A 101,114-nucleotide genomic window follows, 5' to 3' on the forward strand; every position below is an offset into this window, starting at 1 on the left:
TCTCCGTTTTATAAATGTAAAACATAGTAAAAATTGTTTTGCGTGGATGAGAACCACTATGGCTAAACTTATAGTTCATGTTATGCAACCAAATGTTCCTACTAGGAAGAAGAGAACATAGACTGTGCTATTTTGTTTTTAATTTTTCGATATCACAAATACGAAAAAAGTTCTCATAGTTTAAAAATAAAAGTAGTACAGTAAAATGGGGTAACTTTGATAATTTTTTACTGTTTTATGACAATTTCATTTTTTATCATATGGATAACTTCTGTAGTGTTAACGATAAAACTCTCAAAATTAAATATTAGTTACAACTAGTTCAATATTTTAACGTTTTAATTTTTAAAATGCTGAAATTATCTTTTAAGATATCAATATTTTTTAATATGCTATCAAAGTAACACAACGTGCAATTTCGATACCTATATTTCTTAATGTGATATCAAAGTAACCCCGTTTTATGAAGAAAAAATTTAATTATCATGGTACTCTGGTGAATAAAAATATATGGGTATCAAAGTTACCCCGCGAAATCAAAGTTAGGTACCCCATTCTAATTAAAAATTTAAAGCTAATGTAATGCAGTTAGTTATAGTATTAGGATTAAGGGGGGTGTGGGGGACAAAGCCCCCCATGGACTTCTGTAACATAAACTATTCCAGCACCCCCTAAATTCACACCCAATGTGCGCCTATGCGTGTGTGATGTACCCAAATGCCGCTAATGCGTTTATAATATACTTAATTGATCGGCTCGATTAATAGACTATACACGGAGCAGCACGATAGTCACCGTGGTGTTTTTAACTTGAATAAAAAAAGGTACCGTTTAGCATATTACTATTAAAGGATAATGGTTTGAAATAGTTGACGACATAAGTATACTGATGGAACCGAGTTTTGTGCATCGAATGAAAAATAAATAAATAAAATTAAGACGATACAAGCGAATATTGAAGAAAGAAAGTTCTCGAGGATAGATCAAGTCAAATAAAAAGTGGTCACTATATACTCACTAGTAATGCGAGAGTAGTGGATATATAGAGATTATTATTCTTAGGTTTAAATACTGTGAGTACCTACAATAGTCAATAGCTGACCCACGCTTGCGCGAAACAATAAGACGACGAAGAAAAATAATATTTCCATTTTCCTTTTAAAATTAGATAACTATTATATTCCTCCGCTTTTCATTTTCTTCAAAACAATTATAATAAAGCAACTCTAGACCATTTATTGATGGATTTCATTATTATATTATACTTTAAATATTTGGAGAAATAGACATAAATATTATTATCAAAGTGTGTGTAGAAAAGTGGTCCCACCCGACTGCACGAGTAGTAGTAGGGACCTTGGTATTAGAAAAATGTGTTGAAAATCTTTCTGTCTCATCTTAATCCAAAGTATGGGTATAACATCAAACATGAGGGGACAAATTACTTTCTTTTACATAATTGATATTTTTTTTTTTTACAAAAATGTAATTGAAATCCTTAAAACTAGTTAAAAGTGAAAAAAAGAATACTTAAGAACTTTAATTTATATTTAATATCTAAATAAAAAGTTGCATTAATAAATTCAACACAGTATACAAGGAGTTAAATATTAGATGTAATGTCTTACCCCCCCCCCCCTCCCTAAAAAGGTTCTCCTATGCACAATTGCACCAACCTATATTATTCGACTCCTGGACGGTACCTATAACCTATATATATAAAAATATGGTCGTAATACCTATATGTTTACGTATCGCTATTCCTATGAATGACAAAATAATATAATAATAAATTGTTAAATAATATCCGATTTTATCAATAATTAATAGTTTGACTAGATTCCTTTAAATGTGTAAAAAAAAAATTTTAATTTTTTAAAATTTTAAATATTACCTATTTAAAATAATATATATAGGTATTTTTAAATCTAAAAATCTTTTATTGACCTGAAATATAGGGACACGTGTTACATGTTTATATTTCTATGTAATATGTTATTGGTATATACCTAGGTGTTTATGTCACCCTACTGCGTTGAATATTTGAAACACGCAATGTGCAAACAACCAACCAAATATTTTACTTGAAGAAATAATGATGCGCAAACGACAAACGCCAATTAAAATATTAATATGATTAAACACGAAGAGTAAGAAGAAATAACCTTTCACGTAATATTATAATAATATGTATCTATAAATTATAATTAATAGTTAATCCAATTTCATATGGTTATTTATAATTATAATGTATATTATAGGCAGTATAGGTACATTACTCAGTAGACTTAATTAATTTTATAGAAATATATATTAAGTATATTTAAAAAATACGTTTACTTCCCTTGGTTTACAAAACGAAATTGGCACATTGAATTTGATGTTCAACTTTTATTAGAAAACTTTTTCTTATTGGCTTTTAAAGCATTAAACGCCATTACGACACTAGTCGTTTAAATAAACAATGATAATTAATTTCCAGTTAATTCAAGCCTTTTAATTGAAAACGAATTCCATAAAACCTTTGTTCTAATTAAAATCACTCTTTTCAATTATTTAAATAATGAATATAATACAATAAATTAATTGCAGATAGGCATTATACCTTACGATTTTTAAAATTAAACTTAACCTTAACAAAGTATAAAGCAAGTAATAATTGGGTTAAAAGTTTACAAATTATTCATGAAAAGTAAAATCCTAATTCTCTATATAATGATCATAAGTTGTGTTTGTTTATTGCATTTTACAAATTATATTAGGTTACAATACATTTTACCTATATAAACCAATCACTTAAAAACGTATTTCACTTTGAATAAATTGTAATTGGTAGCTTAATATTCAGAATTGTCGGGTACCACTTTAACGACACATTAATATAGAATTATAATATATTAATACACATAGTTTATATAATATTGCAATACATAATATCGCATCCACGTGTATATTTCAAAACAATTTCACGGCACGTAAAATTTTAAAATACATATTCGAAATGTGTCTACACAAATTTCGGAGTGGGCATAAAAACACGACATTTATCGTAGGTACTATCTATATCGCATAAGATATACTACACATATTACTATACAACTTACTATCATATTAATATATTATATTGTGTGGACTGTAGACTATAATATGAGTATCTATACTATAGGCAATCGTTGACCACCCATAAACGCCTAAGGCGAAAATAAAACTGGCAACAACATTGTACGAGCACGTCAAGTTAAACGATGCCGATGTTTGCGCACATAGTCAGGACCGTCCTTAGGAGGAGGGCGAGCAGCTTTGGAGGCCTTGCGTTTGAAAAAAAATGGTTTTCGCCCTGGGCCTCGCAAATAGGACGCAAAGGATGGTCCTGCATATAGCAGTCAGCAGACTATAATAATATTATCATAACACCATAACGAGTGACAAGTGCGAAATTTGTCGTATATATCTTCCGATGAAAACGACGTACCTGCGGCCATAGAACACCCTTGTCCGTCGTCCTGCAAACCAACGGCTGCTCACCGTCCGCTCTGACCGAATGGTCCCAGCTGACGGTCCTGCTGCGTCTACGCGTCTGTTCCTCCGATACTTGGCGGCAGTCCATGACGATGTATATTATTGTATAGTATGGTATTATGTTACGACGACGGTTATTATTATGATATATAACGACGTGCGGGACGTGTACGAGTCTCGTCGCGAGTGTGCCTGCGATACGCGATTTTGATTAAACCACCCGGTTATGATATTGTACACCTACCTATATATATAGATTATCGTCGCCGTCGTGCGAACACATTAACCCCGCTGTTTAATACGGTGTACTTAAGTTAATTAAAATTATTAAAAAATAATAATAATGAAAAAAAACCGCGTACAAATAATACGTCAACCGCACGGGGTTGGATAGAAAAAACCGAAATATTTCACCCAGGGTGTTGGAACTGCCCCCGATGTTTAATTACGCTAAAACGTCTGTATGTGTGTGTATATATACGCGTATAATGTGTATTTTTGTGTATATCTATACATATATACAGCACACACACACACACACACACACACACACACACACACACACACACACACACACACACACACACACACACACACATACTAACGATTGTGACTAATACGACTGAGGTATAAACATGATGGTCGCGTGTAAAACGCTTTTGTTCACACCTCAATAATTCGCGCGGGCCATAACGATTCCGCCTATGTATATTATTATTATGCAATATGGGAACCGATGTCGTTATTGCAACTTCATAACATTATTATGCTCATTACATTATTGGTTTAATCCGAAAAATTATATGACTAATGGCTATATCAGCGTATAATAATATGATATCCTTCCCCGCCAGATTGTTCGCCCCGTTGTACCGTAATCATTCATTCTGTATACTATTACATCGTATGCCTACTAAATATATATCACTTTTCGAACGTCACTATTTTATTACGATTTTTACGAGTAAATGATTAATTTATGACGCATCGTGGTTTTATTACACCGAGTACCTATTTACCACATTTATTACGTGTACTCTTTTCTTCAATATTGGTTGTACAATTTTATTGTTCGTATATACACAGACAAACGTTAACACAATATTAACTTTCGAGAAAAAAATCCACTCCCTCGCTAAACCCGAAATACCGATATTTGACAGAGTCTGTTTGTTTTTACGGATAAAATATTATGGTAGACCTTTTATGTGATAATCTCTTAACTTAAAGATCAATAATTTTACGAAATACGTCAACGTTTTGTTATAATAAGTTAAAACAATAAATTATATTCAATATTAACATTTTCAACTATTTCTATACTTGATGAATAAATAATTGTCTGCGTTAGTGCAACTTGTAATTTTAGGTACCTATAGATAATATACGAGTAGACTTAAGTTTTTGTTAATTTTTTATTTTTCAAAATATATATTTTTTGTGATTAATATACAAAATAATCAAGTTGTAGATTCGTTGCTGTTCGTCAAAATTCGTAACGTCAATTTCATTAATTTATAGCAAAAAAAAAAAACAAATTAAAAAATATAATTGTACCCATACGATTACGGTAAATCAATACCAAATGCAAATTAGATACAGATAATATTTAATATCATACGATTCTGTACAAGTGTATACAAAAACGAAGTGAATAAGTCACAATTTCCATAATGCATATATTATACTAGCAAGACCGAATATTGTACAAACAGATAACGACTCCGTAGATACGTGGAAGGAGAGCAAAGAGGATAAATCTCTATGCATACCCAAATAATTTACATAACAAAACCATTAAGTTTTAAATACACTATTTGTTTTAAATGGTTAACAAATTGAATGTACCTATTAATATTTCATTTTATTTCAATAAAAAAAAATCCCTTGCTGATGTACATTTTAATTTACAATATTAACTCGTTATAAAAATTATACATATATATTATTTTTTATTGAACTTAAGCCCGGCGACATGGCCATTAGCTGTTGTAGGGAATTACGAATTGGGATTGGTAAGGTTAGTACGGTAACGTGTATGTGTGGCAAGGTTTTTACTACTACCAACCCGGGCGGTCACCCATCCGGGAACTATTAGAAGCGGGCGTTACTTACTCTCACATTACATTTTGTGGATATTTCTAAGAACTTGCAGATTTTCTCCATAAAAATGACTTGTTTAAAACGTTTGGTACTCTATAGTGGCTATTGGGTGAATAGACTCACTGACATTACTTCGTTATTTTTATTTTTACTACCAAGGAGGAATAGACGAATAGTCTATATTTTTTTTATCAAAATATATACGTGTTCGATTAAGTAACCAAGATCGGAACATGACCGTGGTTAAATTTTACCCCAGGGGTAAAAAAACCCCTTAAAAGCATAGGTACATTATAATAAGTGGGAATAAAAATATACAATCTTTGTATTAACAAAATAAATATGGAAACTTAAAATTCTCAAATTAAGTAGGTAAACTAACAATAAAACTAGTATTCACACAATAACTTTTTTCGTTTTACAATTTTTAATACTTTTAATATAATAAATAAAAGAAGTATTATACTTTTCATAATATGTTTCAAAAAGGTATTGAAATGCCACCACCAGTTCTTGAACTATTAAAGTTCATTTACGCGAGAATATGTACAATTATATTTTGAAAACGTAAATATTGTAGTCTTCTATCATGTTGTACTATATCGGTGAATGGAGGTAACTGAATCAGAAGCAGAAAGGTATTTCTGTAAGTTGGAGAATTCAACGTGGCAACAGTAAAAAACTGCTTCTATATCTATCGATGAAAAACACATTGGCTTCAAGAATAAATGTTGATTGTGTCATAAGTCACTGAGTATCCTGTACTCAAAACACGTATAAAGTAAAATGTTATCTTACATACAAAACCTTTAATACATAAGAGGCAAAATAAAATGTGTTTTTTTTCTTTTTCATAAAAATTCATAAAACATGTTAATGTTATAATAACTAATAAGTAACAAGTAAAATAAAAATTATAAGTAATACAGATAGGTAGGTACCAACAGTATTAAACAGATGAAAATATTATAATAGATATTTATTTTATTTTAGCACATATAACATTTTTCTGTACGTATGTTTAAAACTAATAATTAACTCATGCTTATAGCAAAATCAAGTACATTTTTCATAATATAAAAATCTGAGGCTATCACTAGTATTTTCTAGATACATATAAATTTACATTCAGTATTTTTATTTTTCGGAAGTCGTAGTATATATTTCCTAAATTTCTTCGCAGCCAATAAAAAAAAAATCTTGAGAACGTAAACATTTGCTTGACAACTGTCGATAAGTTTCACGGAAGAAAAATATCTTTTCTGAAAATATTGATACTGTGCTTCGAAGCGTAATATGAATATATATATAAAGGGGGTACTTTATACTTTTCATATACTATATACTGAAGAATTGTTTTGTCTGAACAAAGAAAACTGAAATACTATTCATCTGAACAAATAAAAAATTTCCTGTATGCTATTATTTTACTTTCAAAAATAAAGCTTACATTTTCTTATACTATCACAGCGGGGGATACCCGACGGTAAACACTTATGTTATTATCCGTCCCAACTTATTCCAGTTGCTTTGACAAATGTTTAATGATATATATGGTACATAAGCGAAATTGTATTTTTAATAGCAATGGAATGACAATTGTTCGAAAAAGGAATTTCTCGTGTTTGACAAAAGGTTCGGTGAAAGCAATTTAGATATGTGTGGATGTTTCAAGATATATCATCATATAGGGACGTGGATTATGATGAAAGTGGTCGAAATTCCTATATTAACTGAGTATATAAGTACGGACATACTGAACGGAATCCTTGACCTAATTATTATTTAATGGCTGTTAATTATTTGTTTTGTACTTTTATACGTATATACTAACATTTTAAATTTATAAATGTGGTAATTTGCTTTAAAATAATTCTAGCGTACAGCAAAAAACAAAACGAAAATAATTACATCATCGTTTTAAAACTATAATAAGTAATATCGAAAAAAGTACATTTTTCACAAAAGTATAGACATTTACGAAAAATCAATCTTAGTTTACACATTAATAAATAATTATAACGAAACATAATCATAATAAACGTTTTTAAGCATAATAACTTTTGTTGTTTATTCGTTATTTAATTTAACACGAATATAATACACTTATTTTTTTTAGACACGAGTATAATATTATCAACATATGATGTACAAGTTTAACTTTTAAGCTTGCTGCTCTACAAATGTTTGTTTTCCATTTATTTGAAAACAACAGTAAAGCAACCTGCTCTCCGCGACACTAATTCCAACTACATATTAATTAACGTTGGTTAATTAATATTAATTGTTCGATCGCGTATTGATTAAATTAGAGTAATATATTATTATAAAAATTAAATAGTTAAGAGTAAAAACAATATAAAACATAAAAGAAAAATATTATAATACGTTAAACAGGGTAAAAAATAAATAAAATAGTATTTCACATTATTCATGTACGATTAGCTCAGATAACCACAAGTAGCCTACTACAATACTACATAGTACCTATCATAATATAGTAGTAATCTTCGATAGATTTTTAAAATTATCGTCTGAAATTGAATATTTCCTAGTGGAATGATAGGAATTAAGACCCTTCCATCGGGAAAAATAAATAGGACTAGTGAATGTCATGAGCGGTTTTCTTTTAGGAAAAGAATGTTAAGTTTACTTAAAAAAGTCAAGGGAATTGTCATGTTTTGAACACTAATTGGACATCAAGTTACGGATTCCGAACATAGATGGTCTGCACTTCAGCGCCGCTGTGCAATTGGCTGTCTCGCGTTTAGATGAACAATCGTTAAACATCTAATTCAAATCGAGAGCTCAAATGTCAAAATGTGGTAACTCTCCGGAGTTTTAAGCTGAGGTTGGACCTTCTTTTGGGCTTGTTCTTTTGCAATAGGCTATCAGTGGACTGGTAGTCGTCCAGCGGGTAGTCCACGAACCCGCTCTCAGGTCTGAACAACGGCAGCGCATCCGAGTCGGGTTGCAACTCAAACCATCGGGACAACTTGGAACCGGGACTCAACTGTAAGGTGAAAACAAAAAATAAAACCAAATTTATTAATTCGCTGTAATGTTTAAGTATATGATTTTATATTATGGGAAAATAACTCCGTTTCGAGATTTAAAGCGCAACACGCGGATGTGGCGTACGATTTGTGTATCAGGGCAACTATACTCGGGCTCTCTCGTTGCATGTTACAAAAAGCGTTTTCTAGTATGCAATGTGAGGTATTTAAAAAAAAAAAAATACTAATGGTTTTAAATAAAATTAGGGGTACGCATGTTTTGAAATTTCCGAGTAATTTAATTTCTCTCGACTATAGGTGTACGTATGGAGACCATAAAATTCCAATGGTATGGCTATTTAATGGGACAGTAATAATGGGAAAATAAATAATGTGTCTTTATATACACTTATGGGATGAGTGCTATCTAATTAAATACAATTTTAGCTTTAATTAGGACTAAAATTGTTAAGCTTGGAAATTTGGAATTGATTTTTGTTTAAATAAAACACACACATACACACAACTCTATTTATATTTATGAGCTTACCTCAAGCTAAATAAACACCAACAAATTATAAGGGTAGGTAACTGGAAAGCTGTCAGCCGTTATACAAATACCTATGTAGGTATATGTTATCATTAAAAAATGTTTATAAAAAGTACAATTCAAATTCAGAAAGTAGGCAAGTAATATTATGAATATTTCATATTTTGGGTATTTAAATAAAAAAAATACGACAATACAAATATTAATTTTATTTAAAAAATAATGTACTCTTCATTTTATATTCATAATCATATACATGGTTTAACATAATAACAACAATACAATTCCATTAAGATTAAAACATTAATAAAATAGTCAGTCTGTCGTAGAGTGCGTAATATGATTTTATTTGATAATAGTTCGTATAAACATTGACGACAAATATTATACCAATAATATTATAAAGCCTCGAATACTGTTAATTGATAAACAGAACATTTTTTAAGCTTTTAAACGTCGTGTATTTTGGAAAATATCATATATTATAACTACCAAACTTAGTGTACCGCATTCCAACCGTCATTTTCATTTTCGTACTATATTATGTTTAGACCAAAGTAAATACCGAGCGTTTTTCATAGTAAAATATACCACGACATTAAAATAATATCGATCGACTAGGATTTGTCGATGGACATACGGCCAAAAAAGGTATGGAAATAGACACTGATCAGAACCCAGACGTCCCGAAATTATAATATAGTAGGCATATAGTAAAATAAAATAGTATAATTTCAACATAACATAACTAAAACAAATAATTGATAATTCATTTTTGTATCAAAATGTTTTTTTTTATTTTATGTTTTATTATAAAAATTCAACAGTCACGAATTGGCGGTAGGCATAGCGGGAAATAGTAATGATAATATATTATGATACACAATAAAAACGTAATATCGGTTTCGTCGGAATAATAATAATTATTATAATATTTTAATATGATATCGTCGACGACATTATACAAAACGTTTTCGCGGCCGAATAAATATTGTATTATAATATTTCGTTTAAAGTCTCGCGACCGTCATAATATTATTAATATTATTATTAATCTATTATATATTATATTGTCCCGCGAGAATCGACGCTGCCGATATCCCGTTCACATACAATATATTATTATATTATGTAAACATACATACATACATACATAGTATATACAATATACATACACATTCTGTATATATTATATATATATATATATATATATGTATATATATATATATTTATATGTACATACCCAACTTCCTACGTGATCAATGATAAATGTGAAAACTCATGATATTGCGGAAATCGAGTGTGTAAATCTGACCTATACACAAATATGACGTGTTGTATGGTCGTACATAGGGGTAGATGTGTATGCACTCACACACACGCGCACACACACACACACACACACACACACACACATATATATATATATATATATATATATACATATAATATATAAATTTCGTATTGCACTCGGTGAATGAACGAAAACACATTTACAACGTGCTCGGATTTTCCGGACGGATCTATTTCGTGGTGTGCCGCGCCCAGGTAGTCCTGTGCACTTGGCTCATCAGGTTGCTCTTGTTGGGCACCTTTTCGCTGGTCGACCTCGTTATCGGACCGTTACCGAGCACGGTAGCGGTCTTTTTTCCGGCCGCTCTGCCGGCGCCACCGCCCCCGCCGGTCGACGACGACGACACCTTCAGCAACGACTTTTGCAACTTTCCTGGCGGTGGCGGTGACAGCACCGTCGGTTCCGGCGGTTCCGGGTGATGTGGCGACGGCGGCGAAGGTTCACCGGCGGTCCGGTCGTCCACTACCACCGTAACCTGCCGGTCGTCGGACAGCGGTTTGATGATGCCGTCGTTAGCGGTACCGCAACAGTCGGCACCGGACGTGGACCTGCCGGCCACCGGTGACGCCGAGTACGACGGCTGCGGCGACGGCCGGCAGTTGATGAGCGTCGGCGACGTGGACGACTGCTGCTGGTGAGCGGCTGGGGCGTACAGGTGCGGTTGGTACGCCGCGGATCGCTGTTGTTGGTACGGGCCCACGGCGGCCGCGTTGTTCGCCGCTATCGTGCCGGTTAGCGACTGGAGCCGCTGCAGCAGCTGCGCTTGAAACTGCTGGTCGACCGTCGGCGCGGGTTGACTAAAGTTGAAGTCGAAGTTCATGGGCATGTGGTACGCCGAGGCCCTGTGCCGGGGAGATGGTGGCGGCAATTCCGGCAGGTAGGACGCCGGTGCCGACGATGGCGTCGGCATGTCGCACATCATGGGATGCTGTAGGTACGCACCAATAACAAAAACAAAAATTACGCTTCAGATATTATAATTACGACTTGTGATGCACTTCTGTCTAATAATAACAATAATATAATATAGTCTACGATTAACTAATTTACAACAACAACAATAATAACAATACACTATATTATTATAAATTAATAAAATGCGTTAAGATACATAACTCAACGTACCGGACGTCCAGGATATCCTGGCCAGGTATTTATTATATTTGTCAATTTATCGGAAAAACGGTTATGTACGTCAAACGGTGTGTAGTAGTAATCAGCTGCGTTATAAAAAAACATTGAACCGCGTCAAAAAACAACAACAACAACAACAACAACAAAATATATTCTGTGACGCATTACAGAGAGTTAGCGCGTATTATGTATATTATACTGCAGGTAGGTAAACTACACGATTTACTATAATATTAATATACTGTTAGTCGAAAGACGCGCCGCGTGAATGCACGCGTTCTGTTACATTATACACACCCACACAAATCATACGCACGCGCGTCCAAACGTGTTAGTAGCGTCCAACTGCAAAAACAAATAATTAATAGCGCCGATAACACACGGTTATTTGTATGGGCTAACCGTGGTAGGGACACTGGCACACGTCAATCGTTGTGGCGCACTTACCGGGGGAAGCGAATGGTGTTGCAGTTCACTTCTGATCCTCTCCTGGTCGTGCAGCAACGACACCAACGAGGCGATGTGATCCAGCAGTTCCTTGTTGTGCACCAAGAGCTGGTGTGTCCGCGCCTGTGAAACAAAAACGAACAAAATGTACAAAGGGTCTTTTATTATTATTGTTAGGAGTAGTAGAAGTGGTATTATCATCGTTGAAGCGACGTATGGTCGACCACGTTGGCCGACGTCTAGTCGCGTTAATTATAGCACAGCCGTTCATGCTAATAATGCATTACTATTATTATTACAGCCGAGACGAGACCGCCGCACGGAACTACAAATTAGCGTATTTTCTCAACTTGACTAGAGGCTACACGACTCTATGAGACAAATATTATTATGTTATATATTTATCTAGTTATATATACACTCGATATTATATAATTATATACCTATCGGTTTTATGAATACTTAATGATTTCCACGTTTGCCGTAAAAAAGACGTATCGAGAAATAAAATATTATTATCATTATGGAAATAACAATCACAGCTATAAAATAATATAAATAATATCATGCAAATTACCACTTCTGCAAAAACGACTTTTTTTTTCCTAATGAGTTGTGTTTAGTATTACAATAATATTAGCTTATATTGTCGCGAATGCGGTATTGTTGTTTATAGTATAAAACAGAATGCGTTTCGACTTTGGCATGAGATCAGAAAATTAAGAAATTTAGCAAAATTTATTACGATCGTTTGAAACGAATGCCAAAATATCAACCGTACATTCAACAACTATTTATGGTGTGAAAATATTTGATTTCGTTATATTATGCGGTGGGTGCCCTAATATAAGTGACTGATATCGTGTACCTGAGCCTCCATCCTGGCGGTTGTTTCTGCCGCCAACTGGTCCCTGAGCATGTGAACTTGAGCCACTGCAGCTTGTGTCTGATGCGTTTGCTGGTCCAGTTGCTGGCGCAATAATTGCATTTCGTGTTGTACGCTCAGAGAGGACAACGGGACCCCGTCACCTTTGGATGTTTCAGTCATTGGAGAGCTAAATACTTCACTGCCGTTCTACGAGGAATAAGAGAAAAGAGATAAATTAATAACCAAAACTCGTGCACCGTTAATACCGATGGAGTACCATTGGCGAGGAACGTCTGTGGTTGACTGACGAGGCCGATGGTGGTGGAATGATATCTAGTCGTAAAGGTCGTTGTATGTCGTTGGGTCCTCCGTCCCTTCTAGCTCCGTCCAATGATGAAACAGAATCGTTTCCAACAGATGTTTCCAGTCTACCTTGGTTTTCGAATGTGTCTAAAATTATAAATAACAGTATGATATAATTGTATAATATAAGTGCCTAACGAGAAAATCCGGTTTAAACAAAATTATTTATATAGGTTTATATTATGGAAATAATATTTTTATTAACACGTAATAAGTATTACTTCAATAATACAATTTATTTTTAATTAGGTACTTATTTGATTTTTGTCTTAAGTATAATAAAAACATGTGATTGAAAATTAATTATTTGCCGATTTAAGTCTTGATGACTAGAAGCAGTCAACCAATCTTATAAACCATCGTAATAGTAACTAGCCATAAAAAAATAAAATATCATAGTACCGAGTGCCAATATAATAATAATAATAATACATTTTGTCACAATGGCTGTAAAATTTGTTCAAAAAAAAAAATTATAATAATAATAATAATAACCCAGTCTTCCCCACGATTTGTCGAACGGGGTATAGATATAAGCAGTACATTCGGTCTGCACGGAGTAAATTTAAAACATTGCACAACTGAATTAGGTTTTATGTCACAACGGTGACGTCGAGTCATATGTGCGGGGCAAGGTGCCAATTAGTTTGACGTCAAATAGCCAGGGACTAGAATAGAACAGTTTGCTGCCCACGCACCATACGGATAGGGTGAGGAAGGGTAGAGGAAAGGAAAAATCAGATCGCGTACAACTGGCACGGGGCTAAAGAAAAAGAAAGAATAGTAAAAAGTATAATGTTGTATATACGTTTGTGTACTGAATTTTTTTTTACACCACTGCAGACTGCAGTTGCGCGCTACCATTTCGATGTTATCCGCTCGTTAACCGGCGCGACAGAGGTTTCACGTCGTATTATCGGGTTCACGGCCGACTCGTGATGACATATTAGAAATATAATATCATTGTTCAAACAACGTCTTAACGATAGGAGTTATGACAATGAATGCGACATTATGTAACATTGTAAAAGAGAATTATCGCGACAATAGATTACGGGATTCGTGGAGAAAAAAAACTTTTTCTGATAGCGCGCGTTTACTCGAGTCTTGAAACAATATTAATATAGATACGCTTTTCAATCCAGTCTGGAGGATGTGTGCATTTCTGACGACGTTAATAACATTACGATAACAGCTTATCGACTTTGTAGTTGGAGCTTATCAACCTCGTTACACAATCCGCTTAGTAGAAGTAGTCGTTCCAATATGTTACCGTAAAACCAATTCGAAAACAAATCTACGCGTAAGTCTTGATTAATAAACTGAATAATGCTGTACGCCAATTATACGCCGTTGCGGAACAAAAACTGATGTGAGGCAAAGATCCACCCTTGCCCCTCATACACACAAACACACACCTCCATTTTTTCAAAGAAACTTATATTAATTTAATATGTAAACAAAATATATTATGTGATACTTTAACAATCGAAAATGTACGAAAAAATATTGATGTGATATTATAGTGTTTATACGTTTTAAATGATAATGGCCCTTCACAGATGTTCACTCCTGATCCGTGCCTGTTATAAAGTATTGCAGAGTATGAAACTATAGACGATAATATTACGTCATATTCCATATTATTATAATATTATAGGTTTAATATTGATGTCGTTACAGATAATAATATTATAATATACCGCGATTTTATAAACGCGAATTTAAAAAACCGAACGACCCAAGATTATTATTTCAAAACCTTAAAAATCAGGTGTACGCATATATAGTCTGGAAGAGGGTGAACTATATAGAATATATATATATATCTATTGTTTTACGTGACAAGTCTATCTAACTACTGTGCAAAGGTCGTCAATCTGGCCGGAGGTGTCGACTCGTTATTTTTTGGGTTTTTAATTTCCCCAGTCGACGGAGCCGTTAGTTGACGTTACCCACTTTTTGTTGATGACGTTTTCCGCGTATATGGATGATCTGCGGATAACCCGTTGTACACGGAACTCAGAACAAAAATCATGTTATTTTATGACGCAGAGTTTCAATCAGTTCCGGTCCGGAATGAATACCAGTCACCGCGCCTCAATGACACAACGTGGTAACAATATAACGGCAGCGGTCAAGGCCGTAATTGGTTGGAGGGGTAAAATCCCACCAGTAATGTTTTCTAAAATAGGTTATACGTCACGATGCGGAGTGACTTTATAGTGAGTTGAGTGTAGAGATGGTAAATTTAAGACGGAACCACGAGTAAAAGGGAATCAAGATAATTGAGTGGTTTTTCGATTATTACGCTGTTTTGTAAAAAAGATGTTCTGCGTTGGGTTAATTATCAAAAAATTGGATTTTCGTATTATTTTCTATCTATGAAAAATTAAAAAGTCTGCAGTCAATACCGAAATTAGTAATTTTTTTGTTCCTTATTGAAAAGTACTGATGTATTACTCGACTTATTACTCCCATTAACCCTCACACAGTCCAAATAAACAGCTATATTATTATTAATAAAGACATACATTTATGAACATGCAGTACCTATCGAACTGCTCGGATCGAGGTTATAAACTCATAGATGTTGTCTTATACGTACCTTAGTACCTATCGCTATGGCTACCCCCCCCCCCCCCACCATATAGATTTTACCAAATATCCACCTATGTATTATATATTATTCACAGAACGGTGTCTCACTTAAATAGTAGTACTACAGTGTTAACCACGATGATCAATATAGCAATATGCCAGTATCATATTATACATTTATTTACTTGCTCGTTAATTGATTGTTATAATGCACACAGACATATAGGTTCGAGGCGGTTATCATCTCGATAACGAGCGTAACCGCGGCTACCGTGTATACCCTTTAGATATTATCTATAGCATTGTAGCAGTCCGTAGGTAGCAATGCCGCATACCTAGGTTGTGTAATAATATTGTGTAGTGCTCTTTTGCGACCTAGTAGCGCATAGAAGCAGCATGTGATTATAATAACAATAATATTATTCAAACCGTAATCGCACACACTATGTATACAGGTGATTCACCGAGAAAAACCCTCACTTTATCCTTTGATTATGAATTTATTCAAATTTGAATTTAGTTTTAGAATTTTTCAGTTGAAACCGTTTTATCAAATATTCTGATGTCTATGGCGTTCACGTCGTGTCCTACGTGAATCCGACAAAATATGCGACAGAACAGCATGATAAGAATATATAAATCGTCAAACTGACCGGATTTACGTGAGCATTATATTACGATACGCATTTGTTTTTTTCAAATGAGGACTTTGTTTATTTTGGAATTTATTTATGTGTCTAAATCGAAATTCGGATGACGAGTATCGGAGTATGTATGATATAATTTTTGGGTTATCTTTATCATTATATATTTATATTGTATAAAGGATAATAGTCCGGATGAGCATTATTGGTGAATCATTCTGACGCCATGTGTATAAATGTAAATATATAATATGACGTATAATATTATATGGGAATTATTGCGCCTGGGCCGCCACCGCGTATACCTACATGAAAAGTGTGTGAAAAATCCTGCACGCAGACAGCGGTACACGACATATATTATTATTTATTATTATTATTATTACTATCGTTATTATTATTATAATCATCGTCGTCTCGTACATTATAGATAGTAATAATATAATGTATTATAACAGACGCTGTTGTACACCGTACTCGTGTTTTACCTGGACCGATTGTTTTCGTCGGCCCGGGAACAAAGAGCCACCGGTACGTTGTAATAAATTAGACGGATCCGTCGTGCGCAAAAGTCGCCATTGTGTGTCGTCGTCGTTGTCGTCGGGTCACCCGCGATATTATAACTAGCAGGTTTTGCCCGGTTTTGCAGGAAGCACTTGTTATTATTTTATACGCGGTCGTTGCCGTCGCTGTAGCTGCGCGACTTCCCCCCACCCCCTGCCACCCCAAGAGGGTGTCGCGGTCGCACGATTTATCACTATCATTTTGATATTATTATAGTTGAAAACGGAGAGAGAAGGAAAACGACAACGACAGATCGTCAGTGTTCCATCGGGCCGAGACTCGAGACCACCGAATTCAGCTGCGTGGAAAAGTGAGGGCCCGCCGAGGAGACGCACACGAGACACGGTTGCGGCGACGGAAATGCGCGAGTTTGGCAACCGTCACGAGAATGCGATTCTTTTACCCCGTCGGCCCGTGACAGACGTCAAATTGTATGAAGGGTTTGTGAGTGAATGTGTGTGCATGTCCTCAGGTCCGGCAATTCAGCTGGTGCTAGGCCAAAATACATCCAATTGCACGTGAAAGCTATAATATATACAGTGATATCGTGCATTGTATTTTTTGGTTATTATTTTTTCCGAAATTCCGTGACCAATAACGACCGACGTTTCGCCGATTCACACTCAAAAATAGCCGGTCACTATCGCGGGTGTGTACTGAGGAACTGTGGTGTGCTTGTTCGTATCACTGTCCACAGCCCACTACGGTACAGTACACGAGAGCGATTAATGTCTCCTCGTCATGACCAGTCTAACGGGCCACGAGTTAACGATAATTGCTATTTGTATTTCTCATTTCGATAGCCTACGGTAATTATTTCCAAACAAGGCTGTGAAGTAATTATTTAAATAATTGTTATAAAAACGATTCTCGTCAAGAGCACCGAATTGTGTGTTTGAGCGCGAAACGGTTAAGGACATGTTTGCCAGTTGAAAAACATCAGAATGACGCGTATTTTTTGATTTTTTAAGAAAATACATTAGTTTCTAATTCTACAAAAAAATGTATAGAGATAAAATTTCTCGATAAACGTCATGACGTTGGTACTTTTTTTTATATTTTTTCTGTAATTAATTAATTTATTGATAGTTTCAATACAACCCGAGTACCGACAAATCGTCTGTTGAGAGAAAATAGAAATATGTTCATTATACTAAAACATCAATCTACACTTCAAATATTTGTGTACAAACACAACCATTATGTAAAAAAGATTTTTTTTCAATGAATATTCTAAAATAAATTTTATTTTATAATTCTCATGATGTTATTCATTGTTGATAAATGATAATAATATAATTGCGTTGCCTGTTTGTCCAAATATTTGAAACTATAATACAAACAAGACAATTTTATATTCATAATTCATTCTACTTCACGATCGATAACACACACAAACACACACAGTATCTCTAATTTTTACGCCTTGTAAGTGAAACTTTTCTCTATAAATTAAAAATAAATTATAATGTATTTTAATGAATTCATAAATAACATTAGTACAAACATGTGTTATTTGAGAATTTGTATTGATATATTTTGTGGTTGAAGTGTTGAATTGTGTTATAACATACAATAATATACAATTTAAACTATATCGTAAAATATATTTTGTTACAACTCCCATTATATTAAATACTTAGTTACCGTATTATTACCCGTATGTTAAAATAAAAGAAATTCACCCAATGGCTCGGCTGTAAAGATTAAGAGAGATGAAATATGAGACGTAAAATATTTTTGACGATTTGATCGCTTGCACATCTTGATATTAAATTGTATTTTTATAAATTCTTACACGTTTGATATTTAATTAGTTAGAAACCGGAGGTAGTATATAAGTATATAACATTACATTTTATCTACATTTATAATTTTTTTTCTCTTTAATCATGACTAAATAAATTACAATCTGTACGGATAGATACAATAATAAAAAAAGAAAATACATATTATGGCTTTTTTGTTGGTACGATGATATTACCGATTCAAAACTAATTAGTTAGGTATTTTTTTTTCTTCAAACCTTGTTAAAAGAAAGTATATATTTCTAGCATGTTTCTACATTATGTTTTTAGCGAAATTCTACCACTGAGCGAATTATATAGAGTATCTAATACTTAAAATTAATTAATATTCGTATAAGTCGGTGACGTAGTCAGGGAGATCTAAGCAGACCCCCCCCCCCCCCCAATTCACTGTGTTTATTTTAGCCTATATTATAACAATATATTAAAAACAATTATATTATTACAAAAACCCATAAACCCCTCCCCCTTCAACCACAAAATTCCTGGATATTCCTCTTTCGATCAGTGTAAATTGTTTGTAAATAAAACATCTATTCATTCATTATAGTGAGGTTTACTTTTGGTTTCAATATATTTATATAAGTAAATGTATAATATTTCAAAAGGGGATGTTGAGAGTGGAGCCTCCTACTCGTTTTAGTACCAACAATATTGAAGATCCTACGAACAATGGCCCAATATACGCCACAGATTAATACAATAAATAAATTTAATGGATGTATTATAATAATTTTTTTTTTTAAAATGGATACAGATGAACTGATGAAAGTAAATCTACTCATCAGTAGCACCTCTAAAATGATTTAGTCATATTAATATTATAATTATAATTATTGTTTCCTTTTGATAATTATTATTAGATTGTTACATTTAGAGCTTTAACCTTCTCAAAAGATTAGTCGGAATTGATGAATACGATAAATTTTTAAAAGTAGAATAGTTCTCATGAAGGTGAAGTAGTCTATTCGCTATACTTCATTGTATAATATCTTTTATTACCTACCCTTAGTTTATTCATGCTGACGTCTGACATTATTCTGGGATCGTTATGGTCATTAAGCATTAAACGCTATGAAACCAAATACAAACGTATATCGCTACTCGTATATTCTATGTTTTTGTAAATAATTCATGTATAATACACTTTAACTTTTAGAAAAATCAAAAACATAAAATCACTCAAGTTATAAGTATAACAATAGTTACTAATATTATAAATATAATAGGTATATAATACGTTCAGCGATAAAAACTAACGGTACCGTGCTACAAACAGAATCATTCTATGTATAACTTATTCTCTTGATACGAGCACTCGTACATAATGTATTATCATTAATCAACCGGTAAAGGCATAGGTAGATACTAGGACACTAGGTAGTACCATTAAGCACATCTGCTAGAATGAATTTTGATCAGAAATAAACAGAATTTTGTATTTATAGACATTTTTCAACCCATTCAAGTTAATCCATATTAATATTTAAAACTGTGTATAATTTATATTGTATAAAATTCGGGTGTTCCAATCGTTGTGTATAAATAAATGTACACAGCAGACGGCGTTGAATAAATATTGGAGAGGAAAAGACGAAGCGAAACAAAGATGAAGATAAAGAGAACCTATGCTGGAATTGTTTAGGCAATAAATTAACGTATTTCAAGCGCATAGGTCACGTTAAAAATATGTTAAAGGGTAACCAATATGCATTGCCAAGACGTGTTTGCGGCACACAGCAACATACTTGGTATACGTACATTGTATGGGCGGCTAGGTGCAGATAAGTAGCTCGATTTACAATTGTTTTAAACAGTATCGTTAAAAACGATTCCCTTGTAAAGCCGGCCATTCGTTTAAAAACGAATAACGAACGAACGAGAAAAAAAGTAGAAACAGACCCGGTAAAATACATTTGGATGTGGTCCCAAAACGGAGATCCGGACGTCTAAATTTAACGTGGTGACAATAACAGTTTTCTTGCAAAACGCCGAAAAACCCGTCTCTGTGCAGTTTTTCCACCGTATCGTAACAATTTGTGCTTTTATGTTATTATTATTTATTTTTATTTTTATCGTAATACGTCTAAAATAATGTATTATTCGCAATGATCGCTTACCTCGTTTAGACACGGAACCGTCGTCCGCCTCGTCGTCTTCGTCGCCCGAATCGTCTCCTCGGGGATCGTCGTCGTCGTCGCAGTCGTCGTCGTCGTCATCATCGTCGTCGCGACGTCTGAACGACGTCCCGTCCTCGTCGTCCCTGTCGCCGCCGTCTTCGGACGGGTTCACTCTGTGGCACACTTCGAACGCTTGGCCTACCGTCCGCACCACTCGCATCGCTTGGCTCTGAAACACGTACAAGCACGGCGTATAATGCATTTTCTAAAAAAACCGACAAGTAAAACAAAACCCACCAAAAAAAAAAAAATGTAACGAAACCGATAATTGTAACGACGGTATAATAAACTGAATCGTGACGTGGAGGATGGTGGGGGGGAATTAAGGGAATGCCGTGGTCGTCGTTACCTGCAGTTCTTCGTCCAGTTCGAATTCATCAGCCCTGTTCAGCACCACCCGAGGCTTGCCCCGTGGCACTACCTCGGGTTCCCGAAACGACAGTTTCTTCCTGGGCACTTGCCGCGGATGGTCCGAGTTCGGCGGCGACGGCGCGTTTACGGTTTTCCTCATGATAACCATGTACGCGCGACGGGCGAGACTTTTTCCGCGCAACACGAAGTTATGATATTATTATTATTATTATGGTGCCCGCGCGAGGACGACCGAAAAAACCTAATCACGCGGATACGCGCGCGCGAGTGATGTTATTATAATTTTTTAATTCTCGCCGTGGTATTCGTGTTGCGAGCGCGCGTGTGCGTGTTACGCGTTCGAACGTGTACGTTGGTCGGCCGTCGCGTCCCGACGCTATCTGACGACCGGGGGGCCCCAGACGGACTCCTCCCCCGCCCGATCCGTCCACCGACGCGAGATCCCGCGCGTCAGATCCCTGGCGCTGTGCCTAATTACGTTCCGGCGCGCGGCGTGCCTGTTTGTCAATGTCCACATTATACTATAAAATTATAGTAGTATGCATTATGTATACTCCACAAACAGATAACGCGTAGAGTATTATATTATTTTGACTTTACACGGCTAACTGTGTGTGTGGATGTGTACTTAGGGTCGCACACGAGTACAATGTCGATAATACAGTTCGAGAAGAACTATTGAAATGAGGATTCTGAGACCAGAGTACTTGTGTTTTTTTCTCTAGAATTTCTAATTTGTGGCAAAAATACTTTTTACTTTAATATTATAATTAATATGATTTGTAAAAAAAAAATTGTTCCTAATATTTTACACTCGATCTTAAGAAGTTATATCTTCGAAGATTAATTTATAAGCATTATTATTTATTGGTTATTAATTTATTATATAAATTAATAAAGAATACCAAGTTATCTTATAATATGTGTTGTTTTTTTAATAAATATAATTAATACATTTTGTTTCTATAAACTATAAAATATCAAACATTAAAAAGAAAACTGATGATATTCAACCAGATATCTAAAAATTATATTAAAATACGCTTTACAAGACTGAAGTGTGTGGGTGTTGTTATAAATTATAATATAATATATTAATTAATAGTTAATTAGACGTTATACCGAGTGTGAGACCCAGAAGGCTTTATTTAATTGATTCGAGTTCATTAAATTTCACTGCAAACGATAACAAGCATTGATGAGGTATGGTAATTTTCCATATCGTTTCGGCGATTCTCGGCAAATTGTATCTCACGGATTGAATACCAGGAACAGCCAGGAAACAGGAAAATATGAAAAGTTGTGAATTCACTGGACCCACTGTCCACTACGCCTGCGTAATTTAAATGTACCAAGAATATACCTCTATACTTTATAATAATAATAATATGAATACATAATGAATAGCTCAATTTATCGTCCGCAAAACTTTACATAATTTATTCTATTATTACAACAACATAGCGACAATTATATCTGAATGGAACCAAAGAAACGATGAAAAATTAAATTACATAATACATTTTTATGCTCCTACCTATATTGTTTGGTTTTCTTATGAATATGCTTGTTTAGTATATTTGAATGAATTATAATTTACGTACGATCTAAATTTAGTAAAAACACATAATATATTATTCGAAACACAATTATATTATTCGATTATCAATTTACAATTTAAGTACTTCAACCCAAGTTTTACCGAAAATAGCAATTGTCAATCAAGACTTTTGTCCCCTAATTAGTTCAGATGATTTTTTGATCCAAGCTACCTAATTTATTTTATATGAATTTAATTTTCAATGAAATATTGTTAACAAATGTATTGAGATCAAAATAAAATTATTTTAGAAATTATTAAATATATTTGTAAACATCATAACGTATAAGTACCGCTATAGTATGCACTATACACTAGGTATGTAAATATGATAAAAGATTTGCAATAATCAGATGAACAATAATATTATAATTTATAATATTATTTGGAAGATTTTTATCTAACTGATGAAAAGATTTTATTTTGCATTGTTACATAATGTACCAAAGGGAAAAGTTCTAGTTTACTTTAATATTTAAGTTAATTTAAGAAAGATTCTTTGTCTATTCATAATTTACGTGGGTATGCTTGATCTCAAAAACGAGACAAGAACTATACGACGAATAATTTATTACAATAAAATAGGATATAGTAGGTACGCAAAGTTGTATTAATATAATATTTACTATATAAAAATGTATACTATTGAAATAATAATAATATGCGTGAATATTTATAAATAAAATTGAATAGGTAGGTATATGATGCATTTCGATTCATAACCAATTTAGAACATTAATATAAGAATTTTGTTTTGTGTTCTTACATTAAACACAATTAAAAAATCTCATTTTCCTTATCTAGTTATCTGTATAATATAGTTTTGATAGTACATACTAGTAATTAGTATTATAAACTATTTATTAAATTAGAATTTGATAACAATGAAATATTTAAATAAAATAAAATAGGCAATATAAAGTGAGGACTGCGTGCAAAAGGGAAGTACCGCCTAGTAGCACTTCGATACACCCACAAAAATAAAGTACTTTAAATATTATATTGAAAAATTACTCATTGTATTCAACTTTAATCTGTATAACAAGACCGAAACAACAAGTTTTGACTTTTAGTCGATTTATCACAAAAGCGTTTAAACTGTTAAGTGATTTTTGACACACGTGGTGTAGTCAGTAAGGGGAAAAGTGCACAACGATGCATCAATCAGCAAATGTCACGAAGGTTTCGTTTCCTTAGGGAAAAAATACATATATTATTACTAAACTATTTTTAACCATCTGTGTTTTGATTTCGACTGGTTTTTTAAGAGTTTATGTCCTTGTATTACAAATTTAAACTTGAACCCTTCGCTCTAAAACAAAATGTAAAAATAGGTTTAATTTTTTCATCAAGAGATGGAACCCATTTTAGATATTTTTATTTAATAAGATTCCTGAATAATAATTTAATATTATACGTTAAAGGGAATTTGAAAATCAGAGCTTATTTTCGTTAAAGTCTTATAAGCCAATATAATATAGAACGAATTTAATATTAAATCATAATAATTTATATCTATTTTAAGCCAGTAAAAATATATTATCGATTCAAAATTAAAATGTTAACTGTCTATTTACAATAATTTTCTGTTTAAAATGACGATAATTTAAAGATGTAAACCAGCAAAAATATTATTTTAAACGTCTAAATTTTTTTCCAATTCATGAGCATATCTATTATTAAGATACGATGAATTTTGCCGTCAATCACGATTCACGAAGACATAAGTATTAGATATATTATAGGTATATATTTATTCGTATATACACGTGTTGTGCGTGATATGAGTATGTAAACAAAAATTAACGATTATGCCTTAGTTCAATAGTGATTATGAAAGGATTACCTACCACTATAAATCTCTTTGATCGTCAATCACTCACGTAAAATACACAACATTTAGCGACGTGTGTTATAAGTACGCGTAATGAGATCGTTGTATCGTGATTATGTATTTAAAAAATACATATTAAAACAAATTTTAACAAGTAGAAAATGTATTTCTACCATATGAATAGTGAAAAAAAAGTTCTGAAATACTTCGATGAGATTACAGCCGAGCAAAATTATTTTATAATAATCAAAAACGTACCAATGCCAAATTATTTTTGCCCATATTTTATCGCATTAATAATTGATTACACATCACAAAAACTGTCACGCCTACGAATAATATGAAAATGTCACGAAGATATAGCATACGTGAACACGTGCGCTAAGTAGACTTCATCAGATTTTCCTAGTACGAAGACGGATGAAATGGATTTTTTTCGGAATAGACTGCATAATGATATGATTATAATATGAATATATTATATGATATACTATTTTTTTTTACGTTATTCGTTTTCATTACAGCTTGCGCCAAAAACTGATCCATTCAAACTTCATTCATACGAATATTTTTGGTCTGATATTTATTTAAATTTTTTTTATATAAAAATTTAATTTATCTTCGTAAAATCAATAGTGGGTACTGAGTACGTACCTTTTTATTTGCCTTGAACACATTACACTTGAACACGTTGGTGGAACCATCTCTAGCTATGTAACTGAATATTTTCATGTCTTGAGAATCGTGAGAAACGTAAAATATTCTAAAATGAAAAACACAATTGAAGAAAATCACTAATAAGTACACGGTTTAGTGAAAAAAAATTAAAAATAAGTTCAAATTAGCTGTTTAAAAGTGAACAAACAGTTTTCATCTGAGACTTTTAAACCCACCGTGTACTTTGATGTATGACAGACTTAACAGCTTACCTATAAATAGGATGTTGCATTAGTAGCAGGTTATTCTCGTCCGTCCATTGTTTTTTCTATAACAACACCACAAAAATATTATTTAGCTATCGAGATTTTGTAAAAAAAAAAAAAATCATATAATAGGTAGTTACAAAATTGTCAAAAAAAGTTGTTTTCAAAAAGATCTCGGCATTCAGTTTATTTTAATTTTCTCCTAAACATTGGAACAAACTGTTATGAAATGTGTTGAACATAATTAAATTAAATCAATTATGAACCATTTAACTTAAGTTTTTGTTATTTTAAACTCAAAAATAATTAAAATGCTTGACTTGATGTCTTTATTTGAACGCGTTTGAATATTAATTGATTTAGTTTATAATTTAATTGAAGGCATAAAACAATTTAAATGTTCGTGCTTTTTTACATACAACATCTAAGATGCATCTACCCCTATACCTCTTAAGAACAAAAGCAACCATCCGTTGTTTTCTGGTATTATGTTTAAGCTGTAATGTTATCTAGTATAATTTTTGGTCTATTCTATGTACCTATCTGAAGTTAAATTTTATTGAATATCTATCCATAGTAAGTATGAAATAAACCATCATAATATTATTACACTTAACTGGACACATTTTTATGACAATAAATTTAAACGTATTTTTATCAAAAACAAATTCAGTTTACTAGTAGATACAATGAATATCAAATACATTTTAATTCATAATCTAAAAACTCATAAATAATATTATTATTTATTACAAAATATATTAAAGACTAAAGTTGTGTTATCTAATAGCATCTGTAATAAAATTGATAGGATTTTAAAAACAATGAATAATACGTCATAAATAAAATAAAATAATGAACTTCAAAGATCAATAGTTAAAATGTTTTAACTAACTGAAATAAAGATATAACAAATATATAAAAAAAATTATTAATAATAATTTAAATATGTACCTGTTATACCTATGTAAAAACGATAATATTTATATATATATATAAATTATATTGAATAATATAATATAAAATTATTTTCTTTTTAAGTTAAAGTTCAACTTTAGTAAATCATATATATATATAAAAAAAAATCATAATCAGTTTTTAAAAATAATGCATTATAATTTATTAAATACTTAATTTCTTAGCTAATGTAGTAAATTATATATTAGGTAGAGTTATAGTTAACAATATCGTGTTGTATTAAAATACATTTTAAATAATTGATTACATGAAAAAATATAATTAACTTACCAAAATCTAATTTACTGAGATGTTTAATGAAAATTATCTATCTTCTGATTCGGTAACAGATAAGTAATAACCAAATTAATTTTAAAATATTATTCGATTGTTTTAAAATAATCGTAAAGTAAAAAAATATGGACAGGAAAAGTGGTGTTTTAAATATACACACAATTTAAAATACTCGTACTTTTGAATAATGCATATGGTAAATAAAATATGAATAATAGAAAAAAAACATTTCACTCACCTTTTTTTTCTTTCTTAAAGTAATTCGGACCCCTTCGACGGAAACTTCTATGGATACTTTTTTCTTCTTTATTCCTTTAGCTTTAAACTCATACTATGGATAAAGTACAATATATTAAATTGGGTCAATCAACCAATTATTTTATTAATGGACTCTAATGATAAATCAATTGTAAATATTTATTGTAAAATGGCATTCTTTACCACAGAAAAAAAAACAAAGACTTTCAAAAAAAATAGTATAACTGGTAGGCCACTTCAATGAAAATGTTAAAATCCTGGAAGTGGCTAAGGCTTGGGGGAGAAACGTCTATAAAACACTTACTCTAATCCGCCTCATGGCTGCTACTATTTCGACTCGGTTCACTGGCCTGGGAACATCCAGAGATCCAATGAACTGTAACATATACAAATACAAATTAATTTTAATTTCAAAATAATAAATTGATGAATTGCTGTATCTAATTGAACATAAAAACAATAATTTTGTAAACACATATTAATGGTAAATGTATAAACTGTAATTAATTACTTGTTAAAAACAATAGTTTATTCCTCCACCGAATTAAAATATATTTTATGGTGATCAATTAATAGAAAAGTAACTAGTAACTGGCAGTATAACGAGTATAATAAATAATATTATATAATATTATATAAAGTATATACAATAAGACCTCCTTATAACGGAATCGCGCGGTATCAACTTATTTGTTCGTTATATGAAAACTAAAATATACGAGATATAGATTATGAGGAACTATTGTGATTTTCCGTTATAAGGAGGTTTCACTGTACTATATAGGTAATAATAAATTCTATATCCATTATTTAGATTTGGAATCCATTTAATATTTTAACATTAAATATTTAAAAACAGAACTACTATAAAATAATTAATAAATAATATATAACATTTTTTTTATTTATTGTTACGCACAATAATATAATATTCTGTTTTAAGCAGATCAGTATGTAATTATTTATTTTAAATTTCAAGTTGTACATAGCTTTTCATATGATCATAAAGTAATATTGGTTACATTTAACTGTATTGTATTTGAACATAATGAATCTAAAGTTAATTTCAAGTTTAGTAATAAATTGTATCTTAAGAAGAGTAGTTACTATAAATATTACAAAAACTAAATATTTAAATAAATACAGTCATGATAAAATATGATAAAAATCCATTGAGTACCATATTTCACTATTTGTAACTAGACAATTAATTTTTGGACTAGTTTTTTATTTTTAACATAGTTTGTCACATTAGAGACTAAAAATAAGATTAATTTTATTTCATGGTATAAATATGACTTTTTTTGATTATCAAAATCAATTGTCATCCTCCAACCTAGCATTAAATTATAAGGATGATGATATTTTTGTTTTCTGTAACGGTCGTCACACACTGCAGCGGTGACGGTAAAATTGTGTCCGGACTTATTTTTCCGACCTTTACAGAAAACAAAAATATCATCATCCTAATAACCGATAAATAAAATTGTTATATTACTTAACAAAAAGTGCTTAATAAGGTATTATCGGTTATCCTCGCTCCTCCTCATCGATAACTACTAAAAACTTAAGTATTTTTTTAATTTACTAATAAATTACAATAAGTGCTTATGGAAAATTGATTACTTAAATCGTAACACTATTAACTTAAAATATTAAAATAGGTGATAAAAATCATTGTACTAAATAATATTTTGTTTACAAATGATTTTTATCTGCTGTCTAATCTGGTAAATACTATACTAGCCTAGTAGCCTATTATAATTCAATAATTTTATAGAAAAAAGTGGGTAAAAACAAAATATTTCCGTCAATTCCAAAACTGTAAAAATTGAAATTACAAAGATACCAAGTGGTTGGAAAACCTTCGGGAGTTGTAGGTTAACATTTTATAGGTACTTAACTATACAAAGATGCAAAACTAAACAAAACTGTTTCTCGGATTTCTTATTAATGAATTAGGTAAATACATAATACTAATATAATAAGCTGTTACCTATATTGGTTGATCGTACTATTTAGTAAACGATTAAATAGAAAGTAATCTATAATATTTTATTATTTTAAACTACAATACAGTACCTATTACATTTATATCATGTATTTTATATTTTTATTCATAGACAATCGCAATAATTTATCATAGTTTAAATAAAACACTTTAAATATAAAGAACTATAATGTTTATATTGATTTTATTTCTTTTTATATATTAAAATGTGATCCAACTCAGATAATGGAAAAATTACAAAGTGTACAAAAAGTACTTTCTGATTAAATGAAAACTATAGAATATGATATAAGCTAAAATACAATGTAGCTATTGTCTATTTTTAATGCATACATCAATTTCAATTTTTATTTATTGGCAAATGCTTGTATACTGTTTTCTATCTCTAAAAGTTATTGTAATTTCAACTATTGTAGTTCATTTTCCTGTGCATTAAATAAAATAAAATAAAATCGAATATATTAGGTAGGTATTAATAGCGTAATATAATAATTGTTTGCCACCTATAATCATACTAGAAGCTCAAGATAAAAAATGATTTACCATACAATTTTAATTTAATTATAGAACTAAAATATTTCATATTTACGCCATTAAATGTTTGCTTTTGTAATGTTACTTATTTGGTAGATATACGAAGAAGCGTGAATTATAGTTAATGTAGAAAGTAAGTTATTAAAATCTATTAGAAGTAAAACTTGATGATGAAAAAAAAATATGTATCTAAAATATGTTTGAAAGTGGGTAGCCACGGTCAAGATACAGAAACTGTTTGTATCAGGCACCCGTTTTGCTTCGCTTATCTCGGCTATTATTATAAATTATAATAATAACAACAATGATAAATCGTTGCATTTGAAAAACGATTTTGAATATAACTCTGCTTACACGAGAATAGTCATGATTTTTTTTTTCAAACTGTAATATGAACATTTTTTTCTATTTCTCACAATATTGTAAGCTACTAGAATAAATAAAAAATAACCCCATTAAAGAAACATATTCCCAGACAGCAATTCTTATTTATTAATATTATTATAACATTTTAATAACGAATAATATTAGTATAACGTTATGTTAATACTATTATAATATTATCATTACAAAATGCTGTCTGGGTTAATGTTCAATTTTAATTTTTGATAGTGATCATTAACTACACTTCGATTAGAATCTAGAACTTGATTTATTAATTTATATCACAAATATCGAAAACTAATAATTTAAGTTATATCTACTTAAGTAGCTACATAGTAAACACATTGTATTAGTATAAAAAAATGTATCATTAACAGGTACTAGTTATGGTTACATAGCCAAATTATATAATTAATATTGAATACAATATATTAGGATTTTAAGTTTATGCATTTGCAAACATTATTTCGCATTAGAAAAAATTGCAAACATATTTTAAAATGTTTTTGTTTAGATCTATCTAGATATTTATAGAAGACGTACCTAATTATTTTAATATATTAATATTATATTTATACAGTATTATTAAATTTTAAAATAAAATACAACTTTAGCTGAGTTATTAATATAAAATGTAATTTTTATTCACATTGTACCATATTTTTGAATTTATATGAAGTTTAAAAGTTATGTGTTAGTTTTTTTTATAAAGATTAACGACATAAGTTTTTTTATATAACAATATAATACGCGGTATACGGTATCATCATATATGGGTCTCAATAATGAATACGAGTTAAAAAAATAAAAATGAAAATTTATATAAACATAAAAAACATAAATATATGTATATATACATTATAGGTGTATTTTATTTTAGTGGTATATGTGTAAATAATTATTTATTTATTATACTATATGAATCGATACGCACAACTACATTATCTCAATGTAAATAAAATGATTACTAATATTTTATACCAACTTAAAAGAAAACAAATAAATAGGTAAGATTTACAATGAAAACGAAAGTTATGTTTATCATGTTTTACTTATACTGATATCATATTAGAATTGATAACTTAAAAAATCAGTTCTATTATTATATTGCGAATGAAGTATAGGTATAAAAATAAATTAAACTTATGCATTACTGTTGTAAATATTGTAATTAATAACCTTAGTAGTTGAGGCTAAATTAAAAATTAAAAAAAAAACAATTTGCTGTTCAAACAATAATATTCAAAACATACAGTAAACTATGAATGGTATCATAATTAATGTTATTATCCTAACTACCTAACCTCATACAATATGGTAAATATTGTCAACAATTATAATATATAACTTGGAGATGAGGCACTATTTCCAAGTCTGAAAATATAAATAATATAATTTGTGATCTCACAAAATGTGACGTGAACGATAAAACTATTTTTTTAAACAATCCAGATGATTGGTTAGTAACCAAGTAATATCATAACTGATCATATGTCTTTATATTGTCAAACCACCTGCTAATGATTTTATGTGAACACGTAGTACAGTATAGTGAATAGTACATAGAAATATTAATTGTTCACCTCCAATATTGTTATGAATTCAGTAGCGCCGAACACGGGTATTGTTGGGTCTGGTTGGCGGGCGGGTGATAATAAGTGATCAGTCATAAGTGGTATTTAATATTTAAACATCATCATAATTTAACAATAACGGTAAGTGTAAAAAATAGGTAATATTAGTATGAGTATTGAGTATGGCAGGTCACCAGGCAGTATATTATCGCGATTATAATGCATTATTCGAGAGTAGGTAGCTAATTTTTTTTTTTTTTAAATAGGGAGTCTAACATTAGAATTTTTTTCCCCCATAACATGAAATATAGATCAGCGCCATTGGTTATATTATATAGTTATAGTTATTATTATTATTATTATATTTATTATACACTGCTTCGAGGTCGATAATAATCGGAGCACGTTATTTGAAAGTCATTTTTTCACCCTGAAATGCACTACATGGTACTACGTGAACTGTGATATTCTGGACGACTTGACCTATATAATTTTAGGTTAATGTTTTATTATCTTTAAATTTGAATTACGCCTACCTAATAAGACTCCAATAAGTTATTATCACATTAAAATCTCCTCAGTCTTCAACTAAAATAGATAACATAAAATATCAGAAATATATCCATAAAAAACTCGATGAAAAACAATAATTATTAAAGAAGTGTTCATTAACTAAGTTAATCTTTTGTTACCTAATAAAACGGTAGAGTTTGTATAATTAATGCGTGTGAACGGGTACACAATTTAAGAACTTGCGGTTTAATAGCTCATATCAATAATATATAAATACTTGTTTAATTTATTAAAACCAAAACGTATAAATGTTCGTATAATATATACGTCTAATGTCTATAAATCTATTTTATGTCTTAAATTTTTGTTAGGTACTGTAATTCACAGCTCCGTCGCATTGTACACTTGGTCGGTTGGATATAAATCTGAAGAAAAAAACTTTGTATAGATGAATTCTATTGGCGAACAATAATATAACTATTTTGACAACAATATCGCAATATGTATAATATAACAAAAAAATGGCTTATAAATACCAGCGAAAAAATTCATAAAAAAATGGGCGAATAATAAATATAAAGGAACCGAGCGTCACGTGATGTCAGCTGACCGGTGCAGCAGCCATCGTCACACGACGAGGAAACGCATACATCGCTGTCGCGGGGACACTGGACTACAATCATACTTTAATATTATTATAAGATCGTATTAAAGTGTATATTATTATTATGACGAATCGTACACGACAATCATATCGTTAACCTTTATGCGACGACGTACGAAAAAAACGCTGCACGGGTGCGGGGTCGCGGTCGTTTTTCCCCGCCGCCTGCGCACTCTGGCCGGAGGTAGCCGACGCCACCATCGCCGCCGCTATAATTAATCTAGCGCTGATGAGGCCCGATAGGCTATTTATGGGTCGGTGCACAGCTGCTTCTCCGGTGGTACACGACGGCCGTTGGTCGCCGTCTCGGCGTCTCCTCTATATAATTTAATATCCTGTCCGTCAGCTAAGTACTATTGCAAGTATATACAATATATATTGTCGTCTCGGCAAGCGATCTCGTAGACGTTTTCCGGAAGGAAAACAATCGTTACCTATCTCACCCTCCAGGCCAGTGACGTATTTAAGGGTTGATGGTTGGATCACCCCCACTCCACCACCTTGAGAGCCTCGGGTAAGTAAGGTGTCCCAAAAATCATCATTGACACTTCGATATTGACCCCGGAATTCATAATATGTTATATCTTACATAATTGCATTACATTATTTAATAGTTTATAATTTTATATCCCCGGTTTCTTCATAATATTTTCTGTCAATTGTTAGATAGTTTAAAATTTTATTAAATTACTTTTATTTTCAATAAATATATTGACATTTTGTAATGAAAAGTGGACACATATAATTTCAAGAATTATAAGAGCCGTGAACAGTATATTCTGAATTATAATAGGTTGTCAATAGTTCATGTTTGCTACTTATTAGCTCATAATGTAAGTATCCAGTTGTTCTGAGTTATATAGTTTAGTCTTGGACTAAAATGAACTGTGAAAACTTGTAAAACCAAATTCAATATACCTACATACAATTAATAATCGATTTAAACGTGTTAATGTCTTGAAATAATATAACATAGGTAGGTGCATGATATTGTGTTAATATAACTTATAATAATAATAAATGTTGTTTTGTTTTTTTTTTTAGACAATAGTACATATTTTATTTATATTTCCTGGTTTTATTATTATTAATCTGGGTACCTTAGTTTTGGGCCTTGGTTTATTATAAGTTTATTTTATAATCGTACCTACCTATAATAATAAAATTGTGAAATCAACTTTAAATAAAATAAAAATTGCTGTTCAAAACAAAATTTAAGAGGTTGATTATGTGGGCCCTTCGCATAAAGAGTTTAATTAAAACTTTTTGTATGCCCCTCTCCACTTAGTTGTCGAACTTCAAATATGATAGTGCTCCAAACACACCGCATCAGGGGTGGAAAATCATGATCTTCCGTTTCGAAGAAAAAAACTGTCGATGACGAGAGAAAAAAGCGACAACGTGACCCGAGAACCGAGTGTATTGCTATTCGCTGCAGTTAGTAAGAATAATATATTTAACGGTATAATATTATAATCCATTTCACGCGTGTATTAACGACGGTCTCCGACGAAACGTCATGGACAGCTGTCTCCGGCTGAGAGACGAGAGTATGGAAGCTGCTAATACTCAAAGTGCAATGAATACGAAAAATAAATAAAAAACGTCATTAGATTTCGTTACGTTTCAGATATTTTTATATTATAATATCATCACGACGCGTGTTTACGTGTATATGGGCGGCGCTAATGTTAGTTGTTTGTATCTGTATTGTTTTCGTTCCTTATTATTTTATTAATTTATATTTTTATTATTGGATATTCGATATCGTCGTAAACTGTGAAATTCGAATGTTCTCGTATGTCGCACATATAGCTCCTCCAAATACGCACTCATCCTCCACCATTCCCATAAGGATCCACAACCCGTAGAGATAATTGAGCATTGTCGCCCCTTACATGCTGTTTTATATCCGACCAAGTATGATATAATAGTAGGTACCTATAGTACCTATGCTAAATCCGTCCGAACATCCTACAAATGTTCAGAATTTCTTCGAAACGACGGTTGTTATTACGAGTTTATACTATTCATTAATAATCCTTATTTACTTGCGAACCGTTGAATTTTATTGTCCACGCTGAACAATTATTTTACTCTCGTTCTCATTCACTCTATCTCTCTCACCCTCTCACTCTCCCTTTCTCTCTCTTTCAATGATTATGATTATGATATGATGTACCTAATGAAAACATAATCCTCTTTCCTATTGTTGTTCGTCAAGGACATAAACGATTGGTGAATACAAATTCGATTAAAATACAACGTTCTGCTTTCAGGCCGAAGTATACTATTATGTCCGACGGTCTATTATTTAAACAATTTTATTTTACACATTTTTATTAAATTATTATGAATTCTATGAGATCTTGTATCCACCGCTGATCTAGTTATCTGAGTTAATGTTTGTAATATTGTATAATGATGCCTAGCTGGTACGTCTGAAAAGACTTAAGCTACCCGTGGAAACGGTGAAATGAAAGCCGATAGGTACAATGAGGGGTTAAACAGACGAAACGCACAAAGGCTGTAGGAGTGTCAAGATTTTTTTGATTCGATCCTCAGGTGAGGAACCAACCTCGTTACCACAGCAACGCTATTGTTGTATAGGTATATATTACAATATTATTATATTCCATTAAGTCTGCCAAAAGAGTGGAAGTCCCATCAGTAGAAGATATAAACTTTCCCTTGAAGGGTATTCATAGCTGCTTTACGTAACTATCACCTTATACTTTTTTTCTTTTCTTGACAATTTTTAATTATAAATAAAAACATATAATACTTCTTCTTTTTTACACGATTTTTTTAACAAGAAACATTTAAAATGTATTTATAGAATATTTTAATTATTAATGCTAATGTATTTCAATTTTTTTTCAGCCATGTTAAATAAAATGTAAAGAAAACCTTTTTTATAAGATTAACGTCATAAAGTTTTAAACGACGCTTTTCTAGTATTTTTATACTCAATCATAATAATATCATACTAAGACTTATATTATTTGGTAATCATGAATGTTTTAATAACAAATGTTTGATAAAAAATATACAATTTTTTTCTGTATTCTAATTTTTGGTGGGCAGGTCGTACTAACTACTAAGTAAGTCCATTATCATATTATGTATTTACCTATGTGTTATATGGTTTACTTAAATTATTTAAAATTAACACGATATTTTAAAAAGAGATAAAAATAACTTTAAGTATAAAACAATCTATATTTTATTATTTATATATCTACGTCCTACGTATACTTATTTACTTAAAATGTCCAGTATCCGTGTAGCTTATTAAACTACAAAATGTAAACGCTATTCAATATTTACAGATAATTTATAGACCTAACAGAGAGAGCCGTTAAGTGGATACCCAAATTAGACATTAAATTGTAGTGATTTATATTATTTTTGTTGATTATATGTGATTTTTATGACTTGTTATACTTATATATTTTGTATTAACATGTATTTATTTTGCTGTATTGATGTCGTGTGTTAAATGAGTATAATAGCCATACGATTTATATTTAGAAAAAAATAGTTACATTATTTGCAATAATTATTCTAGGTAGGTATTATGTCGATTTTCCTATATAACTAAATGATTAAATTAAATATTTATTTAAACAAATTTGGAATTATGTATGTGTTTGGTGTAAGCTCTGGATTGAGGCGAAATGCTTGTCTCCTGGAGCCATCCCTAATTCATACACTAATGTGTAATGACTGATTGTGAGAAAATATCTTTGTTTTTGCATAGAGCCAAGTATGGAACTGATTCATACTTTCCAAAAATACTTGGCACTGCAAATTTGTAGCCAATGCTGTTGATTTTTTTTACTTCGTCTAGGACAATTTTTAAAAATAGTTTGCTATTTATTATATGGTCTAAAATGTCAATGAATGCAATTTAAACAGTTACTCAGTATTGTTGTCTTCGTCCTCTAACAACAAAATACACTTTTAAAATTATTATTAACCACAGTGTAAACAATACATTCACTGTTTTAGTGATTTGTATTTTTAAGTTAAATTTTAAAAATGTACGTGTACAGTGTACTTATACATATAATATATTGCAATAGGTAACATTATAAGTAGAAAGTACAACTCAAAGATTTACCTTACCGACATAAAATTATACAATTTTATTCTGAAATGATTAATTTTAAACTTTTAAAAAAAATCCATATAAATATAGATGATAAATAAGTATAGCCACAGGCTGTTATAAGTTAAGAAAACTTTACCGCAAGGCGCAAACTAATCAAAATTTTGCTGTTGAAGTAATCTTTAATGCTTGTTCATTAATAAACTTTGTGTTTGTAGAATATAATCGAGATAGGTACTATGAATGATAACTATGTATTATACATAAAGGTTACATCGTCATGTTTGTCTTCGTAAATATCCGCTCATCTACTATATAATACATTCTTCTTTACGTGCCTCTTACCTAAACTTAAGAATTTACTATATAAATATTTATATTTCAAAGAAATTAATAATCAAGCTTTCAAAACATTTACATTAAACATCTTTTGAAATAGGCTATTATAGATTTTTAAGAAATACAAAATACAAAAGTTTTTATTTTAAGTTTAGGTAAATGACGGCAGATTATAATAATTATCTACAGTAAAGATATCTTTAAAACAATTATTTTCCAAAATTAAATTTTTTGTGGAACCCAAGAAATGTATGTAAAAATTAAAGATAAATACGTATATAATTTTACAATTAAAATAAATATTTTCTAAATAACTTACGACTAAGTGAATTATGTTTAAATGTTTAATTATGTTACATGCTTATTATAGCTTTTAAACTTATCAAAGCAAAAATGGTTATGCTTAAATCTTTTAATGTTTTAAGATGTTTTTTTAAATATTCCATGAAAACATAACCTGCCTAATATTATTAAATTAACTAAAAATAACGCGTTGTATAACGCTTATATTTCTGCGAATAACGTTGTTTGTTTTGGAAAAATCGCGAATCATAAATTATTGCTCAACAGCTCTTAGCCATTCATTGTATGCGTTAAGGAAAAATAATTTCACGTATACAAGTTAAAATTTATGTTACCCATCGTATACAATTACTTAGACTTCAAGTATCAAAAAAATTAATGATATTTATTTTTACAGTCTAATGAATACAAGTGTTTTTTCAAGTTCCAATTCACAATAAAATAAAATAGCTATTTTGTAATTTTAATATTTCAAAGCATTATTATATTTTATTGTATCTATGCAGTAATAATATAATATTATTATATCATTTTGAATAGTGTATCTACGCGTAAATATTTTTTAAGTGCATAACTGAAAACACGCATTATATTATAGTAGAACAAGTAAATTTTAGATGGTTCAATTTAGATTCTGTGCGGAACGACAAGCTATAGATGACAAGTCGGGTCCAATCGTTATAAACAATAACGTCTATATCGGAGTCATTTTAAAAGCTTCCAATAATTAATTTTTGTATGAAAATGTATTTAATAATTAAAATTTGTTAGATACACATATTACTCATTAATTATGATTTAAATAGATAGCAATTGTTCAGTAAATTAAATCATAGGTGAGTGATGAGTTTCTTAATTTGAATTTGAATTTTTAATTCCGTTACCACACGATTTTAAGTCTAATAATGGTTAAACCCGAAGAGAAGCACAAGTTTTTTAAAAAAGACAATAATTTTGCTGTTGTTTTGAAACTTCGCACAAAAAATAATGCAAGTTTTAGTATTAATTAACTTTCAATGAATAACATACCTATACATCAATGGATATTATAGAAGGACACGTCATATCGAGTACGGGACGACTGCAATACATATTTTAAATAGAATTTAACGAAAATTTAACATTTCAAGCATCTCCGTGTTAACTATTGCGTACCTATTAATTGCATGTAAGCTCAAAACTTTTTGCAAAGTTAAAGTTATAAGTTTAGTTATTAAAGTTCTAAAATCATGTACAGTTTTCATGAATGTATGCGCACATGTGCTACTAAAGGATTGTTCAGAACAATAAGATACATAATGACATGCATTAATAATATAAAATACCCTTATTTGGCAGTTTTACATATTGTGTTGTATAAAATAATTGAGTATTAAAGATACAAAACAATCAGTTGAGCACTTATCCAAGTAAAATTAACTCCAAACCCGTAATGAAACATACCGTATACATTTACAAAACTTTCAATCTCAAAACTTCCATGTTATTGTTTGGACCAATATTAATAGAAATCTTTTCTGAGTACGATATTTGTATGAGTATGATAGAGAATAACCACGATAGTAAAACGCTAAATGTCTGATTTCGAAACGTGGCTAAATTGATTCATAATCATTATTATGAGTCTGTAAAATGGGTGTTAAACCAAAAATAAACTATACTTTATATTTTCTCAATCAGTTTTACAATACTAAAATGGAAACCACTTCTGAACACGTTCAAAAAGTGTTTGTTTTATAAGCTTTATAATAGTATTATTACTATAGTGTAGTTAGGCAATATCTGAAATAATAGTAGAAGTCCAAATCAATGGAATGCTAATATATGACAATAATGCCCTCTATGACTCAGTAAAGGCTTTATAGACTAAAAAATGTCATTAAATAATATTTTTCGACACCTATTTTATAAAAAAAAACAACAATGACTTTGGTAAATGTTGAATCATGAAAAGCAAAAGCCACAAGGGGCATATTGTGGAGTACGTATATTAATACGTATATCATATACTATATTAAAATTATATACTTACAACCGAGACGTCTATTATAAGTTAGGTAATAATAATAATGGAAATTGTAACGTGTACTGTTCCTTTATTTTATACGTAAACGAAGGTATGTTAATCCTTTTTAAGGTGCACTCAAGGTCGGTGAAACAAACACAAAATATTAGTATGTATAATACATTTTATAGAAATTCTCATGATTCCAACAACTTACGTTCTGAAATTCTAGCATTTTTTTACATATTTTGGTCTAACAAAATTAAACACCATGAAATATGATTTAAAAACGAAAACATCTAGCTGATAGATCAGTTATAACAACTCGGTCTGAAATCTGAATAATACCCAATTGTTAGAATATAAAAAATATCAAACAATAACAATGTATGTAACGGAGACTTACAGGTGTATTTTATTTTTATTCTCCAAGACTGCACGTCGGATGGCCATTGTATAATGCATAATGTAACGGAGGTATTCTCAATGTAGTTATAAATATTTATCGTGAAAACTTAATATAAAGCGTTATGAGTTTTTACATTGTAAAAATACAATTATACTTGAAAAATATGTATAATGTTGAATTCATAAAATAAATTACCTCCAACCAAATGCATAGATTGAAAAACGAATAACTTATTAAAAACTGTTTTTATAAATGTATTATTGTGTGCATGTTATATCGACGCCCCACTTCAAAACTGCAACAACTCGAGTTATAACAAATTCAAGTTATGTACACCATCTTATAGACGATCTTGTAACGATTTCAGTTCAAGAACACAATAAAATATAGTTAAATTATTGACCACGAGAGAGCATTTTCAAAATTATGATTTACATTACGTTACATAGAGAAACAATATAGAAAACACATTATACCCAACAAACCAATTATTTGGGTTGTTGCAGTTTTGATCTGGGGCGTCGATATAATATGATCAAGTAATATTCCTGCGTAATTGTATTCTTATTATTTTAAAATCTGATGTAATTTTGAAAAATGAAAATTTAACATCCTATTAATAGAGACAAGGTTATCTTTCAGACAATCAAATTTAAAATGCAATCGCTTCGTTGTTATTTTGACGACAGAAACGTAAACACTTAACTGAAACATGATTTATTCTAACATTTAATCTTATTTCCGAAATATGTGATAAAATTCCATTCAAAGTATTTTAGATTTTGAAGAGGATTTGGAGTTTGGACAATAAAATTGATATGTTGCCAAGACTCAGGCAATTTATCATTATATTCAAACTGATCATATCCGATGTGTATCTAATGTATTTTTAGTGAAAATTAATAACATAATTAAGCTAACTATACCCTACCCAATTTTTTGATCTCCAATCAGATATTTGTTATTTGCATTGAACATGAACATTTTAAACACAATATCTCTAAAATAGTAATCGTATATAATAAGTAACTAATAACTAATACCTATAGGCACCTAGCCAATGAATTATAATATTATAGCAAATTACATGTGTATATATGACCCTAATGAAAAATTATAATTTATTATAATAAATGTATACATAAATTGTATATTATATTAATACATACACATGCTAGTGGATACAATAAATAATAATATACATAATACATATTATATTGTAATATTGATTAGTATGATAGGTAACTAATAACTAATAAGTCTTATATAATATGTTAATTATATATGTATTTTCAATAAAAAAAACAGACTATCTTGTTGTGAAAAACAGATTTTTCTAAAGAAACTATCAAATATATATTTATATTTCCTTTAACCTATACAACAATTGAAAAATAATATATTTTAATACACCAAATTATCTTTCACAGTTTAATGATCAAAGATGTCAACATCAAATTTATATCTCATACAATTGTCAGTCTTTATTACATAAATTGTTAGGGTTTTATAATGTTTATAAAATTCAATGAGCTGTTCAAAAATATAATACTCAAACATTGAATAAATCAATGTCGTTAGACATTTAAAATAACATAGAAAATTGTAACATTTCTAAGAAAAATCACCTCTATATGCTACTGTATAAGATTTTATCATAAATAAATTATATAACCTAATAAACAATTTTGTTTTGACATATTATATAGGTATGATTATACACTACACAAAGGGTCGTGCACTTAATAGTAAAAGGTAGTTAAACCAATGTTATTTGGATATTTTTTTTATATTAATTTGATCTTTTATTCATTATTTTTATAATATAAGTTATGAATATTAATTATTATCATAAATATTATGAGAACAAATAATTTAAAAAAACTAATGTGAATAAACTCATTCAGTTTTTATATTATTTAGTTTAAGTTAAGATAAAACTTTATGCCCCGCTCATAAATAAGAGATTTAATATAAATTATATCGTTTTGCTCATTAAGACATTTACGTTGCAACTGCAACAGTATACGTTAGGATGAAATTAAAATAAATTTAGCAGGGCCAGGATTATCAATCAAAATAATAGAATAAACTATTACGTTGTTGTCTTATTTAAATTACATATATAGGTAATTATTAATCATTTCATTTATTTAAAAAATGTCTTATAAAACAAAACAGCTCGACGTTAAGTAAGTAAATTATTTTATGTTATACAAATTGATTGTTAAAAGTGTTGAAAATTATTAGGTATTTTTTTAAAATTGGAATCAGAAATTCAGAACCTCTTAAAGATAAATCACAAACACACAATAATAATAATAATGACAAAAAAACGTTTGAACCTACTGGTTTTACTAACTACGCATTTTTCAACCTGTGCTAAACGAATATTAATGTATTCTAAGCACTATACATTATAGGTAGCTTGCAGCCGTCTGGATAATGAAAATTTAGCGTTTAAAGTGAGAATGAATGTTCAATAATCAAAGCGTATCTGACACCGGATTGCGTGTGGGTGTGGTGCACAGACCGGTAAATCGAACTGAAAAAAACGGACCAGGTGTCGGATTTGCACCTGCACAACACTCTGGTTTGTTTTATTCTTGAAAAACTATCAATAAAGTAAAATTTCAGTTTTATTGAACTCTCTTTCGATTCATCTTAAATGCAGGGCACGGAAAACTGGGTTTTTACGACAACAATAGCATATATTATAATAATGTGTATACATTTATATATAGGTAAAACAGTGGTTAATAATAAAAAATAAAAACGCCCATGAATAATGCATTACCACGCGATGGCTATTAACTGATTATTATGGGAAGGGCATAATGCGGTATTGTGCGAGGGGAGGCACCGGACATTGCACTAAACGAATTTCCGGTCAACAGTCCCTACCTGTTCTATACAATCTTCGTAGGGTCTCCTGTCGTAAATGGAATACGTGTTTACATGCATTGAGATCCGTGCAGTAGAGCCACATAATGGATATAGGTATTGGTCATGAAAAAAATTACTGTTTTCTTTTCCAACTTATTTTTTCTTATCTATATAATGACGTATGTCTGAATTGGGGCATGAGGAAAATTGGCATCGACGTACCAGGTTAACGCGGCGTTTATATAACAATTTTTGTGGAACATGTATAATATATAATAATATACACTTAACCTTAAAGCAACGGGATGAAATATTAATTTTCCGCTACAAAAACTGTTCGATATTTTAAATGCTAAAAACATTCTTTTTTAAATTACGTCGGAAGTATTTGGGCAAACATCAACTAAATATAATTTTCAATCTTCCAGAAATATAATGTGACGATCAAACAATAAAAAATGTTTAATGAAACAAAATATTGTTATGAATAAAAATCAATAATAAACACATCTATACCTACACACAATATTAATTTAATACCTATACAAAATGTATTGTTTTCTATTCAAACTCGAGTAAGTACTTCTTTTGGATTTTAGTTTAATTATGTTAAAACTTGTTTTCACATTAATAATAATAAGATTACTGAACCGTTGTTATATTAATTGTATATACCTATATTATACTATATAAGTTTACTAAGTAGAAACATAATATGCGATATTACCGTATCATACTCTATAATCTATATTATATTTCCAAATAATTCCCTAAAATAATATGCTGATGCGTATTACGTAATCAATACACAAATACAAGCAACTGCACTCTTGTTCAAGTATTATAGGACACATTCCTCTTTCCAACCCTATATAGTAAAACACTCAAGCCGGTATTAGGTATACACCGGTTCGACATTTATCAATATATTTCTAAATTAAAATATACATAGAATATTATATGTTGTCTTTTGCCCTCTTTGGTGCTAAATACTTTGTATAGAAATAGTTTTCAAACTTCCGTAAGTATTTACATTTTACTACAATACCAACATTTACATTTCACGTGTATATTCATAGTTCATAATTGTTTTCTTTGGTATTATAATAGGGATTAAGGACTCCAGATTATTTTTACCATGAATTTGTATTCGTTTAATGTACAAACTTCTAAATCAATTAATAATTCTAAACAAAGTTTGGGTAATTCGTTGAATTGACTAAATATACAACCACATAACTAATTCATGATTTAGAGCTTAAAATCAAAGTACAATGCTCAAAAAACTGTATCTACAACGCCTCTAATTAACAACTCTAATCAATCTACAATGAATTAATGAAAAATAACAAAAAAAAAATAAAATAGTTTAGTAAAACAATGGTTAAGAAAACCTACGTGTCTTTAAAATGTAAACAATTGTAGACATTTTAACTTCAAATATTTATGTAGCACAATTTATACACTAATTATGAATCATGCACCCTCTTGAAAAAAGCAAATAGTAATCATTTATTATATTTTGTATAAATGAGTAGCATCGAACATTTAATTTGCTGGGGTGACAAAAGTTCTATCAAAATATAAACTAATAAAATATTTAAAAATATTATACAATTGTATAAAATATAATTAAAAATATAATACAATAATTAATAATTAGTTTTCGAATTTTCTCGGATCAACTTAATCAGCAAAACTCGATTTGCTTACAATCTTTAAACTATGTGACATTCATAAAAAAAATGATTTTTTAGTTTTATTGTATTCACAGTTAGAATAAAGTAAATAGCAATATTAAATTAATCTTTTTAATTTTAATTTTTATTATTATTATTTTTACCTACTAGTTCCCAAACATGATAATATGTACATATCGTATATCAGAATCTAATAAGGTACTACATAGTAATAAGCACTAATATTTAACAATTATAAAGTAATATAAGATTCATAAAATATAATTTAAACATATACAAAACAAATGGTATACCTAATGTATACCTAACCTTCAGGATTACAACGTTACAAATATAGTTCCATTCTTATAATATTTTTGTTGAAGCACAAAACAATCTCAAACATTTTACCGTATGAAAGCATGAAAAAGAAATAATAACAACATAATCCTGTTTATTTTGTTACCTAATTAAAAGTTAAAATAATATGAACTTAAAAAAAATTAGTGTATTAATTTCCATATTTATTTAGAATATGAAAATTGATTAACTATTTATAATTATATATTTAATACGGACTAATATTTACTGGTAAATAATTTCAACATCGTTGTAATATGAAGAATTTTTACGTGTAATGTATATTATATTATATTATATTATAGGAACAGGATATAATTGTTAATTACACATTTTGTATTGTTGATATTATTGAAAAACCATTTTATTTTTTATAATCCGTGGACATTAAGTTATTAATCATTACAAATAAATTTCATTGTTTTTTTGTGAGTTTGAGATTACAAGTTCAGTGTTTTTTTATTTAAACCTATTTGGTTACCAAAAACTTTTACTTGCTTTAACAAACTTACTAATGTCCCCACATAATTCCTCAAAATTAAAAATGTACCTACAAATAATTGTAAAATACCTATTTCATATCATCATGTATTTGTTTAATTCTCGTTTTATAGAATGATCTCGTCCTGGAAAAAAAGTTTTGGGTTGTTTTTCACTTGAAATTATATCCACGTCATTGATCCGGAAACATAACACACAATCCGTCCACATTTCATGGTAGACGAAACATTTAATTTTATTAAAATGTATACAACTTGGAGACATTAATCATAGTATTTTTTTTAGGATAGGTATAATAACTACATATTTTATTCTATCTGTCTAGAAAGTGCCCGTTTGTGCTGTCAACAACTGTGGCGGTAAAGAACCACTCACATGGAAACGGGTATGAAAATTGATGTTTTAGAGGTCCTTACGTCGTCGAACTTTGCTATTCTACACCACACTATGAGGCGTATAATTTCTACCAGCAAAACTTCGGACAATTTCACAGAGAATAGGGAAGTTGGGGGAGCACCAAACAGTTGAATAATTTTCTCCAACACTTTGATCATTAGTCAAATTGTCTTTAACAAACTCATCGGTTAATCAACAAGAACCATTATAGGTTGAAAGGCAGCTCAGCTAGTGATATAGTATATTATATATAGCATCATAATGATTAATTAATGATTAATTCACAGATATAAGATTAATAAATGATAAAACAACATTTAGTAAAGATATATAGATGAATTAATAATACAGACTTACCTACAAAGGTATTAACTTGATCGATCTCTGCAAAAACTGTTCTACATAAGTTCTACTTCCAAATTACATATGGTACATTTCTTAACGATTGTAAACTATCTAATGTAAGATCTTAACTATTTAAATATAACTAATATAAGTACCTATTTTAAGGAATAAAAATGTACAAATATCACAAATTACATTTTATATAATATGGTTTCATATATATTAGCTTGAAAATATAAGTACGAACATTAAATGTCTTAATTGATACAACAAACAAATAACAGCAAGAAATCAGATTTAAACAAAATGTATGAAAAAAAAAATGTATTGGTAATGAAAAAAGTATACAAAAAATATACTAAAATCGTTATTTCTTATTTTTAATGAGTACCTACATAATCAATTCACAGGACTACAACTGGATAAAATAATTTATTTGTAATGAATTTCTGATGAATTATTCAATGTATATTTTTTTCAGATCAAGTATAAACTTCAAAGTATTATTTCCGTCAAATGTTTTTAATTAAGTTTTATTACTCAGGTTTGTATGATCATATAATATAATAACATTATATAATGGAAATAAAAATATTATAATATATTATATCAAACAAACAATTTATTTTTAAGCGAACGAATCACCAACATATTATTTTTCTTAGTCTGTATCTATCCTTCACAAAACTAATAAAACCCACAAATAAGTTCTCCCAGTTGGGTATACACGAAAAATAGCTGAAATAAAAAGGGAATCCTTTTTTTAATATAGAACCTTTGAGATTATCAAACGATCTACAACGTAACTTAAAAAAAGGAAAAAACTAATCCTACTTTTTAAGTTTTAAAATAATACACCAATCTTGCTCTCGACTTCAATATAAATAAATTACTATTGATTTTTATTGATTATTTATGCACAATTAATTTGATACAATTGGATATAATGAATGAACTTAATACTTAACAATTTACTTATTCAAATAAACGTTCATGATAAAACAATTTTTAAAAATGAATTCATTATATTTGTTTATAAAAAATAAATATATTATATTATATGAATATAATATGCATATATATATATATTATATGCATCAGAATATTGAGGTGGAGATTATTGTAAATCGTAAGATATGTAATTTAGTAAATGATTTTACAGTTAATTATAAATACAGACAGGAAATGTAAAGTCAAATTTCACAAATAAACACGTGCCCGTATAATGCCTATTGTGTACCTATATTGTGTTTTTTATTATTATTATCATTATTATCGTTATTATTATTGCCATAACAGTAGCTTAAAGTTACACACTTGCAGGTGATTTACCCCGTAAGGATTCGCTGTTGTCGAAGCCCAACGTAATATCTAATAGGTACATTCCTTTGTTCGTAATTTTTCCGATTTATTGTCATATGTGTCACTAGATTTTCATTTACTTAGTGTATTTTTAAGTACGACTATAGACGTTGTACTAAGATTGACATGTGTGGACGACTCTTTTTATATACATACCTACCAAATACCATATTATACATCACACGTACAGTATAAACTACTTGATACCCATGTCCTATATACCGACATCATATTATTATATACAAGTAATGATTTTTTTTCACCTTACCTAACCGAGGGTAATGCGTTTTTCGGATTTATTATTATTATGTATGGCTCTTCGCCCCGCTTTCCTGGGTATAATGATTGTGTACAATGAACCATATTCTGCTGTTATGAAAAACGCCCGATGAACAATGGAAGAATATTGTACATGCGACGATGGTGTTCAAGTGGGTAGAAAAATATTGTGGTAAAAATGTAGATTCAAAAATAGAAGGTAGGAAATAATATTACGTGTCATTTGACGTAAAAGCTGACAAAAAATAAATAAATTTGGGTGGGTATACGTTACGCTCGAGTTTATTATTTACCTTTATGATAATATCTTCCTTTCATCCGGTAATGCAATTGAAAGTATGTCAAATTTCAATTCATAGAGTCGATTTAACAGTCTCAGGGAGATTTAAAAACACCTATTCCCTGAACGTATCATATTTAATGAGATTATATATTATTTCTTCCGTTTTAATTAATTTAAAAAAAAAAAATGTATTATAAAACCTATAAAAGATATTTTACTATATACATTTTTTTTGTAAAAAGAGAAAAAACCTGAACCAATATACCTATAATATTTTTTTTAAACTTAAATTTTAGAAAATATTTATTAATATCAATCTATGCTTATAATACTTTAATATCTAAGGTGGTGTTCAATTTATGTAAACCACTTTTGAAAGAAAAAAAATGTTAATAGGCACATTTACAATAATTATCAAATAAGGGGGTAGGTACTTAATTTTGTTTTAATTTTTATTATTTTAATATTTAGAATCATTAATAATATCAATGTTTAGAAAAATAAAAAATAGCAATAAATGTAAAATAAATGAAATAAAAATCAGTAAATCAATAAATCAAAAGATAATTGCATAATCTACATATTTTGAGAAAACAAAAAAATGACAATACAATATTTTCAAAAATATACCTTGATTTAACCAACCAATTGATGATTATTCAACTAAAACTTATGAATAGCTGAAAATGTTTGGCATAAGTTACTTCGATTCTATTTGTTTAACCATTAATTAGTATTAATTAACTTTATACTATATAGGTAAAATTAAACAGATTTTCTGATGATATAGAAATTAACTTTGTTCTACTGAGCAGTGCAAAACGTAATTTTATTTTTTTATTAACCTTATTTTTATCAGAGTACTGGAACGAATTGCCGAATAAAAAGTCATGAATAATTGGTATATCAAATTAACCATACATTTTTTCCTAACCCTCATTCTCTTATGTCAAACTTTATGTCTGTGTAAGCAGTGTTGCAGACGTAATAACGGGATGTAATATTCACATCATTTTATTGAAATGTCAAATGGTACAATGCCATGAAAATTATGACAGAAAACAAACGATGTATTATATATAAAACTATAATATACCGATCCTATATAGCCATATAGGGTATGAACATTATTTAATAAACACGTCTACATTTATTTGTTATATATTATGGGAGGTATTATTTGAATCACAATAATTTATAAGATAATACAATTCAACTCAATATTATCACAAAATCGTAATAACATGCTAGATCATTTTGAACGATAATAGAAAATATACAACATTTGGTATGCTATCTATTTATCCTAACCCAATTAAGTTTAATTAAAATAAACTTATAGGTATTATTGTTCAAGTCGAATTCATACTAAAATAATGATCCGATTGATCGTATGATGCGATTGGCGAATGAGCACTCGTTCATTCTCATCTTTCATTTTATTAATTATACTTAGGTAGCTCTTAATATTTTATAATCTAGCTTATTTAAGTTTATCAATGTCACTATTTTATATTTCTATTATATGTTAACTATTATGTCATACATTGTACCATTGGGCTAAGCCCGTTTATAAATATAAATATAAAATAAGTACCTATTTTGCTTTTTAAGAATACACAATTAGCCATTAACATATTATAAATACGTATAAACGACAATGTATATAGCAAACTAATAAGTTTCATAACGTATAACCATGTACGAAATATTTACCTAGTTATTCTTCTGCATCTTTATTTAATTCAAGTATTTATATAAAATTGAATTTTTTTCATCACATTCGTTATATTAATTAAAAACTAAATTAAAAAATTATAAATCAAGAAATTACTAATTTATTAAAATTAAATTTAAAATTTGAAATTGTTAGCATACGAAAAAAGATGTTTACAATATTAAAATATCATTGAAAAGCTTAAATTCAATCGTAGGATACTTATAACATTAAAATACCTGTATATAATTCTATGTCGATCACAAAATTAGTTAAAGTTTTTTTTATAATAATTATAGAATACTAATTTAAGTCATCAAGTGAACTTTTTTACAAGATATATGAAAATGTAATGTCCATAAATTATGCTACCATACTATATAGGTATACCTACTCAAATTCCAATCTATGGACTTCATTCAAACTTTTCAGCTTTGTGGTTAATACTTTATTCATTATCGGCTAAGACTTTATTCAAACACAAATCATTTTCAATCGATACGCTCAGATCCCAAAGTAATTAACACTTTTATTGCTTATGATGGAAATTTCATACGTTTGAACGTTTCAAACACATTATATCGTTTTATAAAAACCTTAAAATTATAATATAATATAATAAATAAAATTTTTTTAAAATACATAATTGTCTGTAAATGTATGAAGAAATCGAAGAACGTGACAATGTTAGTACAAGACTTAGGTATATAGTTCATAACAAAAATCTAGTCAATAATGATCAAAAAAAAAAAATCCAATTATGCTACCACAATTTACCATATTCAATTACAAACCATAATAATTCATGAAAGTATGAAAGTTGTAAATATTAAATATCTTTTTGATTTTTCCAAGGAATTAAAATGTCTAGCTCGCGTTAGCATTTAGTTGAGTAAATTTTTCTTATTTGTTCGTTTTTCAGATATTTATTATTATCCCTATAACAACTTATTTGAGTGTTTCAATCTTAAAAATCTTGAATAATATAATATTGTTAATTTAAAATATTATACCTAATAGACATTTGATTTTACAACGGAAAAATGTAAGACTATAATATAAAAAGTTTTTAATTACAAAAACCTATTTTATCCAAACCATTATAGATGAATAAATTGTTTTCAATAACCTAATTATACCACCTTACAAAGTTTTGAACCGTTTACCCTTCGGCACTTAACGTTTCTGAAAGTTAAAGGGATGAATCGATCTTTAAACATCCACCTCCACAAATAGAATTTTATTTTTTAGTCGTTATAATACCACAAAACGACTTGTCATTACCTATATCCTCGAGTTGCTCTTATTTATACAGAATTCCAAACTATACTTAACACAGTAATGTAATGGTACCCACAAACTTTTTTTTTATATAGCAATATTATTTTGGCTTTTTGAACTCATTTTATATATGACATTTTCTTATATTATGTTTTCACAGACATACCATTATTTTTCTATAGGACTTTTGATACTTTTTATTTTCATTTTATAGTAGATACATATGAAATATGTAGCAAATTAAACTGACACTGATTGTTTGACCCCAAATATTATTATTTTAATTGTGTACAGCCTACTAACTATAAAGTTTGTTTTACAAATGTATAATACATTCTTTAAATTATTATTATAAACAAAGCTAAAATGTTAAATACCATAACTTCTTTTGTATAATTATCTATATTCATTATTGTATTTATAAGACATAAAATAACTTACTATACCTACGTTCGTTTAAATCATAAAGTTGAATTGATTTTATAAATTCTACACATATTGTATCTAAAAATCTACATTATAGATTCATTATAGCTACTTAATAGAATAATAAGAAACATTTTTTAATTTATATTAAAAAAAATACATTTAATTTGATAGTCAAAACTAATATACATAAGAATATAAAATATATACAATGATATCAACTACACTAGTCCTGCCAAATCAATCTTCCTAGTGGCACTATTGGGTGTCTACATATCTGTCGTCTATGATATTGTGATATTGTGATCATGTCATCAAAACGAATTATTGTACATAAACTTGTATAGATTTTAATCATTCTTTTATAAAAAAAAAAGAAGACGAATTGTTGGTATTTGGAATGCCTATGAATGTAAAAAAGAAAATTAGGATTTGGTAACTGCAATCTGCATACCAAAGATCGATGGCATGGAATGGAGGACAGAGTAATTTGAACAGACGAGTTTTAAAACATTAAAACGATGCTTTCAGGCTTAAGCGATAAAACATCAAATATTTTTTTAAGTCGTGTTTTTGCGTCGTAACTATTCAAAAATATTTAAATTAGTCGGAAAATAATATTATAGAAAATATACTTGGATTAATGTTATAAGTTCTTATAACTACCTACTTAATTTAAATACGGAGATAGGTAATAATAATATTGTATAATATAGTGTTCTTCCGGTGCAGCGTTCGAATGCATTATTACCGTTTTCGTTTAACACAATTTAATAGTAATAACTAATATTAAATAATTGTCGTTCCACGAAGAAGGAAGCACAACGACTATAATATTATTTATTATGACGTACTCGGGAGCCGGGGGACTATTACTCCTGTACTAGGCGGCGGCAATGCTATATCGGCGTGTTATTAATTTCGACGTGAATATTAACAAACGCTCACACTGCACGTGCATTCGATGCCAACGGTATTACACGGGCACCGCTACTGGATCCAAGTAGTTTTACTGTCGTATTATTAATATTATTTATACGGCGCTGTATAGCGTGTTGCATGCCTGCATCTATGTAATACAATATGAAGGAGCAACACGACGGATGATATGCTGAAGGTTAGTGGTGAGAGGTGGTGAGGGGTTGGCTGTAACAGACTGAGCTACCGTAAAAACATTAGGGTAGTTTTACAAAAAAAATATGCAGTATATTACATTAATAATTGTTTAAAAATTAAATTAGAATATGACTATTCAAAACGAATAACAAAGCGTATAAAAACCAGATACATTTGAAAAAAATCGTGAAAAATTTGTTCTTATAATACAAATAAAGTTTTAATATACCTATATTATATCCAATAATGGTCGTATCATTTATTTTGTTTGGTGTAAGTAATATAGAATACCAAATAAAGAAGAAAAACTGGACAAGTGCGAGTCGGACTCGCGCACGAAGGGTTCCGTACCATAATCTATAAACATGTTGGTAACACTGCTTTAATTATATATTCTAGGATTTTTAGTGTTTGTTGTTAAAGCGGCAACAGAAGTACACAATTTTTGAAAATTTCATCTTTTTAACTTTCATGGTTCATGAGATACAACCTGGTGACAGACGGACGGACAGCGGAGCCTTAGTAATAGGGTCCCGTTTTACCGTACGGAACCCTAAAAACTGTAGGTAATTAAACTATAGGATATATTGTACCTAACATATCGGTGTAGCAGTGTATGCCACAATATATAATATACCTACTGGCTACAACTACGTATTATAAATTACAATATAATATGAAACTGCGGGAAAATATTCATGAACCCTTATCCTTAAAGGTCATCCACAAAAACCATGATGAAAAATCAGTCCTTTGTAACGTTAGCCTGCCGGGCCATTTCCTCGAAAAATGTCACTGCGGAGAAACGGTACACTGACCTGCTATCGGATTAAACACACGTTGTAGGATTTTAATACGAACAAGAATAATAATATGGATGACCTGCACGTGCATGCATTAAAATAATAATAATAATAATATTATGTAGGAGTCGTAGTTAACCTTATATAATAGCCGGTAGGTATATTATAAAACGGGCTGCGCCTGTCGTTCCTGTCTTTCTGGCTCTCTCACTCTCACTCTCCCTCTCACTCTGTCTCCCTTTAGCTCGCTCGTCACATCTTTCTAGTTTTTTTCGGTGCAACGATGCCATCGATGCCCGCTTGCCCTGCACCGGCTGTATTATATATTATATTATTATATCCCACACGGACGACGACTCGGTCTCTCGGCCGGGAGAGTGTCGGCGAGTCGGTCGTGGTCGTAACAACGATATTATACATAATATTACACACACACACACATGGATACGACACATATATACACGTGCGGTGGTTGTGCCCGGGCGTTTACTGTATTATATACGTCCTCTGACTCCGGGGAATGTGGAATGACCTTGAATCGTCCACCGCTTTCGATATAGGTACTAACGCACACCGAACATTATAATAGCCATGCTACATAATATTATACACTTTACTAACCGCTAAGACTACGAAGGTAAATTATTATGAAAATATAATAAATATATATAATAAGTACGTTATTATTAAGAAAAACACAACGAAACCATTCATGCACAGGCTGCAGCTGCCGTCCGCATCTACGCATGTTATAATGTATATACTATACTATATATTACGTAGGTACTGTACAGGAACGAGGCGCCGCCGTCATCGTGTCGGTGTCGCAATGATTTTTAATTATGTGCAGTCCCCCCCCCCCCCGATCAACATCACCGTCGAAGACGACACAAACCTTTCCCGGCGGCGGCGTTATATGAAAAAGCGGAAAAAAAGGCAAAGACATTCCTCCTCACCGCCGCCACCGAGACGTTATTGCATTTACCAACATATATTAATTTCCGGATGTTAGGCCGTCTTTCGCGTACGATTGGACAACATTTTTAGCACTTGGTGTACCAATATATATAAGTACGTACCTACGAATTCATTATTATTCAGCGTTCTAGTCGTTTCGTAGGATGCGGGTATTATATGCGTATCAGCTGAACGTTTTTTGTCATCGCGACCCCCGTGAGTTCGTTTCGGGTCTCTTCGGACGCGTATAATATCTATCATATCCGTGTGATTCATGTGCGCCCCTTATACTCGCAATGATATTAAATGTACCTAAAGATATGTTTAGTTTATTTTTTCGTCCTGCGACAATCGTTTTTTTACGTGAACGTATAGAAAAACCGTCGTCCACGGATATCGGAACTCTAACGAAACCCATTAATATTATTTACGACGAAATACCGCATGGGACGACGACGTCCGCTCGAACGACGCACATCCATTTTCACGTGTGTGTGTGTGTGGCAGCCATTCGACCGTTTGTACTACCTCCCCACACACGCTTGATGGATTTCGATTACCTCAATATGGATAGAAAACACCACCTGGAATTTCGAGTTTAGATCGGAATCCGTTTGTTTATTACTTAAGACTCGATTTTTAATTGACGAATTTCAGACATGTCTTAATGATGTTTTAATGGTGTGTACGATGGAAAAGTGGTCTACGTACCTATCTAACATATTATAAAATTTCACTTAAACCAACAGCTAATATACAATTGGAACAAAGAATGCGCATAGGGAAACATTATATTTACACATTGCACGCAACGTCGGTTATACTTAAGTGGACATAATATTATTATGTATACGAGCATTCGGCATAGAACAAAGTTTCGGTAGTATTATGTCACATTTAAACAAATAAATATTTCATTTTTATATCAATAATTTTCAAACTGGAAAGAACGATTTAATAAACTTCACACAATATAATATATTAATATCTATTAACTACCATACATTTTTTTAATTGTATAAGGTACATACCTAAATATCGAATGTTTAAATTCATATAAAAAAAATACAAAATGAAAGTTTTACAATGTATAAATTTGGATATTAATTAATTACTACAAACAAGTTTTTATTAAAATAAAAATGTTAGACAAAAAAAAACCAGTTGACATTTTGAGATTATCTATTTCTACTTTCTAGGATATAATTTAACCTTATTCAATTATTATTGTTACAAACATAGATTTCTTTTAAAAGTTTTTATTTTTTGACTATACCGAGTTGTCAAAGTATAAACTTATCGATACATGAAGCATTAATACTTTATTGAGTTTATTCTACTTCTTGTTTCTATAGAAAAAATTATTTGTTTATGACATATTTATAGAATTATACTTTAGATATACAAGCAATCCCAAAAACTATTGTTACACGACATTTAAAAGATCTATACATAATTTTTTCAAATGCATTTCAAGTTTGAACAAAAAATATATTCGTTTGATACCATTTTTAGATTATGCAAGCTGAGTGATTAATATATTGATTTTACAATGATGTATGTTTTTGTCTTATTATTAATTTTCTCTCTATCATCGTCAGTTATTGAAGCAGTAAAATGCTTCGATTTTCAACTGTGAGGTTGGTTTCTGGTAGAAAATTGGATGTAGTTGGTACTTGGGGAAGGGGGCTCCGTTCAAAAATAAGAATCACAAAACTTTTCAAAATAACCATAATAAATAAAAAAAAACTTTTTAATGCTCATGCACATAAATTTTCAAAATATTTTGATTTATATACCTACCTAATATGTTAAGGTATTTTAAATTGTCTACTTAATTTTTTTTCGATTTATGAACGATAAAATAAATGTTTGTTTTATGTTAAAATAGCTTGGAAATCTAAAGGTCACTCACAAGTTAATGTTTCAGCTAAAAATATCAGAAATACATCATCAGAATTATATTTTATAGACGTTTAAAGTTAAAAAGTGTTGAAAAATTTTACGAAATTTATCAAAATTTACCACATTTAAAAATTGTTTAGTAGTGTAAGATATATCACATTTTGATAATCATAGGTAGGTACCTAAAGTTTTAAAAATGAATTCAAGGTTCCATATAAGTTTTTTTACAAGAATTATAAAAAAAAAGTTGAACGCAACTCAAAATATTTTTTTTAGTGTCAACGTTTAAAATTTTAAATGTTGATGAAATTTAATATTCATGCGTAAACCAACGATTTTTCATAAAACATTTTTAGTTGTTTTGATATAAATCAAAAAGTATTAATTGTTTAAACTTAAAATATTCCACTGTTACCTTAGTTATCATTTTCTATACTTAATGACATTTTCAAAATATTTATAATTTATAATTTATTATTTATTACTATTTTAAGCTATTGAAATTTTTAAATTCAAATTTGGACGAAATATTTAAACAAAGAATAAAAATCTTGCAGGTTATTACTTATTTTATCCCAGTTCAAAAATATTATTTCTGGAAGCATGAAACTTATATCTATATACCTATTTTATTAACTTTACACAATTGCAATCTTAAAATATTTAGATAAATTTTAAGCTATTTTCTATTCATACCGCGAACATACAGCAATCGTACGCAGTATTGTCACGCAGTATTGTCACGCAGTTCAGCGATAAGTCTGTATTGACTCGAAAGTTAATAACAATATAATATATTAATATAAGTATGACATAAATATACACTATTATAGTTATTAAATAAATATTAAAAAATAATGAATGTAATGTTTTCAACAAAAAATTAATTCAGCCTACCGTAATAGTACAAGTAAAATAAATTCTACAATAATTAATAGCAATATAAATAAATATACTTAGTGCGTAATATATAGGCTGACAGGTCGTCTTTGTTCTGAATCATTTTTTTGTATTCAATGAATAAATCATTGAATTCAAATTTAACCTAATATATTACAGTGACTTACTCAGTTACTTGACATATATTCAACTGTACAGCAGAGTGGTTAACTACTTGCCCACTTTTATTAACGTAATCATAATAAAATACTTACTTATAATTTACCACTTAGCAGTTAATTATAATTTCTAATCTGTCTTTAGAATCGTCCAAAAAATAATTAAATAATTAGATTTCCCGGCATATAAATAATAAAACACTTAAAATATACAATAGCTCCTTCTCAGACCACTATTAATCTACGCAAAACAAGTTTGGCGAGGCTCAGCGAAACCATCAAATATTAAAAAGCACCAGAATTTCCTATCTAAAATCCTCATACAAATCACCAAAGCTCCCTTCTTTGTACTCAATTATACCCTAAGGCCAATACAAAGACCTCAATATCCTTATCGTCACCGACGTAGCAGTTTTAGCACATTACAGACGCCTGCACTCCAAATTTGCTACCCACCCAAATCCACTATTTAAATGGTTAGTAGTTGAAATTCTGAAAGTATACCCGCGGTGACCCCCGAAGGTGACTATAAAGCGACATTGAGATCCCAAATATATCATATAAATAAAAAGTGAATGAACAGCTATAAATCCATATGATGTTTGGTATTACCAAATACCAATGGGTAGTTCCCCCAGCCACACGCTAGCAAGCGTATATTAATATCAAATATTATAACCATACAAAGTAATTATTGTTAACGTATTACAGGTAGTAAAAATGATAGACAAAGATAAATGTCTATCAAATTTTCCGATCGAAAAGAAATGTCATCAGAATTTTCAACTGCAGTGATGGGCTCCGCGTCTGTATTTATTTTTCTCCCGCCGCTTAAATCGAACGCATAAGCATAGTGGGTTACTCTAACATAATATTACGCTGTGTACCACCAAGTAATAATAATAAGAAATCTTTGTCCCGTGTTATTGACCTTCAGCAACCCCGTTCTGCGTACGTAAACGGCAGTCACGTACCTGAGATGTACCAAGAATAAAAGACTGGTATGGAAGAGAGGAAAAGAACACTCGGTAATCAGTAATCACGTGTACGGTACGGCATTCCGGTCGGTCATTTCGTAATCCTAAATCGAGAAACAACCACGCGTGGTTTCATCAAAATCAATGTCTTTGTCTCAGATACTCAGATACATTATTCATACTATATAGTGTAGTTCAACGTCCCGGACGATTTTTTTCCCCTATACGAGTTCAATATAATATATAGACTTGATTCGCATCGGTACTTTTCGACTCAGCATCTTTATGCTCGATGCCACGGTTTGTTGGCGATTTTTTCTGAACGCAGAAAGAGGAAAAAACGGAAGTCACATATGTCTGAAAGTAGTGCGTAAAAAAAAAGGTAATGTTTGTGGTTGAAAATAGATGATACGTAACAGGGTTGAGTCATTACTGATATAGTAATACTATGCGAGGTTTGAAAGAAGGTCAATCACTTATTTGATCGAAAAAATCGATTTTCAATTATCAGTTCATGACTCAACCAATCGGTATATGTAATTAGAAGCAATTATATTCTCCTCACACGTCCAAAGCAAGTTGTGGCCAAATGCATTCTGATAAGTGGCACGATTTTGACAGTATCTAGTTATAACAATAACAATGCAATTTGTATAATAATTCTTAAAATGAAAAGCAAAGTAAAGCTTTGATATCCATGCATCTCACTTTAGCATATTCGTTTGATAAATAATAATGAATTTGCCATTTATTTTTCAAACAAAGTTTTATTCGGTGCAACGTTGAAATCAGATCATTAAAATGTAATAGGGATGACTTATACATTCGTTATAACTTGCGTTTGTATACAAGATCGTTATAATTTACAATAATCCAATTAAAGTACATTTTTGCGTGTCAATGAGAATGAAACCTAATAGGGTGGTCCTACACACTGAAACCCCACTGACACAGTTTTAGAAATGTGATATAGGCATTTGTATGGGGCATTTTCTACATCAAAGTAATATAATAACGTTAAAAACGTGATGACACGCCTTTGCTGCAATTTCAAGTTACGATTTCTCATAAATCATAGTGATGAGTCTACGCGCACTCATTTACCTACATCAAAGTGACATCATCGATGAATGATTCATATAATTATAATATCCGAGCGGATTTTCGAAGTTTACGACACAAATAATAATGATAATATGAAAAGTTGCATACACGAATACATACACTTTTTACCTTGAAAACAAAACCAGTTGTTCGGATAGCCGTCCAATTTACTTATTTTTTCTATGATTCCCCGTTCTTTCAAATAATATTATATTTTTAAAAATATTTTAAATCTCACATTTTGCGATTAAAAGCGCACCACTCAACGCACTTTCTCTCGTCACTCTTTGTGGCTGTATAAGTTATTTCCATCCATCCCATGTCTAGTTGCTCCTTTGGCGGCGGTTCATGAATGGTGAAAATTTTCACTCGGAAAAATCCGTATCTAATTCTAGAAAAATACTTTGTTTGATTTTAGTTTTTTTATCATTTAATTTATGTTAGAATCTTTCATTTCGACCATATCTAATTGACTTGTTCCAATTTCCTTTAAGAATAATGTCAAAAAAATATTCGTCAAACATATGACATGGTTGATTTTTTTCTAATTTTTGCTTTTATGGACAAATTTTCTAATTTGTTAAAAACTATTTAGCACTTCTAAAGTATTCGTAAAACATTCCCTATAAACATTAATTAAATACAGGTACCTACATATAAATATATTATATAAAATAGTTTATTTTTCGTTGTACAAAAAAAAACAAACAATTAAATATAAAACAACATAATTTTGACTAATAATAGTGTATTATACTATAAAATAAAATAATAAAAATATTTTATCCAATTTATTCTTTAAAGATGATTATCAAGAAATTATTTTGTATGACTCAATAGTAAAAACTGAAGCAATGCGTATATAATAAAATAAAATGTTTTTGATATTATTAGCTTTAGTTTCACTATTTCTACTAAAGAAAACTTTGATTTCAAATTCTTCTGCGTATAACTTAAAGTATTATTTTCGAATTGTTTTAGCTTTAATTTGAATCCAATGTTATTTAAGTGTAAGTATTGTTACATTTTAATAACAAATTATGTTTTGAAATTTATAACTTCTTGCTATTTAAATACAAATTATTTCTCGAAAGTAATCTTTATTATAAACACAAGATTTCAAACAATTCTCTCAATTGTATTAAAATTTTAGTTTTTTATAATATATATTTTACCAAGATAGTTGGTGAAATTCTATGACTTAGCTTTATATACTTTCTGCTGGTTTATAAAATGATGATGCAGTACTATTAACTCAGTGTTAATGGATTTTTAATTAATGCGTCCAAGTTTCCATTATTATCGTGTAAAATACTTCTAAGTGTCGTGTTGTTTAAGACTTTTCTTATTTAAATTATTATTTGCAGTGATAAAAATTTTAGTTCCTAACCATTTTACTATTTTGATAAATATAAACTAATATAAAATATATAATATTATATTATAATAATATTTATTATATGTAAATTTATCAAGAAAAAACTATTTTAGTAAAACAAGAATCCATATGATATTTATTTTATACAAAATTAAAATGCAAACAATATTATATACGTATAATGAAAACATAATGAAATACTGGTTTTTGTTAAATCAACTGCACAATTTTATCACTGAGTAGATAATTCAATGGAAATGAATTTTTTACGTAAAATCAATTTAATCTCCCATAATATAATGTATATACATTGATATTTACACGTTAACATACATAATATATACGTTTATATATTTTGAATTTTTTAAGTCAAATGCATCCCATTATTCTATATTTCGGAAAGCTAACTATGATGTGTAAAATATTTCATTGAGTCACTCGCTCGCCTCTCCAAATGTATAGTAGGTATTAATGATGCAATTTAAATACATGTTCTGTTTCATTAATTAAGGAGTTTCAATTAGTCATTGACAGATAAACTTATAAGTCATACACAACGTTCGCAAAATAATACATTTAAAAAACATTTAAATTATTGTATATTTTAAAATATGCAATAATTGTGTATTTTGACGTTCTTAAAATATTCTGAGTCAATAATATTAACAAATAAACAATCGATGAATAAAAAACAAATCTAAAATAATTTTAAAATATTATTATCAAGTATATTCATATTGTTGAACTATTGAAATCAAATAAAGGCTTTGTGATCTAACACCACACGTGTTGTAATTATTATAATATAACAGATCCAGTATAAAATTGATCACAATACCTACATAATAATATGATGCAGGTGTTCAGTGCCTAAACCCGCTCCAAAACCTTAACATTATGGTCATTGTTCTTTAAGAAGACGCTTCTCAACCGTATTTGTTATCATCTTTGTCTTACACACGTGAACGTGTCTAATATACTACCTACAATGTTATACCTGCACTACGTAAATATTGGTTACCGGTTGTGTTTAACTTGTTTAAGTACATTCACGTGTCATATGATGCATAATATACGAGATAGTTCTGTTACCGGCCAAACTGTTTTAATTTTAAATGCGTTAAAATATTTATTTATTTTTAAAATTAATTATTTAAAATAATGCATATGAGAAATGAGGATGAAGGATAACGACGATTACATATTATACCGTATTTTATATTAAAGTATGTAACCAGCTACTTGAGCTAATGCAGTACGCGTCGGTATGGCATGTAGGTACTATAGGTAGGTACGCATCAATCGTACAATATTAAACAGACCAAGTAGCACGTTATTACTATATTATATATTTATATTACAATAATAGCTAGATCCATCGGTCCATTCGGTTGTTTTACTATGCAAAATAATTAGTGTGGTGCCGGAGAAGCGACCAACGTAGAATAATAAAATAATATTTAAAAAAAAATCGTTGTCTTACCTTGGCGTGGAATGTAATACCGTGCTCGAACGCCTCTTCCGGATGCATAGGTATTCTAGTGTCGTAATCATCGTTGGGCACGAGGTTGTACTGCTTTTTGGACGGCATGTTTCTGGTCAACGTATCCATGCATCAGATTCGCTGGATTTCGGTTCGAACGACGACTGTTATTATAGGAAGTTGTACTACTATTAGTAGTGCCTAGTAGTAGTAGTATTAGTAGTAGTAGTAGTAGTTCTAGTTGTAGTAGTGCTCGTACAATATAATCCTGCAGGACGACACGATGCGTTACGACATATAGAGACAGCTCCAATAACCGACAGCACAATTTCGTTTTTAATATTTTTATATATTTTTATCAGAGAAGAAAATTATATACAACGTCCGGGTGACTTGTCAGCGACTCAGATGTATATATGATATGACGGATATATGTGCGAATGTACTGTATTATAATATGTATATATACCGTGGTTGTAGGTGTATCTGGTATAATATACTGCAGTCTACGTATACATACGTAATTCGTGTATTTTATTTTTATTTATTTATTTTAAACGAAAATCTAGATATTGTGTTATGATAAATACGAAAACAACGGTGGCGGCTTCACGTTGGAGCTGTGCCCAAGGGACATTCTCGGCCTATTATTAATACGAAACACTGGGACCAGACGACCATGTCGTTTAACCGTATTTTCTTCAGTTTTTTTTGTGTCTTTTAATTATTATTTTCTTTTTTCTTTTGTTTTTGATCTAGAGCACGGAACACGAAAACAAAACGTGAAAAAAATTATATATACCTTAACGATAAACAATTTCGATTTGAAAATATTAATGCGACGGCGTGTAACGTGTTCGAGTGATGGTAAACGGAACGGTAGGGAACCAGCGAAACGATTCGAGCGCTGGTCTGCACTGACTGACGGTTTCTCGTCGCCCATGAACTAACCACATGACTAATGCACTGCAATCGCCATCTGTACGACGAGACGCGTATTTTACTCGTTCGATTGTCTTGTATAATATTATTATTATTATTGTTTTACTTTTTCGCGCCGGCATTTCACGTAAATAAACAGTAATGGAATATATTAAACCTTGATGACTAACGATGAAGCCTACCCAGTTTAGCTTACTGACGTTAATTTTATTTTATTCTAATATCATCTATACAAGTATGCCGATTAACGATTTATGAAAAGTAATAAATACCTAGATCCGATGGACCACTAATTATAATAAATAATAATATCATCAGTGTAAAATATTGGTAAATATACGTTACATGAAATTAATAAACATAATGTCATATAATGTTTTTATTTTTAATTGATAATGGTTTAATTTATAAAATAACTAGGTAGGTAGATACTATAACTATTGTAATTTCCATACCTACTCAAGACGTGTAGTAATACGCAATATTGTTTTAGACTTAAGTTGTATTAAAATAGTCTGTGCCAAAGGATATCCAAAGGTGGGCAAGTTAATGAAAATAAGTTAAGTTAAGAGGACACAAGATCGATAAGTTAAAAGTTAACAGTTAACAAATTATAAATTTAACTCGATAAGTTAGAAGTTAATATAGAAAAAAATATCAACTTAACTCAGTTTAAAAAAAGTTAATCTATTTTTTTATTAATTAGTAATAGTATGTAAATCACATAAAGAGTGAATGTGTCTTTCTGATTTCTAATTTATTAATTATAAAAAAACAATTTTATTGAACTTTTATCATAATGTACACTGTATATCATTTTACTTTTACTTTACTATTATTTAGCAATTCAAACTATATACTCATCTCAAATTAATAATTTAACAAATAAATTTTTTTATATCGTATAGCAATTGAATGTCATAATACGTGAAGACGATAAAGAGCATAACCTTCATATATATTATAAGTTATAATATAACATTAAAACATAACAAGTGTCAATTCGTAATTTAAAATTAATAATTTTATTAAAAACATTTATAATTGCAAGTCGCATAATATATAATTTACAGCTTAATAAAATATATTAATATACACAAAATTATGTTATCAAGAAAAAGAACAGAAATGTTTGTGTTTTTGTATTGGATTATTTTTATTTTATACTGATATAGTAATATTTACGTACCTATAAACGAAAAATTTCAAAATGTTTTTAACTTGATGGATTTTTTTTAAATCAACTGAGAAAAGCTAAGTTATTTCAACTGTAAATTAACCTAATGAAGTTCATAAGTTGAATAAGATATTAACTAACTAGTTAAGTTAAAAAGTTAAAAAAATTAACTTTTAAACTTAACTTTAACTTTTTAACTAGTTAATGCCCACCTTTGAGAATATCTAACAAAAGCGTGCCGTATTAGGCACTTCAAATAATTTATTATTAATTAGAAAAATAGAAAATTTGTAATCATTATCTTCTGTTGAGATTGAGTATCGTGGTTTGGCAGCTTATGTTTTATGTACCTACTAAAATGAACTTATACATTTCTTAGTAACTAATAAATCAATTGTCAGTATTGACATTTCTCAAAAAAAAATAAACTACTGCAGTTAAAAAATAAAAGTATCAACAGGTATAGGTAATATAAAACCTAAAAATAAAAATAAATTGCTTAATTTAATCGGACCTTTTAATGTCCAATAGCTACTTACCGTTCTAACTTTGAAATCTAATTCAAAATACTAATTACTGAACCGTTAACATTTTATATTATATTATTATCAAAATTAAAAAAAAAAAACATGGATTTATTAGTAAAAAATGTAACTGCTTTAAATGTATCTTCGAAAATAATTCATACATTAAAGATCAAACACAATTATTACGAATACAACAGATAATTTCATTTTTAAAAATAGAAACCACAACCAAATAAGCATAGGTATTCAATTTACCGGGGAAATAACATGATTTTGTGTAGATTCACTAACAATTATCATAATATCTAATTGTTGGAAAATTATTCAAATGGATTATATAAACGACAGAAGTACCTAAGGCTCCTTTATTTCAAAGGATATACCCTATAATCTATATGTTACTCAAAATTCAACAAGGGAGAACTGGGAGACAAGTTATATTCGGAAAAACAGTAAAAGAATATATACGTATAGGTAATAAAAAAAATGTATAATATTATATGGTAATACAATATTGGTGATACTTTCAATATACTGAGAAAATTGTAAAAGAATATTCCTCTTATTATAATTATTATACACATATAAAGTTTATATAAATAGTAAATACAATGAATAACATTTATACTTATTTTGTATGTAAGAATTAAAACCACTGAAATGTCCAATTATTCATTTGTCACAAACTTAATTTTTTTAAACAAAAAAACAATAATATTTTGTATAGGTAATGCAATACAATTTGATTTGTTATCAATGTCACAACTGTTGGTGGTAGATCAATATTATTTATTTTTTATGACTATTATACGTATCATTGAAAAATATCATTAAAACTTTTACGTTTAATTTACCATGACGTTGTTGGATTTAAAACGAGATTAATTGATAATGCACAACTATATGACTTTGGAAACGAATCCAAAATGTAATAGGTACCACTTTTTAATTTGCCATAATTTAAATAGCATTAATAAATACAATTTTAAACAGATGTATTTTTATACACTTTCCGCATTTATCTAATCTAACTATTTTTATATATTTTGTTTACTCCCATAGTTCACACAAAATGTTTGTGCAATGGTATATCAGAAAATTCAATGATTATACAGTAAACATTAACGCATATGGTCTATCAACATCTTCCAGAATTTTTAAAATCTGAAGAGTGGCTTTTTTTCACCACTTGTTTTCTTTGGATACAGTTCATTGATCGATCATTACATGATAGAGATTAAATTAAATACCTTTTAAATTATTTTAGTCTTGTTGTTACTAACCGTCATTAAAATTAGTGTATTAATAGTAACAAATAACAAATAATATCAATGTTTTATATTTTGCCGTTATTTCAACTTTTCAAATTTTAGATTCTGAGCGGAGCGATGAATGTATTTTTTATTTAATTAGAAATACCTAAACAATAAACATGTTATAAGTTTATAAAAAAATGTCTAAACACGGAGATTATTGTTAAAAAGAGCGTACAAATATTGACACTTATAAATATATACACTTAAATAACAAAACTATTCATTGGTAGCATTCTTAAGCATATCTGATATTCTACTATTGGGCGAAATCTGCTGTTTAAAATAAACCGTAATGGATATAATATTATCAATATTATGTACTACAAGTTTGAAATTAAAGTATAGATATCTCGAGTGATATTAATATAGAATTAATGTAATTAAGTTGCTTATGTTAGTTAATATATTAAAAATTATAATAATATTTTGCCTCACATAGACTATGGAAAATAATCAAATCCAATGTTTACAATCTTAAAGTCTTATACGCGGGTTGACCAGACATTTTATTTTATGATAATTATTAAACCTTAAATTACCTAAACTTAATTATTAACCAATGATTAATAGTATATAAGAAAATAAATAAATAAATCCTCATCTGCACAGTAACGTCCAATAAATTGATTCATAAAGAATTTCTTCAAGTTATATTTCAATCGCGCTGTTTAGTAAATACGGAACATTTTAATTGATGTTTAGAACTTTTATTTTCTAGCACGTATGTAATAAACATCGTTACATAAAAAGAATGGTTTTGCAAATAATATCTAAGCATATGTTTTTCTTCTTGAGAATACCTTGGGAAATAGGAACACCTGGTTGCGTTGGTAAAGAATATTGGGATAATGGGATCAAAGTAAACTCTCTATATATAGTTTTCACAGAAACCTATGTATGTGTGTAAGTGTGTGTATCAAATTGTAGTGTTTGTCTCTGTCCCTGCCATGAGAGTTCCGAGTAATAGTGTACGCGAATACCGGACTGCTACGAAAATTCAGTGAATATGATTAATTGTAGAACAATATTTTTAAAAAACTCAAAACATAGACTACGACTACATTGCATACAATTGTTAAAAAAATAATGTTAAACAAATATCTGGGTATAACAATAATTGTTATTAAAACATACAACACAATATTTTGTTGATTTATATAAAAGAAACGTTGATGGAAATTAAAATTCTAAAAGATCGTTACATATATCACTTTATATTATATCTAGTGAACAGGAAGTTTAGCTAGGAATATAGTTAAGTATATTTAATGTTTTTTTTAAAAAGTAGAATATTGTTAATTAAAGTTATAAAACAGAAACGCCCAATACCGGCCCGAATTCAGAAGACACTATTCAGTCTCCCAAGTCCTAAATATAAATATTATATTATATCCTATATAATAATAACATGTTTGAGATATTTAGGCCTGGTGTAACGTGGTGATAAAAAAATTAAAAATATCTTATATCCCGATTGCAACCTAACATATAACATACACTGTTTCACAAAATAACGTTTATAATTTTTAATTTATTATAGGTACCTACATATTATCATTGCACAAAACATCAACCCATAAATATTATTCAGTCTTAAAAAATTACAAATAAATACCTAATACAGTCAATCATACATTCATAATAGAATAGGTAATAATAATATGCTCGATAATTTTCGGATGTTTAAAAATGCATTTGTTATTAAACAAAGTAAAAACATATAAATGTTTTAATGTTATTCATATACATAGGCGTGCGCAGGGGGTATGCAGGGTATGCAGCTGCATACCCTGAAGCTCTTTGAGCGGCAAAAATCGTTTTTAGAAAAAAAATTTTTGTGCGCAAGAAAAATAATTACTAATTATAGTGCGGCCCAGGAGTGTACATATTATTATGTTTAAACTCGAAACTATTTGTGTATTGTGTATATATTTTATCAGAATTTTACATTCTTAAAATAACTTTCAGGGGGTGCCTGTGGTAATCCAGTGCTTAATTTGGGGGGGGGGGGGGGGTAGGAAAAAGTACAAAATTGGCTAAACACAGTGTAAACACTGTAAACAATGGGAAACTAAGGCGATTGGGGGGAGAATGTCCCTTTTGCTCCCCCCTCCTCCTGGATCCACCACTGCTTCTGCATACCCTGAACAAGAGGGCTGCGCACGCCTATGTTCATATACCTAGTCAAATTATAAAAAGGTTTAAACTATATATAGAATAAATAAAAATGAATGTATAATTTTTTATCAATAGGCTGATTTATGACTTTTTTTTGTACCTACCATAGTTCAACCACGTCCCACTATAGCAGTTCATCTGCTTTCTTATCTTTAATGGACTAGAAAGCACCATTCACGCTGAATATTGATAGCTCAAAAGAATGTGTTGTAATTATATTTATGCAAAGATACGAAATTGGAATATTTATTTAGTTTTAATAACCACTTAAAACAGTATTTCCTAGATACCTAATTTGTATGCACTGCAATCGGAAAATGAAAAACGAGAAAAGGTTACTTTCGGCTGCTATTGTTTGATCCCTGAATAGAATGACAATTAATGCAATCGTATTAAATAATATTATTCAATATAACCCGTATTGATTATAATATTATACAAAAACTATATATATATATATTATTATAATATTTCTCAATTTTGTTTTGCTAAATTTTACCATTTGAATATTTCACTCCTAACTACAAATTGAATACATTAAAATGAATTGTTAAAATTTCATATTAAACTATTTAAAAATATTCTACTGTAACTAATTATACATATTACACATACGCAGTGGTCAAACTTTTTCCCAGTGGTACAGGTTGTAGAATATCCATTATACAGGTAGGCAGTCATACAACTTTTAGTCACAATTTTTGATTTCTATGTGATTTAATTTGAATATTTTTTTTAAACTGTAAATTGAATATATTAAAATAAATTATTAAAATCATATTAGACATTTGCTGTATAATTGTATAAACGTTTTACCATAATTTGTATTAACAGGTCAGTAGACGCTCTGTAAGAAGTGTGTAATTATAATTTGTAAATTAAATTAAGAATATAATTTTATTGAAATTTCCCCCCCACATCATATAACACTTTCGTATCTAACTGATCAGTGTTAAATCATTGAACTAATATCAATAAGAAATGAACAGTTTAAAATTAATTGTTATCCTTAGCATTGAAACATTTAAAACGCCCACTATTTTTGTTCAATTATTTGAATTTAATATGTACCAAAGTATTATAATTTATTATCTAGTTACCAGTAGCATAATAATATTATAGGTGGTATACGAGTGCATTGTTATTAAATATCGGAAACTGTGGCCAAATGAATATGTGATATTATTAATGCATCAATTAAATAAATATAAAAATGTTTGGCTTATATTAAATATTTTATGTGCGACTGAGGATTTTAGGATTTGTTTTGTGTACAATGTCTTTAGGTACAATAGTGTCTTACTTAACCTTTATTTTATAATACTTCGTAAAAAAAAAAACTATTGGCACTATCGTTTTAAAATTGGTGTCTTATGATTGCAAATATTATCTACTATTCAGTGAACTTGTCAGTTGAAATAACATTTGCGATTATTGGCGACGAGGCGCTCATTACCGTGGTTGGATATTCTGGCATTATGCGCAAACGTATAATTATTTTTTAAGAATATTTTAGTAAATATTAAGTATTAATAGGTGTACAATAATGGTAACCCATTAGATATTAGATGCAAAATATAAAGATTATAATTTTCCAGCGTAGCGCAAAATACATATTTTGTAATAACTCTATAGTATGTATACAATCTAATATATTAGCCTGCTGGAAATTTTTTTGAGCTGCCTAAAGTTGTTAATATACCCTTCACAAATTGAAATTACCGACCCGGCATAATATAGTAGGTACTCTCTTCTCTAGTTTTCTTATAGCGAATATTCTCTAAACGTAAGTACGACGATAAGCGAGTACACGGCGGCGTATACACAGGGTTGCCAACCGTCTCAATTTTAGCGGGAAATTCACAATTTGTGTGTTTTTTTCTTCGTCCCGATTAATGTCGTTGTGGGACACATTTTCTCCGGGATATTTGGAAAATGATAATTTATCTTTTCCACATTAATTGTACAAACACTACAAACGATAAAACTGTCGATAAAAGGTATCAACTCTCAGTGATCGATAGCCGACCAATTACTGTTAATGAGTGCGTGCTGTATTATTATTATTGCTTTATCTATATTTTTTCCCAACACGTAATATTGTCATTTCATTGACACTCGCACAAATAATTTATTTTGGAGTGAGCCGTCAGCGTACGCTGTGTATTGTCGTGTTGTGCGTGTGTGCGATTGGCGTGTATCTATATAAAAATCATATAAAATGAGTGACTCCGGAGATGAAAGTACTCTACTGAAAAAGGTAAAACGCCTGTGTAGTGTGTAATTTTCGTGATATGTGGTTAAGTTCTTACACCTGGCTTCAATAATCAGAAAACAACAATTTGTAAGATCATTGTAAAGTATGTAGGAACGACTTTTTAATATTTCATGGAGATGAATTGAATGTGCAACATCGCGCAAACTGAGTTTCACATAAATTAATGAAAGTTCTAGCAAACAATTAACTACTATAAATTCATTTTGTATAACTAAAATAAATAGGAAAGTCAATTGCTAAATTTAGCTGGGGTATGTGAAATTTTTCATAATATAACATAAACATAACCTATCTTGTAATTCAATCGATTGTGATTTGAAGTTGATTCCAAAAATATTTATCGATTCAAATATTACCAACAAAATATCTTGTGGTCGTAAAAAGGCTGAAGCTATAGTACAAAATATACTTGAACCAAAATCAGATATATGGTAGGTATACGATATACCTATTAGAATTTTCAGTAACTAACGAAACAACGATATTCTATACCTAATTATTTGTAATTTTAATTTTTAATTTTCAAATTGTGTTTAATAGATATCAGGTGATTAACATCTTGGGAACCAATATTTTATCTACTTTATATAACGTCTGAAGGTCCATTTGTAAAATTGTATGTCATTTTTCTGAATTTAAATTTCCAAAAATAGAAAGTGTCATCAATATGTGGCTGCATTTCTCTTTTTACGTTTTTCATTGGGCTTTCATGGTTTTTATTTGAAAATGTACCAAGTTCTATGAATACTCACAATATAAAAAAAATTGTTTTGACTTACCTATTGATAAAGTTTTTACTATATTGTCATCTATCTGCATAAAAAAAGCGTATACTCAAGAATATTTTTAGTAATACATCACTGTCCACTGGTTATTACTTAATACAAATGGTATAGTAGTAATAATACAGGATATAGTCACTTAATTATCGAGTGTAATTCCACGGTGTATAAGTGTTTTTATTTTATAAATAATCGGTGAAGATTGAATAGCGTACATTGCATAGGCGGACATTTGGTTCAATTTTTAGGGGGGCTATAATAATCTAATGTAAAGTGGACCGCAGGGGCTTCGCCCCCGCACCCCCTTCTCATACTCAAATAAACATATATATAATACAAATATAGATATGTTTAAACTGTATTAAAAAAAATTCCTAAATCACTAGTTTCGTTATTAACTTTTTCTAACTCTGAGTCATCTAATTCGTCATGGTCAACTGGTCCATTTAACGTGTTTCTTGGATCACCACGTTCGTTATTAACTTCTAATTCTAAATCATCCAAGTTGTCATTGTAAACGAGGTTTGTTTCAATGTTGTTAATATTTTTTGTTTTTTTCTTTCTTAAGATCTTTTTTCACATTAAAAATACTAAACAAATTTGCCATGTTCAAAATTCAAAACACTTAACGTCTACGTCACAACACTCAACCGAGCTAACAATTAAACTATTATTATAGTTGTATACTCGTAATAGTCGTATTCAACAATATTAACCGTCAATAGTCAATACTCAAACTCAATTATTGTCATAACCACAAAAACGTTGAAACCGAAACTATTTATTATCGACTAATTATTATCACAATGTCACTATGTCAGCGCGGCACGTGTGAGCCCGTTTCTATTATGAGTAACCTAACCGCCGCCCAGCATACCGATAAGACGTGATAACGCGTCGCCTATCGGATATCCACGTGATCGCGTGTTCGTCAATTAAATGAATTCGGTCAGTTGTTGGTGGCGGTGGATTTGATTGTTTTTAAATAAACAGACGGCCATATTCTATGATTTTTAATGATATTATATTAGCGTCATTTGTTGGTTAAATATTATTTTACGATTTTCAAAAAAAAACGAAAACATAATAATTAAATCAATGAATAACATTTCAAATTAAGTTTCGATTTTGCGGGGGCTATTAAAATATTTAGGGGGCTTACCCCCCCTAAACCCCCTAAGCCCCCCCCCCCCGATGTCCGCCTATGGTACATCGGTTTTAACTTTTAAATTCTAAAAGTTGTTTATGATTCAGTTGAAAAAATGTAATTCAAAATCGTTTTTTACTTAGAGGTTGATTGTTTGAAAATACTGTTCTACACAACAACTAACAAGTAATTTGTATACTATAATACTATATCAACGTCATCCCATTGAACAAAACACTATCTGCTTTAAAAGGACTCCACGCTACTATAAATAATACGGCTTTCGATATTCAATATCTTAAACATCATTTCATCTTTATGCAATCGTTTATCATTAGAATATGTCCAGCATGTTTGTAGTCAAAAACAACCAACAATAATTTAAAATAAAATATACATAGGTTCGTATATTTGTATATTTAAACATTATATTTCAAAATCATTCAATAGTCAATCACAAATTAACTTACTGGCGTTATTTATACAGCTACGAAAAAGATTTAGATTAACCGTATGTTATTAATTAATAATCTTAAAGCTTATGTGATCGCTGAACCACTTATTTCATGGTCATATCAGACGTACACAGATAGTAAAGTAGGTGTTTTTCTAATATCCACGTGTCCTACAAGGAAATAGTTTATCTCCTGCTTCATTGTTTTGTATTTTTATTAACGATATAACCAACAATTATTTCATACTTGAATATTTTATGCAATAATTAAACTATTGTTTGATTTAAATAATATTTAAAAAGTTAAAAATGGTATAAAGACAATGATTACAAATAAATGTTCTAAACTTAAATTTTCTTTTAAAATACCCCCTATTAATTTTAATTATTCACTGGGTAATATTAATTTATTAAAAGTAACAAGAGTACATGATCTCGTGGTTAAATTTGATACCTAACATTTAACATGCTTTCTTTCAATTTTTTAAACGTAGGTACCTACTTGTCGAAATTTCAGTGAAATAATATAACTCATTAGTCATCAGTCTCATGTTGAACATGCATTCTTTACCTGTCATCCATATTTACTCACACAAACACAACGTCTAAACAAAACACAAAATAATATTATCTGTTGTCACATAAAAACTGTGTTTTAAAAAAATACTACCTATATGTGTTATAATCTAAATTAGTAATATTACCCATCGAGTTTATTAATAATTGATATACATTCTATATATTCTATAAAATATTAAATTACTAATCCTTTAAGCTTTTATGGTTCATGTCTCAAGAAATATATAGTACCTACCCATAGGGTACCTACATTAGTACATGTATTTTATGTAATAAAAAAAATTGTGTATTCTTGCATGTTGTTTCTTTTTATTTTTCAACCTAGTATTACAACCATTAATTTGTTATTATTTATCTTTTATTATTATATATAAATATATTTTTTCCATCTTTCTCTTTTCTCCAATACTTATACATAAGTTATTTCTCAATTTATATAGGCATACTCAATATTTGTATACAAGATTCATCTTATGTTATTCTACATTTAACAAAAAAAAAGCTTACTGAAAAGTCAAATTAATTTTTTACGGTCGTTTGAAGTTAGACATTGAATATTCACAGCACTTTTTAGGATTTCCATTTTATACCACCCGGCACTATAATGGAGATTCCCACATTACCGCCCGCTGGACAGAAAAATGTCGCTTTCCAACGCTTAAACCATCATTGAAAACTAAACTTCGGTGCAGGCGTACAAAAAAAATATTAACCGTAGGTACTTTGAATTTTCATCAAATGTTTATTTTATCATTTTCTATACATAATAAAATTTTCAAAATATTTTGACTCGTTTTGAGTATTCATAGACATTTTAAATGTTCCGTATTTATATTGTTTATTCTATAATTAATGTCAATAAAATGTTATTCGTTGGGTCGAAAATCTTGAAAATTTAATACAAGGATCCTTATAAGTATATCCTTATAAGTATAATAAATATTAAATATCCGTAGCCACCATTTTTTTTAAAAGTATTTTAAGTTCAAATGTTAACAAAATGTATCAAACTGTCCAAAATTTTAAAACTATTATGTAGTTAAAAACTAAAAAGTTATAAAGTGTTAAATGTTTATAGCTAAGCTTTGAAAATTGAAAACAAGGATTCCCATAAACAGTTTATACTGTAACTAAAAAATCTAAAAAATATTTAAACACAAACATGTAATTTTAAGTTCAAATTAGGACAAAATCACATATTTAAACCATGAAAAACAATTTTCGTAATTTGGTTGTAATTATTTAAAAAATATTATTTGTAGGCTTGAGACTTTTAGAGTACCTACATTATTATATTGTATACAGTACCTAATACCTATATACTATTACAAGATAACCACAACGATATTTTCAAATTCAATTTTTCCAATCGTAATGGAATTATAAGTTAATAACGGTTGGTAATATTATATAAAATTCATTATATATATATCATACTATTCTGTTTTCAGATTTCACAAATATTCAAGATATTTCACGTGTTTTACCTAGTCAAAATCATTTAAAAAATAACTGACTTATAAAATTTAATCTAAAAAAAAAGTTCGAAATCAGTGATGAAGACATATACTTTAGGTATACTATAAGTACATTTATAATATAATTTAATTTAGCAAGAAACTTCTTCCTAAAAGACATACAATATATAAAAAAGTAAACATTTGTTTAGTGGAAATTGGTATACTAGTGGTTGTCTCATTTGGTGGGAAAAGGAAAGGTATAAAAAAAAGTATGTCTAGCCTCCTACTGTACATTTATGACCTTTAATAACTGGCATGATCGGCTTTCAGGATCCTATGTATTTAATGATGCCCCGACAAAGTTAATAAATCAAATAGGCGCTCAAAGAGTTGTGCATATCTGCATATCTATACACATAATCTAGTACTATCTACCGATGCATTTTTTCGGTGACTTTTTCGTACCTTTTTTTTAAACAAACTTTATACAAAATATAAACTTATGATTTTCGTGCTTAAGCACAAAGCTTTCAGAAAAGCCATTATAATATTAAAATATCTGTCCATCAGCTATTGAAATAATATCGATACGAACAACCGTGCTTCAGCCAAACTGCCAAAGGACCCGTTAACGTTTTTTGTTATTCAAATATGTATCTGAAGTAAGTTAATGCTTTTTTATAATTTTTTGAAACTAAAATAAAACTTATAACTTAAATATTCTAAAATTCAAGGCTTACATTGTTTTGGTTTAGGTTGATTGTTTTTCAGATTCCAAGAGGCCAATGCTTTTGTAATGATGCATACTTTTTTTATTATTGTTTGATCTTCTTAGCTTCAACTGTATTATATGTTGAAACTTGAATTAGCTATAATTACTAAGATTAATAATCATCTATACTTACATATTTTGTGTTTTTTTCTATTGATTAGTTACATTTGTTATAACTAGCTAAAAATCCCGGTTATGCCAGTGTGCAATTTTTTTTCGTGGAAAATCCTATATAGTATATAATATACTTCATACGCTATATAGTTTTAGTCTAGCTCAATTCATGGACAAATCGGCGTCTGTGTACTTGACTTTATAATTATTGACTTAGATGGGCAACCACAAGAAGTTGGTTAGATTCAGAACTTGGTATATGTCTTAACGTGGTTTAAACTATACTTACTATCTATAAACTTTCTTTTTCTGACATCTCTAAAAAACAATCTCTGAGATTTTTATCAAATCCAATTGAGTAGTTTTGAGTATATAAGCTACACACATACATTTGGTTTTAAGATATAGTTTCTTTATTCGAGGCCATAAGCTCAAAAACTTGATACATGCCTAATCTGCCCTTAATAGTAACTAATGGCAACCATTTATATGCAAAAAAAAGTTTCAATTTACACCGTGAATCTCAAGATCCCTGTTTGAAGACCTCCTTAAAATTCGAAAATCGGAAAATACTTTCTGATCGCACATCATGTTCATTAGAGGAACCACTATTCCAAATTTCAAGTTCGTACGTGTTGTAGTTTTTGAGATGTAAAGATGAATGAATTAGTAAGTGAGTGGTATATTTGGATTATAGGTGTATATATAGAATTGATTTGTAAAAATCAGTTTACATTATTTTATACTATTATTATTATTAATTTTTTTTTTTACCTAGTTAAAAAAAAATGTTTTGTTACCATATAAAAATATTAAAAACCCTACATTTTCCTATATTTATTTGTAAAAATCAGTTCACATTATTTTATACTATTATTATTACTATTTTTTTTTTTACCAAGTTAAATAAAAATGTTTTGTAACCATATAAAAACATTAATAAATTTTCTTTGTATATCTATAAATCAGACATTCATTAAACATAAATTTCATTAATTTTTCGAATATTACTGGAGTTTTTTAGAAAATTTAAAAATTCTACAACAAATTATAGATAAATTACAAGCACTAACAAAACTTAAACCATTTTGGGTTTTTGGATTTTGGGTACACGTGTACACCGGTACAGGTGTCACTCAGAATCGTATTTTGTATGATTATTAATTCTTATCATGGTATATGATAATAATTAATAATTTCTCTAATGATTGATTCTAATTACCTGTATTGGCACTAATGTTGCATTTTTATTTGCGAAGCTATTTTCTTTAGAAATATATTCATTTTTTTCAACTCATTTTTTTCATATATTTCTAAAATGTAAAATTTGTCTTATTTGTCTAAAACTGTGTATGGGTATTGTAAATATTACACTAAATTAAATAAAACTAAATATCAAACTACCTTAAAACTATATAGAGCATTTTCAAGACTTATAAATTATAACAATATTAAATTTAATAAATAAGGTTCACAATACTACGTCAATAGTATAACTATAGTACATAATGTAAAATTATGTACCTACCCGGGCTACCTCATTAACGTTCAAACACAAATACTTATTAATTTTAAAGCTGCATATATTTAAAAACTCTGTAAGGAGCTTTAAAATAATCGTTTTATTTTGTCTAGGTGGCTCCAAGTCCTAATATCACCATAATGATAATATATAATTGTCGAGTACTTACTCATTAAAACGTTTCAGCACGTTAACGGTTTCAACACATATAAGATTTTTTTAAATTATGTTATCTTTAAAATCCTTTTATTTATCAGTCAGTTTCCACACATTTTCAAGCGTACGTGTGAAATCTTTATTTCATATATATAATATATAATGCATTTCAATATAACATTTACAACAATAAACTGAACAAAGTTTATTATTTTACATGAAACTCATTCGGTGTATAATAATTTGAGTATTTGATTTACCAACACACAATGGGTGACCCAAAAAAGTGTCAACATTTTAAAATTTAAACTAAAATATGTATTTCAGGTATACAAAGACACAAAGTTGAAAATTAAATTCATTACTATATTATAATGTCAATTGGAATGCTATAATATAGAGTACAAAGAGGATAGAACCCTACCAAAAATGTGATAATAGCGATTAAAAACAATCTTCGAGTATAGGCTAAGTTATAGGTTAGGTAGGTACCTTAAGGATATTGCTTCTTTTCTACTACCTATTATACTAATATATTCAAGTATTCAACCTATTATAGTATAATTAGCAGTATAATTTACCGTTTTGTGGTCTTGAGTGAAGTAAAATACTTCAATTAAAAAAAAAAAATTAAGTTATTTTTTAAACAATGCTAGGTATTCTAAAAGTTATATTTTAAAGGGTTAAATGATTTTATTTAATATTTGTAACATATTTAAAATAGGTAAAAAATATTTTTAAAAAATGTTAAAATCGTTAAAAATTTTATGTTATTATTTAATTAAATAAAACATTTTTTTTTTTTACTTCCATATTAAAATTACTACCTATTATACAGATTTTTTACAATACCTATATAGAAATTGTTAGCTAGGTATGCATAGTTTTTGCAGTATCTATTATTAATGAAGTGTTTGAGTATATTTTTTATATATTGTACCCAATATATACATATTTGTATACCTAAAAAAATGTATTTGACTTTGACCTAAAAATAATAAATAAATATAATACAAATTATGAAGTAATCAATAATAGTAGAATTTATAATTTATACTAATTAATTTAATACATTTTAAGGAAAGTGACAAAATATATAATTGCTTATTTATTTATGAACCGACAATTTCAATTTTCTAGTGTGATTATACAACAATTTGCTATGTAGATACATTAATAAATTATGGTCTATTTTATTTTTAATAGTCTGAATTATTATCATACGATATACTTAATATATTGTATATAGGTACCTACCTACAACCTACTACAATAAGTACAATATTATTCTAATTCAATATAATATAAACTGAAATCTGAATAATATAATATTTTTTTTTATAAGATTCTAGCTTTAGTTCTTATGCAGTATGCGTAGGAATCACTTAAAATCAAGGATGACTTAACTATTCTACTTATAATGTTTGTAATTTTAATAAGTAGATACCTAAGTACGGTTCGGTCAACAGAGGTTAAAAGTTTGTATTATTATTATTATAATTTCTATGGACTTTAAAAGATAGTCCACGAAGAATTATAGATTTCTATTTAGTATTTATTGATACATTCATACAGATATTGAAATATTAAGATACATTGAGTTAGGTGAACCAAAATCATTCAATTTACTTTCCAATATCCGGGAATATGAAAGGTTTATCAGAAAAAAATAAACGATACATAAACTTGAAATAATATGTTGATTGATGACATTAACAGACCCTAATTCGAATTCAAGTTATAAATTAATAAATTATTATACTTAAACAGCCAATATACCATATATGTTCCTACCTACCAATACCTATCAAAATAATATTATTACCTAAACATTTCACATTTATAAATAATTATACATATATATATTAAATTATGCATTTTGATTTTAATTAAAAACATTTTTTACTTTAATAGTCTATGCTCACAAATTGTTCGGGAGCAAATATGACATATTGTCATCTTATCACAAAAATATTTAGAAAATAAAATACCTACCTAATTTATTTCAATATTTAATTATACATTTTAAGGTATAGTTTTGTAGAACACACCTCTGATAACACTTATTTTAATCTTAATTCGTCAAACAATACTATTTTAATTATATAATAATAACAATGTTACAAAAATACTTTGGTACATTAGTTTTATCGTTCATTTAATCACTTTATTCCAATAATATAAGGGGGAGTAGGTAATCACTCTGCTGTATAGTAGGACATAGGTGACGAGTATACATCGTCATTGAGTAAGTCACTGTAATGCAGTAGCGGATTTGAAGCTCATTTAAGGAGGGGGCGAATTGGTATTATAGAATTTCACTATATACATATTAGTCAATAGACATCTGTTGTAAATAAAAAAAAAATTAAACCATATAAAAATTCAATAGTCTTTTATTCAATATTAAATAAACAAATGTATTAATAATTTATTTGAGCATCAATTGTATGGTTCTTTTTTTACCAACCGCAAATCTATCAATGATTTTTTCTACATCAATGCTTATGTCCCTATGAGTATTGAGTAAAGCTAAGCCAGTTAATCTTTCCGCGCCCATGCGTGACCTCATCCACGTTTTTAATCTAATAAACAAAGCAATAACCAAAATACCAAAAGCAGGAAAGCATAATATGGTTATCAGCTAGGCAGGAAAGTTATAGGAAGTAAAATTGGTAAAATATACACTAAACATTTTAAAATATACATTAATTTTTAAAAATCTGCTTTAAATTATAAATGAGGCAGCTTAAACAAAAATATTTTATAATAAGCTCAAATATTAAGAGGTGAGGTGATAAATATTAAAACATGTGGTGTCTCCGTTTTACAAAATATGTATACAACACAGAAAAAACTTTTCTGCGTGGGATATAACCTCTCAGGCTGTAGTAAAAGTAAAGACTCTAAATTGATAGACAATATAGTTAAAAACATTATAGGTATTAAAAATATTGTCGAAAATCAGTTTTGCATAAAAATCCTGTTTTTTACTAATTATTTTTATATTTTTCCTCATTATTTTAATGGTTATTGAATTTTTAATTTTGACCTTCCAAAAGTACCATCTAAATTCACTTTCTTGCGAGAAAAGACATCCAAGTTTAAAATCAAAGCATTTTTTCTACTATAAATCATGTATGCACAAACAGCATCTAATAGAACAACATATTTAATTAGAGGACTTTGCTCCTCGACTGAGCAGTTTTATTATATAACTGTTAGCGTTCTATAAAACCTATAGATTATAGCTTATTTATTTTTTATTATCGTGTTTTTACGTTATGATTTCATTAATTCTCTTCTAATTTGTAGGAAAATATTATCAGAAAATAAACAATCATTTTTTAATTATAATTTGATACTGGTGCAATTAAGAACATAATATTTTACATTACTGCAAATACGAACATTTTAATGTTGTGTAAAAGTGAATTCTTACGTGAAATGTATTAATTTTTTTTATTTTATTAAATTATGTTACGGAGTTTTAAGTATTATAGCGGTTTTACGCTAGCCCGAAAAAAACACGTAAGGAATAATAATATATTCTCTGAATATGTCCATTTAATGCATCTTATTGAAATATTATATATTATATTCAATATTTTTCTAAAACAGTATGTTTAAAACGTTTTACTAGACCGGGAAAGTGATAGCCATACGAAGAGAAGATCAATCCGTGTGGGAAAGGAGAGCCCCGTTCGCGCCAGCCAATGTGGCCGAATTAACCAAGAACGGCGTCAAAGTAATCGTCCAACCGGCAAATAGAAGAGCTTATCCCGTTCAAGTATAAATTATATAATGTTTTAATATAAAATATAAATGAAACGGAAAATGTGCTATTTCACGACGCATGTTATTTATATAATTATGTTATGAATGTTTAATGATGTGAATGATCCGTGATATTGTACATTTAACCGTCCGAGAAAAAAACCTTTACAGCTTTAATGTGCTAATGAAATGTAAGAAAACGCATAATATTCGAGGTTTGGTTTACTTATGTACATAATCGATTGTTTAAATTGCATAACTTAAACTCTTCATTAACCTTATAAATTATAATAATATGATAACTCGTCATATTATACATTAATATTATAGATACTTTCCTAATAATAATAACGTGACTGTGTATAACCAGAATGTTATAGTGTACGGTCTGAAAGTTGTCGATTTTTGTTTTTTATGCACTAGCGTATCTTAATACACGTTAAAGGCGACGACCGGTCTTGACCTCAATATTATTATACTAAAAACACAGAAACTGGTTTTAATTTACTAATAAATGATTGCCCAATACACAAATAGGCATATGTAAACGCCGGAGCAGTGATACAAGAAGACATATCCGAGGCGTCGGTGATATTCGGCGTGAAACAAGTCCCTGTTGATTTGCTGTTACCGAACAAAACCTACTGTATGTTCTCGCACACAATCAAAGCACAAGACGCCAATATGGCCATGCTGGACGCCATTTTAGAAAAAGTACTTCCTTAATATTTTAAAACTCGTATATTCGTATACCTACTTCTAATGTCTATAACAAACTTTGTAAATGTATTTTGTATTTGTGCGCTTCAAAGAACATACGGCTAATAGATTATGAAAAGCTGATGAATTCTTCCGGGAATAGAGTAGTGGCTTTTGGGAAATACGCCGGGATTGCAGGTATCATAAATATTTTACACGGTTTGGGATTGCGATTGCTGGCTCTTGGACACCATACACCGCTAATGGTAAGTCAGCAATCTGGCGGCTGTTCAAAAAGTATTCATAGATCATAAATCTGTATTGAATTCACAGCACATCGGGCCTGCCCACAATTACAGGAATTCGATGATGGCCAGACAAGCGCTAAGGGATGCTGGGTACGAGATCGCGTTGGGCATGATGCCTAAATCGATAGGCCCGGTTACGTTTGTCTTTACAGGGTACTCTATGAGGGTTTTTATTACTTAAAACCAATATTAATATTAGAAAAACTGTTATTATTTTTAACACGCCTAACTCCGTAGGTCAGGAAACGTGTCGCAAGGTGCACAAGAAATATTCCAAGAGCTACCACACGAGTACGTTCCACCGTCTATGCTCCAAAAAGTTGCAGAACATGGAGGTATATTACAGTGCAAAATAAGAAAAAATATACACAAAAAAAAAATTAAACATATTATGATTTTATACATGTTAAAAACAATTCATGTACAATTCAAATTATATACGAATAATGAATAATAATTATTCATTGTTCACTTATTGATGTTAATATCTTAGGCAGCACAAAGTTTTACGCGTGCGTGGTAACGCGTAAAGATTATTTGGAAAGAATTGATGGCGGAGGGTATGACCAAGAAGAATATGAACAATATCCCTCTAAATACAGATCGACGTTCAACAAAAAGGTTTGATTTGTCTCAATGTTCTAAGCCTAAAATCTAAAAACATTTATTTACTAGTTGCGTATAATGTATATAATTAATATTTATTTATTTTTGATCGTTCAACTTTATAACATTTAATATTTACGTTTTACTTACTCCGTATAAGCAATAGCTTTTGGTGGAAGTAAGCAGTCTATTGCAAAATTGAAATAAACATTTTATATAAGTTTTTCAGTTGAAAAATTTTAGTAATAACAATTTATGACAATTGTAATAATAATATAATAGCAACAATAATTATAAAAATAACTATAATAACACAAAATAATAATATACACTATATTATATACAATATACCTACATTATCCGTTCAACGCAGATCGCTCCGTATGCTTCAGTCATAATCAACGGTATATATTGGGCTCCAGATTGCTCCAAGCTGTTGACGGTGCCAGATGCAAAGTTACTACTGACTCCTTCTCAGCTCCCATGGATACCGATATCCGAGGGCGCACCGGGACTTCCACACAGGTTACTGGGCATCTGTGATATATCTGCAGACCCGGGCGGTTCCATAGAGTTTATGAACGAGTGCACGACCATTGACAATCCGTTTTGCCTATATGACGCACATTTACACAAAGACACCAAAAGGTATGTGTCGTGCATGTCGAAAGCTGACAAGTCAGAAATTCGATAAATTGTGATTAATTATACGCGCGTCCGGTATATCTAACAGTTTCAGAGGATCGGGAGTGTTGGTGTGCTCGATAGATAATATGCCGACGCAGCTGCCAATGGAATCCACAGACTTATTTGGAAACTTAGTACTTCCGTACGCCATGAATATACTTCAATCGGACGCCACTAAGCCACTGGAAGATCATGATTTTTCGCCAGCGGTTCTAGGAGTGAGTCCGTCACTATCATAACGGTATATTATTTATTATATTATATTGATAATATCTTTCGTCCATATAGGCTATCATTGCCAGCAATGGTTCACTGACCGAACGATTTGAATACATCAAAGAGTTGAGGCTAGCCAATAAATTTGCTTCCTCCAACGTTGATCACACTGGCAAAAGAGTATTGGTGCTCGGCTCAGGTCATGTTTGTGGACCGTTAATCGAATATCTCTTAAAAGATGAATCGTTAATAATTGTACTCGGTAACACTTTATTAATGATAATCATCAGTTCTTATTACTCATTAGTCATGAATATAGAACGTCGGTCTAATATTTAATGTATTTATTTGTACAGGTTCTATGGACATGAGTGGATCGAACAGCTTGGCAAACAAGTTCAACAGAGTTCAGTCAACTCAATTAAATATCTTGGAGGACTTGAGTTACTTAAAAGAGCTTGTGGGACAATCGGATTTGGTTGTGTCGCTCCTCCCTAGCCAATTCCACCACTTGGTGGCTGAACAGTGTATAGAATTGAAAAAGAACATGGTGACGGCTTCGTACTGTTCGGATAAAATGTCGCAGCTGCACGATAGGTACCACCGAATAATGCAGGGCCGAACTGTTTATTTAACATTTAAAATTTCTATCCACGTATTATAGAGCTGTCGAAGCCGGTATAACCATTGTCAATGAAGTTGGCTTGGATCCGGGCATCGACCATCTATTGGCCATGGAATGCATCGATCAGATACATGAAGAGGGTGGTAAAATCGACTCGTTCGTATCGTATTGTGGGGGTTTGCCAGCTCCCGAATACTCCAACAATCCACTGAGATATAAGTTCTCGTGGTTTCCTCGCGGGGCGCTTTTGAATACTGTAGCTGAAGCCAAATACCTACGAAATCACGAGGCAAGTATACAAAATGGTTTTAGCACGTCGATTCATTAATTTACACTTTTTTACCATAATTAAACCGAATGTTTTAGATAATCGATATCCCTGCCGGCGGTGCTCTAATGAATAGCACGACCGAATTGAATTTCTTACCAGGGTTTTCGTTTGAAGGCTTCCCGAACCGGGACAGCACCCGATACGCCAAACTTTACGGCATAGCAGCTGAAGTACAGACCATGATCAGGGGTACGATACGGTATAAAGGTATGATCGGTTTTCTGAAATATATAATATATTTATATTATTCAATAATTGTACACAACCAATATTTTCTGACGTATATTGTATAAATATCACGAACAGGTTTTTCTGAGATGATGATGATACTACAAAAACTACGCCTTATCGAGTCTAAAGACCACGCTGCCCTCCACCCAAATGGACCTGACATCACGTGGGTAAGCGGCTATAACTAATAATAATATTATGATGGCGTGGTTGTAAACTTATAATTTCAAATTCAAATTGTACTGAAACCAATAATCGGTATTAGGTACCTATAGTAGACTTATATAAGTTTGCACTATCAGTTTTTCTGATACCGGACAATTTTATGAATTATATATGGGTATTAAAATCAAAACATAAAAACTACGCCGTGTATAAATTAATTTAGTTTTACTATTTTTTGTGAACAAATAACAATATGTATACTCTATTCTTGCATTTTTTCTACTTATTAATGAAATATAATAGTCTATATTATAATTTTCTTTGTATCGACGAAATACCTATATTATATACATTGGTTTATCGGATATCGGAAAAAAGTAATGTCAACCCAGCTCTAGTTACATAATATTATGATTATATGTCTCGATTATCGGTTTACTGTATTGTAAAGTAAGTTTATTTGATATTATAAATACGTTCGTATTGGAACAGTGTCAGTTGATTTGCACGCTACTGGAGATCAATGACATCGATATGTTCTACGAGAATATGTTGTCGAAAGTAGCAGATAAGATCGGACCATCAGTCCTGGAAAAAATCATGGATCTAGGACTGTTAACAGAGGAACCAGTATTAAAACTCGGCTCGCCGTTAGACACGTTTTCACAATTTATCGCTTCAAAATTGTCTTTAAGTACGTATATGTTAATATTATTATATAACTCTGTAGTATTAGGCATATATTTATATTACACATATAATATCATCATTATATAGGTAGTCAATGCGTGAACTGAACATAATCTCAATTTAAAAAAGTGTTAGTTTAATATTTATTCATATTGTTCTTCAATAGAAACGCAAAGCCTTAATACACTTTTGCGTTTCTTCGTAACAATTTTTCTAACACAAGTATTGCTATACATAGTATAGTGAACGCATTTAGTTATTGTAATATTGTATACCGCACCGGAAACGTGCAATAATTTTATTTCACGCAGATAAGAACGAAAGGGACCTGGTGGTGTTGTACCACGACATTGGAGTTTTGTGGCCTGGCAATCGGTATGAAAAGAAATTGGTAACGCTTGTGTCTTATGGTGAAACCAACGGACACACAGCAATGGCGAAGACAGTCGGAGTACCGACAGCAATAGCAGCTACTATGGTCCTCCAAGGTAAATAATAATCAAAGTTATCAATTGTACACTTGTACCTATACCTACTCGTTAAGTGGCAGTGATGATCTTAGATTAAGCATATTATAGTTGGTGCTAAACTTAGTTCTTAGGCTTAAACGAGACAAGAAATATTTACCTAGTTTGTCCAAGTCCTTCGACAATAACTTTTTTTCACTTATATTTTTATTTTTTTTATTCATTTTTGAAAACTATAGGTAATTGCAGATCTCAAAAAAAAATCGTACTGTATTTATTTTATGAAATCGACGAAATCTGTTGACTAAGTTTCTAAACAAGTTTATAGATAAACTGTTTAATGCCCGTTATGTGTTCAGAATTTAAATTTAGTTATGATCTACAAACTAATAAGTTACAATAAACTTATTTATTCAGTGACTGCTAGCAAACAGTAATTTAAGTATAATTGTTTAATCTAAATTAATATATAATACATAATAATATAAAATATTACTCAATAAAAAAAGTTAAACATTTTTTTGGCACGAAAAAAAAACGAAAACAAATGTGGCCATACAATAAAATACAGCCAATAGTACGTAGGTACATATTTTTAAAAATCAGATTAAAAATATGAATTGAGACGTAGGAGATGGGATAGTGCGACACTGCAGTATATAATATAAATAGTCATTGTAATACGAATATCTATACCTATATATAGTAATTTATTATTTTAATCCACTATACTACTATAGGAATAATTTACATATAAACCTTCCACAGCACCGCGGCCTATATCTCAATAAATTATTTAGATAGTTCGAATTCGCTAATGCACTATACCTTGGGTATTCGCTGGACACTTATTATAAATGTTTTAGGTGATATACACTAATCTTTCAAAATTGTCATTACAGGAGAAATACAAGCAAAGGGCATGGTGTTGCCGTTCACTCCGGATATTTACAGGCCCATGTTGACAAGATTAAGGCTCGAGGGGATATCTGCGCAAACCACGAACGTCCGCTCGTGATTTTATTGTATTTTTCATCTGAAATAAAATGTTTTATTATATTTGTTCAAAAACGTCATTATAATATAATTTTAATTGTTATGTTAATTCGTATAGCGTATCTTGTTTTTATACATACAATATAATATAATCAACATTATTTATTATATTATGATCATTAAAGACATTAATCAACCATATATATGACTAATCTCATATCGTGCAGTGGTGGAATTCCTGGAGAAGCAAAAATGTGGTACCTCCTTTTTAAAGTAAAAAAAAATACGTTGTTAATAGTATTTTAATTATGAAATGTTATTGGTTTATAGTTTCTATAAAAAATATATATATAATTAAAAAATTAAAAATATTTTAAACTATTTTGAAACAAAAAACACAATTTGTATGCATAGTATGTAGACAGTCCTAAGTCTGTACAAAGTGGGAAGGAAAATTAAATAAAACGCTTTTAAAATAATCAAGGAACCAATTCGGATACACAGGCAATAAACATTAACTCAGACTTATACGTATTTAACTTGTTTTTTAAACAATGTTAGGTACATATGGAAAATAACGACTTAAACTAAAAAATAATATTTCACAGATAACTTCTCTTCTTTTTATGGCTAACATTTGGTTAATAAAAAACTAATAATATAGTAGGTATAATATAGGTTTATAGTTAATAACCTATAGGTTTTTTCATGCACGAAACTGGTTTTTTTATAACATGATAACGTAATTATGCTACAACCAACGATGATATACTGCAGATTTATAGTTACATGAGACCACATGTAAGCTGTTTTGAGTTATTATTTAAATACATTTAAGATAAAGAATTTTAATTTTTAGAAAAAAGTTATTGAAATTGCCTATATAAAACCCCTTAAAACGCGTATGCGTGTGGTTTCCTCTTAAGGTTAAGACTTTACAAATATCTTATAGTTGTGTACTATAGGTAGAAAAAGTCAAGATAAAAAAATTCGAAATAACATATGTTTTTAGACTGGCAGAAGAAAGACATGCTGTCCGTATTGAGAATTTTTTTTTATGTGGTAATGAGTTCCACGAGAGACAGGATACTCTAACAAGAACAGAACAATGACCACACTTACGTAGTTACACACACACACACACACACACACACACACACACACACACACACACACACACACACACACACTCATACACACACTTATAGATAAACAATAATAAATTATATGTGTATACATATTTCTTATATACATATTACATAAAATATTTTAAGCTACATAATATAATTAGTAATGTGATATCATCCTCAACGCCAAAACATAAAACTAGTTAGTGTCAGTAGCCACTGCACCAAACGCATTTAAAATATTATTTTGTCCTGTATGTATCTATAGTGTTAGGTTTATTGTATACTATCGGTTTAAGAACTAAACGGTTATATTTTTTATTACATCAACGCCTCAACAGAATAGAACCTTTTATCAAAAATAATCATAGGTACCTATCTACTTCAAATATAATATACAATATACATTAATCATTATTATATCGAAAGCATTTCGCATTCACAGTTAAGTATTAAAAAACATTGTAATAATACGATCGAAAACGAATATGCGTACTTATGGATATTACACTTTTTTTCACCGAGTGAATTTAATCTATAAAATACAAATTATTGTACTTTTTGCAGTTAAAACTTTTAAACAGTAATTTTTTACGTCATTATTTACATTGAAAAATAAAAATAAATACTTTTATTTAAAATGTATTCAACGTTATATAAGTATTATTATGTCAACATTGTAATTTATCAATGTCGCAAGGTACCTTTTTTTTATACTCGTCATCTAAAAAAAAAGACAAACAACTTTTTATACCGTCGTACAAAGGATTAAAAAAGTATTGATCTAAAATGCATTCATTGCTAAAATTCGTATTTAGTGATAATGAACACACTACACGTCATGCAATTTAATAAGAAAATCTCAAACGTGTTTGGTATCAAATGATTTTTCTATCGTGAGAAAATAATGCGGCACCAATGGTACCTAATATCTATATAATATTAATATATTATGTGATATATGATATAAAATAATAATAATTAGTACAACTATATATTATAAGTATTAAGTTTTATAACTTACACAATTACACACGACTTTAAACCTCAATTGTATTAAAACACACGTCATGTACGTTAGTAATTTTTTAAGTGTTTCTGAATTCTAACGAATCATTATTCATTATTATATATTATACGACACTACGACAGTAAATAAAAAACAGCAAATACTCATTATTGTCTATAGGTGACAAAGAACAACCTGAATGCAACGAAATGAGCAGAGAGGAAATCTTGGGTACAAAATACTATAAATAGGCTCTTGGTACAATAAATTCGACAGATAAATTTCAATATTGTTAATTCAAGCTTGTTAGGTACGTCCACGCCTTTCGTGTACCTAAGCATGTAGCAATGTAGGTATTTATGAGAACGGAATGAATCGTATAGCAACAATGTACATTACAAAATGTTGTCGACCCATACAATTTTAGTTGCGGCACTGATCGATGTTGGGATAAAATCGATTGAGTTGATAGGCCAAATTTCAATTTAAGAATCATATTTAATGTAATGTATTATGTAGCTATACTTAATCAATGATAGAAATTATAAATAATAATAATAATAATAATAATAATAATAATAATAATAATACCGTTTTGAAATGTTATCACATACATAAATATATTCATATAATATAATAATATAGGTACCTACCTAATAGTATTAATATATTATGCATTTACGAGTAGCTAACATAGGCTGATAGACAGTGCCTACAATGCAGGGCTTAAAACCGTTTCCAAAATTATAGGATATTTTTTTAAGAACCGGTTACCAATTATCTTGTTCTGAGATGTGCCGTTTACCGGTTACCGGTTACCTTACACCACAATAAAAAAGTGATTACCAGTTACCGATTTTTAACGGTTTCCAAAATATTTAAATAACCGCTTACCAATTTTAAACGGTTTAAATACCGCTTTTCACATCACGTTTTTTCGTTTTTGTTATCAACTATGAATTATTTGTAATGATGTGTTTACACTTTTTATTAAATTAGTTACCGTGCCTTCGATAATTCAGCGCTGCTGTAACGCTTGGTCAGCAAAACTACGCTGCTTGTGATAGATAGCGTTTTTTAATTCATCACAACCTAGCAAACCAAACAGCGGTTCCATCATGTTAGAAACATACTGGTTAGATGCATCATAGAATTACTGATAACACTTTATTGATATTGTTTGTAATCGAATAAACGAATCAATGAATAGCAAATAATAATAATAATAGCAGGTAATAGACAATAGTGTAATACTACGATAAGTAGTTAATAAATACCACGATTTAAGATATAATATATCTTAAATCGTGGTAAATACTAAATCATATGATATATACTAAATACTTGTATATATATATATATATATTATGTACAATGAGTACTTTGTAGGTCATAAAATATAACCATGTGTCCATGTAGGCTGCATTACGGGAAACGGCCATAGGGAATTCCAGTAATATTAAATAATCAGTACAGAATACAGATATAAATATATAATTTTTAATTTAAAATATAAAATATAATATATACCTATATATTATTTTATAATACGCATAAACAGTATACCATTACGGCATTACCCGTATGACATGTATGTATTTACTATTTTCTGTACAATTATATCATAAATAAAGAGATCTCTTTATACTGATAAAGAGAATATTTTTCTACTAAATAAAGTATAAAAAGTATAAACTGAAATAAAAATAAATAATTGGTAATTGGAACAAAGTTTTTTTTCCCCATTGAACTGGTTACCGGGTATCGCTAAAATAACGATTTTCAGAAATGTCGATAATTGGTTTTTGGGATATGAATTTATAAACTTTTGTTAATCGGTTACCGGTATCCGCTTTCCAAACTGCAGATAAATTAGATAACCGGTTTAGGGTTCGCAAAATTTACGGTTTTTAACGGTTTTCGTGAAAAACCGGTAAACGGTTTTAAGCCCTGCTACAATGTGTATAACAGTGTTCGTAACGCTCACTAAAAAAATGAATTCACGTTCAATGCTTATTAAAGAAACTCCTTTCACGTTCACGTTCAGATTCATATTTTATCAATTGAACACGCTCACGTTTGCGTTCTTTGAAAATATAAATGCGTTAAATTCGTCGTTCATTTAGTTTATTTTATTTTATTTTTACGTATTGTTAAAATACGAATACAAAATCGTGGAAATCATAATATTATTATTGTTGTAAGTCCGGCCCATTGGAATTTCATGTATTTTTATAATTCGTAATATATTATATATTTATATATCATAATAGTATTATCAATCAATATTTATTAAATTATAAATAAATTTGAATGTCTTAAAAATCGTTCAAATTCATTAAATATAATATAAACGTCGTTCACGTTCACGTTCTATTTTGAAAAGAAACGAGTGACGTTCACGTATCGTTCACTAAATATGAACGTGAGTGCGTGAGCGAGCGTCATGAATGACGTTCTTTCCAAACACTGGTGTATAAATATAACCTATCTGTATATTATCTACATAGATAGATAGTTACAGCAAGGTAAAGTACTAATGTTTATTATAGACTTAAGTACTTAACCCTATTCCTTCCTTGCCCGAATGGTTTTGTATTCACTATTCAATGGAAGTAGAAAATAGTTTTTCTTTTAGCCTTAAAATCTGAAAATTCGAATTTAAATACTAATTAGTAATTACTAATTACTATCAACAGTCAACACTCATATTTTGTACCTAAACGATATTAAAAAGAAAAATATCACAGCTAGGTATAGTGAACGATTTATGAAATAACAATAAGTCACCATCCAAAATATTCAAGAATGATGAAGGAACCAATTTGCACTTGTCACGAACATCTTTATTCTTTTTTGAAAAATAAACAATTATATATGTTTCAGTTTTCCGAGAATTACTGCAGGAGGATAGGCTGCGAGACAAATAGATAATACTTGAAGGTAGTTAATATCATGTAGGCTCGTAACTCGTTCCTGTGATTACTATCATATGATATTAAGTGCACCTAATATCTACATTGAAAAACCACGAAATAATATAAAAAAATAATAACAATGAAGTACGGAAAGTGTATATATTTAGTGTATCTATAGAAAACTGGCGTTCGTGGTTCACATATGGGAAGGTATATAGTCACCTCATGGCCTTACAAAACTTCACTGAACTCAGCCTAACTACCCATGTAATTATTTTTATAGAAATATAAAAAAATTATCACTTAATATTCGTCAAATCGGTTGTTACATAATATAGGTTTATATTATCATACTAGCATAGTGTTGTAAATTGTTTAACAAGACGTGTTGAAGTGTCACGTTACAACCACAAAACAAGTGAAGACTATTACCAACATAATGATTGCATATAAGTGTAACAGAATTAATTTATGATTACCTAAATAATTTAACCTTTATATAACATTACTTTTAAGTTGTAACCCATATTATGTGCACTTAACACAAACTGTCACTACAATATTTTTGTAATTGGAATTTATTTCCGTAAATAAATTATTATTATTATTATTATTATAACGGAAGCTGAAACTGTGATTATTGGGCGATCGCGATGGAACGCATAGGTAATAATATAATATGTAGCCGAGTGTGTTTAATTACCATCTTACGTGGTGAATTTGATAGGTAGGTAGGTAGGTAGGTTTTAAAATGTATAGTACTAAATATTAATAGTGGCAAGTTCTCCTAAAAAAAAAAATACAAATTTAAAGTTATAAGCACTTAAATATTTTTGAAATGATAAACCGATCATATACGTGTTATCGTACATACATTATTTATAAATTTTATTTTTAAATAGTCATAATCTTCCTATCTATTTTTGTGTCTGTCATCAGTCATTGTCTACTTGGTTAACATTTTCTAGGATCTGGGTTGGTTATCTTGCACCGTGTTAACACAGAATTCTAGTATTTTAAAAAAATTTGTTACTATTTTTTTTTTTTATGTATGTATTCAAGTATTTAATTGCAGACATTACAAATTACAATAATAGTGATGGACGATGGTAAATAATATTATAAACCTGTAAAATATTCTAATGTGTTATGTTTAATATTTTTACAATTTTTATATGAACTATACACTAACTTTATATTTTTTATGAACTATTACACAAAACTGTGCGCCGTGTTTGGTTAGGTCTTGTTTTACACACATAATCAACATGCTGACAATATGTGACATTCGCTTGAACCATATTCACATCGACCATTAATAAATAATAATAATAAATAATAACACAGATAATCAATGGTGTAGTGAAACAGTTCGCTACGCAATAGATACAACTATGACTTAATATTAAATAATAATAATAATATTTTAATTACTAGCCGACCAGTCACAGCTTCGCGTGTGATTGGTTGTTTATTTTGCCTCCGGACGATGATATGTATATTTTTTTATTCAAATTTTATCGTTTAATGTGATTGGTAAGTAATTATACAAAACAGTTAATGAAAACGTATTGAAATGTTTCTAGCGGTATTAATGATAAATATATTTTTATTAAAAATAGCGGATCCCGCGTACTTTGTTGCCCGTTAAATGTTCTATTTCTATATGACTCAAACTTTGTTTAATTCATTATTTAATATTCGGTGTATGTTTGTACGTTTTGTATACGGGAGACACGCAGTATGTTAAATGTTTACAGGTACATATCCACCTGCGGTCGATTGCAGACACCTCGAAGTGCGTACGTAATTACGAATGTTTTATTAGAAGTTAACACGTTGATATTACGATGTGCATATTGTGTCAAAAAATTCACAATTGTGTCTTGGGAATACCTTTTTTACTAAGCTATCTGCTATAAAGCTACAGGTCTAAAACCCTTTTCATTATTTAATCATGACCAATAGGCAATAGCAACCTTACAATAAACAAAAATATATTATTATTTAGTTTCTTTTCTTACAAGACAGATGGCACCTACATCCAAATTTCCTACTTTACGGGTGGATCTTCTTAAAATGATCTTACTTCAGAGTTAAGAACTTTCTCTTGACAATTACGAATACAACAAAAAAAGAATTAACGAAATCAGTCAGCTGTTCACGCGTGATGCCGCGTCCAAAGGAATATATATTTAATTTATATTATATATAGATAGATACATATAGTATAATATAGATAGATAGTAGATAGTAGATAGATTGTTGAATTTTACTTCTCGGAATAATTATTCATATCTACTTGCCGATAAAACTCACACAAAAGAAAAAAGGTCAGGTTACAGGTAGCTGGAAACTCGTAGGCCGCCGCGCCGTGGTAAAACACGATTGCGAGCATAAAACGATTGAGCATAGACCTTTTTAGCAACACGATTGAGCATAGAATATTTTATGCGATGTTGCCAAATTCACGTTGCCAAAATTTTGTAATTTATTATTTTCACGTACCTATTATTACACCAATTATTACGATATCTGACGCGAGCCGTGAGCCGAGCCCCTCAACTTTATCGACAATGTTATCGATTAATAAATTAGTTCCGGAGTACTATTCCGGACCACTATTGAGACTATTATTGACTTATAAATATTTTGATTTTGTTATTTTCATAAGTCATAACTATTATTATTATTATTATTTCATTATTAGCAAAACGATCTATATACTGTATTATAATGTGACTACTATTGAGACTATTATTGATTCATAAATATTTTACATAATGTGACTGGGTATATTACATATTGACTCTAAAAACATGAAATTTTTTTGCCATGTTATATTTTGAATCATTATAATTATTTAAATAAATATTTTTGTATAATACAGTTCAAAATTGAAAATGACAACGTTGCAGAATTTTTTATGCTCAATCGTTTTGGTTTTCTTTTGTATATCAATTTCCTTTGATACGCCGACAATTTATGCTCAATCGTGTCGCAAAAAAGGTGTTTTATGTATCAGCCGGCCGCCGTACCGCACAATGTTTGATAATATATATAGGTATACAATTTATACATTTATTTTAATTAATTATAACTAATTATTTATTAACTTTATCGGACTAAATCTATGCCTAAAACCTTCTTTGTGATGTCTTCTTTAATTAAAAAAAAACTGCACGACGATTGAATAAATAGTTTCGGAGTTTATCCTGAATAAAAAAAGCGACTTCATTTTATATAGTAATATAGATATAGATTAATATAGAAATCGTTCTGTGGGAGGTATTATATAAGAAGGCTCGACGACCTCGGGACTGCATTCCAAATATAAGACGTACAATCTCAACTAAACAGGTTATGAAAGTAGATATTAAACGAGAAATGCACAAACCTGTTTTACATCTAAGAAAGGGGTGACGATGAACTAGCAGATACCGAACCATCATGTTATTTAAAAATGCAGTATAATAAACACGTTTTTCATTTTACTATTCGTTAAAACTGCATAATATATAATATAATCGTATATTATATATATAATGAACATGTATTCTGTGTTTATGTATATATGACACATAGTACATGAACAAGTATATATTAGATCGTAGATAGTCGGAATGTGGTTTGACCCGACCAAGCGTGGACACTGGACATCTCCTGTAGATAATGTACGGTCACACATCCGTGAGAACGGCGGATAAGTTGATAAACAGGGGGATAGTAGAGAGCCTTATAAATAAGGGCCTGAAACGGCCTATATTCGGGTAGTGATCTACTCCGGGCAATAGCAAGCACCTTCACGTCACTGATAGCATTGTCAATTTGTCAATTTGGACTTAGAATATTTTCATTGAAGAATAACTTATAATAAAATACAACTTAAATAATTCAATCAAGTCTATCATTTATTAAACACCTGAGTTCTACCTCACCTCAACAGTCTACTACCTGCACAGTGCATAGTAACCAGTTTACCACAATGGTAATAATAATTTACCTTCTATCATTGTGTTTTAATTTTTCAATTTTTTAGCAGCAAATTGTTCTAGTTGGTACTTTTGGGAGTCACGAGTAAAACTTATATTGTCTAGTTCTTTTCGATATAAACCATGGAAACGGGAATTTTTACGCAAAACCAATTTTTGACAAAATCGGTAATATTTTTTTGTTGTAGGTACTTACTTAAAAATGAAAGTTTGTAGAGCCTCAACATTTTTATCGAATATTCATATTAGCATAATATACTAAACATGAAATAATTTTCAAGATATTGTGGTTCTTTTTGTGCCATTTATAGGTATTTTAAATTGTAATATATAAATAATATACCCTTATATACTTAAATAAACTTATAAAATGAATATACCAAAACGAACATACTTGGGTGTTAAAACTCAATTAAAATATTAAAATATATTATTAAAATATATTACGCAATATAAAATAATATTAGGTAATCATACATTCCTTAACGATTACATCATCATTAAAAAAAAACAACATCTTCACAATAAGAAATTAACAGTACGAGACGGACTAAAAGATGACCATATTTGGGCATTAAGAAATAATAAAAATAAAAAACCGTTAGGCAATACCAATACATTATTACGCAACCGGCTTTCTATCGCATTAAAAAACAGTATATAATATTTACACCTACATAGCGCACTGTACGACATTCGGTCAAACAACCAAATATCAGTGTCAAAACTATGCGCAACAAGAAAAATACGATAGCTCCTAACATACGAATTACTTTTCTCGTACCAATATTGCCAAAAACCAACGACAACGAGCAAAATACAACACAAGATTAATGCATATGTGCATTGCTTGACATTCGGTCAAACAACTAGATATCAATGTTAAAACTATGCGCAAAAAGGATAATACGATGATACCTAACATGTGAGACACCTCTATAGAGCAAATAGTGCCAAAAGACCAACAACGATGTGCAAAATACGACATAAAATTTACGCACATGCGCACTGTACGACATTTGGTCCAACAACCAAATATAAGTGCCAAAACTATGCGCAACAAGAAAAATACGATAGCTCTTAACATACAAAATACTTTTCTCGTATCAGTATTTCCAAAAACTAACGACAAAGTGCTAAATACAGCATAAGATGTATGCACATGCGCACTGTACGACATTCGGTCAAACAACCAAATATCAGTGCCAAAACTATGCGCAACCAGAATAATAAGATAGCACCTAACATGCAAAACACCATTGTCGTACCTATAATGCAAAATAACCATCGGCAATGTGCAAAAACATGAATGCACGCGCATGCGCAGTTTACACAACAAATCTATAGCTTCCTTAAATAAACGCAATGCACAGTGCACACATCATCCAGACGTCAATCAATCATCATCCCGAGACGGTGCAACTCATGACAATCATACGATGTGCCACACCGGTGCAGTACACTGCTGCAATCAACATACATAACAACGTCAACGCCGCCCTCAGCGAAACTACGTGCTACCGTACAGTTTTTCTTAATTTGAAATTAATCTTTCTCCACGAAGTTAACTTAACTATTGCGTTTGTTCTAATACCAGGTGTGAGTTCATTTTGGTTTATTCATTTTATTCTTCAAACTTAAAAAAAAAAACATGTCTTTATCATTTACTACACTACTTGAACAATCCTTTCATAATACCAGACCGTTAAGAAACCTCTTACACAAATACTTCCAAATGTTGCACTTCCAATAGTCCATTCCAATTAACAAATAATACATATTTCGATTCATAAAAAAACACTATAAATGAAACACACCTTAGGCGCTGCCTGATGTTTTATCATTTAGACGTTCAATCGTCAGAATGTACTTGCAGTTAATGTATCTCGAGTTTTGAAGCGTGCAGGATTTATCCTAATACTCTTTAACGGGACAAGACCGCTAACGGTATACGTGGCGCGCTCTTGTTCCATACATGTGCGCAACTGCACAATAATGAACGACGAATTCACGATTCGCCTAAAATATATAAGCATCGCAAACAACATAGAGCACGCTCATCGCGCCGCTATAGTTGCGATCGTCAATAATACACTTTTTCCAGATTTGAATACATTACAATCCCTCAATTAATGAAGACAAATGTAAAATCTTCAATCAACTAAATTTCACATAGAAAAATACAAAAATACAATCAAACACCTTCAAACTCCTGTCAGAAACATCAAAAATACAACAAGCAAAGTAACACACGCCGGAGATTGGCAAATATCTTATAAGGCCGCCAGTTGCAACAGATCAATACCTTTTTCACCACTTATTTCCCGTAACTGGTTGCGATATTTCCGGACGGTACTCACACACTGCTACTCGGAAATATCAAAAAGTACCACATAGCTACCGATTACAATTATCAGAACAACGACGAACCGCGATACCCACCAACGAGTATACTCGTGGTCGGGAATTACAATCGGTTGAACGGTATCATTATATATATTCATACAACAAGTCGAGTTTACTCGCGGTCGGGCACAATATAGTATAGTTATACATAAATATATATATATTATATTATATTATCCCAGTATTATAAAGTGTATATACATTGAATTAAACCAATCAAGTGAACACCAACAAACCAGCCGTGGATTCAACAGGACACAACCAAGGCAGTGAAGGAAGCTCACATCCATCACTCATCGCAGTATCCACATCGCTGGAAAACAAAAAAGGTAGCTACCCTGTTGAAGCACATCATAAGAGACGAAGAACAAAAAACCGGGAGTTATTACCACTCATATCCCACCACAATCATTATATTTCCCTATACTTTTTATAATAAGTCAAATGACTAATTAAAACGTCTGATAAGCCAATTAAAATAAAATATTGTATTTCAAGAATTAATAATTGTATAAATAACAGAAATATGAAAATAAAAGATAACGTTATATCAATCAAAAGCTAACAAGAGTTGAATTTCGTTACAACTCAGACTCCATCTCTCTTAAAGAGAGATTAACTTCAAGTACATAAGCATTCACCAATACACAGTATAAATTAACTAATAAACTAATAAACCATGTCTTAGGCGCTGCCTGATGTTTCATTGTCCATTCTGGATCTTGAATCATCAGAGTGTACTTGCAGTTAATGAATCTCGAGTCTTGAAGTGGGCAGGATTTATCCTGATACGAATAGAGACAAATGGACGTAGCCGTTTGGACGTGGGGATAATTGGACGTCAAAAAAAAAAAATTATTAAAAAAAGGTTATTTATAATTATTATAATACGTCAAAAATAAATACAAAATATTTAAATATACAACAGAAATTAAAATACAATTATTATTATTTATATCTACTAATTATTATAATACGTCAAAAATGCATATAATACATCTAAAAAATTGTTGAATGTCAAACATAGTTATTTATACTAATTATATTTTCTTGTGTTATAATATTGAAAAAATGATTATCATTTCATATTAATGCAGACAAATATTTTGAGCGGTTCCGCGTAAAAATGATATTTTAGTTCTAGTTTCATAACTTTGAACAATTCTTAAAATACGTATATCCGTATCAATAAATTTCTTTAATTTTTTGGGGGGACTCTTATCTGCTTCAAGTTGGCTGTAAAATACATCTCGCCCATCTTGTATTTTTCGTAAACAGTTGATGAAAGACCATGCACTTCCATTTCGACATTTCAGTGGCGTATATAGAAATTATTTTCACTATGGGCCGGCCAATTTACCCCCACCATAGCTACAACTAGACATTTTTTAGGGAACTGGTGGCTTTAATTATAACATAAATGATACAAATATAGGAATTTAAATTTATTAATATATATTTATTATTAAATAAGATACATAATAAATTAAGCATTTTTCTACAGTAGGTAGACTTAATATTATGTAAAATTCATTTTTCTATTTTTTTTAATAAAAGTATCAACAATTTCTTCAACATTTAGAGGTATGTTACGATGAATCGTCATCAACGCAAGGCCCGACAATCTAACGTTGCCTTGTTGATTTCTCAAAAATGTTTTAAGTCGACCTAGTGTTGAAAAACTCCTTTCAACAGATGCAGTAGTAACAGGTATGGTACATAATATTTTCAACAGAACATATATTGTTGGAAATTCATCTTTGTTACATTTTTTTAAAGCTTCAATAGCATTTTTTGGTATGCTGTCAGATGAATTTGAACAAAAAAGTTTCCATTTACTTCTCCATAGTCTCCATTCACCTTCAATAATTGATGGATTATACTATCTTCAAATCAGTTTGGTAAAAGGTAATGGCATCTGATACATCACTATAGTTAGAATTAA

At 29.7% G+C, this 101,114-nt stretch overlaps 2 protein-coding genes across 7 annotated transcripts; one reads left to right on the forward strand and one right to left on the reverse strand.

The window, feature by feature from the left end:
* Positions 1 to 6,586: 6,586 nt before the first annotated feature.
* LOC100161824 (carboxyl-terminal PDZ ligand of neuronal nitric oxide synthase protein) lies at positions 6,587 to 63,444 on the reverse strand. 5 transcript variants are annotated; one of them, XM_003242164.4, is made up of 11 exons: positions 62,516 to 63,444; positions 27,674 to 27,745; positions 27,350 to 27,442; positions 25,867 to 25,922; positions 25,592 to 25,700; positions 21,072 to 21,300; positions 13,249 to 13,421; positions 12,972 to 13,178; positions 12,104 to 12,226; positions 10,412 to 11,450; positions 8,530 to 8,635 (listed from the first exon to the last, which is right to left on the reverse strand). In XM_003242164.4, the coding sequence occupies exons 1-10, from the start codon at positions 62,642 to 62,644 to the stop codon at positions 10,692 to 10,694; spliced, it is 1,950 nt and encodes a 649-aa protein (XP_003242212.1). In that variant the 5' UTR covers positions 62,645 to 63,444; the 3' UTR covers positions 8,530 to 8,635; positions 10,412 to 10,691. The 5 variants fall into 5 exon arrangements, with proteins under 5 accessions (XP_003242211.1, XP_003242212.1, XP_016657192.1 ...); XM_029490230.1 differs by lacking the exon at positions 8,530 to 8,635 and adding an exon at positions 11,648 to 12,001 and having other exon boundaries at positions 11,312 to 11,450; XM_003242163.4 differs by lacking the exon at positions 10,412 to 11,450 and having other exon boundaries at positions 6,587 to 8,635.
* A 7,325-nt stretch (positions 63,445 to 70,769) lies between these two features.
* On the forward strand, positions 70,770 to 87,885 carry LOC100163885 (alpha-aminoadipic semialdehyde synthase, mitochondrial). Of its 2 annotated transcripts, none has more exons than XM_003242162.4 (17): positions 70,770 to 70,915; positions 81,563 to 81,709; positions 82,234 to 82,410; positions 82,509 to 82,661; positions 82,729 to 82,856; positions 82,941 to 83,038; positions 83,197 to 83,324; positions 83,683 to 83,957; positions 84,043 to 84,214; positions 84,285 to 84,474; positions 84,569 to 84,809; positions 84,877 to 85,126; positions 85,204 to 85,375; positions 85,475 to 85,569; positions 86,057 to 86,258; positions 86,566 to 86,742; positions 87,624 to 87,885. In XM_003242162.4, the coding sequence occupies exons 1-17, from the start codon at positions 70,877 to 70,879 to the stop codon at positions 87,737 to 87,739; spliced, it is 2,760 nt and encodes a 919-aa protein (XP_003242210.1). In that variant the 5' UTR covers positions 70,770 to 70,876; the 3' UTR covers positions 87,740 to 87,885. The 2 variants fall into 2 exon arrangements, with proteins under 2 accessions (XP_003242210.1, XP_001950381.1); XM_001950346.5 differs by lacking the exon at positions 70,770 to 70,915 and adding an exon at positions 81,301 to 81,450.
* Positions 87,886 to 101,114: the final 13,229 nt, after the last annotated feature.

This window comes from Acyrthosiphon pisum, chromosome A2 (assembly GCF_005508785.2).
Source record: "Acyrthosiphon pisum isolate AL4f chromosome A2, pea_aphid_22Mar2018_4r6ur, whole genome shotgun sequence".
Lineage (NCBI taxonomy): Eukaryota > Metazoa > Arthropoda > Insecta > Hemiptera > Aphididae > Acyrthosiphon > Acyrthosiphon pisum.

Bases quoted from the DNA above. Each gene is read 5' to 3' on its own strand.
- LOC100161824 (XM_003242164.4), bottom strand. From the start codon at position 62,644: ATGGATACGTTGACCAGAAACATGCCGTCCAAAAAGCAGTACAACCTC. The intron at 21,301-25,591 runs GTACGTACTCAG...TACGTGTTTCAG, and splicing joins TGTTCAAGGCAAATAAAAAG to AGCCAAGCGATGCGAGTGGT. The intron at 12,227-12,971 runs GTACACGATATC...TTTGTTTCACAG, and splicing joins CCGCCAGGATGGAGGCTCAG to GCGCGGACACACCAGCTCTT.
- LOC100163885 (XM_001950346.5), top strand. From the start codon at position 81,397: ATGTTACGGAGTTTTAAGTATTATAGCGGTTTTACGCTAGCCCGAAAA. The intron at 83,325-83,682 runs GTTTGATTTGTC...CGTTCAACGCAG, and splicing joins GATCGACGTTCAACAAAAAG to ATCGCTCCGTATGCTTCAGT. The intron at 83,958-84,042 runs GTATGTGTCGTG...TATATCTAACAG, and splicing joins TTACACAAAGACACCAAAAG to TTTCAGAGGATCGGGAGTGT.